The sequence below is a fragment of the Hemicordylus capensis genome, chromosome 11, assembly GCF_027244095.1.
Source record: "Hemicordylus capensis ecotype Gifberg chromosome 11, rHemCap1.1.pri, whole genome shotgun sequence".
NCBI classification, from domain to species: Eukaryota; Metazoa; Chordata; class Lepidosauria; order Squamata; family Cordylidae; genus Hemicordylus; species Hemicordylus capensis.
The window spans coordinates 14066980-14189096 of NC_069667.1; the positions used below are offsets into that span (position 1 = coordinate 14066980).

General features: G+C 50.8%; 1 protein-coding gene across 6 annotated transcripts; it reads left to right on the forward strand.

Annotated features, from left to right (window-relative positions):
- Positions 1 to 30094: 30094 nt before the first annotated feature.
- GABRA3 (gamma-aminobutyric acid type A receptor subunit alpha3) lies at positions 30095 to 100655 on the forward strand. Of its 6 annotated transcripts, XM_053273927.1 has the most exons (11): positions 30095 to 30408; positions 38171 to 38307; positions 42767 to 42891; positions 56172 to 56239; positions 60196 to 60416; positions 61588 to 61670; positions 63475 to 63609; positions 64452 to 64604; positions 71829 to 72040; positions 87014 to 87241; positions 89308 to 100655. In XM_053273927.1, exons 2-11 carry the CDS (start codon positions 38216 to 38218, stop codon positions 89422 to 89424), a joined length of 1434 nt encoding a protein of 477 aa, XP_053129902.1. In that variant the 5' UTR covers positions 30095 to 30408; positions 38171 to 38215; the 3' UTR covers positions 89425 to 100655. The 6 variants fall into 6 exon arrangements, with proteins under 6 accessions (XP_053129902.1, XP_053129897.1, XP_053129901.1 ...); XM_053273922.1 differs by having other exon boundaries at positions 87014 to 100655; XM_053273926.1 differs by having other exon boundaries at positions 38174 to 38307; positions 87014 to 100655.
- Positions 100656 to 122117: the final 21462 nt, after the last annotated feature.

Here is a 122117-nt window from a genome sequence, read left to right on the forward strand (position 1 = left end):
AATGGCGAGCACACTGCCCTTGCGGATGATTGACACCCACATGCTGAAGCCAAGAAGAAGGGCCGTTGCAAGAGAATGGGAGGCCACAGCAGGCAGAATATCCCCCAGCAGCCAGGGAGCCAGCCAGAGAGCAGAGGCAAGGGATTGGAGGCAACGTTGGCCATGGAGCCCAAAGTGGTAGCAGGGACAGGCAAAGTCTCCCCACACCCTTGTCTTGCAACAGACACAGCTGCTGCCTCTTCTTAAGAACTGCAGGTCTATGTCTGGGTGTGGGGCGAGCAGCTTTTTGGGACTGAGGCTTTCACTTGGCCAGTGGGCCACAGGGTGAGCGCTGGTGGCCTGGAGGCATCCAGGTAGGAGCACCATCAGCTCAGTAGCCATTTGAACTTCTAGGCATTTGCGGGCAGCACAAACTCCAACAGAGTGACCAGGCGGACAAGTCAGAGTGACAGACTGAGGAGCCAGGCCAGTCAGCACTTCTCTGAGACCAGATGGCCACCATTGTCTACAATACACTTCCCGGCCATCTGCAATGGTGGCGCTGCAGAGCAGTCTAGACCAGGCCAGCAAGCCTTCCTCTGGCAAAATGCATTGGTGGGGAGGTGCTGTGTCAAAAAAGCTTTTTGGAAGTTCTGAGACTTTCATGTCTAGCATATCACTCTCAGCTAGCTCCCTTTCATGTTGGTTGATGTTCTCAAAAGACCATTTCCTCATGCAGTGCTCCTGGCTTCCAGTTGTTTTCCCCCCCTTCAGAATTTCAAGTGCTGCCTTGGATGTCCATGGAAAGGGCAGCCATTCTTGGTTCCTTGCAGAAGACCACAACTGGCTTTTCTGAACCCCAACGATTTGCTTTGCAACTGAATTCAAAGGCACCACACTGGTGGTGGCAACCAGCTATCTGCCACCTTTCAGGAGATATGAGTTGAAAGAGGGGCAAGCTGTGAAGTGCAGAATGCAGGAGAAGACCTGTGAATCTGCAGGAGGAATTGAGAAATTGCCTCTGTATATTTGGGTGAACTCCATTTGATGCTGTGTTGCTTAGCAACTGACTAGGACTACGGATTCAGAGCAGGGCAGTGTCTTACTCCTTTCCATCTCCGTGAGCATAGCAGAGAATTGGATCAAGTGGGGATGTGTATGTGGCAGGATGGGGGGGGAGGGAGGAGGAAGAGGGGAGGCACAATGGGTCTGTCACAGAAGCGCAAGAGGCAGGCAGAGGCTGCAATGAGGCCTGAATGCCCGGTTCTTTTCAGCATGTGATGTGACAAAGAAGACAGCCACAAGAAGGCTCTGAGATGCAGCTGCCACTGCCCTACAGACATCATCACTGGCCAGGTGAGCCAGGTGCAGCATGAGGAGATATTCTCTCCCTTAAGGCACACATGTCAGAGCCTAGCCACATCACCATCTTAATGCAGGAGGTAACTGGTAGGACCTTTGCTCTACCCCAAATCACAACTTGCAGGATGCAGCCCTTGGATAAGGAAGAGCGAACGGTCATTTGCAAGCAGTGTGTCAGGAGCACGGACCTCTCTGCTGCTTGGAACTTTCTGTTCTTCCCACGAGGCCTTTGGGAATTGGAGGGGAGGCTCTTCACCTCGTTTGACTTGTGCACCCTCCAAAGCCTGAATGGGGTCAACGCAGTGAGGCAGGGGGATGGGCCAGGGCCGGGAACAGAATCCTTGTCATTGCCAAATGCAGCCCAAGCCTGGTCCTGCTTGGCAGACTTCACATGTTTTTGCTAAGCAGCATCCGAAGGTGCTAATGGGGCCACATCACTCCTGGGCAGAGGAATGGTGTGAAATGGCACCTGGCTGGTGGGTAGGTGGGGGAGTAAGGCTGGGCCCAGGGGATTTATTGCTGGAGTGAGAAAGCAGCTGGGCTAAATATAGGCCAGGGTCTGGCTGGTTCTGGTGAGCAGAGTCTTGGCATTCAGTCCCCCACAGAGCTGGCAATTTCTCTCCTATGCAAGCAGTATGGATGCAATCTATGTACTCCTTTGGTGGATCAAGGTGAACCAATTTCCTTCATGGCATATATCTCCATAGAAAAGGCACAACATGATGTCTGGCTCACCATTGGTGCTCTGAGTCTTTGAACTCGATGAAGCTGACCACTGTATCCCCTTGTCTGAGCCCTGAGAGCAGCTTTGAGGGGAGCCAGGGGCAGGCAGAAGGCGAGGGAGCCATTGTGCAGTGAATCCCCCTAGAGAAAACCTAGGTTCACCCCGCAAGCCCTCAGGCCACCCACTAAGCCCTCTATTAGACCCCGCCACCACACAGGACAGAAAACAAGAGAGTTCTGGATGGATGATGATCCCAGCAAAGCATCCAAAGATTGAGGGCAGATAGGCAGGGACCTCATAGGAACATAGGAAGTTGCCATATACTGAGTCAGACCATTGGTCTATCTAGCTCAGTATTGTCTTCACAGAGTGGCAGCAGTTTCTCCACGGTTGCAGGCAGGAATCTCTCTCAGCCCTATCTTGGAGATGCTTCCAGGGAGGGAACTTGGAACCTTCTGCTCTTCCTGAGAGTGGCTCCATCCTAAGGGGAATATCTTCCAGTGCTCACACTTCTAGTCTCCCATTCATATGCAACCAGGGTGGACACTGCTTAGCAAAGGGGACGAGTCATGTGTCCTCCACACTGATCTGGCGATGGCCACCCAGCTTCTCCCCCGCTCTTCTGATGGTTCATTCGCTCGCAGATTCCCAATTTTGCTGCTTTTAAACATGCAGTCAAAACTTACTTATTTCAGAAGGCTGTTAGTGACAGGGGTTTTGTCTGTGATTCTCTATAGTTGCAGCTCTGTTTTTATAGTGCATAGGAACATAGGAAGCTGCCACATATCTGAGTCAGACCATTGGTCTATCTAGACAGTAATGTCTTCACAGACGGGTAGCAGCCTCTCCAAGGTAGCAGGCAGGAATCTCTCTCAGCCTACTGTATGCTTTGGTAGTTTGTTGGTTCAATAAAAAAATCTTGTCCTATCAAAAATAAAATAAAAATCTTGTCCTATCTTGGAGATGCTGCCAGGGAGGGAACTTGGAACCTTCTGCTCTTCCCAGAGTGGCTCCATCCCCTGAGGGGAATATCTTACAGTATTCCTAGTCTCCCATTCATATGCAACCAGAGTGGACCCTGCTTAGCTAAGGGGACAAGTCATGCTTGCAACCACAAGACCAGCTCTCCTCTCCAACCTCTCTTGAGGTTATTTTTCATTTTTAGAGGAACGTAAGAAGCCCCTTTCCCATGTGCAGCTTGCATGACCGTCCAGAGAAGCGAGGAGGCCAACACAGGCAGCTTGCTCCCAGCAGCCCCTTGTTTGACACTGAACTGCACAAGACAAGGGAGGGAAGCTGATGTACCCCTTCCAGGCCAAAGAAGCATAGGATCCCCCTGAGTCTGCACTCCTGTGCTGGGGAGAGACTGTCCCTCTCATGAGGTCCCTGGATGGTCTCTGGTCTAAAGTGCTATTTCAGCAAGGCACATTTTAACATCTTATGGTCTCAAGCTACGGTTGAGTATATGAATAAGGAACTGGGGGCTTTTCACCCCACATGAGTTCCGGGCCACCCAAAGGACACACCCACACCACCAGAAGACAGTCCCTTACAAGATGCTTTAGCGTCATGTCCAAACGCTTTGCTCTGCACAATTCCCACCCAGGAGCGGCCCATCCTAACAAGTCAGATGGGGTGCCAAAGGAGGAAGCCCGAGTTGCTTCTTTCTCTCCTGCCCCACTTGAGAGCCACATTGCCTGTAGGCTGGCCATTCACTAGGTAGAGCTGAGAGAGAGAGAGAGAGGGAGAGACAGGAGCAACTCGAGCTGCATCCTTTGGTGCACCCTTATGAATATGGCACGGGGGCTGCTGTGCACCCCAAAGTAAGCTTTGGCCCATCTCAAAAGCTTCTCTGTGGTGAAGGTATGACTGTCCTCTACAAGATGAATGTGATGAATATGATAAATATTTATATACCGCTTTTCAACCAAAGTTCCCAAAGCAGAGATAGTGAGGTGAGTCTCACGATCAGTGAGACCTGCCTTAAGGGGCTTTGCGGGAAGAGCGGGCTAAGGGGAGGGGTACTTTGGGAGGTTTGCAGCTGGGAGTCGCACAGCTCCCATTGCAGCACACGATCGGCCGAAATTGGGCTAGGCTCCCATAGCCTGATTTCGGCTGATCGTGAGAATAGCCTCATAGTCATCCCTTGCCAGCCACCGTTTTACCAACTGTCGTTTTGAGTCTATATGCATTGGAAATTGTGACAGGTCTTGCCAACCATGACCTGAGTATCCGTAGTTGGCAAGGGCTTTTTTTTTAAATGATGGGGGGTTCCAGCAATTTGGGGGGGGTTCAGAGGATCGATCTACTCATTCCTCTTGGTGACCCTTGCAGACCTTGCTGTCGCTTGCCAATTTAAAATGCCTTTGATTGATTTTGGGGGGGTTCAAAAAATCTCCAGAGGTTCGATTTGTTCATTCTTCTTGGTGACTCTTGCCAATATTACAGGATTTCTTGTGATATTTTTTTTTAGCATTTTTTTTAAAAAAACCCTTTATTTTTGGGTCTTTTTCTGGCGACAGTTCCTTTAACCCCCATAGACGTTAATGTGTCGCCAACCACGAATTTGCCAACAGAAACAGAACCCTAGCAGTTGGCAAGAGATGATGTAAATAAATTAAATGGCTCCCTGTCCCCAAGAGGGCTCACAAACTTTAAAAAAAACCAAAAACCAAAAACAGGATAGACACCAGCAACAGCCACTGGACGGATGCTGTGCTGGAGACGGACAGGGCCAGTTGCTCTCCCCCTGCTCAATAAAGACAATCACCACTTTTAAAAGGTGCCTCTTTGATCAGTTAGCAGGGGACACCCTCACAGTGTGTCGTTCACTCAAGAGTCATTTGTGCGCAAGTCATCCTCAAGCACAACACCCCTCGCCACGCTGCCCCATGCCATTTGCTTTAAAATGAATCTGGAGCTGGGCACTTGCAACCCCACCCCACGTAAACATCAGGCCAGCCCACATGACACATACACACACCACCAGAAGACTGTCCCATATGAGATACCCTTGGGCTGTGGTCACTCAGTTTTTGATTTTGCTCTAGGAGCAAAAAAACCCAACAACATCTGAAGGGGTCTTAGCCCCCCTCCCCCTCACCTTTTTCTGACACCAGAGGCACCACTAAATTTTTCTAGGGGAATCTTTCCCCTTCTGCTCCAGGGTGAGTGTTGGAAACTGCAAGGAGTGGGCACAACTGCACAAGTTTTTCTTGGGCTTAAGCTTGCTTTGGTGGTTGGTTGTGTCCATGCTTGCTTGCTTGCTTGCCAGGAGCTTTCCCACACAGGGGCTATACCCCAAATCTCCTCCGGAAGGGAGGTAGTTGTTGCTTTTCTTCAAGTTCCATCGGCAGCGGCACCTTCCCAGCCCAGTGGGTGGCGCTCTGCACCTTCCGCCCCAATGCAATGCGTCTCTTGCTTCCTCAGAAAAGCCGGCCCTGGGTAGTGTATTCTCACTGAAGCTGGATTCTCACCGGGGTCAGTTCGATGTGTTTGGAAGCACCACACACACAAATCAGGCTTTTCCTTCTGGATTTCACCTCATCCCAGTTTATATCTGGAATTTTAAAGTCCTGTATTTTATCGAAGTTTCCTGGAAAATCTGCTGCAAGGCGCTGACGTCAGTCTTTATATTTACGTGATAAGAGCAAGTCATGCCTACAGAATGCAAAAACCAAGCTGCCTAGCTGCCTTGCCTTTGACCCTGGGGTAGTTTTCAGGCTTCTTGCTCTTTGAAAGCATTTGGAGGGGGGAGATCGGAGAGGAGGGTTTGCAGTTTTTATTGCGGAAAGTGGACATTTCCTTGCATGCATCCCAAGCTGGGATCGGGGCTGCAGAGGCAATGCTGCAGGAGGGCTGACACATGCTGGGGACGTGTGTATGTGTGTGTTCTGTGTGTGTTGGGGGGGGATAGAAAGCCAAGGCTGATGGCTAACAGGCAGTCTGATTTACAAACCAATTAAGCAGGGGTGTGTTTGTGTGTGGACTTCAACAGAGCCAAATCACAGAGAGTGCTTTAATTACTAAACCCTTGGAAAAAAGGGTTTCCAACAAAGTGTGGCATTCCTTCTCCTCTAGGAAGCCGTTGGCCACAAGGAAAACATGGAAGCGAGCTGTGTGGGAATCTACCAAAAAAACCCACCTTGGAGTAGAGAGGGGAGGGGCTGCTTCCCCAATGCTTAAAGTCTAATTTGAAGTGGCTTCACTGGCCGGATACTCCATGAGCTGGAACTGGAAGCCCTGTCTGTAAAGGCTCTGGGTGTTACTTGCCTCGCTGCTCCAAGAAGGGCCGGAGCTGGAAAACTTGCTCCAAGAAAAAGACAGGACGGTTTGCTGGACAACTCACTCTCAGATGGGCCTGAGTTCAAACGAGGCCTTAACCCCGCCCCCCCGGCATCAGACTGCCCCTCCCAAACTCTACCATCCTGCCGAGAGCAAGGATTGGCAGCCAGCCACCCCCTGGCCTGGAGCCTAGCATTTCTCCTTCACTCCATCAGGTCCCTCCAGGCCTGTAAACTCAGGGGAGAACCAATGAAGTTGCAGCAGGATGGGTGTGATGCTCGTGAAGTGACTTCTGCCCACAAGCATCCTTGCAGCAGCATTCTGGGCCAGCTGAAGCTTCCGAAACATCTTCAAGGGCAGTCCCACATAGAGCGCATTGCAGTAGTCCAATCTACTATCCGTTTCTGCTGCCAGGAACACTTTCCTGCACTCCTGGCTTTCTTCACTTTTCTGAGAGCAGCAGATCTGCCTCCTCGGGCAATGGGCTTCTTCAGCCCTGATTTGCCTCTGCGAGAGATAATTGTCTCCAGAGCACCACGGCCACCAGGAGTGTGTGGAAGGGCAGCCATTGTTACCAGTGTAGAAGAGGCTAAGCTGAAGAGCAGAGTTGGATGAGTCCCACCAGCAGTTGGAAGGCGATGGTAACTGCAGTCTGGGGACTGAGAGGAGAGGGGCCTCTTGGGATTATGACCTGCTTGAAGAATAGGAAATAAGAGCAGCAGGAACTGGGCAGTTCCGTTCCCATAAGGGAGGGGAGTGGGGTTCCCCCAAGGGTGATAGCAAGCATGACTTGTCCCCTTAGCTAAGCCGGGTCCGACCTGGTTGCATATGAATGGGAGACTTGAAGCACTGTAAGATATTCCCCTCAGGGGATGGAGCCACTCTGGGAAGAGCAGAAGGTTCCAAGTTCCCTCCCTGGCTTCTCCAAGATAGGGCTGAGAAAGATTCCTGCCTGCAACCTTGAAGCTGCTGCCAGTCTGGGTGGATAATACTGAGCTAGATGGAACTATGGTCTGACTCAGTATATGGCAGCTTCCTGTGTTCCTATGGGATCAGGATCGGGGGCCCTGTTTTTTAACTGGTTCACAAATGATCTGGAGCAGTGGTGTTGTCGTGCTGCAAGGACAGGCAGGGACATTGTCCTGGTACTTTTCTCCCTCCAGGGTCTCAGCAGGGATGCAAAGCCCTTGGCTTGCTACGTGGAAATCATGGGCTGCTCTTGCTATTCCAACTGTTTGTTGCCATTTTCCCTCTCTTAGGAACATAGGAAGCTGCCTTACACTGAGCCTGACCCTTGGTCCATCTAGATCAGTGTTTCTCAACTGCCAGTCTACAGACCGGTGCCAGTCCATGAGCTGTTGCGTACTGGTCCATGAGGCTCCTGGCCTGCCACGCATAAAGGGGTGGGGCCTGGCATCCATGTAGCCTGGGGGAACTCTCCGGAGCTCATTTCCAGGCAGGCAGCCTGCACTGCTGGATAACGTTTATTTAGCTTCCTCAAATGAACATTATCCAGCAACGAGGGCTGCCTGGAAATGAGCTCCAGAGGGCTCCCGATGGTGGCCCCTACTGCCCCAAAATTGTTGGGGGGGCTGGGGTTGGGTGTTGGGGTGGGGCATGAACCCTTTACTAACTGCTGGTTTGGGAAATTGCACACGAAGGATGTACCGGTCCATGACTCCAAAACATTGAGAAACACTGATCTAGATTACTATTGCCCACACTGACTTTCCCAGCCCTTCTGGAGATGCTGTCAGGGATTGAACCTGGGACCGTCTGTGTGCAAGTCCTATAGTGGACTAGTGTCAGGACATCCTAAAACAAAAGACAGGTAATATCCACTGAAATGCACTGGTTCCTTTCAAATGGCCATAGGAATGAATAGAATTTATTAATGGTTGTTGGCCGTTCAGAAATGCAATGCATTCCATGGCCCTTTGGAAGGAACCAGTGCCTTTCAATGGGCATTCCCTTTCATTCATTCTAGTACATTCGCTAGCAAGTACATGATCCTTGACTTCTTGTAACAGAACCCCCCTCCCCCATTGTGGCATCTATCTAGGTGAGGGGTGTGGCCATTGGGGTGGCCATGGCCATGGGGCATGGCTGTCAGGGTGGATGTGGCTATGGGGGCTGTCATGGAGAGTGCCTGCCCTTCTGAATTTGCGGCTACATCACTGATCTGGAGTTAGGGGTAAGCAGGGCGGTGGCCAAATTTGCATATGAGTCTAAACTATTCAAGATGATGAGAAACCAAGCAGAATGCAAAGATCTCTGAGAAGGTCTCAGCAGCAAAGTGTCAAATGAAGTTCCATGTAAAACGATGCATATATTTCATGTTTATTTATTACACCCTTCCTCCAAGGAGCTTAGGTCTCTTTATACAGGGTTCCTTCCCCACTCTTTTTATCCTCCCAACAACACTGTGAGGTAGATTGGAATGAGAAAGAGTGACTAGTGAGTCAGTTCTTGCATCTTGGGCAACATGGAAATCAGTAGGGATGTGCGAATCGATTCATGGCAAAATCAATTCAACTTGAATCTGGGTGATTTGAGTGATTCGACCTCAGAATGAATCACCCTTGAGGATGCTTACCAGATTTGAGGTTAAATTGAATCACCCTCAATTCGAGCTCGAATCTATTTGGTGATTCAAGCCTCCATTTTGTCCCCAGCAATCTCCATTTTGTCCCCTCCGAGCTTCTGCCATCACTTGCAGGAGTGATTTTTTTTAGGAATTTTTATGTGTGGATTTTCGGTTGTGTAATGACTTCTTCATAGTGGTTCTAAAATAACCTCTCCACAGGGATTCCCTATGAAGAAGTCATTTCACAACTGAGAATCCACCTCACACAAAAATTCCTAAAAATCCACCCCTTTGCCTGATTCCTTTGTGGGTTGGGTGGCAGTTGGCACCCATGGGTCCCTTCCACCTAACCGACTTTGGTGCTCCCTAGCCCTTAAAAATCTGGCTGAATAGATTCAAATTCTAATCAGATTGAATTAAATTCGAATTGACCAGGATTTGAGGGAAGCAGATTCAAGGTTGAATTGATTCAGGCTGATTCGATTCAGACTCGAATCAATTCACAAAAATCAATTCGTGCACATCCTTAATGATCAGGTAGTGCTCCCTACTCTGCTTTCCCCATTCCTGAGCAATCCCTACTGAACTCACCCACTCCAAATTGGCACAAGGAACATATGTGTCCAGTTCAAGTTATAGCACAGGAAATGGTCCCCACTGCTTGATCATCTCTACTGTGAACCTGTGCAGGTCTGAGACCCTGACCAAAGCTGTGCCATAGCAGGCTGGCTGACATGGAGCAGCAGGAGGAGGAGGAGGAGGAGGAGGAGGAGAGTGGGGAATGAAGAGAAGGAAGAAGAGGAAGGCTGATTTGGACTCAGCATCAGAATGAATTGCCTGAACCGATGGAGTCAACTCTTCTGTCTCTGGCATCATGTGAGTCAGAAGAGCAGTAGCTGTTTGTCTGTCTGGGCTGAGAGTAAACGCCGTGGGTCTCAAAAGCAGAACTCAATTTCTTTGTTTGGGTTGACGTATCTGTTCACAGAAGGAGATGACCCAGTTCCCTCCAGCATTTGACCAGCATTAGAAAGACAAACACTGTGTTGATGTGCAGTATCAGAGACTCAGAAAACCAGGTGCTGTCTGGGGGTGGTTTCTTTCTCTTTTCTCAGAGTAAAATGTTAGTGCCAACTCACTGGCATTTCCAGAGGCAGCCATCTCTTACAAGGCAAACCAGGGAATAGGTTTGATCCTGGATGCTCAGCCCTGTGAGTACAATTCTGCCCCTTGGAATTAACAGTGAACAGCCAGGCCAGAGAAGTGCAATGGGGTGCCATGTTGCTGAGCTGTGAGAGGAATTCTGGTCCCCAGCCTGCTCAGGGACGGGCCATCGGTGGGCTCTGCTGGAGGAAGAACTCTTGCAACTCTTTGGCACCAATGCAGGAACCATCCAAGTTGACATATCCAGGTTGTACAGCTTGATCTGGCTTCAGCATGCCCCAGCAATTTCTGCATTTGATGGCAGAACCTGGACATCATCACCCACCGGGGTCAGCAGGAGAAGGGCTGAGGAAGTTTCATGGCTTGTGCAGAGGAGGGTGTGGGCATGTTTCTTTTTTCTAGATCAGGGTTTCCCGAGCTTTGGTCTCCAGACATGGTTGGACTACAATTCCCATCACCCCCAGCCATAATGTCACCTCAGTCTCGGTCTCACTAGTACTTTATAAACATTTCTAACATTTAAAATGTAAAAAATCAGTATATGCAGCTTAAACACACCACACAAACCATCTTCCAGTGCAATCCATTTGTAATTAATTATCAAATTTACACAGTGCTTTCCCTAAAAGCTTGAAGTGCTGGTTTATGCCCAACCACTCCATAATTCTTTTCCAAAGCAGAAGCATCCCCATTCCACATGCTGGACCCCGTTCCAGCTCACGGGCACTTTTGCTCCAGCCTTCCAGTTGTTCCCCTGCAGTTCAGGGGTGCTCTCATCTGGCTGCCCTCATTTTCATTGGTCTTGCATAGCCAACATGCTAATTTCACCTCTCTCAGACTAGAATAATGGGGGTGGGGGGGCCTGTGTAGAGACATCCCACATCAAAATATTCACATGCATCAGGTGGAAGAGAAGAGATATAGGTCTGAAAGATTCCTGAGCTTGGTAAGATGAAGAACAGGCATCATCATCCCAGGAACGAAGAGGGAAGGAGAGGGCTTGCTCCCATGGCTAGGAGGACCTGGATAGGTCTGCAAGCATTCCAGGAAGAAGAGGCCACAGGTGGGGGAACAGCCTTGACAGCCTGGAAAAAGATGAAATCAATCTCTCAGTTTCTCGTGAGGCCAGAAAAGGAAGTCGGTGTTCTCTTTTGAGGCCTTGTGCGGCCAAGTCTCTCTCTCTCTCTCTCTCTCTCTCTCTCTCTCTCTCTCTCTCTCAGCAGAGGTTGCATATGTGGGTGAAGAGCTCCAGCTCTCTGGGAAGAGGCGCATCCTCTGGGGAGCAGGAGATTCTTCTCCGGAGGCTCAGCGAACAGATGGAGGCAGAGAGGCTGATGGATGAGATGCTGCAGCAAAGTCCCACTCATGGAGAAGGCGGGCTTCAAACTGAGCATCTGGGAAAATACCCCCTGAAATTTAAGGGACCACCACCAATCAGATGCGGAACTAACCAGGTGGGGAGCTGCAGAAGGGCTTGATCTCCCCCATATTCCTCAGTTCACAACACTGAACTTCTCAGTCATCTGACTGGTGGGCAATCCTGTTTTGGAGCTAGCAGGGACTGGGGATTTGACTCTGTGGGAATCAACATTGTCATCCCCTCCACCTCTTCCACCACTCAGAGGGTGAGTTTTGATCATGCTAAGAGGTTAACTTATCTTGTTTATTTTATTGTTTGTTTGAAATATACATATCCCACCCCCAGTGCGATACGGCTTGGGGTGGCTTTACCCAGGTCATGTGGGTAAAGCCACCCTTTATCCTTCCTGTATCCATAATCCTGACTTCCTCATTTGAGCCTCTCAGTGGCCTTGCACTGGCAGCACCAAAGCCTCCAACAGTGATTGTTTGAGCTCTTTCCCTAAATGTTCCCTAACTGCTCATGTTAGAATACTTGCTCAAAAATAGCTTAGCGGGGAAAGTGGGGCTCTCAGCAGTCTGATGTTCAGCTTCTGTGGGAAGGGGTAGTTGTCAGTCAGGCTGGGGGTGAAAATTTGCACAGATCCTATGGAAAGAGAAGTGGTGTGGAGAAAGCTCAGAACTGGGAAGTTGCTTTTTGGGGGTGGGGGGAGGAGTTTGTCCCAGAGTGTGGGCACCCTGAAGGTCAGCCATCCTCTGGAGAGCCTCTGGGCAGCATGCTTAACAGAAAGGGAGGTAGCATAAAGTGAATATAAGAACCAGAGGAACTGGATGGGCTATTGACTAGGAAGCCATGGGAGCACAGAGTTGCCAGATCTGAAAGGGCTCCTGTGACTTTTGAGAGTTGCATCCAACAGCGAATTCTGCTAACTGTGGCGTCTACAATTACTGAAATGCATTACCTGGGGTGGGGGGAATGGGGTTTTAGCTCAGTGGCAGAACATCTACTTTGTACGTGCAAGTTCCCAGGCATCTAGAGGTAGGGCTGAGGGAAACCCACTGGAAATCCTGTGTAGCCACTACCAGTCAGGGCCTAGTCGTGAGCTAGACGGGCCAAGGGTCTGACTCAGTAGGAGGCAGTTTCAGAAGTTCCTATGACCTGCCAATCACAGGGAGGCATCGGGGCAAAAAGTCAATGGGGTGGGGTGTTGTGGTCCATCTATTACTTGGAACTCATCAGCCCGTTTGTTGCCCCTGTGATGCGTTTGCTGAATGCACCTGCTGTCGGGGGGGGGGGGGGCAGTAGACATTGTGCTGCCTGAGGAGGCAAAGGACCATAGCATCCCCTCTCACCTGCAGACAGACACTCAGCATCCACAGGCTAAGTTGCCGAGGAAGTGGCTGTGACCCGCAGGCCACATCAAGCCAGGCAATGAGATGTTCCTAGCTTCTGTTGGCGGGGTGTATGGAAGGAGAAAGTAGAGGTGTGCCCCAGCGGGGGTGGGGGGTGGGGAATAAACAGCATGCCCCAGTGGGATGAGGGTTTGCCAGGGCAGTGGCAGTGGGCCTCAGGGAGGCCTGTGGGACAGTGGTAGCAGGGGGCTGGGGGCTTGTGCCCCTCCTTGTGCCTGCACTTCCTTCTCCCCAGATGCTGCCTGCTGGGAAGAAGAGAGTGGACCAGGGCAGGGAAGACTCTCTCTCCTTCACTCTGGAGCACTGAAAGCCAACCTCACATTGATTTTCACTTCAGTCAGACACTGCTGGAAAACACCTGAGGGACCTTATGCAAACAGCATGGCTAACCTTCTCTGATTCCCTTCATCTTGCCTTGTGCCAGGATGTGAAGTGCCTCACCGCCCCCCCCCCCCCCTTTGCGGAAGGGCTGCCCTGACTGTGTCCATTGTGGCTGGGTTGTGGGGCTTGTTCCATGGTGGGACAGTCCTAGCTGTGGGCCTTTAGCCCGCGCACCCCACTACACCCCAGCTGCTGGTCTGGCTGCTTCTTCACTTCTTCCCTGGGCACAGCCCTCAATGTTTTTGCCAGGTATTTTGGTCCACAGTCCCTTCCTTTATAGGAGTTCATCATGAACATGGTGTCCCCAAAGGACCTCGGGGTTTCCCTTCCTTGCACTTTCCCACAGTGCCTTCACAGACTCCACTTTGGCCACCAAGGGGCAGCATAACCCTGAGAACCAAAGCTAGCTCTCTTCCTGAAGGGCTGGTGATTCTGCAGGAGAGGGGAGACGGGTGCTTTGGAGCACCCCTCTGGAGGAGCTTGCCCAGCTGAGGAAAGGAGTACGGACCCCAAGAAGAAGCTTTCCAGATCCCCAAGAAGAAGCTTGCCAGATCGCTTGCCAGATCCCTCCTTCACTCTCCTGGGAAAGGTTCCTTCTGCTGTAAGCCTGACAGACCTCAGATCTGAACCAGACCCCAGCAAGCCAATGTTCCCTCACCTGTAGGCAGAGGAGGATAGCTCCGGGGGCGGAGTGAGGTGTTTGGCCTCTTACACAAAAGGGACTTTCCTGCAGGTTGTTCTCTCTGAAATTCTGGGTTCCACTCAGATTTTAAGCATCTCACCCAGATTGCACAGCCCACCCAGAATTGCCCAGGTTTCAGCTCGCTCCCCCCCTCTCTCTCTCAAAAGCTAAGCTCTAGCCCTTGTAGAAGAGGAGTTATCGAGCAAAACGTGCAGTCACTATTCTGCTCCAAAATTATTTTCCAGCTAATTTACATAATATGCAAAATAGGCACCCAGATTTGGAAAGCCAGAATATGGCAACCCCATATGTGGAGCAGCGGGGAAATGACTTGATTATCAAGCCAGAGATTGCCAGTTTGAATCCCCACTGGTGTGTTTCCCAGACTATGGGAAACACCTATATTGGGCAACAGCAATATAGGAAGATGCTGAAAGGCATCATCTCATACTGCACGGGAGATGGCAATGGGAAACCCCTCCTGTATTCTACCAAAGACAACCCCAGGGCTCTTTGGTCGCTAGGAGTCAACACTGACTTGACAGCACACTTTACCTTTACATGTGGGGGGTGGCAAGAGAGGATGCACTTCCTTAGCCAAGAATCTTCCCCAAACCAAAGCACCCCTTCCTGGTTTTAGAGAGATGCCATTTTGCTCATCAGTGGAAGTGCTGAGGGGTGGGGTCTAGTATAGGGGGCAGCTGCAGACGTTGTTCGTGGATATTGCAACAGTCTGTCAGTGCTCCCTCTCTTCTTCTCTCCATGGCTCCAGGACAGTACAGGACATCCTAGTTGTCCTGGAGTTTGGAATGCAGGGGGATCTTGGAGTTCCGTGGCCTTGGCTGGAAGAGCTCCAGAGAGGCAGAAAACAGGCTGCTGCTCCAGCCTCCTCGGCCCACAGCCTCCAAGGCAAGAGAGTTCTGGGCAGTGTAACAGATGCTGAACTGGAAAGGCCGGACCAAGTGCTGAAGGCGAGGAATGTGGCGGTCCTTCTGAGACGCCCCAGAAACATGGAGAAGAGATAGCAGAGCGTGAGGTTGTCTTCTCATGCACGGTGCCAGCTTTAACTTGAAAGAGAGAAGAGCTGTTCTGTGTAGGAGCCATAGAAGCCCTCAGCCAAAATATCCTCTTTGTTATGCAAGGTTCTTCTAATAAAGAGCTAGCCACAGCCTAGGAGCTCTTACTTCCCTCTCCCCAGATGCTGCCTGCTGGGCAGAAGAGAGTGGACTGGATCAGGGAAAACTCTCTCGCCCTAGCTCTGGAGCAGTGAATGCCAACCTCACATTGATTTTCACTTCAGTCAGACACTGCTAGAAAGCACCTGAGGGACCCTATGCATACAGTATCGCTTACCTTCTCTGATTCCCTGCATCTTGTGTTGTGCCAGGTTGCAAAGTGCCTTTCTTGGTTGCTGGGGGATTCCCTGGGTGCTTGATTGTGATGCCTGTGGGGGTTCCCCTTCTGTTGCTCCACATCCTCCCTTTCAGGTCCTAATTGCAGAGCGATTAGTCACTGCAGAGGGGAAGGGCACACCTTAACCTCAGATATGGACATGCTAGACTGCTCCTGAAGGAGAGGCTCAGGGTGAGATGCTTTCCCCCATTTTGAAGAGGAGACCATTAAACTGAAGAGGAATGCAAATGCTGAAGAGTTTGGAGTGAATAGCATACAAAAGGGAAGAGCAGCAAGATGTGGCTGGCTTCAAGAGGAGAAGACTGACAAGGAAAATTGACATCTTGAACTTCTGTAGGGCTACTGAGGGAAGGCAGCCCAAAGCAGATCAGTTCAATGGCAACAAAGTGATTGGCTGAATCTGTATCCGAAACCTCCATGCCCAGACACATCTGCTATCTAGGAATTGCAGCCACTGTCCTCTGCAACTGTTGGAGGATGTCATTTTTATCCCCCAGTTAATTAGCAGAACACTAAAGAAGCTACCCACTCCAGTTACAGAGCAGAATGCAGAGTTTAGTTGTTGCAGCTATTTAGAGAAGACGCATGGAGATTCTTGTAGAATAAAATACTAAGTAGATTTATTGGTGAAGTACACTTTGGATAGGAAAGACATAATCCTAATCTATAGAACTACATAATGAATAGGTAGGGAGAGAGAGAGATGTTTCCATCCGCTTTCTAAGAGGAAAGGAAGGGATCCTGACTCACAGGAAATACCTGAAAAGTCATATCAGGGGTCATAGAGTAGAGACAGGTAGAAGAGCTAGGGAGACCCTTACTATCTCTACTCCCAATGCCCCTAGTGCTCATTAGGCTAGTTGGTGCAAAAGGTCGATGCACTGGAACTCCAGCATGAATCACAAGTTAGTCTCAAGGTCAGACATGGAGTTCATCACAGCAATCACCAAGAATTATCACACACAGACACACACACACACACACACACACACCTGCCACTGTCCATTTCTTGCCACAAGACTATTTCACAAACAAAACAAACCACAACTCAAGGCAGGCAGGAGCCCAGGTTCTGCCTTTGTCCACCTGAGATCCAGCAAAACCAGATAGTTATAGGAGCAATAGCACAGCATATTATACTCAGTGCTGAGAAAATAAAACCACAAAATCAAGCCTATCTTCCTCTTTTCCTGATGTATCCTCTTCAAGAGGGGCATAAGGGCTCTCTCTGCCTCCCAGTCCCTTTGAATACATTTTGAAATGTCCTCCTTTTGTGTTCTCCCTCCTTCCTCTCTGAAGTACCCAGTGCGGGCACAATTGCCCATGACCACACTTGATTTGTATGATAACAAGCCAACCAAGAAGCAAGGAGATTGCAAGCCAATCGGAAGCCAGTGCCAGAAAACCAACCAGCAAGAGATAAACAGGCCTCCCAAATGATGCTTGATTGAAACATTTCAGTCAAAAGGGGGTTGTTCTGCTCCAAGCTCAAAACAAGCCCTTTATTTAGAGGGTGTTTTGTTTTGAGCTTGAAATATTCAAAATGGCCCATTTCAGGTAGAAAGGTTTTGCAGTCGAAACGTTCTGCATATCCCTATTGTCTACTACCAATCAGGCTCTGTACAAGGGAACTGGAAAGTAGCCAATGTGACTCCATTTTTTTAAAAGGGATCCAGAGGGGATCTGGGAAATTATAGGCCCTGACTGGAAAGTAGCTTAACTCCGGTGCCTGGTAAATTGATGGAAAGCATCCTCAAGGACAAAATTGTTAAACATATAGAAGAAAAGGCCTTGCTGGAGGAGAACCAGCATGGCTTCTGCAAGGGCAAGACTTGCCTCACTAACCTTTTGGAGTTATTTGAAGTGTCAACAGGCATGTAGATAAAGGTGATCTGGTTGAAACAGTATACTTGGACTTCCAAAAAGCTTTTGACAAAGTTCCCCATCAAAGGCTCCTGAGGAAACTTAGCAGTCATGGGGAAAGGGGACTGGTTCATGTGTGGATTGGTAACTGGTTGAAGGACAGGAAACAGAAGGTAGGAATAAATGGAAGTTTTCACTATGGAGGAAAGTAGGAAGTGGGGTCCCTCAGGGGTTGGTACTGAGACCAGTGCTCTTTAACTTGTTCATAAATGATCTAGTAGTTGAGTAAGCAGCGAAGTGGCCAGATTTGCAGATGACACAAAATTATTTAGGGTAGTGAAATCCAAAACAGATTATGAGGAGCTCCAAAAGGATCTTGCCAAACTGGGTGAGTGGGTGACAAAATGACAAATGTGGTTCAGTGTAATCAAGTTTCAGGGGCGGAGGGAAACCAGCAGCAGCCCTGGTTCAGGGCTGGGATGGAAAAACTCCATTAATTGGTGTGGCAATTTCAGCACAGGAAAGTTCAGGTGTACAAGAGATGGGTTTTGATGTCAAAGGACATGCCCTCCCACCCCCACCAAAGACTGAGCCAATGGGAATATGACAATCCCAGGCTAAATGCCCTGCCAGGGAGTGTCGTTGAGGTGTTAAAGGCTATTAGGAAAGGGGAACCTTTGAATTAAGTAACCAGCCCTGCTGGATCATGTCCAGGCCCTATCTAATCCAGCATCCTGTTTCCCACAGTGGCCCACCAGATGCCTCTGGGGAGCCCACAGGCAAGAGGTATGTGCATGCCCTCTCTCCTGTTGTTGCTCTCCTGCCACTGGTATTGAGAGGCATTGTGCCTCTGAGGCTGGAGGTAGCCCACACTACTAGACTAATAGCCATTGATTGACCTGTACTTCATGAATTTGTCTAAGCCCTTTTTAAAGCCATCCAAGCTGGTGGCCATCACCACATCCCATGGCAAAGAATTCCTTAGATTAATTTGCACTGTGGAAAAAGTACTTCCTCTTGTCGGTCCTAAATTTCCCGACCTTCAGTTTCATGGGATGACCCCTGGTTCTAGTGTTGTGTGTGAGAGACAAGGTTTTCTCTCTGTCCACTGTCTTCACTCCATGCATAATTTTATACACCTCGATCATGTCTCCCCTTAGTCACCTCTTTTCCAAAGTAAAGAGCCCCAGATGCCACAGCCTAGCCTCATAAGGAAGGTGCTCCGGGCCCCTGATCATCTTGGTTGCCCTCTTCTGTACCTTTTCTAGTTCTACAATATCCTTCTTAAGATATGGTGATCAAAGCTGTATGCAATACTCCAGATGTGGCTGTGCCAAAGATTGTATAAGGGCATTATAATACTAGCATTTTTATTTTCAATCCCCTTCCTAATGATCCCTAGCTTGGAATTTGCCTTTTTCACAGCTGCAGCACACAGAGTCGACACATTCAGTGAGCTGTCCACCATGACTCCAAAATCTCTCTCATGGTCAGTCATGGACAGCTCAAACACCATCAGTGTATATATGAAGTTGGAGGTTTTTTGCCCCAATATACAATCACTTTACACTTGCTTACACTGAACTGCATTTGCTATTTTGTCACCCACTCACCCAGCTTGGCGAGATCCTTTTGGAGCTCCTCACAATCTGTTTTGGATTTCACTACCCTAAGTAAGTTTGTGTCATCTGCAAATTTGTCCATTTCGCTGCTCACCCCAACTACTAGATCATTTATGAGCAAGTTAAAGAGCCTTTGGTGGGGAACTTTGTCAAAAGCTTTTTGGAAGTCCAAGTATACTGTTTCAACCAGATCACCTTTATCTACATGCCTGTTGACACTTCAAAGAACTCCAAAAGGTTAGTGAGGCAAGTCTTGCCCTTGCAGAAGCCATGCTGGTTCTCCATCAGCAAGGCCTTTTCTTCTATAAGTTTAACAATTTTGTCCTTGAGGATGTTTTCCATCAATTTACCAGGCACCGGAGTTAAGCTGACCAGCCTGTAATTTCCTGGATTCCCCCTGGATCCCTGTTTGAAAACTGGAGTTACCTTGACTACTCTCTAGTCCTCTGGTACAGAGCCTGCTTGTAGGGACAAGTTACATATTTTTGCTATGAGGTCAGCAATTTCACATTTGAGTTCCTTCAGAACTCTTGAGTGGATACCATCTGGCCCTGGCAATTTGTTAATGTTTAGTTTTTCAAGACAGTTTAGAACATCTTCCCTTGTCACCTCAGATTGGCCCAGTCCTTCAGCTGCTAAACCTGAAAAGCTCCGTTCTGGAATGGGTATATGGTCAATATCTTCTGCTGTGAAGAAAGAGGCAGAGAACTCATTTAGATTCTCTGAAATCTCCTCATCCTCCTTAATAATACCTTTCACACCCTCATCATCTAAGGGGCCAACCGCCTCCCTGGCAGGTTTTCTACTTCTGATATATTTAAAGAGGTTTTTGTTATTCCCCTTGACACTTCTATCTATATGCTCCTCAAACTCTCTTTTTGTCTCCTTGCATTTCCTTTGCCAGATTTTATGTTCCTTTCTGTTGTCTTCATTTGGGCAGGACTCCCATTTTCAGAAGGAAGTCTTCTTCCCTTTTATAGCTTCCCTGACTCTACTTGTTAGCCACACTGGCATCCTCCTGAACCTGTTGGTACCTTTCCTCCTGCTTGGTATACATTCCAACTGAGCTTCCCGAATTGTGGTTTTAAATAAGTCCCATGCTTTCTGGAGCGATTTTACCCTCCTGACTTTCCCTTTCAGCTTGTCAGTGGCCCGTCAGTTGTGGCCCCAAGGGACTCAGGTAATGATGACTCTGTGGTGCACATAAGGACCACCCCTTGGTCAATGCACTGAAGGGACCCATGTACAGAAGGGGATGCCCTTAGTGAAGCTGCCTATCCAAATTGGGGACTGGAAGGGCAAATGCGAGTTTGGAGTCATCTCCCTGTTGCTATGTTGATTGGTGATGACTTGGCCTTGCATGTCTGGGACACAGTCCACCCAGATGAGAAGGATCCTGCACTCGAGGGATTAGAGCACTGGGTGCAAGCCACCTACAGTCAGCGTCCAGACACTTCTTCCCAATCTCATGAAAAGAAAGTGACAAAGGTTGTGTAAGGAACAGCTATGTCCACTTATGCTAGGAACACCGCAGTGTAAGGAACAGCTATGGCTTCATGGTGTTTGTCCACCAGACCGCTGTAAAGAGAAGTAACCCTAGAAGCACCTTCAGAGAGTAGGAGTTTGATGTGGTGGAAGGAGAAAAGGGAACAGCAGCTGCCAATGTGACAGGTCCTTCTGGCGTTCCAGTGCAAGGCAGTAAATATGCAGCAGACTGTAACGAGTATCTGCGGCACAGAAGCCTCCCTCAAACTACCAAAGCAACGAGAGTGGGGAGATGAACAGGGCTTCAGCGAGCTTGGCAGAAGGCCAGTCCCAGCAGCACCACCCCTTACCTCAGCAGGTGGTACCCTCTTTACTACATGCACCAGCTGTACGGCCACCAATCACAGTATTCTAATGCTCCTGTGCAAGGAGAGATAGTCCAGAAGGCCAGCAACCTAGAAACTACACCATCACTTATGGGGGCAGGGGTTCACGCTATGCACAGACCATGCTGTGCCCCACTGGCTGCAAGAACCCCAGCACGAAGAAGTTCATGCACTGGAGCTTGATTCTGAAGAGTTTGATTTTGAAGATGGTTGGAACCCAAGGGACAACTAAATTGTGCCTTATGCTAAAGGTACCATTGTATAGTTGATTCAGTGAGCTTGATTTATCTATGACATTTTATCGTTCTTAGTCATTTCTTTTCTTTAGATTGCACCTAAGTGGAGAAAGTAGCTAGGCTGAGTTAACTCCGGTTAAAGGCATTGGGTATAGCTGTGGTAATTTGTCACCCTGACTGGATGCAAGTTGTGAATAGGGATGTGCGTTTCGTTTAGGATACAAAACGTTTTGTGTACAAAACAGGCCATTTTGGATGTTTTGTAGCCAAAACAAAACACCCAATACTCAAAACAGAAAATTTTGTAGCCAAAACAAAACGTCCCTGTTTCGGATACAAAACGTTCTGTTGTTTCGGCTGTTTTGGAACTACATTTTGCAATCCTGAAAAGCCTTTCTCCTTCGGTCTCAATTTTGAGTTTTGACATCTGTTTGAATTTCTGGCCCTTCCAGCCTGCAGATTGGCCAGCAAAAGCATGCGCTGATCTGCTTGCAATTGCCTCCTTATTCCCTTTAAGCAATTTAAGGGTAAATTTTACCCTCATTGCCCAGTGGGGCAGTGTGCATTTCATTGTTGTTGTTTCGCACTGTTGTGTGTAGATCAATTGCATTTCAGGCGGGGGGGATGTGGATGTGCATGACCTTTGGAAATCTGCCTGATTTTCTTCCAAAGCTCTGCTGCTGTTGATGTGTGATGTTGATGTTATTTGGGGTGGATTTGGGGCAGAAAGGGGGCTTTGGGGGCAGAAGAGTGGTTCAGGTGGTAGTGCCCCAATGGGTGCCTGCTGCCACCCAGATTCCAAACGAATTGGGGAAAGGGCTTATTTTAAAAGAATTTTTGAAAAGGGGGCAGAAAGGGGGCCTGAGGGGCAAAACAGTGAGTTGGGTGGCAGTGCCCCAGGGGGTGCCTGCCACAACCCAGATTCCAAAGGAATAGGGCAAAGGGCTGATTTCTTAGGAATTGTTGAAATGTATGCTTCTTTAAAGTCCCCCCCCCCCGGGAATAATTGAGGTTTCAGCAGACCCATAACTCCACCTGGAGGGCACTGGGGTGACCGGGAGCGAGTGGTGGTGTAGTGCACATAGGGTGCCAACCACCCCATGGGTTGCTGGGTTCTGTTGTTTCTGAGGTGTTCTGAGTGTAGATTCTCTGGTAGCTTATGAGATTTTCAACAACAAACCATGAATCCACTCTCATATGCTACCAGACAATCTGAATCTACACTCAAAACATCTCAGAAACAACAGAACCCAGTACCCCATGGGCTGGCACCCTATGTGCTCTACACCACCACTCACTCTGGGACACCCTGGTGCCCCCCAAGTGCAGTTATGGGGCAGGAATTATGGAGGCCCATCATTCTCTATGGGGAAGAACTTTACAGACGCGCAAACTCCATTACATCTTTAAAAATCAGCCTTCTGCCCAGTTCCTTTGAAATAATTCTGGCAGCTTCCTTGCCACCACTGGGCACTACCACCAACCCTACTCTGCTCTGGGCCACATCTTTCCCCCCAACATGAAGCTATACTTTTGCTGAAACCTCCATTCTTCCCTATGGGAAGAATCCTATACTTCAAAAATTCACCAAAAACCAGCCCTTTGCCCAATTCCTCTGAAACTTGGGTGGTAGTTTCCACCCATCAGGCACTACCACCACCCACTAGTTTTTCCCTGGGGCCATTTTTTAAAATCCAAAACATTTTAGATTCTGATTTTGCAATTTCGAACAAAGAACAAAATTGGGGTGTTTCGGATTGGTTGATTTCGAACAAAGAACAAAATGGGGTTGTTTCGGATTCGAGCCAAAAACAAAACAGAAAAAAAACAAAATGCACAACCCTAGTTGTGAACACCTCTCACTTCCTGGGTCTTGTTTTAAGCAGTGGGGTGTAGTGATAGTCAGGCTTGAGGGAGGACAAAGACTCAATTAGAGTAACTGCTTGGAAGGTGGGCCTCTCCAAATGAAGGAGAAAGCCTGAGAGAATCAAATCCCTGTGGCCCAGTCCAGAGTGAGGGGCAGGGTTTACTAGACAACAACCTATAGAGAAGTAGGGAAGGGGGGTGTTAGGGTTTTCTTCCCTGGAGAGCCCTCTGAGGGAGGTCTGATCAGCAACTATTGTAGGAGAAAGGGGATGTAACAGCCTTGGGCTGGGAATCAACTGGGAGTTCCTTACCTGGAAGTAAGTAGGAAGGATAGGGACCAGTTTAGCTAGACACTTCAGAGAATGTATATTTGCTTAAGTGCTTGGATCTGACTGCGTGGTTCTTGTAGTTCCTCAGGAAGGGTTTTACTTGAATGGAAGCAGCGATTTTGATGCCTCTATAGTTTTCCTTATCATCCACTTATTAATAAATCCTTGCTGTTGGTAAAGAGTGTCACTCCTTATTGGGTCCTGCCCTAGTCACACAGTCCTGAAGGCCTAAGACTGCTCAAGCCTTTCTTGCAGGGAGGGGTTTTCCACTTTACTCTCCCAGAATATTCCCTTGGGTGAATTGGTTCCTCTTAAAAAGTGGATGGTTGCAGCCTACCTGGGACTCCTCACAGCTAGAGGAGGGATTCTGTATCTCCCCGCCCTCCACACACCCCGCTTTTGATCATTACAGGTCTCAAAGTGCAAGACTTGGGTGGCCGGAGGTGCAGCAACAATTAAATGGGGGGTTGGGGGAGAGGACACAAACATCCTTGGGCCACTGAGGGAGGGGTTCTGTAAGCTAGGTGACCACTTGCTCTTTGCTATCCCCCTTTCACCTCTCTGAAGAAGGAGAAGGAGAAGGGGTGAGGCATGGGCCCATCTCCACATTTTGTTACCAGCCCCGTTCCAACCATGTGGGTGGTGCTACAAGGAGCACATCTGGAAGTGCTCGGTGTCAAGCTTGCCCTCGGGTGTTGTGTGCGGAGGTGTGAGGCCAGGGAGGGTCTTCTTTGCTGATGGGCTAAGTGAGGTTTCTCATCCTATTTAGTGAGGGTGAGGATGGAGGCAGGATCTGCTACGTCCGTCCGCTCTTGAAGGCTTGTTCATCTGGAGTTAAAAAGTGACATTCTTTAACTGAGTTTGGTCCTTGGGAGATGCGGAATAGCCCACATCCTGAACAGGGGACAAGGAGTCAGGTGGCAAGCTGACTTCTAGCCAGGGATGGGGGTCTCTCTGAGTTAAGCGGTAGATGTGTTGCCATGGAGACTGGCTAATGAAGCCCTTGGCAGCAGCTGGCTCTGACAATGCATCCCCTGATAGGGAAGCAAAAAGCAATTATGGCTCTCTGTGTGTGGGTGTGTAGGGTGTATGTGGTGGGAGAGGGACAAGCCCCAAGCTGAACCAGCCCTGCTGTGGTGTGGTGGGGGCAATGCTCAGTGAATCTATCAGAGGTTGTCTTTGGCCTATTGGGGGCTCTCAGGTTGAACAGTAGAGCCTGGGTGGCTCTGCTGAGGTGAGGTAAGGCTTGGAGAGATGGTGCTGGAAATGGTTATCTAAGCAGGAGCCTTCCTGAATCCCACCCACCCACCTGCTTCTTCCCACATTTGGCCATGGCTCATTTGGCCATGGCTCTGGCCTGGCCTGAGGAACACGAGGCTTTGCTACCCTTCTCAGCTGACCAGCCAAAGTCCCTTTCCAAAGTGGTCATTTGTTCTCACAGCCTCTTCCTCATAGCTCTTTTAGAGCCAAGCTGTGCCACTGTGTCTTTATGAAACATGTCACCATAAAACACCCAGATGCCAGAAGTCATTGGTTCCTTTGTCGGTTGGATGGTTCTCTCTACTGGTTGGGATGAAAAATGACCTCTCTGGGCTGGTGGCCTTTTTGTCTTCTGTGCCTCATCATAACAAGACATCTTGCAGCTTCAGTGGGCAGTGGTAAGATCAAAGACCAGTCAGAGGCTTTTGCCAGAGGGGACAGGACCATTCCCTGGCTGGATCCAAAACTCTGGCTGCTGCCAGCTTCACCAACAAACAAGGCTCTTCTCCTGAAGCAGTTTCATTCTCTCCATACAGCACAAAGAGCAAAATAAGCAAAAGTGGGGGCTCCACTGCAAAATTAAAAAGAAAACCGACTCAGACAGACATCGCCAACCCCACCCCTCTCCGAATCATGCTTGCTGGCAAACAACCACACAGGGAGAAAGGCTACGTTGAGCTGTTGGCGCAAGGAACCACCAGCTGTCTGCCGCCTGCGATTGCTGGAAAAACTGCAGCCACAATCACGAAAATGGCTTCTGGCTAGCTTGGGTCAGTTCTCACTAGCCTTTCTCTGCACAGCCATGTGCCTGCACACAGAAGTGTGCAGGAATGCAGCAGGATGGGACAATCCTGAGAAAGATCCTGGATCAAACACTCTGCAAGGGACTGAAAGAAAAATGTTGAGATACGCCCAGGAACTAGAGCATGGCTGGGCTAGACTGAGAACTGATCATCATCCAGAAGGCCCCTCTGCTCCTAATGAACTGGGTATCAGGCAACACCCTCGGAAGACACAAGTGGCACAGCCCTGACCAGAGGCCTCCTGATGCAAATTAGAGGGACTGGGGAAAGCAGGTGGGCAAAGGGGCAAGGTAAGGACCTCTGGAAGCAGAATCTGCTGGGAAAACTCCGAATGCATTTATTGAACTTAAATGAACGATTAGATCAGAACTGGAAGGACACACAAGTCCATCTCGCCAGATCACAGAGTGCCCCAAGCAAAGAAGGGGGTGCCAGAGAAAGGTGGTGAGCTGTACAGCAGCAATGCCCCGACTCAGGCATTTGCCTTTCAGCAGCACCCCAGGAAGGCCAGAAGTGGAAGAAGAAGCATCCTATGAGCTACCAACGCACAGACCTCTGACCCAAATTTCCAGTGCTTAGGTGTGAATGTTCTGAGAAGTTATTTTTAAAACAATCTGTTAATTCGTTTCTGACTGCTGCTTAATTAAGAAAAATGAGTGAAAATAAGTCCACATTGAGTGTCACATTGGGGGCCTGTTTGTCTAAACAGGTGCCAATGAAAGAACGATAAAAGACACCTGCTGTGCTGAGTGTGATTTTGCTCCTCTCTGCTGAGCTCCTGGGGGGACGCAGTGGGTGCCGCCCTCTGAAAGACCTTCTTCCATAACTGCAGAGCTGCTGTGGAGAAGGACCCCACTTGAGCAGGGCCTGCCTTGTGGGTCTTGCTGGGTGGAGTCATAATAGAAGTGAACTTGAAAAGCTGATAGGCAACGTAATTGCTTTTAAATGAGAAGTCCTGTAAAAACATAAATAATTATGATGATCGCCTTCCGTTTAAAAACCTGCCGGAGAGATTTCGTGTTTTCCAGTTGAGCATTATGGGAACTTCAGAAAATATGGCCAGGTTTGCGAGCAGCTGCTCTTGACCTGCTCCCTGCATGGGAGCATGAACCTGTTGCACCCCTCGCCACTCCACACAGACCCCTGGAAACAAAGGGCTTGCCTAGCTCCTGGACAGAGAACTGACTTGGCATACCCCTAGGATCTTCCTAAATGAATGCCTGGGGTGTTTTCTCTGACCAGACCATTACCATTATCCAGTTCAGATACTATAGACTAGAAGGTTAGAGAATGGTTACAAGACCATTCAGATGAGGAGGATTTCCTGGAGATGTCCCTCCCTCTCTCACTGAGAAATCTTATTTCAGTGCCCAGCCAGCCCCAGCTGTGGCACTGAGTCCCGCCCACCTTCCTTCTTTGGCTGCATGGCAGGTGAAGTTGCAGGGAGATGCAGGTGAAGTTGCTGTGTGTTGCTGCCCAGTCTGGTGAGTGCTGTGGTTTTCCTTCCAAGAAAGCTGTGGCAAAAACCCCCTGCAGGTATGTTGTCTTTCCACAAGGAAGAGAGTGAACGAAAGCCAAGCTCTGTGGGCTTGTGTGTGTGGAATCCCCTCTTTCTGTCTCCAGGAAGATCCGCCCAGCCCTGCTGTTGCTCTGTGCTGCTTGCCTCTTGCTTCTCTTCTCCCTGGATGATCCAGGAGGGCAGATGGAGGGAGATGTGGCAGCCCTCACACTGGTAATAGCTTCTCCCTCCAAAGAGAGGCCTTTCAGCAGGCCAAGGAGGCTCTTCTTCCTCTCTGGCAAAGCACAATGGAGGGCTTGTGTGTGAGCAAGGAAGCGCAGCTTGGCTCCTCATGGCCTGCAATTGCCCCAGAAGACCCTCCGGAGGAAAGCTGGATGGAGACAGCTGGCATCAGTGGCTCTTCTGCCTCCAAGGAGCTGCCAGCTCAGAGCTCCACTGCCGTCACATCTTCCTTCAGGTCAGAGGGAAAGCTGGAGCCCCACATCTTCAGTATTGGGCCTTTGGGACCGGCACAGATGTCAGCCAGCCCCTCCTGGGCCTCCCATCTGGCAGGAAGAAGCAACGACCTTGCAGTTGATTGGAGAGCCTTCAGAGTAGTCACTCTGGGAACCTCTGTGGCAAAGGGTCCCTTCAGCAAATGGAAAGATGTGGAGATGGACACAGTTGGGCTCTCACAGAGCTGGACAGGAGGTAGGCTTGCTTACGCCCGGCAGGGAGAACTTTCCATCCACCTCGAGGGATAGCCACCTCCCCCAGAGGCTGAGACAGGATGTTCTCCTCATCCGGAGGCTCGCTATTACCAGTGTGAGGGTTGAGCGAGGGGAAATGGCATTTCACTCACAAGAGGAACTGATATGGTAACAAAACGGGCCAGCTAATCTGGCAGGCAACAGACAGGTAGGCTCTGCGGTCTGGAGCTGGTGAGAGGGGCCTGTTTTTGTTCTAGGACCCCTTTCCCTTTCCCAGCTGAGTTTCAGCATGACTGTGGATATGCTTCACCCATGGCTCTCCTCCTCAGCCCCCTCTGCCTCCTGAGCTCCACCCCGCTGCCCTGCCCATGTGCTCACTCACAGCTTTCCTGGCCAGGTCTTACACAGTGGACCCTAGGGAGGTGGGGAGACATGGGGCTCTTCTGGCCACTTTCCCAGTGGGCAGGCCAGCATTAGGCCAACTCTCAGGTTGCTTCAGATATGCTCATGATTGTGTGATGATCCCACCACATTTGAGTTCCTTCAGGGCTCAGTCCTTGGCCTGATCCAGGTGAGTGGCTTGGCTTGGCTTGCTACTGCTGCTGCCTTTGTGTAGACATTTCTTCCTTCCTCTATCTGACATTGTTCTTCTGATGCAGGGCCTGGGGGAAAACAGTTCAGGTGTGACTCTCTCTCTCTCTCTCTCTCTCTCTCTCTCTCTCTCTGGATGGCGAATGCAGATGAGAGGACGGTGGGCCTTTTGTTCTCCTGCAGCCTCCCTCCCTGCACCGTCCTCTGTCCACTAAGCCTATCTTGTCTAGCCTCCTGCATCTGACATTGCTCAAAAGAGACACTTCTTCATCATCCTTCCCATGAATGACTTCGCCAGCTTCTTAGCCCACCTGATGTCAGATTCCACTGACACTTGGAAAGCCATTTCCTTCTAGAGCAACGGGGCTCAAGGGGCCCCATTGTCTGGCTTGGAGCCCTGGATCTATTGGCCCTCTGCCCCATGCCTGCACCCTGGCCTTATTTGGAAGAAGCAGGAGACAACAGAGATGGGGCATGCTCCGAACCAGAGCTTGCCAGGTGCTCCCCATTGCTGCCTCCTCTGCCACTGAGCCTCCATCTTCCCTCCTCTGTGCAATGTTGATGGAAAGGATGGATGGTCGTCCCATTTCCCCTATGTCCCTCCCTTTCTACTGCAACCCAACTGCTAGGCTCAGTGGGAGGGGAGTGGGGTTGCCTTCATGCCAACCCAGTAGCAGGGGACAGTGGAGGGGTGGCAGACCGCCCCAACCCAACTGCTGTGTGGAGGAGAGTGGAGTGGGTGGCGGCTGGCCCTCATGCCTCATTTTGAGCATGGTGGGCATGGGGGTGGGCAGCCATTGCACCCAGCAGCAACCTAGGTGCTGGGCTCAGTGGAAGAGGTGATGGCAGCAGCCCAGGTGGGTAGCCTCCCCCCCAAGTGTCCCCCCCAATTCTGATTTAAGAAACCTGTGAGGCAGCAGAGCTGCTGCAGCAAAGAAACCAAGCATAAAGGTTGAGGGGTGAGACACTAACGCCCAGTAGGCCCCCACCTCCCAAATGAGCTGTAAGAAGCGCTTGGAAAGCAAGAACTGTGAGCCTATAACAAGGATGTCCTGGTGGTTAATGGCTTCAAAACATGGAAGAGAATGCTGGTTCGCCTGATCAAAAGAGGGGAGGCCAAGCCCAGCGGGCCCAGGCCTCAGATGATTTGTTAAGTAGCTAGCAGCGCATCTTCTCCTCCATCCCGGGCTCTGCTGTTCCTCCCCAGCAGCCTCTGAGCTCCATGACGCAGCGACTGCTGCTCACAGAAAGAAACAGGTGTTGGCCCCTGACCGCAGCATTGCCAAGGGCTGCTGCTTGCCTGCCTGCCTGCCACTTGTCCCAGAAGGGTGGCCACTCCTCTGGCCAAGCTCAGGGCCATCACCTGCTTCCCTTCCTGCCACGTCCGGGGCTCTGAGCTGCTCCCCCCTCCTCATGGTGGTGCCTCGGCCTCGCCTCAGCTGCCCTGGGCCCGGCGACCGGCCCTTCCAAGGGGCGCCTCTGCTTGGATCTCACTCTCAGAGGAGCCGTCCGTTCCTGCGGAGAGCGGCGCCTGCCCTATGCATCCCTTGCCCCCCACCCCACCCCACGCCTTTCCCCTTCAGCTCCTGCTTGGAACAAAGGCGGACGGGCGTTCTTTCTAGCTTGACGGCAAAACTGGCACGCACCTTCCTGCCCTGTGGCGAGGCCAAGCACGCGGCCATGATCCCCCGCCTTGCTAAGCATCATCGCCTGCGCGGGGTCTGGCAGGTGGCCGGCACTCGAGAGTCAACAGGTGGATGTTTGGGCAGAGCGCAGGAAGCCCCCACACACGCCCCCTGTCCCAGCCAGCCAGCCTCCCTCCCCCCCTTCCAGCAGGTCCCTTCGTCGCTAGCTGCTTGGGGCTGGTCCCATCCTGCCGGGTGCTGCTCGCCTCTGCTGGTGATGGGGAGGAAAGAGAGCAGAGAACGCCCCCCTGTTGCCCCCCCCCCCCGTGGGTGCGCCATTGATGCGCCTTTTCTCTTGGTTGCTGCTTCGTAGCACACGAGAGACGCGCGGGCAAGGTCGCTAAACCCTCCTCCAGAGAGCAGGGAGGGGAGGAGGCGGCTGCTCCGCCTCGCCTTGGCTTGCCAGTCTCGCCGGAGCAGCGCAAGGAAGACAACGGCGGCGAGCTGCGCCCGCGACCCTCTTGCAGGCGGAGAGCGCGCCAGCCTCCCGCCTCAGCCCAGACACCCCCGCCCCGAGGCATAAATGCGGTCAGCGCCCCCGCGGCGTCGGCCACCCAGGACCAGCAGCCGCAGCCTTCCTCAAGTCCCGGACGGACCATCGCTGGCGGCGGCAGCGCCAGACGCAGCTTCGGGGCGCACAGACCCGACCGCGGGAGAGCAGCCCCCACCGAGCCGGCCCTTCGGCGCCGCCCAGTCTGACTCGGGGGCCCGGCACCAGCTGAGCAGGAGGTAAGCGGGCAGCGGAGGCTGCTGCTTGGGAGCCCCCTTCTTTCCCGGGGTGGGGCGGGTCTCGGGGAGGCGAGCGCGGCAGGTTGTTGGCAAAGCTGCAGCTCGCCGGCTGGCTGGCTGGCTGGCTGGCAGGCAGGCAGGGCGGGGCCCCTTCGAGGAGGCCCTGGGCTGGCCAAAGGCTGCCGCTTCCCTGGCAGGATCCTGAAGCCCAAGCAGCGCGCAACTCCTGGCCCCGAGCTGCGCAGCGCAAGCAGCAGCAAACGCAGCGCGGAGTTGCCAGTGAGAACCATCTGGAAATTGGGCGGGGTGCTGGTGGTTAATGTGCAGAGGAGAGACGGAGGCAGCCCCGCTACCAAGCGCGGGCTGCCCGGGAGAGCGCTTGCGTGGCCGCGGGGCAGCTTTTACAACACGCGGCGGCGGCCAGCGGTGTGTGCTGCCGCCGCCACCGCCTTAGGACGAAGAATCCTTGCAGCGGCTCTTGTATTGGCAGCACCCCGCCCCTTTTCTTCCTTGCTGGATTCGGAATGCCAGGCTTCCGAGGGACGCACAAGCTCCTGGGTCTGTAGCAGAAGCGGGGCAGAGCCTGCTTGTCGGCGGCAGGCTGAGGGAACGGTCCCCTCCAGGTAATGGTGCCCGAGCATCGTTTGGGCGCTGCCTCTGCGTGCCGCCGGCGCGGATCCTCCCGGGAAAGGCTCGGTTGTGCTTTGGCCCGAAGGGGGCTGCCTGGATGCTTCTCCCCTCCGGGCCCCTCTGATTAATGGGCTGCTGCTGCTGCAAAAGAGGGCAGCTGCGGGGGAGGACGGTCGAGGCTAGCGGTTCTCAGCGCCGGCTGAGCCGCCTGGCCGCTGGCAAGACGCTGCGCCGTCCGGAGCAATGAAACGTCTTGCTGGGAGACGACGAGGAGGGGGAAAGACGGGGTCTGGATGACGTCACTGACTGAGCCCACCGCAGGCCGTGGCGTCACCCAGCTCACTCCACCTGAGGAACCAAGGGGAAGCGCCACCCGGCTGAGAAGGGCACCGTAGGTGGAGGGGGCACGCCAGGATCGGGGAGGGGGTGGGCGTGGGGCTGGTAGACGGGCGTGAGCGGCGCGCTGCAACTCTCCCTTGCCCACCCTTGGGTTCAGCAGGCTTCTCACCCTGCGCCCCACAAGTGCTGCCTGCAGGCAGAGCGGGTGCCTGCCCGCTGGATGGAGAGACTCTGGAGCTGCAAGAGATCTGCAGCTCGCTAGGGTGGGGAGGCGGGCGGGTCGGTGCCAAAGGAGCCGCGGCGGGCGGGGGGGGGGGGAGGCCTGAAATAGAAAGGAGCGGGCAGGGGCTTGAGCCAGACCTGGGCCGTGGTGGGGCTTCTCAGGTAGCCTCCTGAGTACCTCGTACCTGGTCTGGCGTGGCGGCAGACCTCGCCAAGGCTGTCTGCCGCCGGCCTCGCACGGATGGGCCAGGAGGAGGAGGAGGGCTTGGGGCCGGGCGCTCAGCGGGCCGGGAGGGGGCGCAGGTGCCGAGCGAAGAGGACTCCCTCCCTCCGGAGGCTTAGCAGTGGCGGTGTCTCCCCAGCCTGCTGCTCCTAGGGTTAGCCTTTGCCACGGGCGGCGGCGGTGGCAGCAGCAGGACTGCAAGCCAAGCCTGGCGTGGCCTGTCGAGCTGCAGTGGGTGGTGGCTGCCTGCTTGCCCTTCACCGGAAGGAAGGAGGGACAAAAGTCGGACTTAGGAGGCATGCAGCAGCAGCAGGGAGAAATTAATTTATTTATTTTTACATTGTATATCCCACTCTTCCTCCAAGAAGCCCAGAGTATTACTTGGGTTTCTCTCTCAACAACCCTGTGAAGTAGGTTAGGCTGAGAGAGAAGGGACTGGCCCAGAGTCACCCAGCTAGTCTCATGGCTGAATGGGGATTTGAACTCGGGTCTCCCCGCTCCTAGTCCGGCACTCTAACCACTACACCAGGCTGGCTCTCTCAGAGTCAGAGATGCCTCTGCCCTTGGGCAAGGCCTAGCAGTGGCTCCTCTCCCCATCTGGAGCACCTGGCTCTCCAGCCACAGAGGCGTGGCGGCCTCCATTCTCCTACTGCCCTCAAGGCCGGAGACAGAAGCCAGGCCAGCATGGTTCCTTGCACCACAGAGCAGGTGCGGAGGGGCCCTGGGCTGGTGGCCTGCCCATGCAGTCCGCCCACCCGGCGGTCCTGGGTGCCGCCACTGCCGCCTCCACATCCTCGCTGCTGGGGGTCCTGGCGCTCTTCTGGCTGCTCGTCCTCTGCTGACTGAAGCGCTTCCTTCCCGCTGGCTGGCTGCCCTCCGTAGTGTCTGCTTTATTCGCTGTCGCTCTCGCGCCCCCTTTCTTCCAGCAGCCCCCGTGCCACCCTCCGCCTCAGTGCAGCCACGCAGCCCCCCGCATCCTGACTGCAGCCCTGCCCGCCCGCGACAGCTCTCTCCGCCTCTCCTCCCCCTCAGTGTCTCCCAGAAAGGAAACTCACCATCCCGCTCAGTCTGTGGATGTTTTCCTGCCAGAACACTGACAACAAGTAGCTCGATGCACAGCCTGGATTATACACACACACACGGAGACAGGGTAGTAAATAAAGCAGCTGCCGAGGACGAGGCCCGCTTTGCCAGCTGCACTCCACCACCCTCCTCTCTTGGCCGAGCCTTTCGGCAGAGGAGGAGGCTGCCGACGGTGTTGCCTTTCGAAGGAAGAGGCTGCTGCTGAGGGCTTGGGGGTAGTGGGGGGGGCAGATGCTGCCCTCCTGTTAAGGCAAGCAGGGATGAGCGGCCACCTGGCCTAGGGCGGGCCTCCGCTTGGGGCCCTGGTCGAGCGAGCAGAGGCCTCGGCTTGGCCTTGGACTGGAGAAAGGGCCCCCCACCTGATCCCTGTGGCTTGCAGCAGCACTGAGACCTGCTTATCTGTTTGCTGGGCAGCAGGCGGTTGGGGAGGGGGACCCCTTGCAGACAGGGCCAAGCCTTGATCTTTCCCTCACTCTTCCCTGGGAGGGGCAAAAGGGTCAGAACTGGAGACAGGGAGGGAGGGCAGCCGGGGGCAGGGGGTGGCAGGCAGCTCAGGCCCATCCACGCTTGTCTCCCTCTCCGACTTCTTGGCGGTGACTGTTGTGTCTGCAGGACTGGGCTGTGGGGGGTTGTGAGTCAGAGCTTTTTGCCTCGGGGTGTGTGTGTGGGGGGTGTGTGTGAGTCAGTCTGTGGCAGGACTGACAGGGAGCCGTTTGTTTGCTTTGCAAGGGCCCCTTGCGCTGCTCTGCCTTCCAGCCTCTTTCTGCGCTGTTGGGTTGGTGGGTCCAGCTACTGGTGATGCCACTGCTCTGGCCAAGGAAGAGCCAGTGTCCTGTCTGGGAAGGGGAAAGGGCGCCCTGCCTGGGCAGAAGCAGCAGACACTCAGGCTCTGGCTGGCCAAAGAGCCTCTTCAGGTGCTGCCATGTGTCACCAGAGCAATGGCTCAGGGTCGGAGGGGTCTCCTCGTGTCTCTCTGGAAGGCAGCCTTTCTCTGCTTGGTGCCACAAACCTAGGCTGCTTTTGGAGTGGGGTGGGGGGGGGTCTAAGTTCTTATCACATCTTTGGATGGTGTGATCAGAGTTCCAGTTGCTGGGTTCCAGGTCTCAAGGTGCCTCAGCACGGCTGCCACTGCTGTCTTTTGAGAGCAACTCTTTGAGCTGGATGGATGCGAAAGGAAGCCACATGAGATTCTGATCACTTTCCGTTTCTCTTCATGGGTGACTAAGTCAGATGTAGGCCAGACATAGATCACTGATTGCTGGGCACTCTTGAATTCTTACATGCAGGGAAGAGCTCTTGGGTTGTGTGGCATGAAGGGAAGGCAGGCATGGACTGCTTAGTCACTGCCCACACAGGGAGTCTGTGGGCAAGTGCCCAGGCTTTGAAGTGGGCATAGACAGTGGTACTCTTTCTGGCCTCTGCAGTGTCTCTCACTCACTGGTTCTGTATTGTCTGTGGCTAAAACCAAGTGGAATATCTGAGATCAAGGAGGATAGAAGATCTCTCTTCTGTACCAGATTGAGCCCAAAATGGTCATTCAAGGTGCCAAACTGAGGTGAAGCAGGGTGACAAGGTGCCTCTCTGATGCACGGGAGAACTTGACTCTTTTACAAACAGCATGAGAAGTCAGAATAAAACTCCTCATGGCCACAATTGCATCTCTAAGGGTGGCTCATGCAAGGTGCAAGCTGGTGGCCTCAAACTGGTGGCCAGTTATGACACTGACTCCCATGAGCAGGTGGGCGTTGAGAAACTCATGGCTAGGCATTTCGGGTAAACAGCTTTCAGCTTTTCATTTCCCTCCAGAGGCATTGAGAGAAAGGGGAAGAGTGATGCAACTTTCCCACTAAGGGTCCTATCTGTACTAGGGTCAAGCCCAACGGTATGAAATGTGGGCCTTGGGAATTCGATTCCCTTTGAAATTCTGTTCCATCTCTTCTTCCAGCTCTGGATTTGGCTGCCCAAAGCATGTGGTTTTTTTTAGTCAAGAAAAGGGCAAGAATCAGGAAGATCACATCATAAACAGGAGGGAGGGAAACAGAGGGCAGGTTTTGGGCATCAGGATCTCAAAGATGACTCACCCAGGTGTGTTTTCTGCTTCCTCAGCAGTTAGCGCATGAGCCTTCAGTGTTGGTTCTGCAAGCTCTCATTTTAAACAACAAGAGCTGTGATTCTCAGGAGCAGGCATAATGTGTGCTGATCTTGAATGGCAGGCTGAGGTCCCCATTCCTCATGGCATGGTTTGTGGAGAATGTCCCTGTGTGACAGGCTGGTGATGAAGCTGCAGCACTGCAAGGCAACATTTCCAAAATTGCCTTCCTCAAACACCCCACCATGCCCTGCCTGGCATACTTTGGAAATGCATGAGCTTCAAAGCCTATGCCCTAAGCTAGCCTTCTGATAGACAAGGGGAGCCTCACCGTGGGTCCTTTCACTCTGTTATTGATGCCGCCCCCCACAATGTGCTCCTGGCCCCCCAGTTCTAAGCACAACCCTGCCTTTTGTTCAGTTACTTTAAGGTGAGGTTTTGAGACACAGTGAAATTGTATAAATTCCCTTCTTATAGATGCACTTGCTAACATGTGCCTTCAAGACATTGACAGTGAGAAAAGCAGGTGTTAAAAAAAAGGGGGGGGGCAAGCAGAGCTGCTAAGTGGAAAAAAGAAAACAGCATCACTTTTTAAAAAGTCTATCTTTGTCCTTGTGGTACCTGTGCCAGTTATAAGCGACATCTGGGAGACTGGGGGGCGGGACTGATGCATGCAATGGTGGGTGAGGTATACATCTGGCAGGCCTTCTACCAGATTTTCATGGTTTCCCCATCAGTCTCTGAAGGAGTGCTGCTGATGACCTCTGGCTTAGGACACATTTCTTCCCAGTATGGCACAGTAGTGTGGGCAAGTTTTTCCCCCTTTGATATTGCCTCCTTGTTCTGAAGCTGGATGAGGGTGGCTTAGGGCAGACTCAGAGTCCTGCGTTGAGCCTCCATAACCAGGCTGGGCTGTGCAGAGCGATGAGAAACTAATTTTAACCCTTCTAACTTGGCAAAGAGGCACCTTTTAACATGGTGATTCTCTTTATTTAGCAGGGGGAGAGTAACTGGCCCTATCCACCCCCAGCACAGTACTTCCAGTGACTGTTGCTGGTGTGTGTCTTATGTTTCTTTTTAGATTGTGAGCCCTTTGGGGACAGGGAGCCATCTTATTTATTTATTATTCTCTGTGTAAACCTCCCTGAGCCGTTTTTGGAAGGGCGGTATAGAAATCGAATTAATGATGATGATGATGATGATGATGATGATGATGATTGGCTTTACAAACTGGCAAGGACCCTTCTTAGGGCACCAGCGTGATGTGATGGGAGGAAGTAGCACCATGTTGTGGAATTGGCACTGTCAGATAGCTCCATAATGCAGCATGGCTGCAAACCACCCCCACCACTCCAACTGGCACCCAGACCCATAGCTGTTGCCAGCCTGGAGGTTAACCCGAGACCATGACAGCCTTAAGGAAGATGGCCCTAGGAATAAGCTCAGCTTGGGAGAATGAGGTAGAGATGAGAAGCGTCTGTGGTACAGAAGACCTCTGAGGAGTGGGGAGATCTGCCAGGGGCCTATTTTGATGCAACCCCTTTCAGCTGCTCCCAGACAGTGGTCCAGATGGGAGAAGTGTGAGGAGCAACTCCTCACTTTGAAAATATGGCTTTGAGGGAGAGAAAACCTTTTAACAGTACGGAAGAGGAAAATAAGTGTGGACGGGGGAGTTCTGCACTTAAAATGGAAACACTGGCTGCTCCCAAGGATCTCTGGAGCATGCTGGGAAATGTTGTCCCACATGTTCTATAGGTCCAAGGGTGTCTACCATGGGGATGGGGCGGGTATGGCAGTTGCCCCAGCAAGAATACTGAATGCAGTGAAATATTTTAGTTCTAGCCTCCCCACCACCCTGGTCTGCAAGGAACGTAGAAAGAGATGTCTGAGAATAGCCTAACAAAGAGAACAGAAGGGAGAATCCAGTTCCCAGGCCTAGAATCCGTGATCCGTGAGGAGGGCCCTGACCAGCAGCCACTGTGTGAGAAATGCTGCTTGTCCCATGTGCTCAAACATGGCTTCTGTGACTCCAGTAAGATCAGGGCAGCCGTAGACAGAAATCAGTTGGCCTAACCCTCCTTCAGCCGGGTCTCCTGCAGTTAAGTTTCCATTCCCCCCTCATGGCAGAGGAGCCCAGCTCTTGGCTCCTCTAGACCCCAGGCCCTGGCCAAGGGTCCCCATCCCTCCTCCTCGGAAATCCACCATGTGATAGAAAATGAAATCTGAACAATTTGTTTACGCAGACTGACAAACCACTCCAGTGGCTTCAGGCCAATTGTTGAAATATAAATGCTTAGCATAGAGTCACCACATTTGTCAGACAGAGTTGCTGGACAAAACTGTCAAGCGGGTGGCGGGTGGGGGGGGGCGGACACAAATGTTGGAACCCTACTCTTTTTTAAAAACTGGGACTGGGAAGAGTGTTCTACAGCGAAGGGGGACTCCCAACGGTGCCACTAGAGAAAAGGGGGTTCACCGCTGAACCCAGAGGCCCACTACCACCCTTGCTAACTCTAGAGATGGTCCAGAATGGAGGGGAGGGAGTTTACTGATCCCTATAGAGAGAGAGCCCAGCCAGCCAGCTGGCAGCACTGGGGCCAAAGAAGGGGTGAGAATATAGGGCTTCTAAGACAGTCTGTAGCTGCAGTGCCTGGAGCAGGGGCGTAGCTAGGGGGAAAGGGGCCCGTGTTCATCCCTCTCTCGAGTGGCCCCCCAGAGTGAGGGAGACAATGAAGAAAATAGGGAGGGATGGGACTGGAGGGCCCTCAGGAGCTGGCGGCCCATGTTCTTTGAACCCTTTCGTTCAATTATAGCTACGCCCCTGGCCTGGAGGGAGGCACCAGAAAAAATGGGTGAAATCCGTTAAAGCCGCCTCCTGCTCAAATTCCTGGACATTTTGTATCCAGGAAGACCCTTTTCCTGCATTCCGGACAAGGCAACCAATTCCTGGGCTGTCCAGGCTCCTCACTTAGGTCTTCCTTGCTGCTCGGGTACCTGTTGCTGTTCTCAGCCGTCCAGATGGAGGCCCTCGCAGTGCCTCAGGCAATCCATCCTCCAGAGAGGCAGGCCGAGTGCAACCCAGCTGGCCTTTGGCTGTCCCCACAAAAGTCTCCAGGATCACAGCAAGTGGAGCACCTTCTCTTCTGCTGACTGTTCCGTTTTCTCTTCCTCCTCAGCAGGTGGGGCAGATCGGTTGGCGGTGGCTGCTGCATCTGGAAGGGATGGCACTGAGTAGGAGCAGGGCAATATTTCCTCTCTGCATGGCTAGCCTTGGGATTCTGCTCCTTGTTTATGCTCTCCCTGCTGAATCTGGGTAAGCTGTCATGAGCCTGGGGTTTTTTAGAAGATGGGGTGTGTGTCAGTGTGTGTGTGTGTCAGTGTGTGTGTGTGTCAGTGTGTGTGTGTGTGTGTGTGTGTCTGTGTGTGTGTGTCTCTGTGTCTCTGTGTGTGTGTGTCTGTGTGTGTCTGTGTGTGTCTGTGTGTGTCTGTGTGTGTCTGTGTGTCTGTGTGTCTGTGTGTGTGTGTGTGTGTGTGTGTGTGTGTGCGTGCACTTGCACATATGCAGGTGGAGGGTTAGGGTAGTTAGTACCTGCAGTAACTGTGATTGTGGTGGGAAGGGGAGGGCTGCACAGCTGAGCCTGGAAGCTGGGCCAAGTTCTTTAGGGAGGCTTTTTTGGCTCCCTCTTCTGAACAGGGAACCCGTCTCCTTCCGTGGGCCCTGCATGCTACCCCTCCTCCCCTTTTGTTTCCTACACAAGCTTCTCCACACACAACCACTCCATGCAGGCTTGCACTAGACAATGGGTGGTCTAAATAATTTCCCAGGCATGCAAGGCAGGGCCCTGCTGGCCTGTGGGTGGAGATGGAAGGCTCCCCACTGCCATTGCCTCTTTCAACTTGGCGGGGGCGGGGGGGGGGCAGCCAGAGGGACTGTTTTGCCCAAAAGTTGGACTGCTCTGGGCAAGGACTAAGACATTCCACTGGCCAGGAGGGTGGAAAGCAGTCATACGGATTGGTTGGCCCGGGGGGGGCACATTCCCTTTCCCTTTCTGGTGCCCCATCAAGTGAGAAAGAGGTTCTGCAAGCTAAAGGAGAGGAGTGGGATTGGCAGGGAAGCTTTCTCTTCCCGCCTATGTGATTATATTGGGATCCCCCTTTGAGAAATGCTGGGCTAATCCAGGAGCACCTAGAATACTATGGTGGATTAACGTGGTAGCAAATGTAGCATTCGCTACGGGCCCCGCATTTTTGAGGGCCCCGCATGCTCGGCTTCCAACTGGGAATTAAAGTTAAAACTTTACCTGTTTTATTTGGTCCGTTTTAGATAAAATATCCCTTTTCTGCTAAATGTGCCTTTTAAGAGAAGGCCCAGGACAGCATTTGTCCAATGGCTGTTGCTGATGCCTACCACATTTTTCTTTTTAGAGTGTGAGCCCTTTGGAGACAGAGAATAATCTATCCACTCTTTATTTTTTGATATAAACCACTTTGAGACTTTTGACTGAAAAACGGTATATAGATGTTCACTTTTGTTGTAGTAAGTGTGAGTTTGTGGCTTGGTCTCCCATACTCCCAAATATAGCAAATGAAAAAATTGAATTACTTTACTATGCAAGTAAATAATTTATGTTTTAATATTTATGTGCATTTTTTAAAATTTAGGGCCCCTTTATAACATATGCTACAGGCCCTGCACTAGCTTAATCCAGCCCTGCTAGAATATATATCTATGTTTAGGATTCCGACTAATCTGTTTGGAATAATAATAAATACAAATAAAATGTCAGAGTAAGATTAGTTTCATATCTCATTCAGCAAGAAAGCTAACATAAAAACATCAGAGAAATCAGTTCAGTGTCTGATTTCCAAGAGAAGCCAACCAGATGTCTTTGGGAAACCTAAAAGTAGGGCCTGAAGGTGGTGCCCTCCCCCCCACAACTGCTCTTCTGAGCTAGGCTGCATCTGGACCTGGAGATTCTGATAAATGGCCATGGCTAACAGACATCCTGGTCGCATCTCCAGGATAATGGTCTGGGAAAGGTCCCTTTCTGCTTGAATCAGGCAGGGTGGCCTGTGCAGCTAGGCAGGGAGGTGACTGATGCTTCTGGGTGGGCAGGTGATGCTGGCACCCTCCATTGCCTGTGTAAGATGCTAGAATAAATGCAACACTCTGCACATTTCCTTCTCTTGCCTGTCACATTTGGAACAGGCAGAGGTATCCAAGTGTGGCTGGCTGGCTGCCTTTGCGCTGTTCAAGCTGCAAAGGCAAGTCAGCCCTTGTATGGTAAACACAATTTTCTCACCTGGCCCAGGGCAGCGGAGGCTTGGCAGCTGCACATCCTCACCTGGAAGCAACCCTTTTGCCTCCCGTCATGCTCCCCAGTAGCAACCCTGGCTTTGGCCCAGCGGTTCCATCCAGCCACAAGGAGCCATTGTGCCCTCAAAGCCCTCTCAGCCACCCACTGCTCCTCCCTTCTGGGCCAAATGCCTAGTCCACAGAGAGCAGCCTGCTGCCTCTGTCTTCTTAGTCAGGGCAGGCTTAATGCCGGGGGCTGTGGAGTGGGGAAATTCCTCACTCTGTGTCTGGGCACCTGCACATGAAGGCTAACCCTTCCTAAGAATGACATTGTCTAGGTTGTGGACACGTCTCTTGCTTGTGACAGGCTGCAATAGATCACAGCTCTCGGGACGTGATGTCTTAAGATGTACCAACCATCCTTGGGTCAGTGAGAAGGCTTCCCTATCTAATGCCTCTTCATACCAGGATGGGGAGGAGGATACCCCATGATCCCCCCACTGCGCTAAGGGAGAAGGAGAATTGCCAACAGCCAACCAGCAAGTCTGTGGCAGAGGTAGAACCTGGATCCAGCTGTGAAGCTAGCCCTCTGACCAACTCAGATGTCTGCCTGAATTTCATACAGTGACATGAAATTCTCTTTCTCCATGGCTCATTCAAAGGGCCACTCCATTTTCTAGCTATCTTGTGGACATGTTGGCTTTGTCATTCATTCATTTATAAATTTAATATAACACCATATCCACAGATTCTTCTTTGTACTCAGTACAAACAAGAACAGCATCTGAGGTTTTTTAAAAAAAAACAAAACAAAACCTTTACCTTCACCTTTGGCATGATGAAGAAGAAAGGTTGCTGGGAGTTCTTCAGACAGCAGCACATGTCTCATGACCACAGAGCTGCCTGTGTGCTTTTTCCTTTCCTTGCCATGTTTTCTGTTCCTGGAACTAGATGTTCCCTTTCATTTCTTTTGTCTGAGAGGGTTGTGAGACTCTTGGTAAGAAGCCAGCGGCCAGTGTTGGTCTCCCACATTGTAACCCAGTGCTGCTCTTGATGATGAAGACCTTCCTTTAAGAAGCTGCATCCCTCTTGGTACTCCTGTTGTTGTTGTTGTTGTTGTTTTCATTCATTCATTCGATTTCTATGCCGCCCTTCCAAAAATGGCTCAGGGAAATAACAAACAAATAAGAATGGATCCCTGTCCCCAAAGGGCTCACAATCTAAAAAGAAAGAAAAGACAGACACCAGCAACAGTCACTGGAAGTACTGTGCTGGGGGTGGAGAGGGCCAGTTACTCTCCCCCTGCTAAATAAAGAGAATCACCACATTAAAAGGTGCCTCTTTGCCCAGTTAGCAGGGGTTAGCCTTCAGTTTGTGTCCACATGACTTCTGTTGGTGTGGCCATGAGGCTGCAGTCCGTCAGGTGTGGGCAGCAGGGGTTCTCAGAAGCAGCTGCCCGTCCCCCAGGAGGCGTCAGTGAACTGTAGGAGCTACTAGCCACTAATTTCAGCAAGCTGCCCTTGAGCTTTCTGGTGCACACACACCTGTCTTTGCCTTTTGGCCTAGAAGTCTGTCCTTGCTTGTTAAGCCACTTCCAGATGGACTCTTTGGTCTGGGATTCTTGGACCTTGTTTACTCACTCTTAAAGGTGGTAGGTTGGTGGGGGTCACATGACACCACCCTCCTCCACCTGGTGCCCACCTGTACTTTCTCTGCACTGCAGTTGCCCTGTTGGTGAACAGAGTTTCTCTGGCTGTTTTGAGAACATGCACACAGCCATGTCTGGACTGTGACTGAGGCTGCTGCTCTGTCTGGCCGGCTGGGCATGGTTTCAGCCCCACAAGTGATGTTCGGGCAGCCCAACTGCCACACCTTTGCCCTGCCACGCCAGGGGCACGCCTGCCCCTGGCACTCTCTGGAGGAATTCTTCAATGCAGTGCCCTATCTGGAAGCCAGCCGTCCATGTGTCTGTGGGGCCAGGAGTGGGGCGGCTCCACTTACACTGGCTGACTGAGTACTCATAAGGGTTGTTCTCACAACCACAGGTTCCTGGGTAGGAAGGGGGTTAACGAAGGAATCTGTGTGTCATCTGGGGCACCGGCAGTCAGCCTGACCCAGCGGTTCTGAATCTGGGTAGCCCATTTCCGCTACCCAGGTTTCAAGTGAGGCAGGGCATAAAGAGAGCTGAAATCTCTCTGAAAAAAGAAAGCTGAAATCTGGGAGAATCTGGGTGGGCTAAGCAAGCTGGGTGAGATGCTTAAAATCCTGATGAAACCTAGAATTTCAGGGGACATGGCAACTCTACTCAGCCCCCACCAGCACAGAGGATCTTACAATGAAAGGGTCTCTCTGTGTCTGATCAAAGGCCAGCTCAGGCTCAGAGAGTGGGGTGGCGTGTGCTTCCAACCGGCTTTTGCGTGATGCTCCCTTGGAGGAGAGCCCACCCTAACTGACCCTCTTTTCCCTTGTGTGGCAGATTCGGTCAGAACGTGAAGCACGGCCCAGATATCATTGACGACAACAACAACATCACCATCTTTACCCGCATCCTGGACCGGCTGTTGGATGGCTATGACAACCGCCTGCGCCCAGGGCTGGGAGGTCGGTCTCTTCCACTCAGGCCTGTCTGGGCTGCATGCATGCTCGCCGGGTTTCCTGCATTCCTCCCAAAGCTGCCTGGATGCTTGCATGAGGAAGGGGCCCCTCTGCTCAGGAGGAGCAACCAGCGATCAATCCCGGGCACTCCCTGGAGCCTCTTGCTGGGGAATTGTGGCTTCCTGGGAGCATCTCCAGCAGACTGCTTCTGGTGCTTCTGCCCAACTGTTAAGATAATGAATTGCCTCTTTGCCAGCCAGCAGAGGCTGCTGCTTCACGTGGCTGGCTCCTCCCTGCTTGTGCTTCTTGCAGAGCTCCTGAATAGGAGGCAGAGGTCAGAAAGCGGGGGAGTTGAGCTGGCTGGTCCCTCTGCAGGCTGCGTAGCAAGCACGACCGGTGAACCACCAAGCCAGGCAGTTGCCTTTCAGGCAAGGAAGGAACTGTCCTGATGGGGAGAGACCCAGGGAAGACAGAGCAGTGTCTCCCCCGCCCCCCCCCAAGCCTCCCATGTATTAAGAGGAAAGGTGCAGCTCCAGAAAGAGAAGCAGTGGCAGTGAAGCGGCTAGAAATGTATTGCCTAGGTCCACCCTGTGTGGATCTAGTGGAGCTTCTCTTGCATTGAGGGTGTCCGATAGGAATGCTGTTCTGGTGGGGAACCCCTGGTGAAAAAACCAAGAAAACCTAAAGCAGGCAGCTCCTGACTCCATGAAGTGTCTGCTGTGGAGCCTCCTTCCACAGGGCCAGCCACGTGACTGCAGGAAAGCTGGAGATGAAGGTCGCTAGCCTTCTCCTGCTCCCAGGAAACTGGGCTTCAGAGGCATCAGACCTCCGATCCTGGAGGCAACATGGAGGTGGACAGGCGGGTAGGAAAGAGAGACCCAGAAGGAAACGCTGCTGCACAGGGCCGTTTTGACCTGGCCTGGGGTGGGAGGGGAGCAGTTCCAGGCTGGCCAGGAGCAGCTGGGGCCCTCTGCCTGGGCCGCAAAGGCCACCGGCATCTTCGAGCCACCTGCTCTGGGCTGCGTCCCACCTGCACAGAGAGACTGGTCCAGCCGTGCCGGGAAGAATGTGTGTAAACAGGCCATGTGTGTTTCCAGCCTGCTCGGCCTGTGTTTCCTTCATCCATCTGCTCCCACCCACTCGGATGACTCCCTCTCCTCCTTGCTATCACCGGGAAAGTGGCCCGGCAGCCGCGCACGGATGTGTCTGGCGTACCAGTGATGCCAGACACACATGCTGGCTTGTGGCCTGACAATGCTGTCATGGCAACGCTGCTCACCAGAGAGAGAGAGAGAAACTCAAGGAGCAGACCTGGCCTGCCTTCACAAGACTGGGGTGTGCTATGGGGAGACAGCAGGGCTGGAACTTGGGAGGAGGAGCTCTACGTCCTCTTAGAGAAGAGAGCTGGTCTGGTGGTCGCATACATGACTTGTCCCCTTAGCTAAGCAGGGTCTGCCCTGGTTGCATATGAAAGGGGGACTAGAAGTGTGAGCCCTGTGAGATATTCCCCTCAGGGGATGGAGCCACTCTGGGAAGAGCAGAAGGTTCCAAGTGCCCTCCCTGGCATCTCCCAGATAGGGCTGAGAGAGATTGCTGCCTGCACCCTTGGAGAAGCCGCTGCCAGTCTGTGTAGACGATACTGAGCTAGATGGACCCATGGTCTGACTCGGTATATGGCAGCTTCCTAGGTTCCTATGACCTCATAACCGACACTTCCTCTACATGAGCATTTGCTGCTGTGGAGAAAAGAGGGCTGGCTCTCCCTGGCCACCCAGCCGCAGGAAAAACTGCAGTGGGCTCTCTGCTCCAGCAGCCACACACACATCCAGACACCCCAGGCCTCCCCACAAGCCCCTCGCGAGGCTCCCTTTGTCAAGCGCCTACCTCGAAAGGCAGGCAGAGCAGGAAGGGCAGCAGACTCTCGACTGGAGAGGGGGCCTCACTTTGGGGCCCTTTTGGCTGCCTCTGGTGGGAGGAAGGGAAGCAACCTCCCCATTACGCAGCCCTTTCGTCTCTCCTTGGCCTGGCAGTGAGAGCGGGGCCAGGGGCTGGGGGTGGGTTGGGGGAGGACAGGCAGAGCCACCACCCAGCTTGCTGGGTCCAATCCAAACGGGCCCCAAGTTAATTCACTCCAGCTTTGTGGGGGGAAGGGGCAGCAGGAGGCTTTACAGACAGCCAAACCTATCCCAAAGGTAGGGCTTTGTCTTGCAAATTCTAGCTTATCTCGGTGTATTTCCGGGTTTTTGAAATGCTGGTTTTAAGCTACTTTTTCTGATTCTGAAAATGCCAGAACAAATAGGGAGAGCCACTGATGTAGAATCATTAGCATGATAAGAGGGATACTCTCTTTAGAAATGCAGATATAGCTCTTTAGTCATCTTCCCCACCACCCCCGCCCTGCCCCAATTGGCTAGAAGGAAAACATGGAGGCATGCCATGTGAACTTGCATCAAAACAAAAACTGAGAGCAGAGGGGAGGGGCTGCTTCCCTCAATGCCGCGAGTGTGATTCGAAGTGGCTTTGCTCAACATTTGCCCCGCAGCATGAGGCCCTGTGTGAATAACTCCCAGGGAGGGCTGGCCTCTGAGGGGAGGCAAAACCAGCCCATTTTCAGCTGGCTCAGACTGTGGAGGCGCTGGCTCCAGTTGGAGCTGTTTGTACTCTGGAGCACCCCAAATGCTGAGCTTCGGCATCCCAAGTTCTCTTCGATCGCCCTTCCTGGCGTGTGGGCTGGCAGGAGTGGTGGGGTGGGGTTCGTGTCTGGCTGAGCCGCAGCTGCTGAAGAGGCAGGTCGTGGCTGGAGGCTGCTACTCCCGAGGAGCCCGCAGAGCTCAGGGTGCCTTGGCACTGGCCTATCTGGTTTGCTGTGGAGTACGGTCTGAGACCTGTGGTGTGCCAGCCATGAGAGGGTGTGTTGGAGGAGTTGAATCTGTCTGACTTTAAAAGGTGTGTGTGTGCAGGTGGGGGGGGCGGACTTTAAATCTTGAGTTGTACCTTATAATATGGCAGGACACGCATGATGCTTTCCTTTAGCAGATGCACAGAAATATTTCCAGAATGCAGCCATTTCTTAAAATAGCAGGCTCCCCATGGACTTGGCCTTCTGCAAGGAAATGTGAGGGGGGGGGGAGCCATCCAAAACTGCTCCGTTAGCATCAACAGGTGTTGGCAGACACTTCCTGAGGGCCGCCAAGAGAAAGGTGCAGGAAGAAGCCCTTGTTGTACCGGGCCCCAGAGCCAGCAGGGGGCGCAGTGGAGGGAGACATATAGGGGATTGCTTTTACAGATAATGGTGCGTGGCGGGTGGGGGGTGGGATGACTTGATTAGCAAGCCGGAGGTTGCCGGTTTGAATCCCTGCAGTGATATCGGAAGATGCTGAAAGGCACCATCTCATACTGCATAAACCCCTCCTGTATTCTATCAAGGACAACCACAGGTCTCTGTGGCCGCCAGGAGTCGACACCAATTTGACGGTACACTTTACAAACAAGAAATCTCATTAGAATTAATACAGTCTCCTCTCTACACGAGATCCAGCTCCCACGTATGTTGGATTGAGGTGCTTTCTCAGCCTTTCACACCGTGTGTGTGCCTGTCTGATTAGAGGGCAAGAGAGAAACAGCTGGGCAGCCAGGCGCAGAAGATCAAGATACTGTGCGAATAGTGAGGACCCCTTGCTAGGCAGCCGCTCCTGCCAGGGGGTGGATGGGAGGAGACCCAAACTGCACGCAGCGTCCTGGGCCCAGAAAATCCTGCCGCGAACATCCTTCTCCTTAGATAAATGGTCTAATTCCAGATCTGTGGCGCTCTTCAGAGCAGCCTTCCTCTTGGCCTGGGATTCCGACCCCTTAGCTCTGCCATAAGAGGCCCCCTTCCCAAGCCAAGTCAAGAGCAATAGAACTTGGGAAATGAGGAATACTGTATTTACCTGAATCCAAGACTAGTCTCTCCCCCCCCCCCCCGCACCAGGTTCTTTGATGTTAGAATTGGGGGGTGGGGGGTGGGGACTTAAATACAGAGTGCTGTTCATTTTGGGTGAATAAAGGTATCACCGTATTTACCCATTTAGAAAACAACCCTGAATTTAAGACAAGCCCCTTAAAAGAAAAAAAGAGGCTCTATTTTTAAAGGGGGTTGTCTTAAATCCAGGGTTGTTTTCTAATTGGGTAAATATGGTATTGTTGGCATGGATAACCAGCCAGCAGAATTTATGTTCTGCACACAGATTTATTTAAAACCCGTACAGCCACCGCCTCCTCAAAACCCAAGAATTACAAAGGACTTAAAATGTCATGTTAAAAGTACCAGACCCCCCCCCCCCCCCGCCAAACCTCCAGAAGCTACCAGATGATACTGGAGAAGCCAGCCTGCCCTAAATGTTGATTTGCAGGTGATTCATAGGTGTTGCTGGCAGCCCAGAGTCTGTCTAGTCCAACACCTCCCTCCCCATAAGAACAGCACCTCTCCTCTGCCGTAGAGCCTGCACAGTTCAGACCCACAAGCAGGAACCAGACAGGAGTCCTGCTGCAAAAAAGAAAAGAAAAAAAGTGCCACTAGGGGCCATAGATTCACATGACACGAGGGAGGGAGGAGTGTTGCACACTGCAGAGAATGCAAAGGCAGCAGGAAGGAGTCATTCTCTCCCTCCCTCCCCCCCATCTCCACCACACACACAGAGCTAATTTGACCCCAGAGAAACTCCTAAAACTTGGAGTCAAGTCCTCTGTGCTCCCGGCAGCAGGATCGAAAGAGGTTCTCCTGAATCTGCCTGTATGCTCCTCTGGTGTCAGTGCTCTGGAGATGGCATTAGGTGCCTACCCAGATCACCTAGTGGAAAGCTTTAAACACAGTGTTTACACTGTCAGCTGCTTTTTGGCAAGCATCAGGGACTTGCTTGTCCTGGGGTACCAGGCGGGTTGCCGGCAGGCTAGTGTTCTCTGCACTTACTAGAATGTTCTGCTACTACAAGTATGTATATACTGCTTTTCAACAGAAGTTCTCAAAGTGGTTTGCAAAGGAATAGATAGATAGATAGATCCCTGTCCCAAAAAGAAAGAAACATAAAGCAGTCAGCAGCAACCTACTAGGATTGGATAGGGACAGTTTTCCCCCTGTGTGAAATATAAAAGAATCACTACTTTAAAAGGTGCCTCTTTGCTCAATCAGTGAAGGAAGTCTTCCCCACTGATGTTTTTGTGCACATCCAGATTAAGCAGCCTGTTGTCCCAGTGGGTTTCTGCTCCGTTCTGAGCCACCAAGCTTCCCTCTGGTACTCAGCCCTTAGAAAAGACTCTGCCAAGGTCTCTGGCAGCCTTTTGCTGGAACCTAAGGCATAGGATGTGTTCCGCTTTTGGGTGGCAGACCAGGGCAGCTGCCACCCAGAAGCGGCGCCTTCGAGCGTCCATGTGAATGTGGCTGCCTGCCTGTGCCCGCTCGTGCTGCAGCCTCAGACCCAACACGAGGTGCCAGAATGCTGGCAGGCAGAAGCTGGCCACCCAGCATGTTAGCAGCAGGAGCTAGAAGGACGCTTAGCAAGGGCAGCCTTGAGGACAGATGCAACCCAATCTCACAGAGCAGGGTTGGGAGAGGAGTGTTGGGATGTGGGTGCCAAAGAAAGCGTGTGGCACTTCGTTTTCTGGCAAGCCAGAATAATGATGCCAGGGGGCCGCAGGGAGGGGGAAGGAGTGGGTGATTCCATCGACCGTCTGGGAGTGCTCGGTTCAGAGTCACCTTGTGGGTGTGATTCATGACTGCAGGAAAATAAATAAATCTCCCCCAAAGTTTCTGCCAACAGACTCTGCCCTTGGAAAAGTCCTTGCTGGAGCTGCCATCTGAGGCTCCAAGAAGGTTGCAGTGGTGGTGACCATAGTGAGGAAGGGGCAGGAAGAGCAGCCAGCCCACAAGCCAGAAGAGCCTCGGGGGCAAGCAGGAGCCTCTCAAGGGGGCCCCTGCCGTGGGGTGCGTCTTCCCCTTCCCCTCATTGCTATGCTTTTAACAGCGTGGTGGACTTCAAAGCAACAGAACTGCTTGCCAATTCCAAATAGCCACAACAAGGCCTGGCCAGTGATGGAGCCATGGAGACCCTTGACTGCCAGTGGTCCTGGGGGAGGCATAAGCTTCTCCACCTGGGGGGAAATTGCCCATTACAGAGCAGGAGGGAGAGAACCAACCCCTGCCTGGTTGCACAAGAAGAAAACACACACACACACACACACTCCCCTTAATCCAGCCCTGACTTCAGACTCCCTCTTCCTTTGGCCCCAGGCAGAAGGCAAAAAGCAGCCCCCCTGCTCAAGCCTCAGAAAGAAAGCTTAGCCTGGTGCTCATCATGGGCTAAACAGATGCTCTTCAGCAGAGCAGGCAGAAAACCCTCACAAGTGTCAGTGGGGTCTGATGCCCTGGGAAGGATCTGCCTGCCTCCTCCTCCCCCCCACATCAGGGTTATGGGAAAGAAAAAGAAGAGAGAATTCCTGCTCTAAGTTGGGAGGGAGCTCCTCATCAGTTCTCTTTATGTCATGTAATGTTAATAACATTAGATGTACTTTGGCAAGGGAGGATACGTAGAATTAATTTGCAGATCAGAAAAGCGGATGTGATTTGCAGGGAAGGCTGAAGATGTGTAACTGCAGCAGACATCAGGCAGGCAGCAAATGCTGATGGGGCATTCTCTGTTCAGGCTGGGTGAAGGAGGGAGGGAGGGAGAGGCAAAGGAGGAGGGAACTTGGCCTGATTTTGAGCAAGACCCTGCAGAATGCTGCCCATCTGGGAGGAAGAGTACAGTCGAGATGGAGACCTCCTTGCCAGGGCCAACACTAGTGATGCAGCAAAGGAATGAGACCACACATACCCCGCATGCAGATTGCATTTTAAAAACCTATAGAATTATTGTTCTCCCCCAGGATTTTCAGGGATGTAGAATAGAAGAAGGTGGGTCAGAGCCATTTGAGCTGTCCATTCTGTGCAATAATAGAAAGAACTGTTGAACTGGAGAAGGTACAGAAGAGGGCAACCAAGATGATCAGGGGCCTAGAGCACCTTTCTTATGAGGCAAGACTACAACACCTGGGGCTTTTTAGTTTAGAAAAAAGACGACTGCGGGGAGACATGATAGAGGTCTATAAAATCATGCATGGCGTGGAGAAAGTGGAGAGAGAGAGATTCTTTTCCCTCTCACACAACATTAGAACCAGGGGTCACTCCATGAAATTGATTGCCAGGAGGTCTAGGACCAACAAACGGAAGTACTTTTTCACACAACGCATGATCCACTTGTGGAACTCTCTGCCACAGGATGTGGTGACAGCCAACAACCTGGATGGCTTTAAGAGGGGTTTGGATGACTTCATGGAGGAGAGGTCTATCAATGGCTACTAGTCAGTGGGCCACCTTCAGCCTCAAGGGTGTGCCTCTGAGTACCAGTTGCAGGGGAGCAATGGCAGGAGAAAGGGCATGCCCTCAACTCCTGCCTGTGGCTTCCAGCAGTATCTGGTGGGCCACTGTGCGAAACAGGATGCTGGACTAGATGGGCCTTGAGCCTGATCCAGCAGGGCTGTTCTTATGTTCTTATGAACCCGGTGTGACTTGAAAGCCGGCATAGTCAATAATGTAAGATGACCTGGGGGAGACCTCGGCATTTTTCTTCTGTTTTGCTGGTGTGTGTGTTATGTGAATCCAAAAAGACCTATAGAATTCCAATTGGATGCTCTAATTTGTACATTTCAAGGGAGATTGAAAGCAACCTATCTTCTCATTCTGACTGAGCCAACGAAGATGTGTAAAATCTGTATGTATAATTTACAGGGACTAATAATACATGTATTAATGTGCATGGGCCTTTGGTGGGAGCCAGAAGGAGAGCTGATGTAGGGCTGGAACCGCTGTAGAAAAGTATTTTGAATTCAAATCCCCAAATGCTCCAGGGATGAACTGGACGGAGAGACATTCTGTAAAATGTGACACAAATGACCTCCCTGTAGTTTAAGCCAATGGCTGCTTGTCCTGTGCTCTGTCAAGGAGGTACACAACTGTCCCTCCTGTTCAAACCTTCTTTTCTTGGGGGTTAGCCAATCTAGAGGTGTGTGCAGGTGTAACCGCCTTTGAGTCACAGATGCCACTCTGACAGGACACTGTGTTCTTTTAAAAACAAGAAAGCAACAGCTAACCATTTTTTTTGGTGGGACTGAGCTCAGTTCTGTGAGTCTGCAGTGCTGACTGGTGTGAACACTCACTCCGTTCCTGGAGCATCACTGAACTCTTGTCTTAAATCAGTTGTGTCTTTTACAAAAAAAAAAAAAAAGTAGGTGATGAAAGTTAATTAAATAAATAAATGTGCAAAGTTTTAAGGGGTTTCTTTTAGACGGTTTATCTGATGCATGATAGGAGGGGCAAGATGCACTCCTGGACTATGACAGACAGCGTATATTTGTCTGTCGTTTCCATTGGGAAGGTGGAAGAGAGTCAGGCCACCCCACAGGATACTGCTGTGTGAATGTTGTCTGTCTGCATCCTGCCACCCCATCCCACCCCATTTCTCTTGCTGCTGCGGCTTGCAGAATTTGCCCTGGGCCTCAGGGGCTCTCTCCTGCAACCAGGGGTTGTGCATCAAAGCCAGGGGAGGGGGCCCCTGGTTCATCCCACCCTGCTCCCTCTCAGGTGTCAGCGGTTGTCAGGAGCTGCTGGGAATGCAGCCCAGCAGTGCCAGTGAAGGCGGGGAGAGAATGGGAGAGAGAGGAAATGAGGCCAAGAAGAGATTTGGTTGCTTTGTTTTTGTTCTGTTTTTCTTTAAAAATGCAAGTCTCTCTGTGTTAGCAGCCAGACCCGGTGATCATCCTCTGTCGGTTGAGCACATGGTCCCATTCCAGGAGCAGCCTCAGTGACGAGAGTCAAGGAAACAGCCAGCAGTGCTGCTGACCACGGAAGCTCCACCAAACTAGGACCCAATGAAGGGCTCAGACAGCATCCCTGGGAAAGGCTGGAGGGAGCTTTGGCTTCCCTCCTCTTCTGAGCATCCTGCTAGCAGAGGGCTGCAGTGGTGGAGTCAAAGGTGGCACATTTGCACACGTGGAGAGGTATTCAGGTTGCGTGTGTCCCTGGACTGGGCCTTGGTAGTGTCTCTGGCAAAAGGGAAGGGGGAGAGGAAGCTGGCTGATGATGTCGCCTGCCTCTCTGCTCACCCTTGGACATGGGTTCTGTGGAGAGGAGAGGAGAGGCCTCCTCTTCCAAGTGCCACAGGCTGGCCGGCTGAAGCCTGAGTCATGTAAAGGCTATTCATGCAAGGCTGTTCTCCTGAGGCTGCAGCACAGGACACCAATGGAAGGGATGCTTCTCCCCTTCTTTCACTCCAAGGGCTAAAGTTGGAAGGAAACTAAATCCCGCCCCCTTCCCCAGTGAGGAGCTGTGAACACCGCGAGGGGGCTGAGGTGCTCCTGCATGTGGCTGCTGCCCACGTCCCTTTTGTGTTCCATCCCTCTGATTGTGGTGGGGGTGAGGAAGCGCTCTACTCAGGTACCTCCTCTCACTTTGCTCCCCTGGGGGTGGTGGTGGATCTTTGGAATTTATGGTACAGAGAAACCGAGATGGGCTCCTCTTGAAGAAAAGCAGCACAGAGCCAAGCAGCTGGCTGTGCCCATCCGACAGCTGCCCACTGAGGGGTCCCCCAGCAGGCTTTGGGCAGGCGCATCTGCCTGGTGCAGATGGAGTCCCTCACCACCACGTCCCTCTGTGGCATCATGGGAGAGCGGAGGGTGCAGTTCCACATAAGCTGCTGCTTCTTGTGTCACAAATAGATCCCAAACAGTTGCAGAAAGGCCGTGTGATCAGTGGGCTGGATCTTTGCCCATGCTTCTCCACAGGCATCGAGAAAGGAAGAGAGGCTCACAGCATCTCAGTTTAAAACAACAACCTTTTGCAGAGGTTTTCCAGATGGGGAGGTTTACTGTATAAGGATGTGTGATAAATGCGAGCTGGAGTCACTACAGGCTAGGAACATAGGAAGCTGCCATATGCTTACTGAGTTAGACCATTGGTCTTTCTAGCTCAGTTAGACCATTGGTCTGTCTACACAGACTGGCAGCAGCTTCTCCAAGGTTGCCGACAGGAATCTATCTTGGCCCTATCTTGGAGATGCCGCCAGGGAGGGAACTGGGAACTTTCTGCTCTTCCCAGAGTGGCCCCATCCCCTCAGGGGAATATCTTGCAGTGCTCACACATTCATATGCAGCCAGGGCTGATCCTGCTTTCCTACTGAAAAAGTGCAGGTTTCATCTCTCTGCCTTCTCTCCCCACCAAGCATCTGAGGAGTCCTCCCCTCATTTACTGAACTCTCTCCCCACCACCAAACTTAATACCTTCAGACTTCATCTCTCCTTCTGTTGGTGTTTGTTTTTCTCATGGGAATTCTGTTTATCACACACTGTTTATCACACACTGCAAAAGGGCTCGAAGCTAGGGTTGCCCCATGTTCAGGATTGGCCCAAACAGTCCAGGAACTGGCTGCCCTGTCCAGGATGCAGGAAAAGTGTCTTTCTGGATATGAAATGTTCAGGAGTTTTAGCAAGAAGATTGCTTTTCTGATTTCTTTCCCCCCTGGCTCTTTTCTCCAAGCACTGTAGCTACATGGTGTCAGTGTTTAAAAGCCCCATCGGGCCCTAGCACTGCCAGCTGGCTAGCTGGGCTCTGTATATAGGGATCAGTAAGCCCCTTTGCCTCCTTTCTAGATCATCTCTAGAGTTAGCAAGGGTGGTACTGGGCCTCTGTGTTTTATCTGTGAACCCAGAGTGAGCGAGCCCCCTTTTCTCTAGTGGCATCGTTGGGGTCCCCCTTTGTTGTAGAACCCTTTTTCTCATCCTAGTTTTTAAAAAAAGAGTGGAGTTTTAACATTGGCATTTCCCACCCCCCACCCCCACACACTCATTGACAGTTGAGTCCAGGAACTCTTTTTGATGAATACAGCGATTCTACTCTAAGGATTCAAATCTCAACCATTGGCCCTGAAGGCACTGGAGTTGTTTGTCAGTCTGTGTAAACAAATTGTCCAGATTTCACTTTCTATTACACTCAGTGGATTTCCTTTTGTGCTGTCTGTGGTGATTGGTGGCTTCTAAGGATAATGGAGCAATGGGCAGGGCAGATTCTGACAATACAATGAAATAAGCCATCTTTAAAAAAAAATACTCCACAGAATAATGAACATTTAGAGTGAAATTAGGACTGAAGGACACAATCACCACCAACAGGCTCCTCCTTTCTCCTCCCAGTCCTCGGATGCTCTAGCTCCTGCCTGTGCTAGAAGGATCAGATGAAGGATCAGCTTGCAGAAGGGCTGTGCCGCTCTCCCTCTTGGCACTTCTTGGGGGTGGAGGAAGATCTAGAGCCAGAACAGTCTGTGGGGAGCACCTTTGGCAGGGCCCAAGCCAGGGGTATAACTATAATTGAGCAGAGGAGTTCAAAGGACCAACCCCCCCAGCTCCTGAGTGCCCCACAGCTCCACCCCTCTCAATTTTCTTCATTACCTCCCTCACTCTGAGGGGCTGCCGGGGAGAGGAGTGAACATGGGCCCCCTCTCCCCTAGCTACACCCCTGGGGCCCCAAGCCAAGGGTGGGAGGAGGAGGAGGGATGGGGACCCTTGGCCAGGGCCTGGGGTCTAGGGGAGCCAAGAGTTGGGGTCTAGGGGAGCCAAGAGTTGGGGTCTAGGGGAGCCAAGAGTTGGGGTCTAGGGGAGCCAAGAGCTGGGGTCTAGGGAAGCCAAGAGTTGGGTTCCTCTGCCATGAGGGGGGAATGGAAACTTAACTGCAGGAGATCTGGCTGAAGGAGAGTTAGGCCTACTGATTTTTGTCTATGGCTGCCCTGATCTTGGGGGATTTATTGGAGTCACAGAAGCCATGTTTGAGCACATGGGACAAGCAGCATTTCTCACACAGCAGCTGCTGGTCCAGGCCCTCCTCATGGATCACAGATTCGAGGCCCGGGAACGGGATTTTCCACCGGGAAACCTTCTACTGTTTGAATATTCTCAGAGATCTCTTTCTAGGTTCCATGAAGATTGGGGGTGGAGGTGGCGGGGTGCAGCTAGAACTAAAATATTTCACTGCATTCAGCGTTCCTACAGGAGCAAATGGCATCCATTACTAGAGCAATTTCCTGGTAGGCCTGATTTCTTTTATCTTAACTGTTGTTAGCTGATACTAATGATGAAGTCACCAAAGTGGTAGCCAAATTTATTTATGGGGCGATGAGACAGACATCTCACCACGGTCTTTTATAGGTTTGATTTTATGGTCGTTTTAGTTTTGTTTGTATACGTACTGTGATATTTACTCTATTTATTGTAATTCTGAATGGCTGTGTTATTGTCACTTCTGCTTCTGTTTGGCCTATGGCTTCAATAAAAGAACACCCATAAAGCAGCTATAAATGGCCACCTGGGAAACTTCCATATGTTGTTTAGGGGCATGTGGAGAAACCCATCCCTGGTTTGAGGGCATGAATGGAACTCTGCATGGCTCAGGGTGGGCTTGCAAACCTGGACATTGTTCAGCTGAGCACAGTTGTGGCTCACTGAGCTGTTATCCAGGGAAGCAGCCGGCATGGAGGTTTCAGGCTCAGTTAAAGTGGGCATTCCTTGTAGAATAGGAATGTGCATGAATCAATTTTTGTGATTTGATCCGAGTTTGAATTGAATCAACCTGGTTCGATTCAAGCTTGAATCTGCTGCTCTCGAATCTGGGTCAATTTGATTCAAATCTGATTCAATTTGATTAGCATTCAGATTGATTGGGCCAACTTTTTAAGAGGGGCACCAAAGTGGGTTGGGTGGCAGGGACCCATGGGTGCTTACTGCCACCCAACCTCCAAAGGGGTGCAAAGGGGTGCATTTTTAGGAATTTTAATGTATTGTGGAATCTTGGTTGTGAAATGACTTCTTCATAGGGAATCCCTATGAAGAAGTCATTTCACAACCAAGAATACACAAATAAAAATTCATAAAAATTCACTGCTGGCAGTGATGGCAGAAGCTCGGAAGGGACAAAATGGAGATTTCTGGGGACAAAATGGAGGCTCAAATCACCAAATAGATTCAAGCTCAAATCAGGGGTGATTTGATTTGATCTCGAATCTGGTAAGCATACTTAAGGGTGATTCAATCTGAGGTAGAATCACCTGAATCGACCAGATTCTAGTTGAATCAATTTGGCCATTAATCAATTCGCACATCCCTGCTGTAGAAGCACTTGCTATGCACCTGCCAGCCATCCCTAATGGCTTCCTTTTCCTTCCTTCTTCCAGACACAGTAACGGAAGTCAAGACAAACATTTATGTGACAAGTTTCGGCCCAGTCTCGGACACTGATATGGTAGGTGCTGCTGCCCACAGAGGGCTGATTGTTCCCAAGGCAGCTAGCCAAATCCCTTGAGAGGGGTCTCGCTGGACGGGCTGTGAACAGGTAAACTGTAGGAAGAACAGGAGGACAGTGTGGGAAGAGCAGGGTAAGCTGGTAAGCTGGTAAGCTGAGGGGAAATGCTTAATGGGAGGCCTGAAGATGGACTCAAGACCTCTATCCCCCCAGCAATCTGACTAATTATAATAGATGTGTGGAACATAATTAACTGGAAGGTCTCTCAAAAGCAGTGGACAGGACTTCATGTTCTGTGCCAAAGGGCTTGGTCAAAGATCGCAAGTGGCACAAAGATCCACATCCCCCAAAACCAACAGGGAGCCATTTCTTCCTGGGATTCCCCAATGAATGAGACTGACACAAGCTATTGGGGAGTGGGGAGAGGAATTCTTGTCTCCAGAGGGCTGACTTTTCCTGTGCTGCTTAACCCCCACCCTTTGAGTTTCTGCATTTGGCCACACCAGCCTGCAGGGCTCCAGGTGTGCTGGACTGAGGCACCCCAATCAGCCTCAAGCCTTCTTTGGTGATCCCCAAGTATTTCCTGGGATGCCAAGTGGAGGCAGTGGTTCCATCCTGGGATGCCAAGTGGAGGCAGTGGTTCCATCCTCCCTCCCCACCCCCGCACCAAGGCCAAAGGCAACTGAATTTGGCTCCTGTAGGAGAAGAAGAGCCCGTCTTGGTCCCTCATTCATGTGTGGTGGTAAACTGGAGCCCTGTGAGTTGGGAGCTGGGAGGCCCTGGGTGCCTTTTGCTCAGACTCCCTCTGCCGCTGCCTCTCTCTCTCCTGCACAGATGCAGACTGCCTGAGATCCAACCCTTAGAAGTCTGAGTCTGCCTCCTTTGACAAACTGAGTGAAAATAGAAGGGTGGGGCTCCAGGTGTGGAAAAGAAAGCCCATTTCACTGAGTTCTCCATCAATGGCCCTTGGCTGGCCTGGGCAGCCTTGCTTCCTCTGGGGTGAGGAGTGAATTCCCTCTCCCTTGACTGCTGCTTCTCACTTGGTCTGACTTCCTCTCCCCCGCACCCCACCTTCCTTCCTTCTCTCTTTCTCTCTCTGGCTGACATCCTACCTCTCTCTCTTTCACACCAAAGCAAAGAACCATAATGTATTCAACCATCCAACCCTCAGGGAGTATCTCATAATTACTTCTAAGGTGGAGCATATTTGATTAAGGGAGCGTGTATAATGAACTGTGAAGAAGGGGGAAATGAGAGGTATTGCAAAATGGAAGATATTCTCTGCTATGTGATTTAGCAAAATGTGCTGAACCTGAGGAGAGCAGATAAAGAGTGAGACATTCCACCCCCCACCCAGCCCATTTGATTTAGTTCTGCACCTCTTAACCATGCATGGCAAATCTGTTGGCTTGTGCTTTGGGGACAACCCAAATGAGAAAGGACCTGCCAGCACCACATACATCCCCCACACAAAAGAGAGGAGAAAGAATCACACACACACACACACACACACACACACACACACACACACACACACACTTTGATCCCATAGTTATTTCTCACTTCCTTGTCCAGCAGCCATCATGAAAGCCTCTTTGGTGCCTAATATGGTTTGGGAAGAGCAACAAAGAAGCCCCTCTCCAAAAAACCCTTTTATTATTCATTCGATTTCTATACTACCCTTCCAAAAATGGCTCTGGGCGGTTTACACAGAGAAATAACAAATAGAGAAGATGGAACCCTGTCCCCAAAGGGCTCACAATCTAAAAAGAAACACAAGATAGACACCAGCAACAGTCACTGGAGGTACTGTGCTGGGGGTGGAAAGGGCCAGTTACTCTCCCCCTGCTAAATAAAGAGAATCACCATATTAAAAAGTGCCTCTTTGCCAAGTTAGTAGGGTTTTAATGCCCACTTCATGGGAGGAGATGGGGGTGGGGTAGGTGAAGGAGCCAGCTACTCAGATACCTGCTGGGACCTCCAAGGGTGGAGCTTTAGGGCAAGAAGGGTGACGTGGTGGGGAGGCAGCCTGTCCTCAAGCCCCAATGCCTGCTAGATGTTTGCTTGCCATCTAGGGCCCTTCTGTTGCTCTCGCTGGGCTGCCTGCTTGCATTCAAGGGCTTTAAGCCAGGATTGCTGAACCTTGTTCACTTGCTCTTTACAGAAGGTTCACAGGATGTCTCACTGCTTCTGCTGCCCTTTCCCTGCACTCAGACTTTATCAGCTATCCTTTATCAATGCCAAATACCTGAAGTTTTTTGACAGCAGCATTACAGGGATGCAATGACCATTCCGTTCATTTTACTGCTCCATTTTTGAGGGGTGCATGTCGGGTGCAAGAGATCCCAACAGAACCAGAAGGGTTAATCGGGGAAGGCCAGTCTGCTTCAATTCTACAGCGGTGTGGAAGGAGTGTTGCAATTCCACCTGGGTGGTGCTACAAGAAGCCATCTGGAAGCACCCTCAGGCTTGCCTCCTCTAAGTGGGCTTTGAGCCTCTTCCGTGACACAGCAGAGACTAGATGGGGGTCAACCGGCAGCACCGCAGGCTCCAAAGGGGTACTCAGTGTGGGGTGTGGGATCCTGCTGCACACACAGGGAGTGTTTTCAACCACTTTCATGACTGCAAACTCCCTTCAAAGAAGATGTGACAGAGGCTTCTCTGCCAGATCCCAAGTGCCTGGGAGGCAGCTCCTGGGGGTTTCTGGGAAGAAAAGGATGTCTTGGAAAGCAGGTTCTCTCTGTAGCGCGGATCTGCCCCTCTGACTTCTACAAGCAGGCCCACAGCCTCCTCCTGAGAACCAGCCCAGGGCTATTCCTGGGAAGGGAGAGAGATGCTGCCAGCAGCCAGCTGGACTGTTAACACAACAGGCAGCGGCAGCGGCACTGCAGTTACACAAATCACAGCCAGGTGGGAGTGAGTGGGATGCAGTGGGGGGCAAGGAACTGTAAGGGAAGGAAGGAGTGATAAAGTGGGGCACCTAGTGGGGCGCCTAGTGTGCAGGCCTTGGCTCACAGCTGGCTTTGTTGTGCGAGAGAAGCATGCGGGGTGGGTGGCGGAGCAGCAGCGCACATCCCCTAGGTGTCGTGTTTGTTTATTAGGGTGACTCTGACAAGGTGCCCCCCCCTCGTAACACTAGGGCAAGGCTCTGGACTGAGGGTAGAAATGGTGGAGCGACACACACAGACACACACGTGCTTGCAAGCAACAGATTTGGGCATGCCTTGGCCTCCTCCCCTAGCTAGTGCTACTTTGGGATCCTTGGAAAGAATCTCCAGGGCAACAACACATGGTCGAGGGCCTTGGGAATGGGGCTTTGCAGGTCTAATAGCTCTTGCAGGGCACCAATTGGCCAATGAGTTCATTTGTGAATGGGTGCCTAAGCTCTGCCCAGCACAACCTGCTCCATAGTGTCACCTGGGCATCCTCCACCAATTTCCACAGACTCTTTGTGCTTGAAAAGGGACCAACTCCCCTTCATGCTGACACTTGGCATTCCGGAAATCCACCCAGCAAACACTAAAAAAGTACGAGTTTAGGGGAAAATGGAATTATCGGCAATGGCCACATATCACAAATAAGCATCGGGGCATACCAGAAGCCTCGGTCTTTTTTCTAAAAAGCTACTGAAAATAGAGGATTTTTTAAAAATGCCAGACAGAATTCAGGCTAAGCCAGAATGCACAGCCATAATTCGGGGGGAAAGCAGAGTCATGTCTGAACTGGTCCCTGATAGCCCGCAGTGACTTTGGGGTAAATCCAGCTGACAATGTGGACTTGCACCCTCCATTCCAGAGGAGATTCGAACTAACAGCCATGTGTGTAAAAGCTCCTGGTGAACTCAGCCAAAAGGTGCCATCACTTGGAGAAGCCCTCCAAGCCCAGGATCTTCTTGGCTGCTTTCTGTCTCTGTCGCGAGCAACAACCAATGTGACCACCTGTCTCTTCTCTGGTAGGAGTATACCATCGATGTCTTCTTTCGGCAGTCATGGAGGGATGAGAGGCTGAAGTTTGACGGTCCAATGAAGGTCCTTCCCCTGAACAACCTGTTGGCCAGCAAAATATGGACCCCAGACACGTTTTTCCACAACGGCAAGAAATCAGTAGCCCACAACATGACTACGCCCAACAAACTGCTCCGCCTGGTGGACAACGGCACGCTGCTCTATACCATGAGGTAGGGGCTGCCTTGTTTCTCCGATGGCCAGGCTCTGACTCACTCCCTGCCCAGGATCAGGACCCAGATGGCAGGAAGTGCTCCCATCTTTCTCCCCATCATCCTGCCCAGGCGCCCAGTCGCTCTCCTAGGTGTGGCCTTCTTTGGGTGTCTCCGAGTGGGAAGACTGCTGCAGCTGTTGCATCACTTTCCCAGAACCATTACCTGGGGATCACACGTGATGATTGCTTTGGGTAGCAGGAGCAGTGCATCCTAACAAGCCGGCGGGGTGGAGGGCAAAGGAGGCGCAGCTGCCTCTTCTTCCCAGCAACTCAGGTTGCACCTCTCTCTCTCTCTCTCTCTCATGCTGCCTGCAGGCTGACCATTCGTCAGGTAGAGCTGCACAGTTAACTGTGCAGCTCTACCTGACAAATGGCCAGTCTGCAGGAAGCGCAGCTCTCAGGCAGGGTGGAAAGAGAGGGAGGATCAATCCGAGCTGCCTCCATTGGCGGCCGCCTGGCTCGTTAGGATGAGCCACTCCTGTTGGGTGGATGTGACCATTGGCTGAGTCGTGACATCTCTCTTCCATCAGGAAGCAGGAAAGACCTCTTCCTTTCCTTGCCTGCGACAAGAGAGAGCCTCTGCCAGCTGGAGTTGGCATGACCACATTCGACAGACCATTGGCCTAACTCTGCTTAGGAGGTCATTCCACGTATTCCTGCTAGTCTTGATCGCTTGCAGTGTTGCCTAGTTAAAGTTCCGTTCCCTTCGTCTCTTGGCCAGAAGGCTTATCATGGCAGCCTCCAAAACTGGGTTGAGTGCTGCTCAGCACTGGTGCACTTTTGAGTCTCCTAGTCTGATGGCACAGCATGCCATTGGGAGCAACAGGCATGAGCAGGCAGAAGTCCCCGGCTGTGCATCTTCCAGAGGATCACAACCACCTGCCTGTGGTAATGTGTGTGTGCATCAGCAGCATCAGTTTAAAGCCACCAGCTGAGACAGCAGTGCAGTTTGGGAGTCTCTGTAGAACTGGGCCAATGCCCACATGGCCCACAGTTCTGCCATGGCGATCATACTCTGGGGCCGGGAGAAGAGGGCCAGCTGTGGCATTTGTCGTCTTCTTCTTCCTCGTCTTCCTCCTTTGGGTTTCGCACCTGACAATTCCATTGGCAGTGGCCATTGTGTTTTGCAGGCTGACCATTCATGCGGAGTGCCCTATGCATCTGGAGGACTTCCCCATGGATGCCCATGCCTGCCCACTGAAGTTCGGCAGCTGTAAGTACTTGAATGCTGGGACTCGCCAAGTTTTGGCTGCTTGGTTTGGGGGGCGATGGGGTGCTTGATAGCCATGTGCCAGGGGAGCTCATGCCTCTGGGCAGTGGGGCGGGGCACATTACATGCTGCATCTGTGGGGAAGTCTCTCCTGGCAGCTGCTTCAGGGAGCCCCTGCAGGAAGCATCCTTTGCCTCCATGCCAGCTGGTCTCCACTGGGGCTAGCTTCTGCTGGGATAAGCCTCTGTGGGTGGTCTGGTAAAGGTCTACCTGTCTGGGTAACACAGAGCTTGCCCTTCACACTATCTTTGTTCACAATTATCCCTGTAATCCTTGAGAGAGCTGGACCTTTTCAATACTGCTTTTCAACTGACTTGAATGTGGATGGTGCAATATTCTGTGAGTAGGAGCAGTATGTGGGCAGATTGTGTGCAGGTTGCATTGGAGTGGGCTGGCTTCAAGAAGTACTGCCCCCAACACACCCTCACTTCCTTCCTCCTTGGGCTATAGTCTTTTTCTGGCCCACGACCCACTGAGGTGTTTCTTCAACTATCCCCAGCTATCCAACTTATTTAAAACATTTTTTAAGGTACTTTGGCAACAGAGCACCTTCCCAGCCACTCACAGCCACAACATGCAAAGGTGCAAGTTTGCAACCACGGGTAGTCAAAGGCTTTTAAAAGTCCATAGCAGCAGGGCAGCAGGGAAGCTCAATTTCATTAATCATGGTGCCATGACCAGACAGCAGGACAGAAACAAGACACCGTATTCCTCCACACTGGATGCTCTGATGTAGGAACATGTACCCACAGATATAAAGGCTTTTAGAAAGCCATAGCAGCAGAGTGTGTGGTTGCATGCTGGCACAGGGTAATCCTCCATCATCATCATCATCATCATCATCATCATCATCAATTTATAAATCCCTCTCTTAGCATCTTTTGATTTCCATTATTTCCACTCTTTCTGTCTTCTTTGCAGAGCATGCGCAGAGCCAGCTGCAATTCCAGTGGGTGGGAATTGGAAGGGAGAGTAGGCGGGATACTGGGAAGGGGCAGGAGATGGTGGGCAAGGTATTGAGAGGGCAGGGAAGCCTGCTAGTTCACAACATGTGAATGAGGAACTTCGGGCAAATTGTGGGAGGAAATGCCAAGTGCGTGCATGACCTGCACTGACTCCACATAGAATGGATTGGAAGAGTCCCCTGAATCTCTGCATTTCACTCCATCGGGAAAAGCTTGACACCTGCAGCCTGGATGCATCTCCAGAAGTCGATGCTTCAGCCTGAGAGTGTCCAAGAGGCAGAGAGAGGCCAAGGAGTGGGGGAGATGCTCGAAGACCCATCAGTGGCCCTTCTGCAGACTGAAGGGCAGGAAGGAGAGCAGCAAGGAGGCCCAGGAATGGTGTTCCCTCTAAAGCATGTGCATGTGCATGTGCTCATAAGTTTTTGGCTGTCCGCTCAGTTGATTTTAGATCTCGCTCAGGTTGAATCAGGAAGGCCCCACTCTGAATGCACATGCGTGCACACTGCATTGATACTGCCACCCAGGACAAAACTCATTCCGCACACGGATGATAAAAACTAGAAGGACCACTGCCCAAGAGCCTCTGCCCTGACTCCCTCTTCCCTCCCAGAGCTCTTGCTGGCAATCCTCACGGCAGGGGAGGGCTGGTTCAAGTCCAATTTCTTAGTGCCAGATGCAGCTCCCTTAAAGTGCACTGGCTTCCCTGGCCTTGAGGGCATGGTTCTGACAGAGTGGCCAGAGCTCAGCTGCTGAAGCTTCTGCTCTCCATCCTTCTTCCCCAGATGCCTACACCGAGACAGAGGTGATCTACACCTGGACCCTGGGGAAAGTGGAGGTGGCCGAGGGAGGCTCCCGCCTCAATCAGTATGACCTTCTGGGCCACAATGTGGGGAGAGACTCCATTGACTCCAGCACAGGTAATGGGGGACTCAGGCTCTCTAGAGACGTGGAGAGCTACATCCCTTCTTGGCAGCTTCCCCCGATAGGTTCCTCAGTATTAGAAGCAGCAGCCTTGGCTGGAGGGAAGAGTTGTTTGTCGAAGATGGCCCCAGCTGCTACAGGGCTGGGGAGAAGATCATATTTTTGCTCCTTTCCCTTAAATGTCACAGTAGATGTTTGCTCAAAATACACACACATTGTAGAACAATGGTCTATCTCTGGGCAGGTCCCTCTAGATCCCAATGGCACAAGTTTTAAGTTGCACGGGGGGGGGCAAGGAGAGGGCATAGTTGAGGGTACTGCCAGTGGATGAGGATGTCCCAAGTGCATGCATTGTTTACTGCCTCTCCGGGTCATGTATTCAATGATCAATTGGCCCCAGCAGGTGGCAGGAGCCAGGAAAGTTCTTGCAAACAAGGACTGTCATAGTACCACTTGAGGGGCTCAAGCAAGTGGGCCAGGCTACATACGTATCAGCCTCTGGGTCCCCCTTTTTCACTACAAGGAGCCAATAGGGAAGAAGCAGGAAGAGAGCTGCCATCTGCTCCATTCTCCTTCTCCATATTTTGCCCAGACTGTGAGCTAGCAGAACATCTGTGAGAGGCTACAAAGCTGGCCAAGGATTGCCCTCTAAAGCCAAGGGGAGCCTGGCCTGGGAGCTGCTGGACTGTTCAGTGTAGCCAGTAGTCATCCCCTGCATGCTCTGAAGGGCCCCGGAGAATGGCTTTCTTGCTCTCCCAGCTAGGCCCCCTGGTCAATAGGACATGGATGCAGCTGTGCTCTGTCATGTTTCTCCCCCCACCCACCCCCTGATCTCCAGGGACCTACATTGTGATGACCACTTACTTCCATCTCAAGCGCAAGATCGGGTACTTTGTCATTCAGACGTATTTGCCCTGCATCATGACGGTCATTCTGTCTCAGGTCTCCTTCTGGCTCAACAGGGAAAGTGTTCCAGCTCGGACTGTGTTTGGTGAGTTTCTGACAGAGGGATTTCAGGGCCGCTGGGAGAATGGGGTGGGGGCAAGAAGAAGCAGGAGGAAGGGCCCTGGCCCAACCCTGCCCATCACCCAGCCTCTCTTGAACTCACCACTGATGGTGGGCATTCCAAGAAGGGTTAAATCCAAGGGCGTTTCCTAGAAAAGGGAAATGGTATTGCAGGTGTTTTGCTTCACACCAGATAGTGTGATCATCATGATTACCAGCCCAGGAAAGTTGCAACTGAGTTCAAAAGGGGGGCAGGTAATAGGTGTGGCTCTTTTCAAGATGCATTCAAGAAAAAACGGGGAGGAATAGCATTGTCTGGAAGGTCTTGACCCTGTGCAGAGTTTACAGTCAAGGTGTAAACCAAGTTTAATAAACCAGATTCACGTCAGAAGAGAAGGACAATAGGAGAATAGATAGTCAAAAGTCTTGTCTTAGCCAGTTTGGGGGATTCCCTGGTTGGGTGTGAGCATGGATCCCAGTGGCTTTTCCATCAGCCAGCAACAAAATTCAAGATAATTCACAAGCTGTCCCTTAGCCCCACAGATGCCCAAGGAAATGGATTTGGATTAAGCATTATGTTGTCAGTTTCTACACACACACACACACACACACACACACACACACACACACACACACACACCCAAGTGAAGGCAGTCACCAGATAAGGTGTTGTTAACAGTTTTATCTCACTGCATCCCTTTGAGATGCTTAGCATTTACTAGCATTGGGCCCATCCGCAAGTGAGTGCCTCCCTCCCTGGGAAGTGGCCTGTGCTTCTGGAGTTGGAAGGCACCCATGGACATTCTGGGGAAACTAAAATGGTGACTACGAGCCATCAGAAGCTGGGAGGAGCACCAGTGGACTTCGTGCACACTCATCTCCTTGAAACTTGCCCCACTCCCCAAAATAATCAAAATTGTTTTTTAAATATATTTTTTAAAATATTAAACAGGCACACCATGTTGTTGCCAACTTCAAATGTAACTGCAGAAAGTTGGGGAGGGGGCAAACATTTTGCATCAGCTATTTAGCTTCTTTAGCCCACCAGCATTTCAGTCCTCCTGGACTCTCTTCTCAGGGAGTCATTAAGGGCTGGTGGGAGGCATGTCAAGGGACCCAAGGCAAGGATCATGTGATAAGTGAGAGTTGTGGCTGATCTATGGAGCTCAGCAGTTCCTCCCTTTCTGAAATATATGAAATATAAACGGAGGATGGGTTGTGGTGGCAGCAGTTAAAAGGATCATGCTTGGGGTTGGAAGCAAGGAGGGGCTTTCTTCCACCCTTTCCTCATCACAGACTCATTTCCCCTTGATTTGGGATCACTTTTTAAAGACTCCTAGGAGTCCTGGCCCAACAATGCAGGTAATAACCACCAAGTGATGCCTCCTTCTTCCCCGGTTACAGAGGCTTCACTCCTGAAGTTTGGAAGACAAAAGGCTTAGACTTGGGGAGGCAGCAAACCTTTGTTTTCTTTCCTAAAGAAGCAAACAAGCAATCAAATAAATAAATCAACAAGAAAGCAAGGGAGAAAGGACAAGGAGAGTTTGGTAGGGCTAGTCTTTCCTAGGGTTTGATTTCTGGCTGGCTAGGGGTTTGTTTTTGACAGGGCAGTTTCAGTTTCCATTGTGCCTTGAGAGAGAGTGGATGGGGATTAGTTGCAGATGAGTCACATAGCTTGTGGGAGGGGCCACATTCCTGAGGAAGCTCAGTTTGGAAGCAGCTTTTGAGAAGACAAGGCCCAGACCAAGGAAGACAAGGCTCAGACTAGACCTACCTGGAGCTTTGTGAACAGGAGTTTGCTAACAGATATCGAAGGAGCTGTTTGGGGATGTGTGCTAGGAGGTGCTCAAGTGGTCCCCCTTTATCACAAAGGAGACGTCCAGCACGAGGAGAAGGCAAGTACTACCCCGACTTTTGTAATTTTTATTGGAACACAGAGCTTATAACCTTTAATTAGCTGACAACTGCAATGAAGACCTAGCTTTTGAGTAAACAAGTTCTATATATTCTATTCAAATAGCCAATGAAATTTGTTATGAAAGTAAAATGCTAGCAGGGGACAGGTTTGCTTCCCAGTGTATTGCACAGAGTTTTGCATGTATATGATCTGCTTAAGAGGCAGAAGTCATGGGTGTGCGCTCGGTGCAAAGAGGTTCTAGCTCTCAGGGAACAAGTTTGTTCCCTCAAAGCCAAGGTGGCGAATGAAAACATAGGTGTAGTGGGCATAATGGAAACCTGGTGGAATGGTGAGAACCAGTGAGACACTGTTATTCCTAGATACAAACTCTACAGAAAGGACCAGTGGGGGGGTGGATTGGGGGTGGAGTAGCACTGTATATTAAAGAAGGGATAGAATCCAACAAGCTAGAAAACATAGGAGGACTGGAGTCCTTCACAGAATCATTATAGGTGACAATACAAGGACTGAAAGGAAGTGTGTTACTAGGGGCATGCTATTGCCCTGCTGATCAAAATGCTGAGAGTGACCTGAAGTTGGAGAAACAAATCAGAGAGGCATCAAAGAGAGACAGAGCTGTAATAATGAGTGACTTCAATTACCCTCACATAGACTGGGCAAATTCACATGTGGGTATTGACAGAAAGGCCAAATTTCTAGACATGCTAAATTACTGTGCCTTAGAACAGTTGGTCGCAGAACCAAACAGAGAGAAGGCGAACTTGCACTTAATCTTGAGTGGTGCCCAGGTGCAAGATGTCAGAGTTGTAGAACCATTGAGGAACAGTGACCATAGTGTGATACGATTCAGCTTATATGTGAGTGGAGCATTGCCAAGGAAGTCCAACACAGATGTGTTGAACTTCAGAAGAGGAAACTTATCAAAAATGGGGAGACTGGTAAAAAAGAAGCTGAAAGGGAAAAACAGGAGGGTCAAATCACTCCAGAATGCATGGAACTTATTTAAAACTACAATAATAGAAGCCCAGTTGGAATGTATACCAAGAAGGAGGAAAGGTACCACCAAGTTCAGGAGGATATCAGTGTGGCTAACAAGTAGAATCAGGGAAGCTACAAAAGGGAAGAAGACTTCCTTCAGAAAATGGAAGTCCTGCCCAAATGAACAGATAGAAACATAAACTCTGGCAAAAAGAAATGCAGGGAGACAATAAGGGATGTGTAAAGGGGAATAACAAAACTTCTTTAAATATAACAGAAGCAGAAAACCTGTCAGCGAGGTGGTTGGATCCTTAGATGATGGGGGTGTAAAAGAAGGATAAGGAGACTGTAGAGAAGCTGAATGAGTTCTTTGCATCTGTCTTCCTGGTGGATACTGACCATATACCTATTCCGGAACAGAGCTTCTCAGACTTGGAGGCTGAAGAACTGGACCAGTTTGAGGTGACAAGAGAAGGTGTTCTAAACTGTCTGAAAAACTAAAAATGAACAAACTGCCAGGGTTTGATGGCATCCACCCAAGAGTTCTGAATGAACTCAAATATGATGTTGGTGACCTACTAGCAAAAATATGTAACTTGTCTCTACAGTCAGGCTCTGTACCAGACGACTGGAAAATAGCTAATGTAACTCCGATTTTCAAAAAGGGATCCGGGGTTTCTGGGAAACTACAGGCCAGTTAGCTTAACTTCTCTGCTGAGTAAATTGATGGAAAGCATACTTAAGGACAAAACCACATAGAAGAACAGGCCTTGCTGAAGGAGAATCAGAATGACTTCTGCAAGGGCAAGTGTTGCCTCACTAACATTTGGAGTTCTTTGAGAGTGTCAACAGACATGTAGATAAAGGTGATCTGGTTGACACAGTATACTTGGAATTCCAAAAAGCTTTTGACACAGTTCCTCATCAAAGGTTATTCAGTAAACTTAGCAGTCATGGATAAGGGGAGAGGTTCAATTGTGGATTGGTAACTGGTTGAAGGACAGGAAACGGAGGGTAGGAATAAATGGACAGTTTTCACAATGAAGTAAGATCCCCCAGGGATCTGTACTGGAACCAGTGCTCTTTAATTTGTTCATAAATGATCTAGAAGTTGGGGTAAACAGCGAATTAGCCAAATTTGCAGTTGACACTAAACTATTCAGGGTAGCGAAATCCAAAACAAATCTAAGAGGTCCAAAAGGATCTTGTCAAACTGGATGAGTGGGTGGCAAAATGGCAAATGCGGTTCAGTGTAAGCAAGTGTAAAGTGATGCATATTGGGGCAAAAAACCCCAGCCTCACATATAGGTTGATGGGATCTGAGCTGTCGGAGATTGACCATGAGAGAGATTTGGGGGTCATGGTGGACAGCTCATTGAAAGTGTCGACTCAGTGTGTAGCAGCTGTGAAAAAGGCCAATTCCATGCTAGGGATCATTAGGAAGGGGATTGAAAATAAAAATGCTAATCTTATAATGCCCTTTTATAAATCTATGGTGCTGACACATTTGGAGTACTGCTTACATTTCTGGTCACCATATCTTAAGAAGGACATTGTAGAACTAGTAAAGGTGCAGAAGTGGGCAACCAAGATGATCAGGGGGCCTGGAGCACCTTCCTTATGTGGCAAGGCTACAGCATCTGTGGCTCCTTACTTTGGAAAAGAGGCAGCTATGGGGAGACATGATAGAGGTATATAAAATTATGCATGGAGTAGAGAGAGTGGACAGAAAGAAATGTGTCTCCCTCTCTCACAACACCTAGAACCTGGGGTCATCCCATGAAACTGATGGCCAGGAAATTTAGTACCAACAGAAGGAAGTACTTTTTCAGACAGTACATAATTAATCTATGGAATTCTCTACCATGGGATGTGGTGATGGCCACTAGCTTGGATGGCTTTAAAAGGGGCTTAGACAAATTCATGGAGGACAGGTCTCTCAATGGCTACTAGTCTGAGGGCTATAGGCCACCTCCAGCCTCAGAGGCAAGATACCTCTAAACACCAGTTGCAGGGGAGCAACAACAGGAGAGAGGGCATGCCCTCACCTCTTGCCTGTGGGCTTCTCAGAGATATCTGGTGGGCCACTGTGTGAAACAGGATGCTGGACTAGAGAGGCCTTGGCCCTGATCCAGTAGGACTGCTTTTATGTTCTGATGATGCTGGGTAAGAAGGATAACCGGATATATGCTCTGTAGACCTGAGGCATAGCCTCAAGTGCAGGGCTGCAAAAATGACCCACAGCTTGTGGGGCTGAGCTAAAAAGCTCAGGGGAATCTAACATCAACCTGCTGGTGAACTGTTCAATTCCACTTTGCAGCTAAATCTACCAAAGTTTGGAGGTACCATTAATGTATCCCCAAATATCTTTTTGAATTCTGCTCCATAGCTTGGCATTGTTCCTACTGGATGAACAGTACTCAGACACCCAAAATGAGATCTGCAAAGGTGGTCCATCCTTCCTGGTGCTGGAGACTGAATTTCAGTATCCATGTCTGAGATTGCAGCTTTTTTAATTCTGAGTGAGAAGAATCCAGTTTTCTGTCCACAGAAATGTCCTGATTCCTGTGCATAATTTGTCAATGAAAAATTGTGCCTGGGCCAATAGAAGGTGCTGACATTCAAAGTAACTTTTTCTTGTTTGTGGTTGTGGTCACATCGCCCCAGGCCCCTGTCTTCCTTACTTCACCTCACAGTGCCCCAAAGCTGGGTCAAGTAGGAGGAGGTGAGGTCACACATGAAGGCTGTATGCTGGTTCTCATGACCACAGGATAAGCGGCTGTAGACCCTGCCAGGGGTAGCCAGATGGCATATAACCCTGTTATGTTCCCAAGGCTTGTGTGTAATTTAACAAGGAATACAATAGGCTGGTTCTCATGAGCATTCAGTTGGGTAGCACAGTGTCCTACCCAGCTGTAGGACCTGTGCACACTCCTGGTCGTGAGTAGGATGAGGGGAAAGCGATTTTGTGGGACCTTCACACTGGGTAGGAGGGCTTTTCCTCCTACCTCATTAAACAGCTGCAGAAGATGGCTCTGTCCTATCCAACAGGAGGGTTCCACACAATCACTTCCCCTTCCTCCTCCCTAGGTTTTTACTCACACACAATCAAAAATCAGGAGTGTGGACAGCTCCCACAGCTGGGTAGGATACTTGTTCTACTCAGTTGATGCTCATAAGAACCATTGTATTGCTTGTTGAATTCCACGCGGGCCTTGGGAACATAACAGAATGGTTATATGCCATCTGCCTGCCCTTGTTAGGGCTCTAAACACAGGCCTGCACTGGGGCCTTTCCTCCTGGCCCAAAGGAAAAGAAGAAGGGCAGGTGGAGTCTGCAGCCTGGTCTTCAGGGGACAGTGCAGCATCAACGAGGTGTGCCAACACAACAGCTCAGTTGCCTCCTCCTGTCTTCCAGGGCCTTCTGTTGTAGATCTCACTTGGGGGTGAATTTGGTGCTCCTGATGACGAAGCCATCACCTCATTCATGAGGTGGAGGTCAGGCCTCTCCCTAGGAGGTGCTGGTGCTACCCCAACCAGCACTCCCCCAACAATCCAGTGGGTACCTCCAGGGTCCCACCTGCTGAAATTGAGCCCCTTTGCCTGGGCCTTTCCATCAAGCCAGCACTAGGCCAGCTGGCTTGAAAACAAGAAAGCAGCAAGCATGCTACTCTCCAACTGGCTCCTCTTCCTAGGGGTCTAGTTGTGGCCCTGGGATTAAAGGTCCCGGTCTCTTTGATAAAGCCTGCAAGTCTCTTCCTTGCTTGTGTCATGCTCAAGGGTCCAGAGAGCTTGGAAAACAGAGTCGGGGACAGGATCAGTGTTGCCTGTAATAGGGATTCCCAGGTGTTGTTGACTACAATTCCCAGCATCCCCAGCTGCATTGGTCTTGGCTGGGGATTATGGGAGTTGTAGTCAACAGCATCTGGGAATCCCTATTACAAGGAACATTGGACAGGGCCTGTCATCCGTGTCAGAGCCTATACCTTTCTGGCTCCCTCTGCCTGTTCCTGCCAGGCTGTGTGCCCCCTTCCACTAGGCCTCGCTGCCTGCCATTGTCTGCTTTGCTTTTTGGCCAAAGGTGCTGGTGGGGTAGTTGGGCACAGTCCCATTGCTGTCAGCGATGGGGCTGTGCCCAAGGATGGCACCGGTCCTTTTGGTCATCCGTGTCTGCTCATGGCACCCAATCCAGAGGCTGGCGTGTCCATGTGGCCAAGGAGGCTCCTCCGCCTTGCCAGACGGGTTCCTCAAGAGGGAGGGGGCCTTCCGTCAGCGGCCCTCTTCAGCGGACTCTTCTCTGGTTTTGTTTCCACAGGGGTCACCACAGTCCTCACCATGACCACTCTGAGCATCAGCGCAAGAAACTCTTTGCCGAAAGTGGCATATGCGACGGCCATGGACTGGTTCATAGCCGTCTGTTATGCCTTCGTGTTTTCTGCGCTGATCGAGTTTGCTGCAGTCAATTACTTCACGAAACGCAGTTGGGCCTGGGATGGCAAGAAGGTGCTGGAGGCCCAAGAACTGAAGGTGAGCTGAGAGAGAGAGAGAGAGAGAGGCAGGCCATCCCCTCCCCTGCAGGAAGAAGCGCTGAGACCCAGCTCCAAAAAGCACAGAAATAATTGGCAGAGCAGACATACATGACATTTGGAGTTGCATGAGGGAAAGTGTCCCCCCAAGCAGCTGCCTACCCCATGCCCATTGCTGAGTCCTGGTTACTTGAAGGCACAACACTTTCCACTGGCTCAGAGTGCTTTGCTTTCATCCATAGGTGGAAAGAGCCACTTCCTGTTGCCTCCATCTGTCAGGTGGGATGGGGGAGAGGACCTTCCACTCCTTCAAAATCAGTCAGACTTACATCAAATCAAATCTTTATTGTTACGGTCCTTTGACCAGCAAAACACAAAAGTACAAAAGCTTTACATAAAAGCGAGCTTGGTGACTTACATCAGAGAAAAGAGGTTGAGGAAGGGAGCGTCATTAATGTGCAATACACCATGATTTCTCCTTTCAGCGATCAAAGGTGGAGCAAAGCTTCCCTCCTCCCCAGCATGCACTTTGCCCTCCTGTGCTCCCACTCCGGTGTCCGCTTCTGGTGTTGCCCCAGAGGCCAGACACTGGCTTACATGCGGTGCAGCCAACTGTCGATGGTGTAGGCACTGCTTCTCTCCAGCCTGCAGCAGCCATGTTGGCGAGAGACTCTGTACAAACGGGGAAAGGTCTGGGAAGGATGACAGATCCCAGCACTCTGTTTTTACCTTCCCAGATATTGTTGTAGATTGATCGATCGATCGATTTATATACCACTTTTCATTAAAATAAATAATATCAAAGCAGTTTACAATATAATTAAAACTATGCATAATTAAAATACAGAAGTACAGATAATATAAATATAAATATAAATATAATCTATTTTTAAAACGTAATAACTCATTAAAAATAACATATGAAACACAAAGAAGCAGCAGTAAAAACAATACTTTCATTCAAAAGCCTGGGTGAAGAGGCTTTTGGTTTTTACATTTTTCCTAAAAACTTCCAAGGAGACTGAGGAGCAGATGCCAGCCAGGAGAGCATTCCAAAGCCTGGAGGCAATGGCTGAGAAGGCCCTGCCCCGCGTGCTTGGCAAGTGAGCCTCTCTCACCGTAGCATGTGGAGCAAAGCCCCCTCTGATGATCTGGTCAAGCAGATATCACAATGATAATTACCAAAGACAACCATAGGGCTCTGTGGTCACCAGGAATCAACACTGACTCAACGGCACACTTTACCTTACTATAATACTAACACCGTTTAAGAAATATATAAAACTAGCTGGGCATCTGCGCCTCTGGCTGACCCACCCACCTCTGCTGTCCCCCGCCCCATGCCAGCATGCCCGGCTTTCTGGCCAACTGGCCGCTTCCCCACTGCCCGCTTCTCCTCCCCACCCCACGGTTTCTAGCTTGCAGGCCGGCCTGAAAGCCGGCCCACCACCCGCCCACTCCCGGTAGCGGCCACCTCCTCCTGGCAGCTGGGCCATGCTGGCCCGCTGCTGCCACATCCTTCTCCCGGCAGCCGGGCCGGCCTACCACTGCCTCCTTCTCTTGGCAACCGGCCTGACCCTCCGCCACCTCCTACTCCTGGCGGCCGGGCCAGGCTGGCCTGCTGCCACCTTCTCCTGGCAGCTGGCCTAGCCCACCACTGCCTCCTCCTTCTCCCAGTGGCCAGGCCAGCCCACCACCACCTCCTGTTCCCGCCGGCCAAGCCAGCTTGCTGCCGCCTCCAGCTGACCAGCTGCCACCACCATTGTCTCCCCGGCCCACCCTGTCCCCCAGGCAGCTGCTCTCGCAAGAGCTGCCATGCATGGGATTAACGACATACATTTAGGAGAATTGTAGAGAGAGATACTAGTAGGCAAGACCTGTCAGCTGGGCAAAGTGACTTTGTGTAGATTACATTGCTGGGAAAGTTCAAGAAATTAAATCCAGGAGGCCCTCTCATACTGTGGGGGTAACATTCATGAAAACTGCGATATTGTGACAAGAGTGGATGGGGCAGCCTGTGTGGGGAGAGTGGCTATTTAAATGTTAAAGCTCCCCATGCGTCAGCTGAGAAAGGTGGAGAGGTATAAGTTTAAATAGCCGCTCTCCCCGCTTCTCAACTGATGTGCGGAGAGGTTTAAAGAAGCGGCTGAAGAAACGGAAGTGGATGAAGCAGCCTTCACCTCTCAAACTGCTTCTTGAAATTTCTCCAGGCGTCAGCTGAAGCAGGGAGAGTGGCTATTCAAACTGTATACCAATTTATTTGGGAGGGTAGAAAACTGTGAATAACCTGAACTACCCCACCCATTATAACTAAATTGGAATACAGGGAGGTGGCCCACAAATGGGTGGAACAGCTATTTGAGGGCCACCTGTATACGTCATAGAATTTTTTATTAATGTACTTGCAAAAGGGAAGTAAAAGAACCATTTGAAATCTGTAGGTTCTTCGACGTGGTCTCTGTATTTTACACCAACGGGCTTGTGCCTGCGCAGAGGACAAGTTGGAAACTAACAAGCTTTATTCTCCTGCTTTTGGCAGGAACCTCGCACCCATCCGCTGTATGCGGCTGCACCACTCCTCATCCCCTGTCTGCGCTTCAGTCAACATCATGAGTCTGCAGCTCGGCAACGAGTAGGCTTGTTTGTCCTCTGGTTCTTTAAATTTCCCTTCTTTTCCTCTTTCTTTATACTTTAGTTTTAGTTTTGTGTAGTTGCGTTTTTATTTCCCCCTCTCAGTTCTTTTCTTTGTTTCAACCTCGGTCCCCAGCTGGGTAGAGGCATGAAGGCCTGCCAGCCGTTCTGCATTTATGCCGGGTACGATGAATTTTTAAAAATGTGTCCGCTGTGGATCTAAGTTCCTCTCCACAGATACAGGTGAAACTCGGAAAATTAGAATATCGTGCAAAAGTCCATTAATTTCAGTAATGCAAATTAAAAGGTGAAACTGATATATGAGACAGACGCATTACATGCAAAGCGAGATAAGTCAAGCCTTAATTTGTTATAATTGTGATGATCATGGCGTACAGCTCATGAAAACCCCAAATCCACAATCTCAGAAAATTAGAATATTACATGGAACCAAGAAGACAAGGATTGAAGAATAGAACAATATCGGACCTCTGAAAAGTATACAGTGTACTGTGCTTGACTGGCCAGCAAACTCGCCTGACCTGACCCCATAGAGAATCTATGGGGCATTGCCAAGAGAAGGATGAGAGACATGAGACCAAACAATGCAGAATTGCTGAAGGCCGCTAATGAAGCATCCTGGTCTTCCATAATACCTCATCAGTGCCACAGGCTGATAGCATCCATGCCACGCCGCATTGAGGCAGTAATTGCTGCAAAGGGGGCCCAAACCAAGTAATGAATACATATGCATGCTTATACTTTTCAGAGGTCCGATATTGTTCTATTCTTCAATCCTTGTCTTCTTGGTTCCATGTAATATTCTAATTTTCTGAGATTGTGGATTTGGGGTTTTCATGAGCTGTACGCCATGATCATCACAATTATAACAAATTAAGGCTTGACTTATCTCGCTTTGCATGTAATGCGTCTGTCTCATATATCAGTTTCACCTTTTAATTTGCATTACTGAAATTAATGGACTTTTGCACGATATTCTAATTTTCCGAGTTTCACCTGTATGCACACTGAGTGTCTCTTGTGCTTGGGAGAGTCCCACGTCGTCAAGACCTGCCCCCATTGTCAAAAGTTCACAAAGCAGGCTCGTTGGAATCGGGCTTCTCACTTGCATGCAGCCCTGTGGGATCTGGCTCTCTGGTCTTCGGAGGCCCTATCATTAAAAACATTGGCGAAGATGGCCACTTCAGCGTTCATTGAGCGACCTGAATCAGCTCCTGCCACTGTAGAAACTCTGGTCCCGGTACCGGCATCAACGCCTTCCACAGGTGGATCCTTGTCAGTTCCCCAGTCAATAGAGAAATATGGGGAGGCCCAGGGTGCCCCCCGCCACAGGTGCCAGACCCCTTTCAGGCTTTGGTGGTGTCGAAGCCGAAAAAGAAGAAGCCAACCTGACCTCCCCTTGGGCGAGTATCTGCCCCCGATATCTAAGAAAAAGAGGGTTGAGTCAGGTGAGGTACCAGAAGGTCTGGTACCCCCAAAATTGAAGAAGAACGCTTCCTAGGTGGAGACCTCTGCATCCATCGTGCCTAAGGGTGCTGAAGAGCAAAGGGAGCATTAGATACCATTGGGAGATCCAGAAGGGACCTTGTCGCATGAAGAGGCCTATCCTCCATATAGGCCTCTGGATGGGAAGTCGTGGTTGCCACGCTGGCGTTCACTGCCCCGTAGATGGCTAGAACAATTTGGCTCGAGGAATTGTGGATCACATTGAGACTCAGACGATCGCTCCTCGGTTTACCTGCCCGACAGGGATTGGAATCGCTGGCCCTCGGCTGACCGCTTCCACCCCTTCAAGCATTGCTCCCCACTTCAGGACTTGGCTTGCTCCTATAGTATCAGTGGAAGAGACACCTATGATCAATACTGAGGGGACTCTTGTTCAGAATATTCTGACTACGAGTATTCCTATTGGACTTCTCGATACCTTGAGGACCGAGAATATGGGAGGCCTTGTTCAGCCTGGGACTCGCAGCCGCCTCCCTCGCATGTGGAAGGAAGGCTGCATTCCCGCTCCCTGTGTGACCGTTCCGGACGCCCCGACTCGCCTTCGGTACCGTCAGCCCCACAGTCCACCTTACAACCAGAAGAGGAGCCTAAAGACCCAGTCTCAGTACCAAACAATTGTCCTGATAGGCCGAATTCCCCTTGGACTTGATGACTGTGGTCCAGGGAGCTCACATCCCTGCGGGATTGGAATATGAGAGCGACATGAGTTCTTCAGACTCAGAACCTGCGTTGTGTGCATCCTCTCACCTGGAGATCCATGCGGACTCGAAGCCAGTCTCCCCTTCAGAGGACTTCAAATTGTATTCAGCCTATGTAGGCTGCATGGCCTCCATGCTCGGAGTTAATATCAGCATGCAGCAGAAGGGGGAGCCAAATTATCTGTTTGCCCTTATCGATGCGGATGCTAAGGTACCGGTGGCTTTGCCGCTCAACTCTGCTCTACTGGGTGTAATGAAGCGGCACTGGGGGAAAACCTGTGACGGTGTCTCAACCAAACAGGCGCATGGATAACTTCTACAGGGTCCAGTCTCAGGAGGATTTCCTGAAAAGCCACTCGGCTCTGTACTCAATCGTTGTAGAGGCCTCTATGCAAAAGTCCAGGGGCCGTGGGCAATCAACCCCAGCTGATCGAGAGGGAAAGAAGCTGGACTCCTTCGGAAGGTGGTTATATTCGTCCTTCGGCCCTACATCTGCGTGTGACAAATTACCAGGCATATAATGCCAGGTACAATCAATTCCTTTGGGAGAAGGTCGCTCCCTTTCTGCACCTTCTACCACAGGATAAAAAGGATCCTGCGAAAACCTTCCTCCGTGAGTTGGTTCAGGTCGCCCGAACAAGAACTTTTTTCAGCCCGCCATTCAGCTGAATGTGTGGCCAAAGTTATGGCCACTTCTGTGGCGCTCAGGCATCATGCCTGACTCCAGTCTTTGGGCCTTCATTATGAGGCTCGTCATTCATTATCCCCTACGAATTCAAAGCCATTTGGGCTCACAACAGCGCCAAGGATCGTTACAAAGTGTCTGGCCCCGGTGGTGGCGTTCCTGCAGGAGGAAGGGGTGCAGGTATTGCTGTACCTTGACGATTGGTTGGTCCTGGCACGATCCAAACAGGTAACCTTGGACAATATTGTGCTCATGATCCGGGTGTTAACAGTTGCTAGGTTTCAAGCTCAACTTCGAAAAGTTGCACCAGGTACCGACTCAAAGAATCCAGTTCATCGGACTAATCTTCGATACAGTATCGGAGAGAATCTTCTTGACGACCCAGCTCATCCAGGTGCTCAGGCAGTGGGCACTGGAGTTCACAGCGGCGGGACCATAGACTCTGCATTCTGTACAGCGCTTGCTGGGAGTTGTGGTGGCCACCACCTATGTCTTGCCCCAGGCGCAGTTCTGCATGCGCTTAGTCCAGAGTTGGTTTCTGGACGTGTTTGACCCACCAACCTGAATGGGCCTTGAACAGGGGTGTAGTGGAGGACCTGTTTGCTCTGTGGGGCACTCCGACCTTGGATCTCTTTGCCACACGGGAGAATACCCAATGTGTTCCGTACTGTTCAAGGGTAGGGGTGGTGGAAAGGGTTGTTGGGAGACGCTCTAGCCTGGCCATGGGACGGGCAATTGTTCTACCTGTTTCCCCCATTTCCACTGCTTCCAAAGGTCTTGACCAAACTGCGGCGAGACCACACCAGGGCCATACTAATTGCGCCATGGTGGCCTAGGAGGCCCTGGTTTTTGACCCTGAAAAGACTGGCAGTATCTTAGAGGCGTCTCCCCCTCCGGTCGGACCTGTTGTTACAGGAGAGGGGCCAGATGTTGCATCCGAGGTTTCAGTCTCTGCATCTGACAGCTTGGCTGATCTACCCAACTTACCCCAGGAGCTGATGGATATTCTGGTGGTGGCCAGGAAACCCTCCATGAGGAAGTCCTATGAGCAAAAATGCTTGTTTGCCAATCTGGTTGCCAGCCTCCCATATTGCTGAAGATTGCTGAAGTTCCACCACCTGCTACCTGTCCTGGGAGCTGCTTGTGTAAGGAGTGGCTTCTGGGGCTTGCAAGCTTAAAAGCAAGGAGGCTTGCCTCAAAGCAAGTGGGAAGGTAACAGGGGGAGCAGGGCCATTTCATCTGCCTTGCTGGGATTCACCATCTAGCCCCTTTGCCTCCTGTGGACATTCCAGCACAGACGGAGTGCAGCCTGCTTGTTGGCTGCCAAGTTCCAGCTGGCTGCTTGCCAGCCTCCCAGATTGCTGAAGATTGCTGAAGTTCCACCACCTGCTGCCTGTCTTGGGAGCTGCTTGTGTGAGGAGTGGCTTCTGGGGCTTGCAAGCTTAAAAGCAAGGAGGCTCACCATAGGTGTAGCCGTCAGGCCGCCTGTAGGTGGCCGCCAAAGCCGGGCCTTCTGGGGTGAGACTCAGGGCTGGGGGGTTGGGTTGGGCCAGGCCTCTTGCAGACATGTGTTTGGGCTCTCTTGAGTGGAATGGTCTGGGGGGTGTGCCTAGCAGTTCGGGGGCAGCTATTACTGTAGTGGTAGGGAATAGACAAATTGGTGCTGGCAGAGCAGCTGGCCGTTACAGGGGAAGGGAAGTCAGTAATTTAGTAACAGTTTCGACTTCCAACTGTTCTGTCAACTCTTCTGCCTCGGGGAGCAGCTCCAGCAGCCCACAGAATCTGGCCTTGCTCCTCTGCAATGCCAGGTCAGTTCAGAATAAGACCTAAATTGTCCACGATTTGATCGTGGATGAGGGAGCTGACCTGGCATGTATAACCGAGACCTGGTTGGGGGAGGCGAGTGGTCCAGTGTGGGCTCAGCTTCTTCTACCAGGTTACTCTGTCATAGAGCAGGCCAGAGGAAGTGGGCGGGGTGAGGGAGTGGCTGTGGTCCATAAGAATACCATTTCCCTTACCAGGGCCCCTGTGAGACAGCTGACTTATGCGTATTTTTGAAGCTGGGAACTAGGGATAGATTGGGGATTCTGTTGGTGTACCGTCCACCCCGCTGTCCAACTGACTCCCTAACTGAGCTGACAGAGCTGGTCGTGGAGTTGGTGTTGGAATCTCCTAGACTTTTGGTGCTGGTGGACTTCGATATTCACTTTGGGGCTGGCTTGTCTGGTGCAGCTCAGGAGTTCATAGCGGCCATGACAACTATGGGCCTATCCCAATTAGTTTCTGAAGCAACTCATGTTGCCGGCCATGCACTTGATTTGGTCTTTTGTTCGGATCAGGGGGGTGTTCCGTGGATGGGGGATCCAGTGGTTTCCCCATTATCATGGACGGACCACTACCTGGTTAAGGTTGGTCTCACAGTCGCAATCCACCCCTGCAGGGGTGGTGGACCTATTAGGATGGTCTGTCCAAAAAGGCTGCTGGACCCAGTGGGATTTCAAAAGGCCTTGGAGGATTTTGACGTTGGTGCGGCCGGTGATTCTGTCAATGCCCTGGTGGGAACTTGGAACAGGGAACTCAACAGGAAAGTAGACACAATTGCTCCTAAGTGTCCCTTCCGACCTGCTGCAAAAATGGCCCCTTGGTATACTGAGGAGCTGCGGGGGCTGAAGCGGTTGGGTAGGCGACTAGAATGCAAGTGGAGGAGAACTGGGTTCGAATCTGACAGGATTCAGCATGTGACCCATTTGAAGGCTTATGCGGTGGCAGTGCGCGCAGCGAAAAAGAGATTCTGGTCTGCGCACATTGCGGCTGCAGGTTCACGCTTGGCGGAGCTATCCCGGGTTGTGAGGAGTTTGGTTTCTGCTCCTTCTACTTCCAATCAGTCCCCGGAGTTGCTCTGCTTTTAAGCCTTTAAAGGGTTCTTTGCGAATAAGATCTCCTGTATTCGGGCTGACTTGGACTCCACTATTTCTGCAAGGTCTATGGAGGAGGTGTCCAGCAATCCCTCTTGCAGTATTAGATTGGATCAGTTTCAATCTATGACTCCTGAGGATGTGGACAAGCTGCTTGGGGTGGTGCGGCGTACCACCTGTTCCCTGGATCCTTGCCCGACTTGGATGCTTCTATCTAGCAGGGAGATTGTTGGAGGTGGCCTAGTAAATCTAGTATCGTAAATGCATCGCTGAGGGAGGGTAGGGTTCACCCCTGCCTGAAGGAGGCAATGCTTAGACCACTCTTAAAGAAGCCTTCCCTGGACCTCTTAGCGATGGACAGCTACAGGCCAATCTCCAATCTCCCTTGGTTGGGCAAGGTGATTGAGAGGGTGGTGGCCGACCAGCTCCAGGCAGTCTTGGAGGAAACTGATTATCTAGACCCATTTCAAACTGGCTTTAGAGCTGGCTATGGGGTTGAGACAGCCTTGGTCGGCCTGACGGATGACCTTTACCAGGGAATCGACAGAGGGAGTGTGACTCTGCTGGTTCTTCTGGATCTCTCGGTGGCGTTTGATACCATTGACCATGGTATCCTTCTGGATCGCCTGGGAGAGTTGGGGATAGGGGGCACTGCTTTGCAGTGGTTCCGTTCCTATCTCTCAGGTAGATTCCAAATGGTGGAGCTTGGTGACAGTTGCTCCTCAAAACGGGAGCTGTTATATGGAGTCCCTCAGGGCTCTATTCTGTCACCAATGCTTTTTAACATCTACATGAAACCACTGGGTAAGGTCATCAGGAGGTTTGGTGCTGGGTGTTATCAGTATGCTGATGACACCCAAATCTAAATCTCCTTTTCATCTTTAGGAAATGGCACTCATTCTCTAAATGTCTGCCTACAGGCAGTAATGGGCTGGTTGAGGGATAACAAATTGAAGCTAAATCCAAGCAAGACGGAGGTGCTCATTGTGGGGGCTCAGAATCTGAGGGGTGTATTAGATCTTCCTGTGCTGGATGGGGTTACACTCCCCCAGAAGGAGCAGGTGTGCAGCTTGAGAGTACTCCTGGACCCAGGCCTCGCCCTGGTTTCTCAGGTGGAGGCCATGGCCAGGAGTGCTTTCTATCAGCTTTGGCTGATTTGACAGCTGTGCCCATTCCTCGAAGAGGATGACCTCAAAACAGTGGTGCATCAGCTGGTAACCTCCAGGTTTGCAATGCACTCTACTAGAGGCTGCCTTTGTATGTAGTTCAGAAACTTCAGTTAGTTCAAAATGCGGCAGCCAGATTGGTCTCTGGGGCAACCCAGAGAGACCATATTATGCCTGTTTTGAAACAGTTACACTGGCTGCCGATATGTTTCCAGGCAAAATACAAAGTGCTCGTTATTACCTTTAAAGCCCTGAACAGCTTGGGTCTGAGATATCTTAGAGAGCGCCTTCTTTTACATGATCCCCACCACACCTTAAGGTCATCTGGGGAGGTCCGTCTCCAGTTACCACCGGTTCGTTTGGTGGTGACTCAGAGGCGGGCCTTCTCTGTAGCTGCTCTTGGGCTGTGGAATGCACTCCCAGCAGAAATTCATAATCTTAATTCTTTACTGACCTTCAAGAGAGCCCTTAAAACCCATCTGTTTGGCCTGGCCTTTCAGGGTTTTTAATTAGTTTTAATTGTTTTAATGTTAACCTGGTTTTCAGGGTTTTAATTGTTTTCATTGTTTAATTTTTTTAAAGATGTTTTTAAATTGGTGTTTATATTTGTATTTCTGTTTTAATTGTTTTTAATGATTTCTGTTTTTTAATTGTAAACCACCCTGAGCCAGCTTGGAAGGGCAGTATAAAAATCGAATGAATGAATAGAAAATAAAAATTGACTTGGTTCTGTTCCTTTACTGCCCTGAAGGGGTTAGATGTGGATAATCCCTTGTCAATGATGTTTGTAACTACCTCAAGTTGTTAAAGCAGTCGGGTATGAGATGTTCTTCCCCAAAGATTTACTTAGTGGCTATTGTGGCCAACTCCCCACCTGAGTGACCTTCGTGGTTCAAGGTCCCTGTGGTGAAGACCTTTTTGAAGGGTTTCCCAGGCTTCCCCAATCTGCGGCCCTGCAGATGTTGCTGAACTACAATTCCCATCATCCCAGCCACAATAAGTTGTTGCTGGGGGTGATGGGAATTGTAGTTCAGCAACATCTGGAGGGTCACAGGTCGAGGAAGCCTGGTCTATCCCATGTTTTCCCTGATGACCCTATTGTGGCGGCAGCCTGGGATCTGTCAGTAATGTTGGCTGGCCTCTTAAGACCCACTTTTGAGCCCATGGCTTCGGTGGAACCACGCCTGCTGACCTGGAAGGTCGCCTTCCTGGTGGCGATCACCTCTGCGAGGAGGGTGCGCGAGTTGCGAGCCCTACAGGCTGACTTGCCCTATTTGCAGTTTCATAAGGACAAAGTGGTGTTAAGACTGGATGTCCAGTTTCTCTCTAAAGTGGTACCCCTATTTCGTAGATCTTCACCTCTCATACTCCCAGTATTTTTTCAGAACCCTTCCTCAGTCGCAGAGCGTAGACTACATCAGTTGGATGTAAGGAAGGCACTGTCCTTTTATGTACAAAGGCCTGCCGAATGGAGGAAGTCTCCCTCACTGTTTGTTCTTTATGACAGACCCCGTAAGGGGCTTCAAGTTTCCACCCAATCTCTGTTTCGGTGGATCGTTTCCACAATAGAACTGTGTTATCAGCTGGTTTGGAAGCCACTACCTCCCACTGTTAAGGCACATTCTCTGTGCTCTATAGCGATCTCAGTAGCCTTTGATAGGTCAGTCCCACTGGACGTGATCTGTCAGGCAGCCATGTGGGCTTCGCCCCATTCATTTATCCGCCACTATGCAATGATGCAAGAGCAAGGATTGATGCTGTGTTTGGCAGGAAGGTCCTGCAGTCTATTTTCAGCTGATGAACTGTAAATAGAAGTAATGAATGGCAAAGAGAGGCTATTCTGTGAGAACTGTGTTAATAAAATTTTCTGTTCCTCTATCTGTTGCCTCTGCTTCTTCCCTCCTCCTGGGGTGCTAGCTTGTCATGCATCCTTTTTTGTAAAATACAGAGACCACATCGAAGAATGACAGGTTACTCACCTGTAACGCTGGTTCTTCTAGTGGTCATCTGTAATTTTACACGCCCTCCTGTCCTCCCCACTGGTTTCCTGAAGCCTCCATGAATGAGGGGATATATGCGCAGCCGCATATAGTGGCGGGGGGCAGGGTTCCCACCAAAAGCAGGAGAATAGAGCTTGTTAGATTCTGACTTGGCCTCTGCGCAGGCGCAAAGCCCATTGGTGTAAAATTGCAGATGACCACTAGAAGAACCAACGTTACAGGTGAGTAACCTGTCGATTTCAACTGCAAGCATTATTCATTTTATTGACTAATTAACATATATGGTAAGTTTGAATCGTAGTAAATTTATTTATGTATTTATATTTATATACCACCCTTTGACCTAAGACCCCAGGGTGGTTAACAACAAAATAAAAACAATAATAAAATGTCAATAAAAATAATATAAAAATAACAACAAACACAGCTAGAATTCAGAGACCCTGAGGAAGCTCACTGACTGAAAGCCTGAATAAAAAGGGCAGTCTTTACTTTCCTCCTAAAGGCTGCAAGAGAGGAAGCCATGAGGATCTTAGCTGAGAGCGAGTTCCACAGCCTGGGAGCAATCACTGAGAAGGCCGCATCCCACATGCTCGACAAACAGGTCTCAACAGGTGTCAGCATGTGGAGCAGAGCCCTCCCAGCTGGTTTAGTCAGGTGGGCAGATTCACCTAGGAGCAAGCAGTCCCTAAAGTACCCAGGGCTTTAAAGGTAATAACCAGCACCTTGAATTATACCCGGAAACAGCTTGGCAGCCAGTGCAGTGTCTTCAAGACTGGAGTAATATGTGCACTGTGAGCAGTCCCAGAAATCAGATGGTTTCTGGATACTTTTCAAGGGCAGCCTCATATAGAGCACATTGTGGTAGTCCAGATGTGATGTAAGGCATGCTTGACGGAGACCAGATCAGCTCTCTAGAGGAAGGGTCGCAGCTGGCGCACCAGTTCAGCAAACACCCTCCTGGCTCTTCCACCTCCTGGTTTCCTAGGAGTGGCACCAGATCCAGGAGAACTCCCAAGCTGTGAACAGAGGGAGTACAATTCCCTCCAGAACAGGCTGAAACCCTATATCCCGATTCTACTAACCACCATCGCCTCCATCTTGTCAGAATTAAGTCTCAGCTTGTTAGCCTATCATGGCTTCCAAACGACGACTAAGAACTTCCTCTGCCTCCCTGGGATCAGATGACATAGTGAGATAGAGCTGAGTGTTATCTGCATATTGCTGACACTGAAGCCCAAATCTCCAGATGATCTCCCCAAGTGGTTTCATGTACCGTAGATGCTGGGGGACAAAACTAAGCCCTGTGGGACCACATGAGGGGCCAGGGGTCTGATCAAGATTCCCCCTGTAACACCTTCTGGACCTGATCCGCCAAGTAGTACCAGAACCAGTCCAAGACTGACCCACTCAGCCCCAACTCAGACCAGTAGGATACCATGGTCAATCATATTGAAAGCTGCCGAGAGGTCCAGCAGAACCAACAGGGATGCACTCCGCTCCCCCTGTCTAGTTCCTGTCGTAGATCATCCACCAGGGCAACCAAGGCAGTTTCAGTCCCATAATCAGGTCGAAAACCAGACTGACATGGATCCAGATCAGTGTTCCCTCTAAGGCATGCATGTTCGCTTGTGAGCAATGCATGTCCGCTTGCTCACATGTTGTTGATGTCCACTCAGTTAGTTTTAGATCGCATTCAGGTTGAATCAGGAAGGCCCCACTCTGAATACGTGTGCACACACACTGCCTTGATACTGCTGCCCAGAACAAAAGTTATTCCGCACACAGATGAAAAACATTAGAGCCAATAATGTGCAGATACTGTGTCTTCCAAGACCACCTGCTGCTGGGCTGCCACCACACATTGTATCACCTTACCCAAAAAGGGGAGATTAGAAACAATCCGGTAGGTATTAAAATCAGAGGTATCAAGAGAGGGCTTTTTCAATATAGATTTAATGACTGCCTCTTTTAGAACAGATGGGAATAGCCCCCCCTAAATGTGAATCTGAGAAAAATATTCTGCTTTTCTTGAGCATTATGTAACTTTTGGAATTATTGATCTGATTGATGAGTGTTAAAAATCTGTTGAGAACAATAGAAGTTAAAATATGATTATTATATTCAGAATTTCTCCTTTAAAATAAAATACAATAAAACCTTTTCCTGAGCATAATCCAGTGCAAAATGTAGTTCATTCAACTAAGTTATATGGCAGAATTTTTCATGCAAAATTTGGTTTCTGTAAGTGATCAGGAAGTATAATATTCAAAATTTCTTCAAAAAACTACTCCCCAAAATTCAATTTTCACTGAGCATGCACCTGTGTAAAAACTGGAGCATTCAGCTAATTTCAGTGGCAGGATTGTGTGTGCAAAATTTGGTATCTATAGATCATCAGGAACTATTTATTTCACACCAACCAACCAACCAATTCTTCAACATATATAATAGATAATGCAATTCATCGTCTCTTTAGAACCAGCACTAAATGTTGCTTTAGGCAGGTTACTGTATTGCCAACACTGCAATAATAAATTTATTTTCACAAACCTTTCGAAATTTGATGGTTAAACAACAACAACAACAAAATCCTGCTGGTTTAAGACCAGAGTTAAGGTTGTCTCATTTTGGCCAGAAAACAGAATCCTTAGACTGATGCCTGAACAGATGTGACATGTGATCAGTAGTGATGTTGTGCAATGTCACAAATTGTGCTCACTTACAGCTTGCCCTCCATGGACCCAAATGAACACTATGGGATTCTTTGCTGGTGCCAGGCACTCCATCCTCCCCGTGTTGAGTTGAGCCTCAAAAACTAAGGAAGAGTGTGGGTGCAGGATGGAGGGCAAATTGTAAGCGAGCATAATTTGTGACATTGCAGAACATCATTACTGATCATGTGGCATGTCTGTTCATGTATCAGCCTTAGGTTCCTATCCCCTGGCATTGTGGAGATTGAACCAAAATGAGATAGTCTTTACTATGAAACTGGCAGATTTTTTGACTATCAAATTACATTTTTCTCACCCAAGAAACTCAAGGTGTCATACATGGTCCCCCCACTGAGTGACTGGCCAAGGTCACCTAGTGAGTTGCATGGGCTGAGTGGAGATTTGAACCTGAGTCTCCCAAGTCCAAGTCTGACTCTAACCACTGCCCTACACTAGCACTCTACCGCAGCCTCTCTTCCTGCCATAGGTGCCACCTGGGCTTTGAGTTACCCCTTGATGGGGCTGTGCAGTCCACTGCTCTGTGTGAGCTTATGATTTCTGCAGCAGCAGCTATTGCCAGCTGCTCCTCCATTGGTCCAGCCATGCCAGAATCCAACGTCTTTTCCTTTCCTCCCCAGAAAAAAGAGCAGGTCACATTAGCCAAGAAGACCAACAACACCTACAACATTGTGGGGACCACCTATGCTCTCAACATCACCAAAGAACCAGGCCTGTCCACCATTGCCAAGAGCGCTGCGGCCACCGCCACCACGGCCACGCCTCCTGCGGCTGCCGTTCCCTCAAAGGTGCCCCGACTGGAGGAGAAGCCTCCCGAGAACAAGAAGACCTACAACAGCGTCAGCAAGGTAGACAAAATGTCCCGCATCGTCTTTCCCGTTCTGTTCGCCATTTTCAACATGGTCTACTGGGCGACCTATGTCAACCGGGAGTCAGCCATCAAGGACAGGATCCCCAAGGAATGAACCCAGCCCCACAGCCCTTCCATCTGTCCATGAGACGCAGGGATTTCTTTGCCCCCTGGCTGATGGGACGTCCATTTGATCTATTGTTATTATTGAGTTTATTCAGCTGACTTCCTTCCTCTTGCCCTGCAAACCAAACTGTGATTTTTTTAAAACAAAATTACCAAGAACATTCAAGTTATTTTTTATTAATTTTTATTTCTTTGTGTTGTTGAGGGATAACATGTCATAGAAAAGAGTGCCTCTAACATGGCGTGTCTGGCCTCTGCCCCTCCCTCCCCCTCCACCATCCCCTTGGGGGAGGCTGCCTGTGTGGCTTGCTCCCTTTCATGCTGAATGCCAGGCAGGCTTCATCCGCCCTCCAACCCCTTCACAAGGAAGTCTGGCCTCCTGGAATGTGGCTGGTGAGGCTAGCTTAGTGACTTCTCTTTCTTGGGCAGTAGCCACTTTCTGGTGGAGTAGCTGTTGCCTCTGAGGAACAGGAAGTTCCCCGTCTGGGGAGCAAGCTGGCTATACTTTGGGGACTGCCATTAGCAGAGGGTGGAGAAGGGCTGGATGAAGGCCTTGCTGTGACCACCTGCCGACAGACCCAGGTGGGCCATGGAGTTTGGGCAGGTTCTGTGTTAGCTCAGGGCAATGACTTCGCGTGAGCAGGTGGCAACACTGGGCACCCTCCTCCCCCATGTGCACACGAGCATTTCCACGCATTTCCACGTGTGCATTTCCTCTGGGCTTCTTCCTGAATGTACCTTTACAAGTGATTGCATTCTCCTCACAGAGACCTCTACACACTCTGTTTGTAAAGGTTGTGGTGGGCGATCGCGCCTCATGATGCCACCTTCCAGGAGCTGGGCAAGGAATGGACTGGCCTCTTCATCTTGCACCTCTTAAGATTTGGGGAGGGGAAGGAAATGAGCTCTGCTGCTGACCGTCCTAAGGAACTGTTAGAAAACTGTTGGAGAAGCAGGAAGGAAATGCACTTGGCCTGGCCAAGATGGGGGAAGGGGTTTTGTTAGCCCCTTCTACCCCCCATGGACCCCCAAGCTCATTACTCACTTGGCTTCTTTGTATCTGCATGGATGGCAGTCCCTCCTGCTAGGGTCAAATGTGCCCCTCCCCACTGGCATTGTTATCTGCTGCTGGGTGAGCTCTTGGGACGTGTGGGGTGTGCATTCTCTCCCCGCCCCACCTGGGCCCCTTTTTTCGAGTGATGCATATGTGTGCTCATGCACACCATTGCATACCAAAATAATTAAAATCCAACCTGTTTCAATATGCATGATTGCTCATGTGCGTGGATTACTTTGGGGTGGGAGGAGAGGAATGCAAACGAATGGAGCACACTGTGCTTGTCCAAATCCTGAAATTAATTAGAAACTCTTCCTGTGAAAATCAGGAAACAAACAGAGCAGAAGCCGATCCAAGGAAGAGCCGCTCAGTGAAGTGGGGGCAATGCACTCACCCCCACACTTCCCTTGAAGCTCTTCCTGCAAGGCCAATGGCCGCCTGAGAAAGCAAAGGGGCGGCTCCTGCAGCACAGCCTCAAGGACGGGATTGGACAAGCAGGCTTGAGGGGCCAGTCAGAGGGGCCTGAGACGTGCCTCCTGGCAAACAGCGCTCAGGATTTCCTGGTCTTGATCCATGCTCTACTCTTCATCCCTCACAGCAGGTGGCCAGAGAATAGGCTGGTCCTCACAACCAAAAGCTGGGTAGGAGGAGCACCCTGTGTGGGCTTGTGAAATGGCCATGTGTCAGCACAATTCAAGACAAGAGGAGGGGGAAGTGATCATGCACTGGCTGCGATCCAGGTTGGACGGCCACAGCCAACCCATATGGTGTGCCCAGCACTGTAGTGAGGGTGGAGGGAAAGCCTGTCCCGCCTCGTCCCGCCCAGATCTCAGCTGGCACACATTCACTCCCCCACCTCTTGTCTCGATTTTTGCCAACAGGTGGCCATATCTCGGGAGCACACATGGAGCCTTGCGGGACATTCTCCTCTTCAGACTGGTTGTCAGAACCAGCTTCATGTCTGCCTTCTAGAGCCCTGCTCAGCTTCACCCTTGTGATTCCTAAAGCTCTCTTTTTGAAGGTTCTTTTGGGTTCTTGTTTGTGTGTTAAGTTCTGAAGTAATGGAAACAAACATGCAATTCTTCGTAAAAACAATTATTGCCTTTCAGTTTCCATTTTGTGTTAACTTCTTTGGGCTTAATATGGCCACTTCGCAGTTTGTCAAGTCATATATGAATTTGGGGGGCAAATGTTCAAGCTTTTGGATTTTGAACCTTTTTATCAAACATTCATTTTAAATATCATTTTCCTTTGTTATACACAATGATTTCAAGTCTTTAAAAATCCTCTCACTGTGAAGACATTTAAATCAGTGCTTTTTTCTTATTCATGAGTTACGGATCCCAAGACTGAGTTGTCCTTTTGAATATCCACTCTGTCCTTCCGCCCCTGCCCCTGCGAGAGTCCCGCAGGAAGCTGTGGCTCACTACAGTCAGAGACTCGTCCTGGGGTGGTGCTGCGCAAGACATTCTCACCCAGCCTCAGTTTCCCTGTCTGTAGAACAGGACAAAGAAAGGTTAAAGATGTCAGAATGTACCTGCTGGATCAGACCAAAGTGGGACCTCCTAGTCTGGCATCCTGCTTCTCCCCACAGTCAGATGCCTTTAGTAAACTCACAAGCAGAGGCAGAAGGCAGCAGCAGCAGCAGTCCTCTCTACCATTGCACCCAAGCAGGGATATTCCATGGCAGACTGCTCTTGAAGCTGGAGGTTCCATGGGGCCAGCAGAACTAGTACCTACAGCAAGTCTTATCCTCTGTGCAGTTGTCTCATTCCTTTTCAAAGTCACCTAAGTTGTTGTCATCTCTACATCCTGGGGAGTGAAATCCAGAACTTTCTTTGGCATGCATTTGGCATGTTTTTCAAGGGTGGGCATAGCGAAACTAGTGTTCTTGTTGCAGTTCTTTTCCCTTTTGCCCCTTCAGTTGTGGTGTGAAGGCTAACTTCCCACTTATTGCCCTACCAGACTGCAAAGAGAGGAGAGCTGGTCTTGTGGTAGCAAGCATGACCTGTCCCCTTAGCTAAGCAGTTGCATATTGGTTGCATATGAATGGGAGACTAGAAGTGTGAGGACTTACAGATATTCCCCTCAGGGGATGGGGCCACTCTGGGAAGAGCAGAAGGTTCCAAGTTCTCTCCCTGGCAGCATCTCTAAGATAGGGCTGAGAGAGATTCCTGCCTGCAACCTTGGAGAAGCCGCTGCCAGTCTGTGAAGACAATACTGAGCTAGATAGGCCGATGGTCTGACTCAGTATATGGCAGCTTCATATTTTCCTATGTTCCTAAGCATAGTTTGTGTTTTTTACCCCTTCCCCCCCATCATACTGGACTTCATCTACTGGACCACAGACCCATTTGTACCCAAAAAACTTAGATGTAGCAAACTAGAAAGTGTTCCCAAATAGGACTCCTTGAGCTGATTTAGATGGTGGAAGTCCTTTGGAGGGCGTGAGTGGCATCAATTCGCCATGTTGAAAAAAATACTCTGAGAACTAGAGAAGTGGAGACTATTGGGGAGGAAAAGCATGAGGCTTCATCCGAGGCAGTCACAGGAGCCTCTGTGTCTTTGCATATCTGGAAATCATGCATGTGATGCCCTCAGTGGGTGGCTTATAGACCAGCCCCTCAGTCTGGCACAGGGGAGCCATGCATGAAAGCAAGCAGGATCAGGACCTGCAGGCATCGATTGAATGCACACCCAAATATTCACAGGTGTGTGGATGTGGAGCCCAAATATTCACAGGTGTGTGGATGTGCAGAGGCCTAAGATCCATGGTGGGGCCCCTGCTTTGAATGCAGAAGGTCCCAGGTTCCATCCCTGACAGCATCCCCAAACGGGATCTCAGGGAAGACTGGGAAGACCAGCTGGAAAGACTTTGCTTTGCCTGAGCCTCCACTGAGCCGAGCCAGCCAAGGTCGGCAAACTGGGCTCAAGGGTGTGACTCTGCAGGAGGCATCTTAGTGTGCATTGTTCTCACAAGGAGGCCGGCAACAACATTCTGGGGCAACTCTTCTTGAGCAGCATAAATATCTTCATCGTGCACAGCTAGAGGTGTGTTGGGGCCCAGGAGCAATGCTTGGGGCTGGGAGGGGGGGTCTCATGTGGCGCTCTGCTTGTGGAATTATTCCTGCAGGCACCTGGACCAGGGACACCCTTGGAACAGACTATCAGGTGGATTCTCGTCTTCTGGAAGGAAATCCCCCATCTCTCATGAGTTTCTCTTTCCTGAAAAGCCATGGGAGGTGGAGGCCAGTTCTGCCATGAAGACTCCCTCTCTATGAATCAGTCCAGAATCTTTCAACAACTGCCAGTTCTCTAGGGAATCTCACAGAAACAAAGGAACTGGAATAGAGAAGTCTCTCTTTAGCTGAGATGGATTATGGTGGGTGTCAGCTTCCCTTGACGCCAGCCCGCCTGGCGCACTGATAAGCCACAAGCTCCAACGCTCTCTGCTCCAAAGCAGAATTCTTTGCCCTCTTATGGGGTTAATGCCACCCCTGACATTGCTGAGGGCTCTGCATTGCCTTTGAGGTCTGCTTAGTGCATCTCCTTTCTAAATTATTAAAACATGTCAACACTGGAGGAGATTAGCTGTTCCATGACTTCCCTCCTCAGGCAAGAGCTTTGCTTCAGGGCATGGCTGTGTCCCGCCCTCACTCTTTACCTCTCGGGGTTGCGGTGCCCAGCACAGGGAGCAGAGGACTGTCTGTGGTCTTCTCTCTTGGATGTGGAGGCCCAGGGCAAGCTTTCTTCAGGAAGACTTTGCCGTTCCTAGACAACCTTCCAGGGCCCCCCTTTCAAAAGGGGATTTTAAGGGATATGAAGCTGCTTCCTACTGAGCCAGACCAGACCAGTACTCCCTGCATGGACTGGCAGCAATTCTCCAGGGCTTTAAAGAGAGAAGGGTCTTTCTCAGCCCTACCTGAAGATGCTGCCAGGGAGTGGACCTGGGACCTTCTCTGTGTGAAGCAGCAGGGGCTCCGTCACTGAGCTACCATCCCTCCCCATGAGCCTCTTCTTGCAAAGCCGGCTCTAGCAGGCACAAACAGACTTCCCTGTTAATTAATGCAACACAAGCTCATTAAGAGAATCTGCTTCCTAAAGGACCTCAGGCTGGGCTGCTCTTGAAAACATTGCCTGGGCTGACAGGGAGGAGGGCTGCTTTCTCTTCCTTTCACGTGTGCAAACAGACCGAGAGGTCTCCAGTCATCTCTGCAGACATCCATAAGTAGGATATTTATATACTGCTTTCCAGCAAAAACAAGTTCACGAAGCAATTTGCGTAGCAAAAAGAATGAGAAGATAGTTCCCGTCTGGATGAAGGTTGCCAGAAATGGCACCCCTTGCAGCTGCTCGGCTGCTGAATATTTCAAACGCGACTCGTGCCTGGGTGGTTTTTTTTTTGGTCTTTTGTTTTGGCAAGTCCTTTGCTCTCCCTGTGTGCTTCTCTGCTTCTCCTCCTGTGTTTGCCTCCCACTCTGCTGAGACCATTTTGTCGCCTGCCAAACAGTGGGCGGGATGTGGGTGGGTGTTGCCTGCCAGCTTTTAGGAGGAGGGACAATGCAGAGCAGAAACAGTAGCTGGTCCAGGCACTAGGAGAGGTGCAGAAATGGGCCCTCCTAGGGGTGTTGCTATAATTGAGCAGATGGGTTCAAAGAACCCGGGGCCCCTAGCTCCTGAGGGCCTCCCAGATCCACCCCTCCCTATTTTCTTCATTATCTCCCTCCCTCCGAGGGGCTGCTGGGGGAGAGGGGTGAACACGAGCCCCCTCTCCCCTAGCTACTCCCCTGGGCCCACCCTTGTTGCTTCCCCCAGGTGCAGCCGGCTCTTTTGCTGATGGGCAGGGAGATATCTAGGGCTCAGCATTTTGAGTAAAAATGGGAATGGGTGCAAGTGAAACAGACATGAGAACCCATTGTTGCAGTGACCAAAAAGGAAGACTAGTCCCTGCTGACAGGGATTCAAGGATCCCGGCTTCCATCTTGATGACCCTGAGGATTTCTCATCAAGCTATAAGTTGCTATAACCAAAAATGGAACCTCCCCATTCAGGAGCAATGTCCCACTGATTTCCCAGACGTTGGGTATCAACAGGAAGCAATGGATATATCCACCAGGCACTGCTTCTTAGAGTTCCTGAAGTCACCTGGCTGGACTCTGTTGATGATTAATCTTTTCATCCAATCCAGCAAGGAGGCTCTTGTGGTCTTAAGCAGGCTAAAGAAGAGGCTCCAGCAGAAGTTCTTTGAAAGGGATATAAGCAACCCTTAAAGGTGTCAAAGGAAAGGCTTCAGAACTTAATGCTCTTAAAAAGATAGCTTTGTTTCTGGGACAACAGTTTTATAGGTCTTGCTGCTGGGAGGAAAGGGGTGTCTCAGCAGAGTGATTCTTATAGGGCAGTGCTCCTATTTGGGCGAGGAGGCAAATATTTGGGGAAGTGTGAGCTGAAGCCTGCCAGCCAACAGGAGCATCTTCTGAGTTTAGATTTGCTGAGATGGTGCACAAAGCAATCAGGATAGCAATCCAGGATAGGATCCTGCACACATCAACCCACTCTCTGGATGCAGACCGCAGTGTGCCAGCAGCAGAGAGCAGACGTGAGCAAGAGGGGTTTGCAGCCTAGAAGAAGCCTGCTAGATGGGCTGCTTGCCTCCAGCTCACTGGAGAGCCTACTCTGCGAGTGACCTCTGAGTCTCTAAGTCCCCCCACCTTCTGGCCAGCCTTTGACACTCAAGCAACAAGCCTAGTGGAGTTCTGTGTCATCTAAATCGATCTACACATTCTGCACTGGCAACCTATTGAGTTTGTGCAGACACACTGGCCCTGAACAGCTCTGCATAGCAAAGAGGAAATACCCAGCACTGAATGTGGTAGCGATCTACAATCCCATTCCAAAACCTACCCCTAGAAAATACAGTTCCCAGAACCAGCTTTCTCCAGGTGCCAAACAGCAGGGAGAGCTGAAGCCGAGATCCAGCAATGCAACCAAAACAATTCCATACACACAGTTGAAATCTGGAAACATTGCAGAATTTTGAGACTGACCTTTTGGAATTTCAAACATTTCATATTTGAAGTTTGCCTTTTGAGAGGTACTTTTCCTCTTTAATCTCACTGAGCAGTTTCAAGGCGATAACGTTAAGTACTGATGTATGTTTCCAGCTTGCGGGTTGGGGCTTTTAAAAACTATTATTATAAAACCAAATGTAGTGGTTTTATGGTCAGGCCCTGGAACGTGACCCTCCATCAAGCTCAATGGAGCTTGGACCAGCATGTCACAGTGTACCTAGCACTGTCTGGCAGTGATGTAGTCACAAATTCAGAAGTTCAGGCGCTCTCCATGACAGCCCCGATAGCCATACCCACCCTGAGAGCCACGCCCATCCCAATGGTTGTCTGTTACCTGCCTGAAACCACAGAGAGCTGCTACCAGTCAGTACTGTAGACAATACTGAGCTGGACGGACTAAGGGTCTGACTTAGTGTAAGGCAGCTTCCTATGTTCTTCAGACAGGAAGAATGGTAATAAATGGTTGGACTAGCAAGAGCAGCACGTGGTTTCCATGTAGAAAGCCAAGGGTTTGGCATCCCTGCTGAGACCCTGGAGGGAGAAAAGTACCAGGACAGGACCCCATCCCTGCAGCACTACACCACTGCTGTCTGGGACCACATTTCCTTTGTTGGGCAGTCAGAGGAATCTGGAAAATACTCCTCAGGTCTATAGCTGTGGTGTTGCTGTTTATCAGCACTTAAAATTTCACTAATCGCTTTACTATGTCCTCATGACTACAGCTAATGCAGTAAAGAATTAACCACAATTGCTGAGCCTGGTGTGCTCCCACGAAGCATGGTGTGAGACTATATGATAATATGATAAATATTTATATACAGCTTTTCAACAAAAGTTTCCCAAAGTGGTTTATATGAAATAAAGTGAATAAATAAGTAACCTGGATTTCCCAGGCAATCCTGGTCAAACAGCTGCAGTTAAACTACACTTCGCCAGGATAGATAACGGGAATCTGATCATAATTATTGATCCCAGTTAAATGCAGTTTATCCGAAAGGATCGTGGTGGTGTAGTGGTTAGAGTGCTGGACTAGGACTGGGGAGACCCGAGTTCAAATCCCCATTCAGCCATGAGACTTGCTGGGTGACTCTGGGCCAGTCACTTCTCTCTCAGCCTAACCTACTTCACAGGGTTGGTGTGAGGAGAAACTTAAGTATGTACGCCGCTCTGGGCTCCTTGGAGGAAGAGCGGGATATAAAATGTTAAACAAATAAATAAACAAACAAATAAATTAAATGGCAATCTGTCTCAAGCTGAACATGAGTCAGCAGTGTGATACAGCTGCAAAAAAGGCTAGTACAATTTTAGACCATTGTAACTATTGTTTCATAGAACTGAGAAGAAATGGATCCACTTTATTCCACACTAGTCAGATCTCTTTCGGAGTAGTATGTCCAGTTCTGGATGCTGCACTTTAAGAAGGATGTAGAAGAGCTGCATTGGGTTCAGAGGAGCACAAAGACAGTCAGGCAACAAAGATTACCAGAGGTCTGGAAAACTAGCCCTATGAGAAAAGGAAGGGATGTTTAGCTTTGAGAGAAGAAGTAGAGGCTGAGTGGAGACCGGTTGGCACTCTTCAAATATCTGAAGGGCAGCCACCTAGAAGAGGGCAACTAACGACATGCGTGATCAGGTCACCAATGAATACATTGAGGGCCAGGAGGCCAATGCAGACAGATGATTACATGGAACAGCAAGGGGAAGCAGCAAGGCTGCCGAAGGAAGAGCTGAAATGGAGGCATTCGATGGAAGACTGACAGAGAAAGAGTTGACAAGCCGAGCGATGAGATGAGAAGGGCCTGCCTGTACAAGAGATTTAACCACATCAAAAGTAAGACCTGAATGCATTTCTGAAATATTATAAAGAAAGAAATGGCAAGACTTAGCCACAGAAGAAGTAAAAGGGTGAAAAGGAAGAAGATCAAAGGCAACTCCCAGACAAGGGATGGAAGAAGCTGTGTGTGAATCTTAATCCAGCTGATACTTTGTACAGAGACGGTCTCTGGAGACCTTGGCAGGGGCTGCTCCCCCCTCCATTGCATGGAAAGGTCACAGCCTGGACTTAAATGGGTGAGGGATTTTGTTGTCAGAAAGAAAAGACAGGCCCAAAAGAAACTGCTCTTTCCAGTGTTTAGCAAGAAAGGGCAGAAGAGAAATCATGCAGGATGGGGGATCAAGAGTGGGCTGGAGCTTTTTAAAACTTCCACTGATTAGGGTCACTGTTCAGAGAGCGAAGGAACAGAATCGCCCACTTCAGCAAGAGCATCATCGAGAGAAGAAGTGGAGGTGGGAATAGGTGAAAGAGAGACCCACGAAGGAGACTTGCAGGCGTAAATGCAGCCGAGGGCTCAAGCCGTGAGAAAGGACAGCCGGTGTATAAAGCTGCTGAACTTTATTGGGGAAAGAAGCAACATTAAGAAGACCAAAACTAGACGTGATTGACTGTGAATTTGGTGAAAGCTGGGATGCTGAGAAGGAGAAGCAGGGAGAGCCTGGGGTGAGGGTGGGATGGCATATCATCAGCCAAACCTGAGAAGAGAAAGAACAAAGAGTAGCAGGACACCACTCCCCTGCCCCGACAAAAAGGCCATTGAGAAGCGATGGAAAAGCTCTTTCTGGCTCTTGCTTGGGTGGTTTCCAGAGGGGACACCTGGTGGGCGGGGCTGATACTAAGCAGCTGCCTTTAAGGCAACCAGACCCTTGTTTCTGCCGCCTCCTCCTTCTCCATGCAGGGGGTGGTAGCGTAGCAGCTTCATGAAAGCTTAAACACTTTAGTAACGCCAAATTAGAAACAATCCTCTGAGTATGTAAAGCTAAACAGAGAGAGGAGGCATGCTGGAAAGAGGCCGTGCCGCCTTGGTATGATATTGATGGCTGCAAGGTATAAATATTTAGTGGACGACCTTGTTGTTGTTCAAGCAGCCAGATGCTACCGGTGATCTACTTTTGCAGCTCATAAATTGGTTGAGTTCAAAAGGGGAAGGAAGAAATCATTTTCCCTTTGTAGCCGGGGGGAATGTTGGGCTCGGAATCACAATTTCCCTCTGTCTGTGCTGTTTTACAAAACATGAGAACAATGACATTAAAATCAGGCCATGAGAAAGGGGGCCTTCCTTTTGGTGGCAGGAAAATCAGGGTGGAGCTCATCACGTGGGTCTGTGTGGCTTTTTCCGGGCTTGCCGCCAGGCTCAAGGGCACTGAGGTGTTGAGGAAGGAGGCCACTGATGCCGCCCTTTGGCTAGTGACACCCCACACCCTGAGCATTCCTGACGCTGGGCGCGACTTTCAAAAACCCTCAAGGCTGAACAGGAGTTCCAGGAACTGTCCAGTTATGGCCCACAGTGCCACCGCAGTGAGTGGCAGGTGGCCACTGGACCCATAGAGGAGCGGTCTAAAAGCCTCCCACGATGACATTGCGTCAACAAGAAACGTTATTACTGTCAGCTAGAGAAAGCCTCCCAACATGGGCCACCCTCAGACCTCGTGCTTTAAAATTGTGCAGTCCCTCATGCATTCTGATTAAGCATCAGAAGTGCTGTTTAATTCCTGACTGACTCGTGCTGTGGTCCACCCTTCCCTCCCTACCCCATGAATGGAACTGATGTGAGTGAATCGGTCAAGAGCCTGCCTCAGCACAGAAGGCTGGACTAGATTATTATTATTATTATTATTTACATTTATATCCCGCTCTTCCTCCAAGGAGCCCAGAGTACTACATAATTGAGTTTCTCCTTCACAACAACCCTGTGAAGTAGGTTAGGCTGAGAGAGAAGTGACTGGCCCAGAGTCACCCAGCTAGTATCATGGCTGAATGGGGATTTGAACTCGGGTCTCCTCGGTCCTAGTCTAGCACTCTAACCACTACACCACGCTGGCTCTTTGGCCTTTGGGTACATCTCCCTCCCTGTGATCTCTTGCTAGGACAGAGCAGGAACCAGATTCTCCTTCTCACTGCCCGAAATCCACGAGGGTGCCACCAGTTCTTGCAAGCTGCATGCATGAGCTATACCCGTGGGCTAGCCATGGGAGAGGAAACTCTTTGCAGGCTTCTGCAACCATTGTATTCTGCATCCATGCCATGTGGGCATGGAACCCTGAGTGGGGGGCAGGAAACTCTCTCGTCTTGCCTTCAGAGTTGCTTCTCAGCCTATCCTGCACCAGAGGGGAGAAGTGTCAGTGGGAGATGGCTAGTGGAATCCAGGAGCCCAGGCAATGTTTCCACAGCAGCTCTTGCCAACAATACTCAAAAATCATGTCATTGGCTTCTCTGCCCCACCGATGTTGATGCTTGTCTCTGAAGGGCCCCCCAAGTGTTCAGGGCCATATTTTCTACAATGCCTCCCCCCGCCCAGCTCTCAGCAGTTGTTCCTGTTTCTCCATGGGTGTTTGCTTAATATAGTTCTTCACTGCCTTTCAAAAACCAGCTTCTTACACAGAGAGCCATTTTATTTGGGGCTGGCCTCAGCTGTGTCTCTGGCAGCTTTTAGAGCCTTCCAAAAGACCGTGAGGGGCCGTTCTGCTGTAGCAACTTCTCTTTTCCCTCCGAGGGAGTGCAGGCGAGGGCCTTTACTAATGCCCCCCCCCCACAGGAAGAAAGTAATAGGGTGGACAGAGGGAGGGCTCTCCTTTTGTCTCGTGAACTAGCCGCTGCAAATGAGCCTTCCCCTAACCTGGAGGTCCAAAGAGCTACAGTGCAGAGCCTTATCTAGGTAAATTGGGCAGGGGGTGTGTGGGAGTGCGTGATGGTAGTAAAAACACGGTCACCTCTGTCCTGGGCTGCCCTTGTGTAGGCTTTGCGTTTCCCTTCCTCTGCCAAGAGATGTGTCACTGGGTGAATAACTTCAGAAGGAGGAAACCAAAGGCTGCCTTTATCGGTCTCCCCAAGGCATTTCCCTGGCTTCCTCTGTGACAGCTCACCTGCAGGGAAAGTGGTGGCTGTGGAGGGGTTCGGGGGCCTTGGCCTTGGCCAACAGTCTCTAGAGCAGGGCTGTTCAACTTCGGCCCTCCTGCAGATGTTGGCCTACAATTCCCATAATCCCTGGCTATTGGCCACTATGGCTGGGGATTATGGGAGTTGTTGTTCAAAAACAGCCACGGGGCCTCAGTTGAACAGGCCTGCTCTAGAGTCTGTGGGCCTTCTCTTCTCGACCCCCACCTTGTCAAAATTGCTCCAAAAACAGCTCTTCAAGAAAGGGACCTGCAAGTCCATGAGAGGCTCCCAGGAGAAGAAGGCACGGCTCTCACCCCACTGCTGGCTGCTTGGGCCATGGTCCAGGGACCTCAAGATGGGGGCACCAGCCATTTTTATGAGCTGCAGTGCTGGTGCCCAACTCAGGGTGTTAGTGAGGGGGCAGCCCATCCTGGCAGCCAGGACCTCCCAGATGCCCCCCCCTCCAACTGCCTTATGTTGTGTCTGCCCCCTCCTGGCTTCCTCCTGTTTCTCCTCTCATATCGTGGGACTGTCTTTATGCAACTCCGAGAGAGAAACCAGCCAGCAGCAGCTGAACGCATGACAATCCTCTGACTAGTCCTCAGACCGCCACAGCTGTAAATAATTTGTGACTAGAAAAAGATACATCTCCTTGATTTTGTTCTTTTTTCTTTATGGAACTGGTTGTCAGCTGCCTTCTTAAGGGATGTACTTATGGAAACTGTGATTTCTCTCTCTCTCTCTCTCTCTCTCTCTCTCTCTCTCTCTCTCTCTCCTGTCTGAGATTGGTGTTTCGAATGCTTTTGGTGCCATGTTTAATGCCTGTTTGTATTGATGAATTGTATTTTTCAGCATTTGCTGGAGACCTTGTTCAACCAGTTTTATCTGGCAGGATTTTTAGTCCTGCGTGTGTTTTTTCAGCGTTTAGCTTTTTCCATAAGTTAATGTAAAATGTTATTTTAAAAAAAAGGGAAACGAAACTAAGTGCCCCTGTGGTACAACTGACGATAACATAATGAAATACTTCAGGAGAATCCAAAGTGAAAACTGGGTGGGCCAAACCAACAAGCAGCGTGGGCTGACAATCTTTCCCACTGCATCTTCCTCTTCCTCCTCCTCCTGTGAGCTGAGACTACACAGCTTCTCCACCCAATCAAGTCACTCCAGCAGTCGCGTTGCACACACTCCAATCCAACAGAAGCAAACAAATAAAATTCATATTTTAACAGAACATGGGCCTGTTATTTTCCTTCCAGGACTGCACTGCATTTAAGAGTGAGCAGGGAACCAAACGAGGGAGAGGATACAGGCAGCTGACTGTGTTAGAGGGAGGTCCCTCCACTAGCGAAGAAGAAATGTTGCCGCTGCCAGTCCTACCTAGGCAACGATTTGTGTGAATGCAAGTGCACGCTGCAAAGAAATGCAGAGCAACTGGAAAGAAGCCTCCTCGGGGTTTTCTCCAGATGTTGCAGCAATGAAAATGTGGGAGCAGCAGTCTCAGAACAAATAAGTACCACCTTTCTGGCTGCCTTTTAGTTCCAGAGTCCAAAATCCAGAGTTCTGTGTCCAGAATCAGAGGCCCGATTCCAATACAAGCTGCAATTCTCAGGTGATGGCATAGCTGGCTGATATTGCCAGGTCACAGATGCAGAGCAGTGGTGTGCCCAGGGCTGGTGGAGGGAAGTTGCTCCTGCTGCCCCTTGCTGGGGCGGGTGTGTGTGTGTGTGCGTGTGCACAAGCAGCCCTTTTAGCTTTGCATCCACTGAAGTGCAGCTTCCTGCTTCCATGCGGGGGTCAGGGGAGCCCAGAGCTCATCACTGCACATACTGCAAACCCACCCATGGCAAAAATGCAACAAGTTGAAGATGCTCTTTCCTTTTATCCCATGATGGCCATGTGTGCTTATCTCATGTCACATCACAGTTTCTTCTTACATGGGAACAACATTGTGTTGGGAATGGTCTTGCATGAAGTCGCCCTCTCCAGTAGAAGGGAAATCCTATGGGGGAAGTGCAGGATTTTGAATTTTATGTTTAATGGTTAAGCCATTCTTGTGGTAGCCAACATGAACTGTCCACACCTTTGCTAAGCAAGGTCCACCTTGGTTTTCATTTGGATGGGTGACTACAAGTGAGCCCTCTAACAATCTCCTTAGGGGATGTGGGGCCGTAGCTCAGAGGTGGAGGATCTGCATGTTTGCATGCAGGGCCCAGCTTCAATCCCTGGCAGCATCTCAGGGTAGGATGGGGGCTGATCGCTGCTGAAACCTTGGGGAGCTGCTGCCAATCAGTGCAGACAATCCTGAGATAGATAGACCAAGCGTCTGACTCAATAGAAGGCAGTTTCCAATGCCCCTATGGAGGAGGAGGTCCTAGCTATGTCTGCAGAGTCTGCTCCTTCTGAACCAAAGAACATCCCTGATCTGACAAGGGGCCTTGTACTTCACCAGAGGAACTGGCATATTCCTTATAAGGCAGCCTTGTCCGGCAGGGCAGTTTCCTCTTGGGGGAGGGAGGAATGTTGCAGGCTGGTGGTGACTTGATAAGAAACTTCTTCAGAAATCACAGGAATGGCTTGTCCTAAGGAGCCTGCGAAAGGAGGCAGTTTGGGTTTCATCTCTCTCTCTCTCTCTCTCCCTCTCCAACCCCTGCCTGAGAGCCGTGTTGAATGCAGGCTGGCCATTTGTCAGGTTAACTGCACAACTCTACCTGATGAATGGCCAGCCTGCTGAAGGTGTGGGTCTCCTTAACAATGGGGCAGGAGCAAAAGGAATTCAGGTAAGTCGCGCAGCAGGGAAATGACATGACTAGCAAGCCAGAGGTTGCTGGTTCAAATCCCCGCTGGTATGGTCCTCAGTCTATGGGAAACACCTATAATGGGCAGCAGCGATATAGGAAGATGCTGAAAAGTATCATCTCATACTGCTTGGGAGGAGGCAATGGGGAACCCCTCCTGTATTCTACCAAAGAAAACCACAGGGCGCTGTGGGTTCCAGGAGTCAAAATTGACTCAAAGGCACACTTTACCTTTATGTTTGGCACCCCCCACACCACTCTTGCCAGTTAAGCAGGCACAGAAAGGGCATAGAAACAAGTGCACAGGCTACTCCCCTCTGTGGCAACATCCTTGCAACCCTACCACACCCCCAATCCACTTTCAGGCACTGCATAATCAAAACCTTCTCTCAAAAACATCATAAATGACCACCACCATTTGCAAACTGGTTTCAGCTCCCACCAAGTGGGCTCCATTTCAGATGGCTTGAAACCACTATTTCTTGCTGCAGCCAGTGCTGCAGTTCTGATTGAAATTGTCTGCCCTGCAGCAATGGAAGAGATGTCTCCACTCACGCACACAACTCGCAAGCTTCAAAGCTCCCTCGGAAGCCCTGCAGGATCTTTCAGGGGTAATATTTTTGTGGTTGTCAGTTGCTGAAATGCTTGGAACTAAAGACTGCAATAAGAAAGCAAAGGTGCCTCCATTTGATTACTGAAAGCTCACTGAGCCCATTCAGTCCTCTGTTTCTGTGTCCCATTCACCTGCTTCTGTGTCCAGTACTTCCCTCTTTGGTTCTGTCTTGGGGCACCCGTAAGAGGAAGTAGTTCAGGGAAGCAATGGAATCAATTTTGGGAGCAGGGAAATGGTGTGTTTCATTGGGAGGCTTCACTTCCAGAGAGTGAAGGGCCATTTCATCCGCCCCCTTCCTTTTCGGAATCCCTGCCTGGCTCTGCCCAGGGGGTCCCCGTAGCATGACTGTCACCTCAAGCACTTGAGAGTCTTGGAAACATGGATCCTGGTCCAGATTGGAAGTCTGCTGCATCCTGGGGTTGAAACGCAGCAGAGGAAACATGGTCTCAAGCAACAGGGGTGCAGATTCCCTCCCCCTATTTAAGCATTGAGTTCCCCCCTCATTTTACTGAACTTCCTCCACCAACTTAAAAATCTTCCCCCCTCTAAAAAGCTCTTTCCACCAAATAATAATAATAATAATAATAATAATAATAATAATAATAATAATAATAAATAAATGGTGAGGGGGAGAGTTATGGAAGGAATTTCTCAAGCTTTCCCTCTGTCAAGCAAGGCAGGATGAAGAACAGGCGATCAGGACCCTGGATAGCGCCCAGGGCAGGATTCGAGATCCCTGTAGAACTGTGAGCAGAACACCCACCACAAGCACAGCAGAATGCTACTTCAGGGAAGGCCTGCTGACTGGGGTTTTTTTGTTTTTGTTTATTTGCTCCATCTACTTCTGGTAGGTGACATCTGGGTTAAAGGGTCAGCATCAGAGAGCCAGCATGGTGTAGTGGTTAGAGTGCTGGACTAGGACCGGGGAGACCCGAGTTCAAATCCCCATTCAGCCATGAGACTCGCTGGGTGACTCTGGGCCAGTCACTTCTCTCTCAGCCTAGCCTACTTCACAGGGTTGTTGTGAGGAGAAACTTAAGTTTGTAGTCTACCGCTCTGGGCTCCTTGGAGGAAGAGCGGGATATAAAATGTAAACAAACAAACAAATAAAATAAAGATTAATCTGTCTGCGGCAAGCCTTAGAAGTTTTCTATCAAGAATCTGTTTCAACCCCAGCAAACTAACAGCCAAGGCAAACCTTTGGGGCAAGCTGGGTGACCACGGCCACAGTGAGCCCGACCAAGGCCTCTCCTCCTCCATGGCATCGATCTGGCTGCTCTTGCCCTCCCTCCTCACACAGCTGACTGCCAGTGAGGATCTGCTGCTGGGGTGTCCTTTCTCCACGCCTGCTTCCTCCTGACTTGACTGAACTCATTCATCAACATCCTGTCAGTGGGAACACAGTTTGTGACTTTGCAGTTCCTCCTACTGTGATGAAAAACATCCCCACTCAGGAGGTTTGTGTCTTATGGGAGATGCTATCCTCTTTCTTCCCTTCCAAATTTCATGCTTGCCTTTACTGAGAGGAATGTAATAGTTTTAAGCACACAAAAAAGTCACACCTTTCATTGCGGAGGAAGGTGTTAGAGAAAACGTAGCCGACTCTTTCCTCCCACACTCCATTGAGAATACAAACATACCAGATTGGCTTTCTATCTGGTATGTCCCAAGTGCAAAAGGCGAATTCTTTTATAAAGTGTGCACACTCACACATGCACAGTGCATGCATGTGCAAGTGGAGAAAGACTGGACTCTAATCAGACAGATTACAACATAGAGCGCATTTGAAGACCTATGCTCAGGCAATACGTGCAGCAAAGAAGTGGCTGCATCCGCAAGTTCATGCCCGGTGGAATTGTTCAGGGTTGTGAGAGGGCTAGTTCATGCCCCTCCTCCCTTGAATCAGAATTTGGAACCATCAATTACCCACTGCGATGTTTCAGTTACTCACTGCACACACACAGACACAGGTTCTCCTGTGCACAACGGCAGAGCTACATAGAGACAAGCAGTCTCTTGGCTTATTTAAACTGCCACCACGTGGTCAAACAGCCACTAGTTAAACAGACATGGTGGAGGGCGGAGTTGCAAAGTGAATTCAGGCAGGAATGCTGGTTGCTGGTGCACTGTTGCTTCACCCAGTGCAGTTTTGGTGGCTGTTCCGGGTGGGCAGCAAGTGATGCCTGAATCATCAGCTGGGCACTTGGGGAATCCAGTCCCTCATTAAAAAAACACCGCAGTTGTGCACTGCAGCTTGGTTCCCTAGGCCCACCTCCTTCCAGTCCTCCAGGCAGCTATGCATCAGCTGAGCTGAGGAGAGCAGAGGACTCAAGAACGTGAGGGTTGGCTCTCCATTACATATCGTACGTAGAGTGGCATATTCTGCACTTTGCTCTTGGGGACTCCTGGCCTTCAGATGATGTCATCTCTGCCAACAGTAGAACTGGATCGTTTCACCAAAGACAAGGCTGGGCGCCGGAGGCAATTTGTTCAGAGCGGTGATGTGTGCAGGGCATGAGAACTAGCCCGGCTGTCAGGAATGTGGAGCACAACACTGACATGCAAAGAGACCATGCACCTTCTAATTGGGGGGAAAGGCAAATCTGGGCAGACAAGACCAACTTCCTCAGCTTCTGCCGTGAAATTCCTGTGAGCGGAACCCAGATGGGAATGCCAGGCAAAGCCCGGCAGAAAATCCACCCAGCGGGAACAGCTGGTGCTCATATTCTGACCCTCCCACTGCCAGGCAGAGTCATAGCAGCCTGCCCCCCCAAACACACCTCTGCCCACGAGCTGCTGTCACCCTTGCCCCACTGAATGGGGCCTCATGCATGAAGCTGGCACTCAGGGGGTGTCAAGTGGTCCATCTGAAGATGTCTGGAGGTTGGCCACACACTGCCTCTCTCTGAGGGCTCACTGCACCCTTTCTTGATTCAGAGCCTTTCCATCCTTGATTTGCAAAGCTAAGCGTGCCCTGGGGTTGGGGGGGGGGGGCGTCAGCGCAGCTTCAGGGCTGTCACTGTTGCAGCTGACAGCTCGGTTGTCATGGCAACGTCTTTGGCATGGAGGTGCAGGAAGGTGAGGCAGGAAGAGGGTCTGCAATGGGAGTGGTGCTCCAAGGCTTTCTTTCAACATGGAGTGAGGAGGGGTCTCCTTTGCCTAGCGCAGGCCAGCACAACATAAGGCCTGGGGACCAGAGGTGGCCCACAGGAACTTTTTTGCTGGCTCTCAGGTAGGAATCGTCTGCAGCAATAGCAGGCACCATTAAGAGCTCTTCTCCCACTGTTCAGCAGCAGCAGCAGCAGCAGCTTAATTTTATATTTATTTTATTTTATTTTACATTTATATCCCGCTCTTCCTCCAAGGAGCTCAGAGAGGTGTACATGCTTCACAACGACCCTGTGAGGTAGGTTAGGCTGAGAGAGAGACAACTGGCCCAAAGTCACCCAGAGAGTTTCATGGCTGAATGGGGACTCGAACTCGGTTCTTCCTGGCCCTGGTCCAACACTCTTAACCACTACGCTATGCTGGCTCTCTCTTCATGCAGTTGGCTGCTTGAGACCAGATGCCACCTGCCCCTGGGATGGAGCCTACTATCACCACTCCTCCTTCCCTCACCTTTCCTCTGACTCCAACCCTCTTTCCCTCACTGAAACTTGAGGGGAATTTGACCTCAGCCCCTGCCCATCAAGTTGTGCTTGATTCTGGCCCACCAGGGCATTTGCGTTGTCCACCCATGGCCTAGAGGGAGGGGCAAAGGAGCTGGTTCCAGGAGGGCCCTGTGTGCTCACAAGAGTTTCTTGGAAGCATTTCACGGTGGTGCATGTGGGCTGAGTGCAGACACAACTCTGGCCGCTGAACGTGGCTGGCGTGAAGGGAGGAGCTGCTCCTCCTGGTGCTTCAGGGCTCTCAAGTTAGGGCCAAATGATTCCTCTGCTGGCCAGTGAGCCCAAGAGCTTCATTCTTGCCTGTCACATAAAATGCTGCAAAGCAGATTCCCTTGGCTCAAAGGCCGATGAACGGCCAGAAGGCACTGAGGACCAGTCACCCCCTGTCTATACTGCGGGCACAGGCTGCTAATGCTCTCGCCTCAAACCTGCATCAATAACCTGGAAAGCTGGGCAAAACATTTCTGCTCCTCCCCAAAATCTCTAGGTTCTGCCCCCAAATCAAAATGGACAATGATTCCGTGCAACTCCAGTGATGACCAGGGTTCAAGGAAAATGGGGAAGAATTTGGAAAAGATCTGTGGGGATTATCCAATAGGTCTGGATGGAAGGCACAGCCATTGAGGATAAACTGAAGGAATGGCACACAGTCTAGGCTAGGGGTTCCTAATGTGGGGTCACCTGATGTGGTTGGAGTACAACTTCCGTCATCCCCAACCTAACAGCCTCAATGTTGTGGCTGGGGGTGATGGGACTTGTAGTCCAACCACATCTGGGGACCCCAGGTTGGGAATTCCTGACCTAGAAAAAAGGAAGAAGGGAGATATTTTAAAAGATGGTGTGATCTGCAAAGGGGGCTGCTGTCCCAAAAACCTCCACACCTTTCCAGGCCTGCTCAACCTAGCCCCTCCCAGCTGTTTTTGAACTACAGTTCCCATAATACCCTGCCACAGCAGCCAATAGCTAGGGATTATTGGAGTTGTAGGCCAACATCTGCAGGAGGGCCAAAGTTCCTGACTGAGAGGGGAAATTCTCTTAAGGGGGAAAGATTTCAGGGATATGTGGCTGTGCTCCTGGTTTTGATGAGGATGGGGCGGGGGCGAGATGAGATGGGCAGGAGTGGTGGAAAGCAGACAGCATCCCTTCCAGACCCAACTGGTGAAGCAGCAACCTCATGAAGGACAGTCACACCAGCAACGCTGCTTCATGGCCAAAGCAGAACTGGAGATAAGCCAAGTGGCCAAGAATTGTAAACTGCCTTTGGTCCTGGGAGGTATACAAATATGCAGAGGTGCACCTAGATAATTGTGCAGCCTGGACCTAAAGGACTTTGGAGGCCCCCTTCCCCTGCAAATTAAGCATCACCACGCTCGGCCGGGCGATTGCACCACACGAGACAGACTAAAGAGGATTGGGGGGTGGGGGACAAGGGCTGTGGAGGCCCTGGGCTTTGGCCCGGAAGTCCAGGGGTAGGAGAGCCTCTGAAAGAGAGAGAGAGAGAGAGAGAGAGAGAGAGAGAGAGAGAGTGTGTGTGTGTGTGTGTGTGTGTGTGTGTGTGTGTGTGTGTGTGAGTGAGAGAGGGGGGGGGGAGAGGGAGGGAGGGAGGGAGGGAGGAAGGAAGGAAGGAAGGAAGAAAGAAAGAAAGAAAGAAAGAAAGAAAGAAAGAAAGAAAGAAAGAAAGAAAGAAAGAAAGAAAGAAAGAAAGAAAGAAAGAAAGAAGGATGGATGCAGCCTGCACAGCCCGTGCCTCGAATGCAGCTCCCCCACTCCAGAGGCCTGGTGGCAGCACAGTGGAACAAACGGATCACCTCAGTTTGCCATCAGCGCTTGGCTAATTGCAAGCTGGCGGGACTCCGGTCTGTTGCCAGGCCAAGGCAGGGCTGCTGCTGCTGCTCCAGCTCCATTGTGCCAGGATCCTGCTGCTCCTTCCGTCAAGAAGCTGAGGCTCGAGAGGCCAAGAGGAAGGGATGTGCCCAGCTGTGGTGCCCAGCAGGGGTTTGGGCCTGGATTCCCCTCGCCAAGGCCTGGTACTGCAGCCGCTGCACCCAAAGGGGGCTGGAGGGTGGACAGAACACAGCAAGGGAGCAAGAGCCCAGCAGCCCTGCCCACCCCCTCCAAGCAGATTCCCTCACTTCCTTCACATGGTGCTAGAGGTGGCTTATGGTGGATCAAAAGTTCCTTACATCTTTAAAAGAGCAGAATAATTCCTGAGTGGGGAGCAGGCTCCTTTCCGTTCACCTTTCCTGGCCGCTCCCTTCAGACCAGCAGGGACCAGGAGAGGGCAGCATTAGTGCCTGACCCAACCTGAGATGCCCCTCCAAGCTGCCCAGGTCCCTCATAGGAACACAGGAAGCTGTTTTCTACCGAGTCAGACCATAGTCCATCTAGCTCAGTATTGTCTACACAGACTGGCAGCGGCAGATATGCTGGTCTTTGACTGTGATAAAGGTTGATTGAGTGACTGACTGGCAGCGGCTTCTCCGAGGTTGCAGGCAGGAGTCCCTCCCAGCCTGTATGCTTTGGTAGTTTGTTGGTTCAACACAAAAATCTTGTCCTGTCCAGGGAGGGGACTTGGAACCTTCTGCATGCAAGCAGGCAGATGCTCTTCCCAGAGTGGCCCCATCCCCTGAGGGGAACTATCTTACAGCGAGTGCTCACATCCTCTTCCCATGCCAATGAAAACCAGGGCAGACCCTTGGCAGAGGGGACAATTCATAAAGACACAACCACAGGGCTCTGTGGTCACCAGGAGGATTCAACGGTCACATGCGACCTTTACCTCAAGACTAGCTCTACCTCCTCCTCCCCCCCAGAGGCCCCCCTCCCCAGCTGGGCAAAGCAAAAGGCTCCTCCAGATACGGGAAAGTAAGGAGAAGCGTTAATGAAGCGGCCCATTCCCACACAGAGCCTTGGGCAGGCAGTCAAAGGCAAAGCCGCTTCTCAAGAGCTCACGTTTTTGCAGACCGACCCCCCCCCCACTGCACCCCCCACCCCTGCCCGGCCCTGCTCCATCCACTCCAGCAGGCCTCCCTGCTCCAGGAACCCGACTGGCAATTCCCCGGCAGGCAGGGTGGGCTTCTGAGGAGCCGCATGGGGCTGGTGAACGGAACGCCACTTATATTTAGAACCGGGAGGATGTTTCTGCATCAGATTATGACACCACTAAGTAGGTCAGTGCAAAGACACACGCAGCACTCGCCTCCTCTTCAAAGTCATCGGCCCGTCACTTATTATTCTAGTCACTTCCCTCAACTGTGGAAGCCAAGTCCCTTCGCCGGGCTTGTCCCACCCTCGCTGGTGCTGGGACATGCTTCTCACCACTCGGGACGGCTGCCTCGACTTCTCTGCTTCTGCTCCTCCTTTCCCTCCTGCCTTTATAGTCACACACACAGACACACCTGGTGGCGGGACAAAACCATGGAGCCGGGAGGGCCACATTTCTGCCCTTGCTTCAAGGCACAGCCGTGTGGTAGAGCTTGACATGGAGAGGGGGCTCCCTCATCCTCTCTATCCGCCTACTGGCGGAGGCCGGAGGCTGGGTGGCAGCTCAGTGGCAGAGCTTTGCTTGAAGAAGAGCCTACATCCAATCCCTTCAGATAGGACTGGGGAAGACCTTTCTCTGGCTGAGGCCTTGGAGGGCTGCTGCCAGTCAGAGTTGGCACGACTGGATGAGATGGACCAAGGGGCTGACACAGCAGAAGGTGCCTCCTGATGCCCTTAGCTTTGGAATTGCACCCTCTGCTTGGGGGGAACACCCCCACATGCACAGAGGCGCTCTTATCCCTGGACTTCAGGGCCAAAGTCCAGGGCCTCCACACCCCCTGTAAGTAAGTACGTGTGCCATCAAGTCAATTTCGACTCCTGGCGCCCACAGAGCTCTGTGGTTTCCTTTGGTAGAATACAGGACGGGTTTTCCATTGCCTCCTCCCGCACAGTCTGAGATGATGCCTTTCAGCATCTTCCTATCTCGCCGCTGCCAGATATAGTACCAACAGGGATTCAAACCGGCAACCTTCTGCTTGTTAGCCAAGCATTTCCCCACTGTGCCACTTAAGGTGACTCCACACCCCCTGGGCCCCCCCCCCAAATTATCTTTAGTCTGTCCTGGGTGGTGTGGTTTGTGCCTTCGAGAACTTGTGTGTTAAGAAAATGATGCTTAACTTGCAGCCGGTGGGGGTGGGGCTCCAAAGGCCTTTAGGTCCAGGTTCCAAAATTACCTAGGTGCACCTCTGCCCCTGCGACTTGCTTGCCGCGAAGAGGCTGCAGACTGAGAGGGGGGGAATGGTTGCCACAAGCCAGCTGGCTGGATGCCCCATGAGCTGCCTGTTGCCCCCAAAGGAGTGGACAGAAGCCAGTGGCATGGCTGGCCCTTTTCATCAGAAGCAGCCAGCTGGTGATCCAAGACAGGTCTCTTTGCTGCTGGAGGGATGCACCATGGCTGGGCATTTCCTCAGCAGAGAGGGCTGCCTCATCTGGTCTCCTGCCCCCACCTCTTTCAATCCGTGCCTTCCATGGGCAAATCTTTTTTTGCAGATGATGTCTCCTTGATTTGTGCCTGCTCCTCTGGCCTGCAGTATATGTGTGTGTGTGTGTGTGTGGCACAGGAGTTGTTCAACTCTGTTCCTTGGAGGGAGTGGGAGAGCATGGGAGGTATCCCGACAGGCTGTCCGCCTCCCCAAGTCCCAGGGCAATGCAGGCCATGCCAGGATCCGTGCATCCCTGGCAAGCAGGCAGGCTCAAGTGGCAGCTGTCACCACCAGGCAGGCCAGGAATCAGAGCAAATGTGTAAGGGAGGCAGGCAGGGCCCACTCCACTGCGCTTCCAAACCTACTTCTTGTCACATCCTGTTAACCTTCCTGCAGTCCCTGTCCTGAGGCTGCCACCACCAGATAGGAAGTGGGAGGAAAGAGGAGCTGGAAAAAATGCACGTCACAGGGAACCAGCATTTATCAAAGAAGCAGCCCCCAGAATGTGGGGGGGGGACACACCGCAAGTTTGAAAACCACCTGACCACCCCAGCAGTCTTTCCCCTGCACAGAGAGGCTGGGCAGGGCTCTCTTTGGCCTATAGACAGTAGCTGATCTATTGCGCAAGGGCAGGGCAGCCTAGCAACGCCGCATGCACGCAAGTCCCGCAAATGCAAAACTTGCACGAGAGTAGGCCCACTGGAATCAGGGGCTGAGGTCGTTGTACATCCTCAGTGCCATTTTGCATGTGTGTAACTTGCGCATGCATACAACGTTCGGAGGAGGCTGAGCTGCCGTTGCACAGTCAGCCTGTCAGCCACTCTCTGCCGTGTGGCAAGAGAGCAGAAGCCGGGGGGGGGGCAGGCGGAGGGCAGGAAGGAAGGACCCACCCCCCCGAGCCCAGCCCTCTTGCTGGCGGCGAGACTGTCGTGCTGCTGCGGCCTGTTCCGCGTGCCGGCTAGACTCTGTGATGGCCCTCTGATTATTGCTTCGTCTGTTTGTTTGTTTGTTTGTTTGTTGTTAAATTTATATACTGCCTTTCATTAAAACAATCCCAAGGCAGTTTACAGCAAAATTTAAAAACAAGATTGTAAAATAGACACCATTAAAATATTAAGCTAAAAATATAAAACAAATCTGATTAAAAATTTAAAACAAAAGCATAAAAGCAATGCAGCAGAGACAATCAAATAAAAGCCTGGGTAAAAGCCACGATTTAACATGTTTTCTAAAAGCTGTGATGGGGACCGAGGAGCGAATAGCCACCGGGAGAGCATTCCAGAATCTGGGGGCAGCAACAGAGAAGGCCCTGTCCCACGTGCACGACAACCGAGCCTCCCACATTGTCGGCACCCGGAGCAGAGCCCCCTCAGATAACCTCGTCAAGCGGGCAGCAACCCTTGGGAGCAGGCGGTCCCTCAGGTATCTCCGGGGCCCAAACCGTTAAGGGCTTTAAAGGTCAAAACCAGCACCTTGAATTGGACCCGGAAACAAACTGGTAGCCAGTGCAGCTCTTTCAAAATGGATGTGATGATGTGTTCCCACTGGGCAGGTGAAACCCTAGCTGCCGCATTTTGCACTAGCTGCAGTTTCCGGATATTCTTCAAGGGCAGCCCCACATAGAGCACTTTACAGTAATCCAGCCTTGACGTGACTAAGGAGCTGTTGGGAGCTTCCCTGAGAGCGCTCCAAGGGCCGGCTCCCCATCTATGCCATAACCAAAGGAAGAGGGCCTGCTCACGACAGGCACCCCAGCAGCATCTCCGGGTCGGGAGGCGCGGTCCAGCAAGGACCATCACGGGAAAAGAACTACTGCCATACTACAGGGCAGCATCAGGAGCAGCAGCTGCACCAGAAATCAAATCGGAGCGGGGGACACAGAAGGGACAACGCTCATTGATGTGGTGGGAGCAAGCCACTGTTGGGTGCATTTGCCCACCCCCCACCCCGCCCTGCAAGCCGCCCTTGATTTCAAGAGCTCGGCTTGGAGATGGGCGGCTGTGTCCGCGAAAGAGGCTGCGGGGGAACTGCTTTCCGTCTTGCCGACTCTCCCTGCTTGCTCCCTCCTCGGACTGTCAAGGGAGCTCCTTGCTTTTCCTTCCGTGCTGCAGGGCCTTCTTGGGTCCTCCTCTCCTCTGGTGGGGGGAGGAGGAGAGGCCTTCCTCTTCTTGGCGCTGCAAGAAGCACTTGCAGCCAAGTCCCAAACGTCTCCTTTGCCTTTCCTTTCAGCGTTTCCGCCTGATTTCTCCAGGGTTGAAAAGTGACAAACGAGACTAAGATTAGAGTTTAGTGAGGATTAGGAGGCGATCCCAGGGGCCAGTAATTCGCAGTTTGAGCGAGCGGGGGGGGGGGAGAAATGGTGAATGATCGACGGTGCCAGTGCAAAGGGGGCGTATTTCACTACTAATTACATTCTGAGCATTAACGCTCAAGGGCCTTTATCGGGAGAAATCATCGCTTGCAATGTCAGCTTTTCTGCCGTTCAAAAAGGAGCCTTATGGATGGAGAGGAGCTGTTTGCACTTTCTCCAAGTGAGGGGCTGCGAGTAAGGTCCAAGTCCGAGGCAGGGCGAGCCACCCACCTTTCTGATGCAGCTGCCCTGGGCGGAGGGGGAGCACCTTCTGCTCCTTCTTCCCTTGCTGCGCCGGGCGGGGATTCCATGCGGCCCAGATGCGGAGTCCCGCTTTGCAGCACATCCTCAGGAGGTTTTGTGGCCCTCCTGTCTTGCTTCATTTTCAGACCACAGTCACTTCCTGCCTGGTGGGCCAGGCATGGCTTCTGCATAGACAGCCACATGGGCCGTGCTGCTCTCTTGCACACTAGCCTCAGCACTCAGCAGAGAGAGAACACAGGAACAGAGAAACCTGCCTTCTACCGAGTCAGACCCCTGGTCCACCTAGCTCAGTATTGTCTACACAGACTGGCAGCGGCTTCTCCAGGTTTGCAGGCAGGAGTCTCTGTCAGCCCGATCTGGAGGTGGCAACGTACTGTGTGCTTTGGTAGTTTGTTGGCTCAATTAAAAAAATCTTGTCCTATTTAAAAATAAAATAAAAATCTTGTCCTATCTGGAGGTGCCAGGGAGTGAACTTCCGGCAGGTGCTTTCCCCAGAGCAACCCCATCCCCTAAGGGGAATATCTTACAATGCTCACGTTGTCTCCCCTTCAAATGCAAACCAGGTCAAACCGTGCTTAGCAAAGGCAACAATTCATGCTTGCTTGCACAAGACCAGCTTTCCTCCCATAGCGAGGACACGGACCTGGAGAAGACACAAGCCTGTGTGAGGGCGCCCATGTGGAGCTGCAACCTGATCCCAGCTCAGGCCCCTCGCAAGCATCCACAGTGAGAAGCAATCAGCTGACCGAATCCTCAAAGGTAGGAGGGCTGGTCTTGTGGTAGAAAGCATGAATTGTCTCGTTTGCTAAGCAGGGTCCACCATGGTTGGCATTTTGAATGGGAGACTACATGTGAGCACTGTAAACTATTCCCCTTAGGGGATGGGGGCAATCTGGGAAGAGCATCTACATCCTAGATTCCCTCCTTGGCATCTCCAAGATAGGGCTTAGAGATAGGGCTGCACAACTCTGATGGGCTTTAAGCAACCATGACATGGTATTTGAGGGGCGAGGTCAATTTTCAGCACATTAATACATTGGAATTAATTATTACATATATTAATAAAAACAGTTATTAGTTCCTGGTGGGTCTTTTCCCTTTGCCAAGGGACAAATCCATCCCCAGCATAGCATCCCTCCAGTGGCTGTTTGTTTATTATTATTTATTTATTATTTATATTTATATCCCACTCTTCCTTTGAGAAGCTCAGAGCGGTACATGGTTATTTTTATCCTCACAACAAACCTGTGAGGTAGGTTAGGCTGAGAGATACATGACTTACCCAGACTCACCCAGTGAGTTTCATGGCTGAATGGGGATTTGAACTCTGGTCTTCCCAATCCTAGTCCAACACTAACCACTATGCTATGCTGGCTCTGTGTTGCTGGTGTCTATCTATGTTTCTTTTTTAGATTGTGAGCCCTTTGGGGACAGAGAACCATTTTATTTATTTATTTATTTTCTTTCTTTGTTTGTTTATATCTGTGTAAAACACTTAGGGAACTTCTGTTGAAAAGCAACCCAAAATTTAAAATTAGCTCCAATCAACACCCAAACATGGGAGTTCCCACACAATGGCCTTTGGCCATTGTGGATGGGTTGTAGAATGCCTGCCCAAACAGACATGATGAGTCAGAAAAGTGAGTAGCATCTGAGGATTCTGTCCAGTAAAAAGCTGCTATCCCAGGTGACCTCCTCAGTCGACCATGGATTAACCAGCCCTGGATTCTGCCAAAAGTCTTGGGGAAAGGGGTCTGCACCGGACTAAGACTGTTACTCCTCTGGAATCTGAACAAAATACCCTTGCAAAGGAAGTACCAAGGCAGTGCCTTAGTTCTGATTCCAGAAAATGAAAAGGGACGACCCATGGTGACGCTGGAGACCTCTGGAGACTATGAACACCTCATCCAACACAGCTGGAGTCATTCCTCAGCTGAAATCCATTCCTCATATTTCCAGGGTTTAACTATAATTATCTTTGCAGCCAGCCCCAATCTTTCTTGAAAATAATTCCCTGGTCAGCCCTAAAGGTAATAATTTTGGGGCTTGTGGTACAGAGTATCCCATTTGGGCACTAAGTATATTTAGGGGAGAAATCACACTCCTGCTTTAGAAAGTAAAATGCCCCTTTCTTTTTCATGGCAGCTCTGATGGGCTGCCTTTAATTACGTAGGGTCAGGCGCCCTCAGAAAAGTGCTTGGAGGTAATTCTCTACCAGTGTGAGAAAGCAGGCCCATTATGCCATGTATCCTTCAAAGAAATAATTTTTCTTAAAAGGGCCATAAAAAGTAACAGCTGAAAATGGCATCACAGATTGTGATGGCTGCCTACAGATGATGGAGAAATTGCAAAGGGGTAGAAGGAACGTTTCTACAGATTCATGGGGGAGGGGACCCAGCCCTGAAGGCCCTAATTTTGGTATTTTGAGATATCTGGTTAAAGGACCGGAGGCAACAGGGAGGGAAAGTCATAGGAACATAGGAAGCTGCCATATACTGAGTCAGACCATTGGTCTATCTAGCTCAGTATTGTCTTCACAGACTGGCAGTGGCTTCTCCAAGGTTGCAGGCAGGAATCTCTCAGCCCTATCTTGGAGATGCCACCAGGGAGGGAACTTATAACCTTCTGCTCTTCCCAGAGTGGTTCCATCCCCTAAGGGGGATATCTTACAGGGCTCACACATCAAGTCTCCCATTTATATGCAACCAGGACAGACCCTGCTTAGCTAAGGGGACAAGTCATGCTTGCTACCACAAGACCAGCTCTCCTCTCTTACCTTACTAAGTCCTTCTTTGCCTGGGACTTTGAAGAGCTGCTGCCAGTAGACAGCGTTGAACTAGATGACCCAAGAGCCTAACTCAGCTTTTAAGACAGCTTCCTTTCTACACTCTGCTCTGGTCACTTGGTGTTCAAGAGATATCTTGCAAGTCAGGAGACACCTGAGCAATGCAGGGCTCTTTCCTTTGCAGTCAGGAGCAAGCAGCTTCTGAATGCATGAGCTCACTTCCTGCAGCTTCCACTCATGGAACCACTCTTGCACAGTTATTTTGGGCACATGAACTGTGCCAAAAATACTGAATTGGGGGCAGTCACCTTTCAAGGTCTTCTGCCCAAGAGTTGTACTATTTTGTGGAGAGCAAGTTCTGGGGATACGATAACTGAAAGCTGCAGTTGGAAACATTTGACTCACCAAATATCCTAGATCAGGGATTCTCAATGTTGGGTCCACAGATGAGATTGGACTTCAACTCCCATAATCCCCAGCCCCAGTGGCCTTTGGTTGGGAATTATGGGAGTTGAAGTACAATAATATCTGGGGACCCAACGTTGAGAATCCCTGCCCTAGACCAATCTGTGGAATTCATCTGCAGCTGAGTCCCAAAACATGTTATTAGTGAAGGCCACTTCAGACAGCTTATGTGTACACCTAAAAATGTTGTGTGGATATGAGTGTCATGTATTCTGCAGGTCCGAAGACCAGTAGAATGGATGTTTGGTGGCCCACTCAGGCTTCCCTCTGCAGATCTCCTACGGAAAACCTTTAATAAAACCCTTTTCCAAATAACAAAATAAAATGTATTGTCCTCTTTGGTTAGATGCCAAAGGTGTTAACAGAAAGGAATATGTTTCAGTGCTCCCCTCCACCTTTTATTTTTGGCACTGTGGACAAATAGTGTCCACTGGAATAGTGGGATTCTTGACCTTTCACAGTGAATGCCTTCTCTTTCAGTTGTTCTCTGCTTATGAGGCAGCTCAACCTGCATGTTGTGACCTTGTGGACAATCTGTCAAAAACAGCAAGAATCAATCTGAGCTGGAAGAGATCTCAGCCGCTGCATGCCACGCTGTACATCCGCCTGTTATATAAATATTCATAGCAGTAGTATATGATGGAAATGAAGAAAGTTGCATACAGTAAGAAAACACTAGCAAGGACATAATTGCAACATGACATGGAAGCAGGATATTGAAAATGGTGACACCTGGATTGGATTGTTCAGTCAGCCATTGCATCCTCCACAATAGCTAAATCTATTGCCTCCAACTCAAATAAAGAAGAAAACGGAAAAGAGAGATTGCTCCAGCATGGACTTTGCTGGAGCTAAGCGGGTCTTGGTGTGGTCAATGTCTGAATGGGAGACCCAAGTGTGCCATCTTTGAGGGTGGTGCCATAGCTCAGTGGTAGAGCATGTGCATGTTTGCATGCAGACATTCCCAGGTTCAATCCCTGGCATCTCCAGGAAGGGCTGGGAAAGACTCCTGCCTCCTGCCTTGGAGAAGCTGCTGCTTCTCCGTGTAGGCAATACTGAGCTAGATGGACCAATGGTCCGACTTGGCATAAAGCAGCTTCCTACGGCTTTCAATCCAGAAGTGCTCAGAGTGAGCAACACAAGCAGTTAGAAGAGGGCCGTTAACCTCAGCTCTCACCTTCTGTTCTAGCTTTGGAGTACCACACACAAAAGAGAGGGCTTCTCTGAGCAGTTGCCTTGACCTCTGGCAGGTCCAGCAGCAGCAACAACTGGAAAGGCAAGCCTGCTGCATACCAATGGATGTACCTCCCACCCACTCTACCACCCACATCTTCTTCCCATCTTGCCCCCTTTTTTCTGCCACAGAAAAAGTAGCACAGAACTCCACCTGTGCCTGGGCCCTGCCTGAGTACCGTGAATCTTTCCCGATTCTCAGCCACCTCACTGCGCAGTATTCCCCCAGCCAGTTAGAATGTCTGTGACTATTCTGTGACTTCACCAGCAGCTCAGCCAACAGCAAGAGGAAGCTTGCAGGCAACCACTTCCATGATGCCATTACAGATGGCATGTAAACCCATGTGTACCATCGTTGAGGGTGGGGCCATAGCTAGTGTTAGAGCATGCATGTGCAGCATGTCCCCCCTTGCACACAAGCACACGTAGACACACAAACACTCACACGTGGTGGGGAGGGAGAGAGAGAGAGGTTTCATCTCTAATTATGGACTTCCTTCTGATGAAGGTGGTGTTAATGAGCCTGTTAATTATTATTATATTAATAATTCATAAAGGAAGGAGTGCCACCATCTTCAGAGTGAAAGCAAAGGGCTTCCAATTATTTACACATTTTATCTGGATTTTTACTAGGACCATCACCTGAACAAAGTAACCATACGAGGTTTCAGTTAACTGATTACTTCGTTGGTTAAACTGACATTTGGGTAGTAACAATAGTTCTGAAGCAAGAATCCGGCTCTCCTTGGTGCATGCCAAGAGACGCAGAAGTCCCTGCCTCAGAAGAGGCCTTCCCTTGTGTGGGAGAAAGAAGTGGGAATGCCTCTCTGAAGATGCTGCTGCCCAGCTGCAATTTTTGAAAAGTGCTTCTGGAGCACTTAAAAGTAAGAATAATGTTGTTAAGAATCCTGCTGCCTGCTATTTGTTGACATCTTGTAGCCAATTAACGGTTTTCAAAAATGGTCTAATTGATTAAAACTCTTATGTTTACCCAAATTACTTTTGATCAGATTTAAAGTAGAAGTCGTAGCCCCGCTTAAGATAATGCACGGGTATAGCTGAACCAATTGAGTGGATGGGTTCAAAGAACCCAGGCTCCCAAGCTCCTGAGCCCCCCCCCAGCCCCAGCCCTCCTTATTTTCTTCATTATCTCCCTCACCCCAAGGGGCCTCCGGAGAGAGGAGTGAACATGGGCCCTCTTTCCCCTAGCTACGCCCCTGGATCAGTGAAAAGAGATACCCCCAAGGAACTGATGTCACCACAGCTCCTGGCAGGCAGGGTGGCCACAGATTGATTGACTGAATGATTGATTAAGTGCCATCAAGTCAGTGTCGACTCTTAGGGACCACCTAGATAGATGCCTTCCAGGATTATCTGTCATAAACTTGGCCTTTAAGGTCTCTCAGTGGTGCATTCATTGCTGTCGTAATCATAGGAACATAGGAAGCTGCCATATACTGAGTCAGAGCACAGGTCCATCTCACAGTGGCTTCTCCAAGCTTGCAGGCAGGAATCTCTCTCAGCCCTATCTTGGAGATGCTGCCAGGGAGGGAACTTGGAGCCTAGATGCTCTTCCCAGAATGGCTCCATCCCCTAAGGGGAATATCTTGCAGTGCTCACACTTCTAGTCTCCCTTTCATATGCAACCAGGGCAGATCCTGCTTAGCTTAAGGGGACAAGTCATGCTTGCTACCACAAGACCAGCTCTCTTCCTGAGTCCATCCAATCGAGTCCATCCACCTTGCTGCTGGTTGTTCTCTGCTTTCCTTCAACTTTTCCCAGAGTTATGGACTTCTCAATGGAGCTGGGTTTTTGCATAATGTGTCTGAAGTATGATAGTTTGAGCCTGGTCATTTGTGCCTCAAGTGAAAATCTGGATTGATTTGTTCTATGATCCATTTGTTTGTTTTCCTGGCGATCCACCTTTCCACCACAGGGGCCAGGGCTGGCTCTGGGCTCACTCTAGAGGAGCATTCACACCACATCCACTGCTACACAGAACCTGGGGCCTTTTCCTATGACAATCCAGTGTTGGGTGTTCAAAGCTGTGGGAGGTGCAGTTAAAGGCACAGTCTCACACACTCCTCCCCCCCCCCACACACACTTCAGTAGCAGCCCAAGACCTCTTTGTCTTGAGGCAGGGGTCAAGTGGTGTCACCCACAGCCACTGCTTCATTTCATGTGCGTGCCTACACACATACCCCTCTGCCACATCCCTTTTCCTCCACCACTGCCACATAATGAGCAGCACCCACACCCTTCTCCCTCCCTAGAAGGCTCCAGTACTCTTAACACCCTCTCCCCCTCATTCCCTCTTCTGCTTCTTCCTCCCCTTCTCATTATCAGGCCACCAGGAAGCAAGGGCAGAGGCAGCAAGCAGGAGGGAAGAGGGAGGGGTGGCAGCAGCAGCCAGGAGTGTCTCTAGGCTGAGTGGTGGCTGTGCCCCTGTTTGGTGAAGAGCTGCTGAGGTGGTGGGCAATGGCAGAGGGAGACTGGTGACTTGGCCTGCTCCCCCTTCCCACCACTAATTGGCTGCCTGAGGTGCCTGCCTCACCTGTACACCACTGCTGTTCCTGCACACTGCTGCATACTTCCCCCTTGCTACTTCCTAGTGTGATCTCATCTTACCCAGGCAGAGCAGGAGCCTTGCAGGACTTTCAAAGGCAGCCCTTGCAGTCAGAGAAGCACATGCCACTTTCCCCAGTCACCACAAAAGAAACATTGGTACCACAACAACCACTTTGCAACAGAGGAACATAGAAGCAAGCTGCCATATCCGGTCAGACCATTGGTCCATCTAGCCTAGTATTGTCCACACAGACTGGCAGTAGCTTCTCCAAGGTTGCAGGCAGGAATCTCTCTCAGTATCTTGGAGATGCTGCCAGGGAGGGAACATGGAACCTTCCGCATGGAAGCAGGCAGGTGTTCTTCCCAGAGCGGCCCCACATCCCATGAAGGGAATATCTTGCCATAACGACACATGTAGTCTCCCATTCATATTAAACCAGGGTGGACCCTGTTTAGCAAAGGGCTATGCTTGCTTTCACAAGACCAGGCCTCCTTTTACTGAAGCAACTGGGACCTTTACCCCAATATGCATCATTTTACGCTTCTGTAGAGACTCGACGGCACATTTTACCTTTACCTTTAGAGAGCCACCCAGTTTGGGGAGGTCAGCCCTCTCTTCTGCCGTCCGCTTGGGGTTTCCCCACCCTGAAGAACTCCGCGTCATACGCAAACATGCTGGGCCATTTCTCTGCTCAGCCCAGCTCCGGAGGGTTAACGCACAAGAAGTGAGAAAGCCCACCCCGCAGCCTGCCTGCTTCGCTCCACTGAGAGAGCTGCCCAGAGGCTCTGCCCCGCCTCCTGCCTTTAGCCCCTTCCCGGCTCGGGCATCCACAGCCCCGCTCACTCCCTCTGCGCAAACCCCGCCGGGTCTGGCTTCGTTTTTGTTGGACGACGCGGCCCCAGTGTACCTTCTGCCCACCTTGCCCCTTCTAAAAGCATTGCTGTTCCGCCGGGCCCGCCGCTCCCAAATGCCGCCCATTTTCCAACGCAAAGTTCAGGGACCTCCAAAAGAGCTCGCTCGGTGCCCTGCCCGGCCTGGCCCGGGAGCTGTCCTGTCAAGGGCTCGCCCCTCCCCAAATGAAGCTGTTGCCAGGGCGGGTGACTTCTGCGCTCGAAGGGCGCGTCTGTGAGACAGCGACAGCCAGATTATTCTTGCTCTTCATCGAGCAACCGACGCCTCCGCAAGTCTCTGATCTAGTAACTCTCTGCCCCACCGACGGCCTTGCCTTGCCTTGCCTTGTCAGTCTGGAGCCGTCCTTCGCCAGCCCGGCGCGTTTCCAAATCCTCCACCGTCGTCCTGCTGAAGATGCAAGGACGACGAGCGACCGAGCGCAACTCCCGCTTTGCCAGACGGCGAGCCCGCTCCAGCAACAGAGACCAGGGGGCGTTAGGACCCAGCAGACTGGAGTGGCCCGCCCGCCCGTCCGCCCGCCCGCCAGCCCTGCCCGAGCCTCACACACTCGCCGGGCCAAGGCGGAGGGCAGCG

What these genes read in the sequence shown, in the direction of transcription:
- GABRA3 (XM_053273922.1), top strand. Translation starts at nt 38,216, where the DNA reads ATGGCACTGAGTAGGAGCAGGGCAATATTTCCTCTCTGCATGGCTAGC. An exon ending in CCTGCGCCCAGGGCTGGGAG is followed by an intron (nt 42,892 to 56,171) that starts GTCGGTCTCTTC and finishes TCCTTCTTCCAG; the next exon opens with ACACAGTAACGGAAGTCAAG. An exon ending in TGGAGGCCCAAGAACTGAAG is followed by an intron (nt 72,041 to 87,013) that starts GTGAGCTGAGAG and finishes TTTCCTCCCCAG; the next exon opens with AAAAAAGAGCAGGTCACATT.